Source organism: Hemitrygon akajei, unplaced genomic scaffold (assembly GCF_048418815.1).
Source record: "Hemitrygon akajei unplaced genomic scaffold, sHemAka1.3 Scf000060, whole genome shotgun sequence".
Classification (NCBI taxonomy): Eukaryota; Metazoa; Chordata; class Chondrichthyes; order Myliobatiformes; family Dasyatidae; genus Hemitrygon; species Hemitrygon akajei.
In genome coordinates, this window is record NW_027331946.1 from 823,526 (window position 1) to 946,172 (window position 122,647).

Genomic DNA, 122,647 nt, shown 5'->3' on the forward strand with positions numbered 1-122,647 from the left:
ACTCTGTGTCTGACCCCGGGAGTGTGTGATGGGACGGTGTGGAGGGAGATTCACTCTGTGTCTGACCCCGGGAGTGTGGGATGGGACCGTGTGGAGAGAGATTCACTCTGTGTCTGACCCCAGCAGTGTGTGATGGGACGGTGTGGAGGGAGATTCACTCTGTACCTGACCCCGGGAGTGTGTGATGGGACGGTGAGGAGGGAAATTCACTCTGTGTCTGACCCCGTGAGAGTGTGTGATGGGACGGTGTGGAGGGAGATTCACTCTGTGTCTGACCCCGGGAGTGTGTGATGGGACGGTGTGGAGGGAAATTCACTCTGTGTCTGACCCCGGGAGTGTGTGATGGGACGGTGTGGACGGAGATTCACTCTGTACCTGACCCCGGGAGTGTGTGATGGGACGGTGAGGAGGGAAATTCACTCTGTGTCTGACCCCGTGAGAGTGTGTGATGGGACGGTGTGGAGGGAGATTCACTCTGTGTCTGATCCCGGGAGAGTGTGATGGGACAGTGTTGAGGGAAATTCACTCTGTGTCTGACCCGGGGTGTGTGTGATGGGACAGTGAGGCAGGAGCTACACTCTGTGTCTGACCCCGGGAGAGTGCGATGGGACCGTGTGGAGGGAGATACACTCTGTGTCTGACCCCGGGAGTGTGTGATGGGACGGTATGGAGGTAGATTCACTCTGTGTCTGATCCCGGGAGAGTGTGATGGGACAGTGTGGAGGGAGATTCACTCTGTTTCTGACCCCGGGAGTGTGTGATGGGACGATGTGGAGGGCGATTCACTCTGTGTCTTCCCGTTGAGTCAGTGACTTCGCCACGCTCACCGTCTCATCAGTCCACTCCTCGTCCCATCACTCCTCTTCCTCCCAAACCCCTCTCTTCCTCCCAAACCCCTCACCCTCCTCCCCAAAACCCACATGTAAATGTGTATGTGCGAATATCTGAGATATATACATTAGTTTAATAAATGACAACATTATTAGAATTAAAACATATATACAATACCCAAGACTATATAAAACACAAATTAAAATGCTGTTATTACAATCAATAACACACTCGATACTGGGATTGTATCCATGGGCACCGCATGTTCCTTCGGCATAGATACTGTGAGCGTCAGAGGGCCATTGTTAAGTCAGTGTCTCACTCCATCCCTGGCGGCCACATTAACCAAGAATTCGCACATTTTAAATCAGCGCGTCCCTCCCTCTCTTGTGCTCACTTCTACCAAAGCAGTCACTCCCTCCCCAGCGGCCATTTCCAGTGAAGCGTCGGACATCCCACCTCTCCCGGTTATTGATAGCGGCTCCCTGACGCCCGCGAATTATATACAAGATCCCGCAAATCGGTTTTTTTTTAGAACGAGAGAGGGAGAGAATTGAATACTCTGCCATGGCAGAGTAAAAAAATATAAAACGTACTTCACTCCAGACTACACTAAAGTGTTCCCCTGCCTAATAGGGGTCAGGAATATTGACGGTGTTGCTCTCTGCACTGTTTGCAACAGTGACTTTTCTATTGCCCATGGGGGGGCGGGTTAAATCACTGTTGAGGTGAGTTTAACGGGTGTCATTCGTTCATTAGCATAGCTAACGTTATTTAAACTAGCTGGCTGGCCGCTAAGGAGCTACTCTATTGCAGACATCCCACCTCTCCCGGGAGTTCCGGAGTCTCCCGCAAATTGATGGTGTCTGCTTCCCTGAAATGAGATTTTGCAGGGTGGAATTAATTTAGTGATGGAATGCATGCAGACGGAGCTTCACTCTGTGTTTGGCATTGCAAATGTGTGATGCGACGGTGTGAGGGGAGATTCACTCTGTGTCTGACCCCGGGAGTGTGTGATGGGACAGTGTGGAGAGAGATTCACTCTGTGTCTGACCCCGGGTGTGTGTGATGGACAGTGAGGCAGGAGCTACACTCTGTGTCTGACCCCGGGAGTGTTGTGATGGGACAGTGTGGAGAGAGATTCACTCTGTGTCTGACCCCGGGTGTGTGTGATGGGACAGTGAGGCAGGAGCTACACTCTGTGTCTGACCCCGGGAGTGTGTGATGGGACAGTGTGCAGGGAGATTCACTCTGTGTCTGAACCTAGGAGTGTGTGATGGGACGGTGTGGAGGGAGATTCACTCTGTTTCTGACACCGGGATTGTGTGATGGGACGGTGTGAGGGCGATTCACTCTGTGTCCTTCCCGTTGAGTCAGTGACTTCGCCACGCTCACCGTCTCATCAGTCCACTCCTCGTCCCATCACTCCTCTTCTTCCCAAACCCCTCACCCCTTCTCCCCAATACCCACATGTATATGTGTATGTGCGAATATCTGAGATATATACATTAGTTTAATAAATGACAACATTATTAGAATTAAAACATATATACAATACCCAAGACTATATAAAACACAAATTAAAATGCTGTTATTACAAACAATAACACACTCGATCCGGGATTGTAATCCATGGGCATCGCATGTTCCTTCGCCATAGATTCTGTGTGTGACAGTGGCCATTGTAAGTCAGAGTCTCACTCCGTCCCTGGCGGCCACATTAACCAAGGATTCGCCCATTTTAAATCAGCGCGTCCCTCCCTCTCTTGTGCTAACTTCTACCAAAGCCGTCACTCCCTCCCCAGCGGCTATTTCAAGTGAAGCGTCGGATATCCCACCTCTCCCGGAAGTTCCGGGATTCTCCCGCATATTGATAGCGGCTCGCTGACGCCCGCGAATTATATACAATATCCCGGAAATCGATTAGGGGGAGGGGGAGGGGGAAGGGGAGGGTTAGAGGGAGCTCCATGGCACAGAAAAAAGAAAAATACAAGAAGTACTTCACTCCAGACTACACTAAAGTGTACCCCTGCCTACTAGAGATCAACAATAATGACAGTGTTGCTCGCTTGCACTGTTTGCAACTGTGACTTTTCTATTGCCCATGGTGGGTTAAATCACTATTGAGGTGAGTTTAACGGGGTGTCATCGTTCATCAGCATAGCTAAGCTATTTAAACTAGCTGGCTGGCTGCGAAGGAGCTACTCTACTGCAGACATCCCGCCTCTCCCGGGAGTTCCGGGAGTCTCCCGCAAATTGATGGTGCCTGCTTCCCTGAAATGAGATTTGCAGGGTGGAATTAATTGAGTGATGGAATGTGCAGACGGAGCTTCACTGTGTGTTTGGCATTGCAAATGTGTGATGGGACGGTGTGGAGAGAAATTCACTCTGTGTCTGACCCCGGGAGTGTGGGATGGGACGGTGGGGAGGGAAATTCACTCTTGTCTGGTCCCGGGTGTGAGTAAATTAAACAATGTGTGAGCTGCTGAATGTGCGGGAATAAATAAACTGCTCCTGACTCACTCACAGTCACACACAATTAACTGACCGGCAACAACGAGTGACAGTCTGAATAATCAGTCCCGTTTCTCACCGTCACTCTGCATCGGGGAACCGATGATTATAAAATCACACTTCAGGGGCCGTGTCCGGGATCGCTGCAGATCCAGGGTCACTGCCGAGGGACTTGTCCCATTTAACATCATCATATCGGCAGGCTGCCGAATGCACCGTCCTCAGCAAAGGGAGCAAATGATCCTCTCCCGGGATCATCCCCCCCCGGACACCGGTGTCCCAGACTGAGCCCCGGACCCCCGGGCTCTTCCTGTCTGAGTAATTCCCCGGGGTGTCACGTGGGAGTCTCGTATACGCACATCCGGCGGAAGCTGCCCTGCCGGACAACAGGCGGAAACACGTCACTGCGGGACCGCGCGCGACGCACACAGCGCGGGGCCCGAGCCGGTTCCGTTAAAACCTTTGGGAATCAGCCCCGGCGCGCGGTCATTAAAGGTAAGGGCGGGAGTTAAAGGGGAGGGCGGGGATGTTCACAGATCACTCTCAGTCCGGGTCTGACTCCCTGCAGAGATCTCACTTCCTTCTCCCCAGTCTCACTGAACCGATTCCTCCACAGCCTGAAACAGATGGAGAATAAAGATGAAATAAACAGATTACACAACAGTGTCAGTAACAGGGGACCGGGGTTAATGTTCAACAACACTCACAGACAAATATCACCAGAAAACCCGCGGATCCGCTGATATTTTATCACATTGAACATCAACACACTCACCGGATCAGCTCCAGACTCGGGAGGGTCAGTATGAGGCGGCGGAGAGCGGGGATAGATCGGTCTGTCAGAGAGTTGAATACCAGGTGCAGCCCCGTCAGTGATGGGTTTGTACTGAGAGTGGAGGCGAGATCCTCGGCACCAGAATCTCTGAGACCGACATTGTTCAGCCTGGAGATGAGAGAGAGTGAGGGTGAAGGACACAGAGAGACAGGAGACGGTACAAATCCCCAGTGTTTATCAGTAACACAATTACTGATCACATTAATGTTCAGTGTCAGACACCCAGTGACTGTAAACACAATCTCCCACAGTCTGGTACTTACCACAGTGTCTGTATTTTACACTCCGGGTTCCCCAGAGCCGCAGACACCAGTTTCACTCCTGAATCTCCCAGTTTATTACCACTCAGGTTCAGCTCCGTCAGTGATGGGTTTGTACTGAGAGCGGAGGCGAGATCCTCGGCACCAGAAACTGTGAGACCGACATCCCACAGCCTAGAGATGAAAGAGAGTGAGGGTGAAGGACACAGAGAGACAGGAGACGGTACAAATCCCCAGTGTTTATCAGTAACACAATTACTGATTTTTTTCTTCAGCACTACTGCGCAAGTTGGCCAGTGAGAACAGAGAGAAGAGTTTAAGAGGAAGACAGATTTACAGAGCGAGCATCAGAGGAGCGGGAGACAGAGTAGGAAGGCTTTGGCTCAACGGGGCTTCGGCGATAAAGGGTCGAGGCGAGGTAGGTTATCTGTTTACAATACAGATAGAGAGTATGTGTGTGAGGCTGGGTTTCTGTGCTCGGTGTCAGATGTGGGAGATCCTGGAGATTCCCAGCCTCCTGGATGGCAACATCTGCACCCGGTGTGTCGAGCTGCATCTCCTTAGGGACCGAGTTAGGGAACTGGAGATACAGCTCGATGACCTTTGTCTGGTCAGGGAGTGCGAGGAGGTGATAGAGAGGAGTTACAGGCAGGTGGTCACACCGGGGCCACGGGAGACTGAAGAAGTGGGTCACAGTCAGGAGAGGGAAGGGCAAGAAGCAGGTACTAGAGAGTACCCCCTGTGGCTGTACCCCTTGACAATAAATACTCCTGTTCGAGTACTGCCGGAGGGGGGTGGCCTATGGGTTGGGGAGCATCAGTGTCAGTGCCTCTGGCACAGAGTCTGGCCCTGTGGCTCAGGAGGGCAGGAAAAGGAAGAGGAAGGCAGCAGAGATAGGGGACTATAGTCAGGGGGTCAGACAGATGATTCTGTGGTGGCAGGAAGGAAACTCAGATGGTAGTTTGCCTCATAGGTGCCAGGGTATGGGATGTTTCTGATCACGTCCAAGATATCCTGCGGTGAGAGGGAGAACAGCCAGAGGTCGTGGTACATATTGGTACCAATGACATCGGTAGGAATAGGGAAGAGGTCCTGAAAGTAGACTACATGGAGTTAGGAAGGAAGTTGAGAAGCAGGACCTCAGAGGTAGTGATCTTGGAATTACTGCCTGTGTCACGTGACAGTGAGAATAGGATTAGGATGAGGTGGAGGATAAACGCATTGACTGAGGGATTGGAGCAGGAGGCAGGGATTCAGATTTCTGGATCATTGGGACCTCTTTTGGAGCAGGTGTGACCTGTACAAAAACGATGGGCGGCACTTGAATCCCTGGAGGACCAATATCCTGGCAGGAAGGTTTGCTAAGGCTACTGGGGAGAGTTTAAACAAGAATTGCTGGGGGGAGGGAACCAAATTGATGTGATGGAGGAGAGGGAGGTTGGCTCACAAATAGAGAGAATTTGGAGACAGTGTGAAAGGGAGGATACGCGGGTGATAGAGAAGGAGGCACTCAGTCCGATGGTTTGAGATGTGTCTATTTTAATGCAAGGAGTATGATGAATAAAACGGATGAGCTTAGAGCGTGGATCAGCTCTCGGAGATATGATGTGGTGGCCATTACAGAGACTAGGATGGTGCAGGGGCAGGAATGGCTACTTCACGTGCCAGGATTTAATTGTTTCAGAAAGGACAGGGAGGGAGGCAAAAGAGGTGGGGACGTGGCACTGTTGATCAGAGATAGTGTCACGGCTACAGAAAAGGAGGACACTACGGCATCTCTGGGTGGAAGTTAGGAACAGGAAGGGGTCAATAACACTACTGGGTGTTTTTATATAGACCACCCAACAGTAACAGGGACATCGAGGAGCAGATAGGGAGACAGATTCTGGAAAGGAGTTTTAATAACAGGGTTGTTGAGGTGTGAGATTTTAATTTCCCAAATATTGATTGGTATCGCCCTAGAGTGAGGGGTTTAGATGGAGTGGAGTTTGTTAGGTGTGTTCAGGAAGGTTTTCTGACACAATATGTAGATAAGCCTACAAGAGGAGAGGTTGTACTTGATCTGCTATTGGGAAATGAACCTGGTCAGGTGTCAGGTCTCTCAGTGGGGAGAGCATTTTGGAGATAGTGATCACAATTTTGTCTCTTTTACCACACCTTTAGAGAGGTATGGGTCAGTTAAGTTAGGGAAACCTTTAATTGGAGTAAGGGGAACTATGGGGCTATCAGGTTGGAACTTGTAAGCATGAATTGGAAACAGATGTTGTCAGAGAATAGTACCGAAGCAATGTAGAAAATGTTCAAGGGATATTTACATGGGGTTCTGAAAAGGTGCGTTCCAATGAGACATGGAAAGGATGGTAGGGGACAAGATCTATGATGTACAAAGGCTGTTGTAAATCTAGTCAAGAAGAAAAGAAGAGCTTACAAAAGGTTCAAAAACGAGGTAGTGATATGAATCTGGAAGCTTATAAGGCTAGCAGGAAGGAGATTAAGAATGAAATCAGGAGAGCTGGAAGGGGCCATGAGAAGGCCTTGGCGGACAGGATTAAGGAAAACCCTAAAGCATTCTGCAAGTACGTGAAGAGCAAGAGGATAAGACGTGACAGAATAGGACGAATCAAGTGTGACAATGGAAAAGAGCGTATTGAACCGGAGGAAATAGCGGAGATATTTAATGAACCATTTGCTTCAGTATTCATGACGGAAAAGGATCTTGGCAATTGTAGGGATGACTTGCAGTGGACTGAAAAGCTTGAGAATGTAGATATTAAGAAATATGTGGTGGAGCTTTTGGAAAGCATCAAGTTGGATAAGTCACCGCGACCAGAAAAGGTGTACACCAGGCGACTGTTGGAAGCAAGGGAAGAGATTGCTGAGCCTCTGGCGATGATCTTTGCATCATCAATGAGGACATGAGAGTTTCCGGAGGATTGGAGGGTTGCGTATCTCGTTCACTTATTCAAGAAAGGGAGTAGGGTTAGTCCAGGAAATTATAGACCAGTGAGTCTTACTTCAGTGGTTGGTAAGTTGCTGGAGAAGATCCTGAGAGGTAGGATTTATGAACATCTGGAGAGGCAAAATATGATTAGGAATAGTCAGCATGGCTTTGTCAAAGGCAGGTTGTACCTTACGAGTCTGAATGCTTTTGTTGAGGATGTGACTAAACACATTGATGAAGGAAGGAAGAAGATGCAGTGTATATTGATTTCAGCAAGGCATTTGATAAGGTACACCATGCAAGACTTATAGAGAAAGTAAGGAGGCATGGGATCCAAGGGGACATTGCTTTGTGGATCCAGAACTGGCTTGCCCACAGAAGGCAAAGAGTGGTTGTAGATGGGTCATATTCTGCATGGAGGCCGGTGATCAGTGGAGTGCCTCAGGGATCTGTTCTGGGACCCCAAGTCTTTGTGATTTTTATAAATGACCTGGATGAGGAAGTGGAGGGTAGGGTTAGTAAATATGATGATGACACAAAGCTTGGGGGTGTTGTGAATAGTGTGGAGGGCTGTCAGAGTTTACAATGGGACATTGATAGGATGCAAAACTGGGCTGAGAAGTGGCAGAATGGAGTTCAACCCAAATAAGTGTGAAGTAGTTTACTTTGGTAGGTCAAATATGATGGCAGAATATAGTATTAATGGTAAGACTCTTAGCAGTGTGGAGGATCAGAGGGATCTTGGGGTCCGAGTACATAGGACACTCAAAGATGCTATGCAGGTTGACTCTGTAGTTAAAAGGGCGTACAGTGTATTGGCCTTCATCAGTCGTGGGATTGAGTTTAAGAATCGAGAGGTAATGTTTAACAGTTGAGAGATTATGAGGGGGGATAGATCGAGTTGACGTGGATAGACTTTTTCCATTGAGAGTAGGGGAGATTCAAACAAAAGGACATGATTTGAGAGTTAGGGGGCAAAAGTTTAAGGGTAACACGAGGGGGAATTTCTTTACTCAGAGAGTGGTAGCTGTGTGGAGCGAGCTTCCAGTAGAAGTGGTAGAGGCAGGTTGGGTATTGTCATTTAAAGTAAAATTTGATAGGTATATGGACTGGAAAGGAATGGAGGGTTATGGGCTGAGTGCCAGTTAGTGGGACTAGGTGAGAGTAAGCGTTCGGCACCGACTAGGAGGGCTGAGATGGCCTGTTTCCGTGCTGTAATTGTTATATGGTTATATGTTGCAGCTATACAGGACCCTGGTCAGACCCTACTTGGAATACTGTGCTCAATTCTGGTCGCCTCACTATAGGAAGGACGTGGAAACCATAGAAAGGGTGCAGAGAAGATTTACAAGGATGTTGCCTGGATTGTGGTGCATGCCTTATGAGAATAGGTTGAGTGAACTTGGCCTTTTCTCTTGGAGTGACGGAGGATGAGAGGTGATTTGGTAGAGATGTACATGATAATGAGAGGCATTGAACATGTAGATAGTCAGAGGCTTTTTCCCAGGGCTGAACTGGCTAACATGAGAGGGCATAGTTTTAAGGTGCTTGGAAGTAGGTACAGAGGAGATGTCAGGGGTAAGTTTTTTTACACAGAGAGTGGTGAGTGCGTGGAATGGGCTGCTGGCGGCGGTGGTGGAGGCGGAAATGATAGGATCTTTTAACTCCAGGAAGGCTACATGGAGCTTAGAAACATGGAGGGCTATGGGTAAAACCGAGGTAATTCTAAAGTAGAAACATGTTCGGCACAGCGTTGTGGGCCGAAGGGTCTATATTGTGCTGTAGATTTTCTATGTTTCTTTGTTTCTACTGATCACATTAATGTTCAGTGTCAGACACCCAGTGACTGTAAACACAATCTCCCACAGTCTGGTACTTACCACAGTTGCTGTATTTTACACTCCGGGTTCCTCAGAGCTGCAGACACCAGTTTCACTCCTGAATCTCCCAGGTCATTCTGCCCAAGTCTAAACACAAAGAGACAGATTGATGAACAAAGTGATTCAAACCGTGGGTCTGGGGGAATTTCTCTCACTTGGATATTTCAGGAAACATTAAACGCTTCAGTAAATCACTGATCGGAGTTCCCATCACTATCAATGTCCCTCACTGACCAGCTCCAGCGTATTCACCAAATGTCGGTAATTTAGTCTGTCGGTGTGACTCTGTAAACTCCACATATTCTGTCCCATTCCCTGATGGCTAAACAAAATGTTCCTGACAGAAAAGCAGAAATGTCAATGGGACACAGTGAAATAGACCCACCCGAGCTAAAGGGATGGGGAAGAGAGATCCCACAAGAAGAGTGGGGGATGGGAACAGAGGCCCCACACGAGAAAGGGTGATGGTGAATAGAGATCCCACATGAGGAAGGGGGATGGGGGGAGAGAGATCCTGCAGGAGGAAGGGGAATGGGGGAGAGGGATCCCATAGGATGAAGGGGGATGGGGCCGAGAGATCCCACAGAGGAAGGGAGATGGGGAAGAGAGATCCCACAGGAGGAAGGGGGATGGGGAAGAGAGATCCCACAGGAGGGGGGATGTGGTAGAGAGATCCCACACGTGGAAGGGGGAAGGGGAAGTGATAGATCCCTGAAGAGGAAGGAAGATGTGGAAGGGAGACCCACAAGAAGGGTGGGGTATGACAACAGAAGCCCCACAGATGAAAGGTGGATGGGGAATAGAGATCCCACAGGAGGAAGGGGGATGGGGAAGGGAGATCCCACAGGTGGAAGGGGGTCGGGGAAGAGAGGTCCCACAGGAGGAGGGGGGATGGGGAAGTGAGATCCCACAGGAGGAAGGGGGACGGGGAAGAGAGATCCCACAGGAGGAAGGGGGATGGGGAAGTGAGATCCCACAGGAGGAAGGGGGATGGGGAAGAGAGATCCCACAGGAGGAAGGGGGACGGGGAAGGGACATCCCACAGGAGGAAGGGGGACGTGGAAGGGACATTGCACAGGAGTAAGGTCGAAGAGGAAGGGAGATCTCACAGGTAGATTGCTACCCATGCCCCGTGGTAGTGAGGCTAGAAATAGGAAGATAATGCAGCTAAATACGTGGCTGAGGGGATGGTGCATGAGGGTGGGGTTCATGTTTCTCGACAATTGGGCTTTCTTCCAGAAGAGGTGCGGCCAGTTCGAATTGGACAGTTTGCACCTGAACTGGAGGGGACTAACATCCTTGCCAGTAGGTTAGGAAAGTTCTGCTCAGGGGTTTTTAAACCAGATTGTAAGCGGAGGGTGCAGTGTGTTAGAGCTGATAGTGATGTGGAGGAGGATACGGGTCATGTGAGGACTGCTTGTATAGACAGATATCAAATGTTTGTACGTAATAGAAATGTTCTCAGGTACATCTATTTCCATACGAGGAGTATTGTAGGTAAGGCAGATGAGTTTAGGTCGTGGATTGGAACATGATCATATCGACATCATTGCTATCAGTAAGACTTGGTTGCAGGAGGGGCAGGACTAATAACTATATAAACATATAACAATTACAGCACGGAAACAGGCCATTTCGGCCCTTCTAGTCCGTGCCGAATGCTTACACTCACCTAGTCCCACTGACCCGTACTCAGCCCATAACCCTCCATTCCTTTCCTGTCCATATACCTATCCAATTTTACTTTAAATGACAATACTGAACCTGCCTCTACCACTTCTACTGGAAGCTCGCTCCACACAGCGACCACTCTCTGAGTAAAGAAATTACCCGTTATATTACCCTTAAATGTTTGCCCCCTAACTCTCAACTGATGTCCTCTTGTTTGAATCTCCACTATTCTCAATGGAAAAAGCCTATCCACATCAACTCTATCTATCTCCCTCATAAGTTTAAATACCTCTATCGTCCCCCCTCAACCTTCTATGCTCCAAAGAATAAAGACCTAACTTGTTCAATCTTTCTGTGTAACTTAGGTGCTGAAACCCAGGTAACATTCTAGTAAATCTTCTCTGTACTCTCTCTATTTTATTGACATCTTTCCTATAATTCGGTGACCAGAACTGTACACAATACTCCAAATTTGGCCTTACCAATGCCTTGTAGAATTTTAACATTACATCCCAACTCCTATACTCAATGCTCTGATTTATAAAGGCCAACATACCAAAAGCTTTCTTCACCACCCTATCCACATGTGATTCCACCTTCAGGGAACTATGCACCATTATTCCTAGATCACCCTGTTCTACTGCATTCTTCAATGCCCTACAATTTACCATGTATGTCCTATTTGGATTATTCCTACTAAAATGCAGTACCTCACAGTTATCAGCATTAAACTCCATCTGCCATCATTCAGCCCACTCCTCTAACTGTTCTAAATCTCTCTGCAAACTTTTAAAACCTACTTCATTATCCACAACGCCACCTACCTTAGTATCATCTGCATACTTACCAATCCAATTTACCACCCCATCATCATGATCATTAATGTATATGAGAAACAACATTAGACCCAGTACAGATCCCTGAGGCCCACCACTTGTCACCGGCCTCCAACCTGACAGTTATCCACCACTACTCTCTGGCATCTCCCATCCAGACACTGTTGAATCCATTTTACTGCCTCAGTATTAATACCTAATGATCAAATCTTCCTTATTATCCTTCCATGCGGAACCTTGTCAAAGGCCTTACTCAAGTCCATATAGACAACATCCACTGCTTTACCCTCGTCAACTTTACTCGTAACCTCTTCAAAAAATTCAATAAGGTATGTCAAACATGACCTTTCACGCACAAATCCATGATGACTTTTCCTAATCAGACCCTGTCTATCCAGATAATTATATATACCATCTCTAAGAATACCTTCCATTAATTTACCCACCACTGACGTCAAACTGGCAGGCCTATAATTGCTAGGTTTACTCTGGGAACCCTTTTTAAACAATGGAACCACATGAGCAATACGCCAATCCTCCGGCACCATCCCCGTTTCTAATAACATTTGATATATTTCTGTCAGAGCCCCTGCTATTTTTACACTAACGTCCCTCATGGGCCTAGAGAATATCCTGTCAGGCTCCGGAGATTTATCCACTTTTATATTCCTTAAAAGCGCCAGCTTCATGTTCTGGGTTTCCGTTGTTTCAGACGTGATAGGGGTGAAGGATGAAAGGGGGAGGAGTGGCATTACCAGTCAGGGAGAATATCACAGTTGTGCGTAGACGGGACAGCCCGGAGGGCTCGTCTACACATGCCATATGGGTGGAGCTGAGGAACGGGGAAAGTGCGACCACACGAATAGGGTTGTATTATAGACCGCCCAATAGACAGAGAGAATTGGAGGAGCAAATCTGTAGAGAGATAGCAGACCGATGCAAGAAACAGAAAGTTGTAATCGTAGAGGATTTTAAATTTCCACATATTGACGGGGACTCCCACTCTGAGAAAGGGTTAGATGGCGTGGAGTTTGTCAAATGTGTTCAGGAAAGTTTTCTAAATCAATATATTGAGGTACCAACGAGAGAGGGTGCAGTACCTGATCTCCTATTAGGGAACCAGACAGGTCAGGTGAAAGAAGTATATGTAAGCAAACATTTTGGGTCCAGTGACCATAATGTCATTAGTTTCAGGATAATTATGGATAAGGATAGGACTGGTCCACCAGTTAAGGTTCTGAATTGGAGAAGGGCCAATTTTGTGGAAATGAGAGAGGATCTGGGAAGAGTGGATTGGGATAACTTGTTTTCTGGCAAGGATGTGTTCAGTAAGTGGAACGCCTTCAAGGGTGAAATTTTGAGAGTGCAGAGTTTGCATGTTCCTGCCAGGATTAAAGGCAAAGTTAACAGGCATAGGGAACCTTGGTTTTCAAGGGATATAGGTGATCTGGTTAAGTAGGTGTTTAGCAGGTATAGGCAACAAGGAACAAATGAGGTACTTGAAGAGTATAGAAAATGTAAGGGAATACTAAAGAAGGAAATCAGGAAGACAAAAAGAAGACATGAGGTTGCTTTGGCAGATAATGTGAAGGTAAACCCAAAGGGTTCCTACAAGTATATTGAGAGTAAAAGGATAGTAAAGGACAAAATTGGTCGCCTAGAAGATCAGAGTGGTCGTCTATGTGTGGAGCCTCACGAGATGGGGGAGATCATAAACAGGTTTTTTGCGTCAGTGTTTACACAGGAAACTGGCATAGCGGATATGGAATTAAGGCAAACAAACAGTAGTGTAATGGAACATATAGAGATTAAAGAGGAGGAGCTGCTTGCTGCCTTACAGTGAGTAAAGGTCGATAAATCCCCCAGGCCTGACATGATATCTCCTCGGACCTTGAGAGAGACTAGTGTAGAAATTGCAGGGGCCCTGGCAGAAATATTTAAAATGTCCTCAGCCACAGGTGCGGTGCCGGAGGATTGGAGGGTAGTTCATGTAGTTCCGTTGTTTGAAAAAGGCTCCAAAAGTGCACCAGGTAATTACAGGCCAGTAAGCCTGACATCAGTAGTAGGTAAGTTATCAGAAGGTGTTCTGAGAGATCGGATATACAAGGATTTGGACAGCCAAGGGCTGATTAAAGATAGTCAACATGGCTTTGTATGTGGTAGATCATGTTTAATGAATCTTGTAGTGTTTTTCGAGGAGGTTACCAAGAATGCATATGAAGGAAAGGCTGTGGATGTTGTCTACATTGACTTTTGTAAGGCCTTTGACAAGGTCCCACACATAAAAGGTCAGTTCAGAAGGTTCAGACACTAGGTATCCATGGAGAGGTTGTAAACTGGATTCGAAATTGGCTGAGTCGGAGAAGACAGAGAGTGGTAGCGGATGATTGCTTCTCAGACTGGAGACCTGTGACTAGTGGTGGGTCTCAGGGATCTGTGCTGGGACCATTGTTGTTTGTCGTCTATATCAATGATCTAGATGATAATGTGATAAATTGGATCAGCAGGTTTGCTGATGACACTAAGATGGAGGCGTTGTGGACAGTGAGGAAGGCTTTGAAAGCTTGCAGAGGGATCTGGACCAACTGGAAAAATGGGCCAGAAAATGACAGATGGAATTTAGAACATATGACATATAACCATATAACAATTACAGCACGGAAACAGGCCATCTCGGCCCTTCTAGTCTGTGCCGAATGCTTACTCTCACCTAGTCCCACCTACCTGCACTCAGCCCATAACCCCCCATTCCATTCCTTTCCTGTCCATATTACTATCCAATTTTTTTTAAATGACACAATTGAACCCGCCTCTACCACTTCTACTGGAAGCTCGTTCCACACAGCTACCACTCTCTGAGTAAAGAAGATCTCCCTTGTGATACCCCTAAACTTTTGTCCTTTCACTCTCAACTCATTCCCTCTTGTTCGAATCTCCCCTACTCTGAATGGAAAAAAGACTATCCATGTCAATTCTATCTATCCCCCTCATAATTTTAAATACCTCTATCAAGTCCCCCCTCAACCTTCTACGCTCCAAAGAATAAAGACCTAACTTGTTCATTAGGTGCTGAAACCCAGGTAGTATTCTAGTAAATTTACTTAGTACTCTCTCTGTTTTGTTAACATCTTTCCTATAATTCGGTCACCAGAACTGTACACAATACTCCAAATTTGGCCTTAACAATGCCTTGTACAATTTTAACATTACATCCCAACTCCTATACTCAATGCTCTGATTTATAATGGCCAGTACACCAAAAGCTTTCTTCACCACCCTATCCACATGAGATTCCACCTTCAGGGAACTATGCACCATTATTCTTAGATCACTCTGTTCTGCTGCATTCCTCAATGCCCTACCATTTACCATGTATGTCCTATTTGGATTATTCCTACCAAAATGTATGACCTCACACATATCAACATTAAACACCATCTGCCATCTTTCAGCCCACTCTTCTAACTGGCCTAAATCTTTGAACAACAAGCTTTGAAAACCTTCATTATCCACAACGTCACCTATCTTAGTACTATCTGCATACTTACTAATCCAATTTACCATTCCATCATCCAGATCATTAATGTATATGACAAACAACATTGGACCCAGTACAGATCCCTGAGGCACACCACTAGTCACCACTTTAATGCAGACAAGTGTGAGGTGTTGCATTTTGGAAGGACAAATCAAGGTAGGACATAGACAGTAAATGGTAGGGCACTGAGGAGTGTGGAGGAACAAAGGGATCTGGGAGTTCAGATACATAATTCCCTGAAAGTGGCGTCACAGGTAGACAGGGTTGTAAAGAAGGCTTTTGGCATCCTGGCATTCATAAATCAAAGCACTGAGTATAGGAGTTGGAATATTATGGTGAGGTTGTAAAGGACATTGGTGAGGTCAAATTTGGAGTATTGTGTGCAGCTCTGGTCACTGAACTATAGGAAGGATATCAGTAAGGTTGAAAGAATGCAGAGAAGATTTACTAGGATGTTGCCGGGTCTTCAGGAGTTGAGTTACAGGGAAAGATTGAACAGATTACGACTTTATTCCTTGGAGCGCAGAAGAATGCGGGGGGATTTCAAAGAGGTTGACAAAACTCTGAGGGGTATAGACAGGGTAAATGAGAATAGGCTCTTTCCACATACATTAGGAGAGATAAATTACAGGAGGACTTGGCTTCAGGGTGAAAGGGGAAAGGTTTCGGGGGAAATTCTTCACTGAGAGAGTGGTGAGAGTGTGGAACGAGCTGCCATCCGATGTGGAAAATGTGGACTCACTCTTAAGCTTTAAGAATAAATTGGATAGATACATGGATGGGGGCGGTCTGAAAGGTTATGGACTGGGTACAGGTCACTGGGACAAGCGGAATAAAGTTTCGGCACAGAGCAGAAGGGCCGAATGTCTTGTTTTCTGTGTGCTGGTGTTTTATGATTCTATGAAGGGCTGTGGGGAGGAGAGTTCACTCAGGCGTAAGGGCGAATGGGAAAAGAGCTCCCACAGGAGGAAGGGAAATGGGGAAGAGAGACCCCACAGGAGGATGTGGGAAGGGGAAGAGAGATCCCACAGGAGAAAAGGGGAAGGGGAAAAGCGATCCCACTGGAGGAAGGGGATGGGGAAGAGAGATCCCACAGGAGGAAGGGGGATGGGGAAGAGAGACCACACCGGAGGAAGGGGGATGGGGAATAGAGACCTCACAGGATGAAGGGGGATGGGGAAGAGAGACCCCACAGGAGGAAGGGGATGGGGAAGAGAGATCCCACAGGAGGAAGGGGGACGGGGAAGAGAGACCTCACAGGACGAAGCGGGATGGGGAAGAGAGACCACACAGGAGGAAGGGGGATGGGGAAAAGCGATCCCACCGGAGGAAGGGGGATGGGGAAGAGATATCCCACAGGAGGAAGGGGGATGGGGAAGAGAGATCCCACTAGGAGAAGGGAGATGGGAAAGAGAGATCCCACAGGAGGAAGGGGGATGGGGAAAAGCGATCCCACCAGAGGAAGGGGGATGGGGAAGAGATATCCCACAGGAGGAAGGGGATGGGGAAGAGAGATCTCACAGGAGGAAGGGGGATGGGGAAGAGAGACCACTCAGGAGGAAGGGGGATGGGGAAAAGCGATCCCACCGGAGGAAGGGGGATGGGGAAGAGATATCCCACAGGAGGAAGGGGGATGGGGAAGAGAGATCCCACTAGGAGAAGGGGGATGGGAAAGAGAGATCCCACAGGAGGAAGGGGGATGGGGAAGAGATATCCCACAGGAGGAAGGGGATGGGGAAGAGAGATCTCACAGGAGGAAGGGGGATGGGGAAGAGAGACCACACAGGAGGAAGGGGGATGGGGAAAAGCGATCCCACCGGAGGAAGAGGGATGGGGAAGAGAGACCACACAGGAGGAAGGGGGATGGGGAAAAGTGATCCCACCGGAGGAAGGGGGATGGGGAAGAGATATCCCACAGGAGGAAGGGGGATGGGGAAGAGAGATCCCACTAGGAGAAGGGGGATGGGAAAGAGAGATCCCACAGGAGGAAGGGGGATGGGGAAAAGCGATCCCACCAGAGGAAGGGGGATGGGGAAGAGATATCCCACAGGAGGAAGGGGATGGGGAAAAGCGATCCCACCGGAGGAAGGGGGATGGGGAAGAGATATCCCACAGGAGGAAGGGGATGGGGAAGAGAGACCCCACAGGAGGAAGGGGGATGGGGAAGAGAGACCACACAGGAGGAAGGGGGATGGGGAAAAGCGATCCCACCGGAGGAAGGGGGATGGGGAAGAGAGACCACACAGGAGGAAGGGGGATGGGGAAAAGCGATCCCACAGGAGGAAGGGGGATGGGGAAGAGATATCCCACAGGAGGAAGGGGGATGGGGAAGAGAGATCCCACTAGGAGAAGGGGGATGGGAAAGAGAGATCCCACAGGAGGAAGGGGGATGGGGAAAAGCGATCCCACCAGAGGAAGGGGGATGGGGAAGAGATATCCCACAGGAGGAAGGGGATGGGGAAGAGAGATCTCACAGGAGGAAGGGGGATGGGGAAGAGAGACCTCACAGGACGAAGGGGGATGGGGAAGAGAGACCACAAACGAGGAAGGGGGATGGGGAAAAGCGATCCCACCAGAGGAAGGGGGATGGGGAAGAGAAATCCCACAGGAGGAAGGGGGATGGGGAAGAGAGACACCACAGGAGGAAGGGGGATGGGGAAAAGCGATCCCACCGGAGGAAGGGGGATGGGGAAGAGAGATCCCACAGGAGGAAGGGGGATGGGGTAGAGAGATCCCACAGGAGGAAGGGTGATGGGGAAGAGAGCTCCCACAGGAGGAAGGGGATGGGGAAAAGCGATCCCACCGGAGGAAGGGGGATGGGGAAGAGAGATCTCACAGGAGGAAGGGGGATGGGGAATAGAGAGCCCACAGGAGGAAGGGGGATGGGGAAAAGCGATCCCACCAGAGGAAGGGGGATGGGGAAGAGAGATCCCACAGGAGGAAGGGGGATGGGGAAGAGAGATCCCACAGGAGGAAGGGGGATGGGGAAGAGAGAACCCACGGGAGGAAAGGGGATGTGGAAAAGCGATCCCACCAGAGGAAGGGGGATGGGGAAGAGTGATCCCACGGAGGAAGGGGGATGGGGAAGAGAGATCTCACAGGAGGAAGGGGGATGGGGTAGAGAGATCCCACAGGAGGAAGGGGGATGGGCAAGAGAGACCTCACAGGATGAAGGGGGATGGGGAAGAGAGACCCCACAGGAGGAAGGGGGATGGGGAAAAGTGATCCCACCGCAGGAAGGGGGATGGGGAAGAGAGACCCCACAGGAGGAAGGGGGATGGGGAAGAGAGACCCCACAGGAGGAAGGGGGATGGGGAAAAGCAATCCCACCGGAGGAAGGGGGATGGGGAAGAGAGATCCCACAGGAGGAAGGGGGATGGGGAAGACTGACCCCACAGGAGGAAGGGGGATGGGGAAAAGCGATCCCACTGGAGGAAGGGGGATGGGGAAGAGAGATCTCACAGGAGGAAGAGGGATGGGGAAGAGAGACCCCACCGGAGGAAAGGGGATGGGGAAGAGAGACCCCACAGGAGTAAGGGGCATGGAGAAGAGAGATCTCACAGGAGGGAGATCGGGAAGCGATGTCCCACAGGAGGATCTAGGAAGGGGAAGAGAGAACTCGCAGGGTGAAAGGGGATTTTGAAGAGAGATCCCACAGGAGGAAGGGGGATGGGGAAGAGAGACCCCACAGGAGGAAGATAATGGGGAAAAGCGATCCCACCGGAGGAAGGGGGATGGGGAAGAGAGAATTCACAGGAGGAAGGGGATGGGGAAAAGCGATCCCACCGGAGGAAGGGGGATGGGGAAGAGATATCCCACAGGAGGAAGGGGGATGGGGAAGAGAGACCCCACAGGAGGAAGGGGGATGGGGAAAAGCGATCCCACCGGAGGAAGGGGGATGGGGAAGAGAGATCCCACAGGAGGAAGGGGGATGGGGAAGAGAGACCCCACAGGAGGAAGGGGGATGGGGAAAAGCGATCCCACCGGAGGAAGGGGGATGGGGAAGAGAGATCCCACAGGAGGAAGGGGGATGGGGAAGAGAGATCCCACAGGAGGAAGGGGCATGGGGAAGAGAGATCTCACAGGAGGGAGATCGGGAAGCGATGTCTCACAGGAGGATCTGGGAAGGGGAAGAGAGAACTCGCAGGGTGAAAGGGGATTTTGAAGAGAGATCCCACAGGAGGAAGGGGGATGGGGAAGAGAGACCCCACAGGAGGAAGATAATGGGGAAAAGCGATCCCACCGGAGGAAGGGGGATGGGGAAGAGAGATCTCACAGGAGGAAGGGGATGGGGAAAAGCGATCCCACCGGAGGAAGGGGGATGGGGAAGAGATATCCCACAGGAGGAAGGGGGATGGGGAAGAGAGACCCCACAGGAGGAAGGGGGATGGGGAAAAGCGATCCCACCGGAGGAAGGGGGATGGGGAAGAGAGATCCCACAGGAGGAAGGGGGATGGGGAAGAGAGACCCCACAGGAGGAAGGGGGATGGGGAAAAGCGATCCCACCGGAGGAAGGGGGATGGGGAAGAGAGATCCCACAGGAGGAAGGGGGATGGGGAAGAGAGATCCCACAGGAGGAAGGGGGATGGGGAAGAGAGACCCCACGGGAGGAAAGGGGATGTGGAAAAGCGATCCCACCAGAGGAAGGGGGATGGGGAAGAGTGATCCCACGGAGGAAGTGGGATGGGGAAGAGAGATCCCACAGGAGGAAGGGGGATGGGGAAGAGAGATCCCACAGGAGGAAGGGGGATGGGCAAGAGAGACCTCACAGGATGAAGGGGGATGGGGAAGAGAGACCCCACAGGAGGAAGGGGGATGGGGAAAAGTGATCCCACCGCAGGAAGGGGGATGGGGAAGAGAGATCCCACAGGAGGAAGGGGGATGGGGAAGAGAGACCCCACAGAAGGGGGCTGGGGAAAAGCAATCCCACTGGAGGAAGGGGGATGGGGAAGAGAGATCCCACAGGAGGAAGTGGGATGGGGAAGACTGACCCCACAGGAGGAAGGGGGATGGGGAAAAGCGATCCCACTGGAGGAATGGGGATGGGGAAGAGAGACCCCAACGGAGGAAAGGGGATGGGGAAGAGAGACCCCACAGGAGAAAGGGGGATGGGGAAGAGAGATCTCACAGGAGGGAGATGGGGAAGGGATGTCCCACAGGAGTATGTGGGAAGCGGAAGAGAGAACTCGCAGGGTGAAAGGGGATGGGGAAGAGAGATCCCACAGCAGGAAGGGAGATGGGGAAGAGAGACCCCACAGGAGGAAGGGGGATGGGGGTGAGAGATCCCACAGGAGGAAGGCGGTTGGTGAAGAGAGACCTCATAGGATGAAGCGGGATGGGGAAGCGAGACCCCACAGGAGGAAGGGGGATGGGGAAAAGTGATCCCACCGGAGGAAGGGGGATGGTGAAGAGAGATCCCACAGGAAGAAGGGGGATGGGGAAGAGAGACCCCACAGGAGGAAGGGGGATGGGGAAAAGCGATCCCACCGGAGGAAGGGGGATGGGGAAGAGAGATCCCACAGGAGGAAGGGGGATGGGGAAGAGAGACCCCACCGGAGGAAATGGGATCGGGAAGAGAGACCCCACAGGAGTAAGGGGGATGGGGAAGAGAGAACCCAAAGGAGGAAGGGATCGCACAGGAGGAAGGGGATGGGGAAGAGAGATCCCACACGGGGAAGGGGGAATGGGAAGAGAGATTCCACAGGATGAAAGTGGGATGGGGAGAAGAGATCTTACAGGAAGGCGGGGGGGGGGGTTTGTGGGTTGTGTGGAAAAGACATCCCACAGGAGGATGAGGAAAGAGTAATAGAGAGCCTACAGGAGGAATGGGGGGGTGTGCAAGATTCCAAAGAATGGAAGGGGGATTGGGATGAGAGGTCCCACGGGAGGATTCCAAGGGTAAACGATAATCCTACAAGACGAGAGGATGCAGAAATTTTTTGTATGTGTGTGTTGGGTCTGAACAGAGGCCCAGAGGAGATGCGCCCTCGCTCTTTGCGTATCTGGAATTGAGGAAAGTCACACACGGGGAAGGGCAGGGGAGGACAATCTCACAATGGTATTTATTTCCTTCTCACTGGGACAGTCTGCTGACGGTCTCTTGTCCCTCACCGGGAGGAGGGTGTGAATCTCTGACCCACCTGCTGCAGTCAGTGTCGGTCTGGGTGTCAGTAACAGTGAGAAGGAACATTGTCAATGGACAGGTCACAGGCAGCGAGAAACACGGCCATTCCTGTGATTTACTACCATTAAACCAATGGTCGTTGTTCACTGATCTGATGAAGTCTCCACCATCCCTTCACAAGGAACCAAAGAACCCTCCTGTCCTTGGGGAATTACTGACCGATCCCCTGGGCATTTGTCATAATTCTTCACAATCTGATTTACTACAAATTTACCGAAATTCCTTTCCATTGAAACAACACAATGGAACAGTTTCACAGTTCAGAGTGAGAGATAAATCAAGTTACCTCAACTCCTGGCACTTGTGCAGCCCGGGTCCCATCCGTTGGATTCCTTCACATTGAATGCGGCATTTCTCCAGGTCAAGGTGTTTTATTGTATCACAGAATCCGATGACATGAGACAGGACCGCGCAGTCTATCGGGGTCAGTGTCATTCCACTGAATGAAAGTGTTTCCACAGATCCCAGTGTGGCCTGAGCCAGGCCACGATTCTGAGACTCAAACAGGTAGTGCAATGTGTTCAGGAGGCTCCTTTTACCAGCTTCATTCCTCGTGTTTCCACTCTGGCGTTTAACCTCCTCCTTCACCCAGTCAATCACCCGGCAGGTTGTTTGATGAGGAAATGGACCCAGAAACTCCTCCAGGCCACGAGCTGTCATTGGGGAGGAGAGACCAGCAACAAAACGGAGAAATACCTCAAATCGCCCATCTGTCGTGTTGTGGGCTTTAGTGAGGAACTTCAGGATATCCCCGGGATGTGGATTCAGGAATTGTGCGACTGCAGCTACAAACTCTTGGATGGTGAGGTGTGGGAATGTGTACACCACACTCTGGGCAGAATCCTCTCTCTCCAAAAGCTCCATCAGGAATCCGGACAGGAACTGGGAAGGTTGCAGATTGTAGTTGATCAAATCTCCATGTGTAAACACAATCTTCTTCTCAGACACTCCTCTGTAGGCCATCTGACCAACCCTGAGTAACACATCACGGGGGCTCTCAATCTCACGGCCGTGGTTTTTCAGGATGTTGTAAATATAGTAGGAGTACAGTTGGGTGATGGTTTTGGGAACTCGCTGTGGGTCCCTGACTCTTTGTGTGAAGAAGGGGCCCAGTGCCAGAGTGAGGATCCAGCAGTAGGAGGGGTTGTAGCTCATGGTGTACAGGATCTCATTCTCCTTCACGTGTTTGAAAACAGCTTCTGCCACCGTCCGATCTTCAAAATACCTGATGAAATATTCCTTCCGTTCTTCACCAACAAATCCCAGGATTTCAGCCCAGACACTGATGTCTGCCTTTTCCAATAAATGTAACGCAGTGGGACGGGTTGTCACCAGCACTGAACACCCTGGGAGCAGCTTGCCCTGGATTAAACTGTACACAATGTCAGACACGTTGCACTTGAATTCAGGATCTGTGTACTGTGATTCTGTGTCTCTCCGACCATCAACAAAGTTAATTTTGTACTTGAATTCATCCAATCCGTCAAATATGAACAGCAGTCCCTCTGTGTGTTTCCAGACTTTTCCCAGAATATTTCCAAAGAAAGGATACTGATGCAGAATCAATTCTTTCAGGTTTATTCTGCAGTTAATGGAGTTTAAATCCCGGAATTTGAAACTGAAGACAAACTGGAATTGTTGGTATATCTTCCCCGTGGCCCAGTCATAAACAATCTTTTGTACCATTGTTGTTTTCCCAATCCCTGGGACTCCGGCCACTGCTGCAGACATCCCGGATTTGTTTCTAAAGACAGATCTTTTCAATTTTTGAACAAAGCTCTTCTTGAATAACTGATCAGTCCGGATTTTTTCCAGCTTACCACGGAGATCTTTTTCTCTCCACTCCTCGTGGTCTCTGCCTCTTGCCAGCAGCTCATGTTCCACCAGTCTCCGATCTCGAACAGTAGAAATGACCGTGAGCTCAGCGTATCGATCCACCAGCTGGAAAACCTTAACCTTCTCCCTCATCAGGATCGTGTTCACTCTCAGTGTTTCAGTCTGTGTCCGCAGAGTCTCCATGTGTTTCCTTCGAACATCTTATGACGGACAGAAATAGGTTGTCAATGCCTGATCTGATGAACATGGAGCTCACAACATATTTTCTTTAATAAAAAAATACCTGTGAAAGACACTGTTTGTGTGAAATCGGGTGATCAGAGATTAGAGTGTCTGAAAGTGAAAGACGGCCCAGAAACATTTCTGATCTGATTCAGATCCGCTGTTAAAGGCTCCACTCTCCCCTCTGTTGGTAGTTTGCAGATTCTCCGGTGTTCCAACGAGCACCAAGTGCACACGTGATTCTGGAGAGGAGAGTGTTGTGTGGAGCGGGTGGTTTCACTGCTTTCACTGCTCAGCTTCTGCTGAAATGTGCAACCCTGCAGAGGGTAACAGTGGGGGGGGCATTTTCTTGCTCTACTGACTTTTACTTCTCTCACAATGGACCCCATGTTCTTGACACTCCTTTACGATGAAGCTGTCAGTACTGAGCCGCAGAAAAGGAACATAATTTCAGTCTCCTTTTCCAGGCTGAGCCAGTCACGATGTAACACACCCTGGTCTACAGTCTCTTATTCTCCGAGGAGCCGGTACATGAACCCAGGCAATTCCCCGATGATGTGCGGAAGAGCAGGAAGCTGAAGAGGATGGCAGTGGTAATAGGGAACTCTAAAGTCAGGAGGACAGGTAGGCGATTCTGTGCACACCGATGGTACTTTGCCTCTCAGGTGCCATTGTCCGAAATGTTTCTGGACGCGTCCACAATATCCTGAGAAGGGAGGTTGAGCAGCCAGAAGTCGTGACAAACATTGGTAACAACGACATAGGAAGAGAAAAGGGAGGAGGTCTGGAAAACGGAACACAGGGGGTTAGGGAAAAAGCTGAGGAACAGGACCTCAAAAGTAGTAATCTCAGGATTGCTGCCCGTGCCACCCGACAGTGGCAATAGGAATAGAATGAGGTGGCAGAGAAATGTGTGGCAGAGCATTTGGAGCAGGGGGCAGGGATTCAGATTTCTGGATAATTGGGACCACTTCCGGGGTAGGTAGGACCTGTACAAAAGGCACGGGTTGCACGTGAATCCGATGAGGACCAATATTCTTGCGGGCAGATTTACTGGAGCTGTTGGGAGTGTTTTGGCTGGGGGACTGGAACTAGGACGATGAGGACCAATATTCTTCCGGGCAGATTTACTGGAGCTGTTGGGAGTGTTTTGGCCGGGGGACTGGAACTAGGACGATGAGGACCAATATTCTTGCGGGCAGATTTACTGGAGCTGTTGGGAGTGTTTCGGCCGGGGGACTGGAACTAGGACGATGAGGACCAATATTCTTCCGGGCAGATTTACTGGAGCTGTTGGGAGTGTTTTGGCCGGGGGACTGGAACTAGGACGATGAGGACCAATATTCTTGCGGGCAGATTTACTGGAGCTGTTGGGAGTGTTTTGGCCGGGGGACTGGAACTAGGACGATAGAGCTGTGGATGAACCAGCAGTTTTACAAGTAGATGATGGGTTTAACATGAATGTAAGGAAGGACAAGCCAATGACTGGGTTCAAATACAGACAGAGCAAACTGTTAAATTGTACCACATCCACAACATTCAAAAGGGCGGAGATACAGGACTGAACGCATTGTATTTAAATGCACGCAACATTCAGAATAAGGTGGACAAACTTTTGGCGCAATTAGAGATTGGTCAGTATGATGTTGTCGGCATTCAGTCGTGGCTGAAAGAAGACCATAGTTGGAAGCTTAACGTTAAAAGATTTACGTCTTATCGAAAGGACAGGCAGGAAGGCATAGGCGTTGGTGATGTGGCTGTGCTGGTTCGAGGTGGAATCACATCAGTAGAAAGAGGTGACATAGGCTTAGAGAATGTTGAAGCTTTGTGGGTGGAGATAGGAAATTGTAAAAGTTAAAAAAAAGCTTTATAGGGACCCTATATTGGCCTGAAAATAGCGAATGTGTGGGGTTGAGATTGCAAAGGGAGTTGGAAAAGGCGTGTGTTAAAGCTAATGACGCAGTTATAATGAAGTACTTCAATGTGCACGGGGAATAAGAAAATCAAACAAACGTCAGGAGTCAGATCGCAAGAGAGGGAATTTATTGACTTCCCACGAGATAGCGTTTCAGAGCAGCTTGTGCTTGAGAGGACTCAGTGAAAGGCTATCTTTGATTGGGTGTTGTGTAATAGCCCTGATCTTATGAGGGAGCTTAATGTAAAATAACCATTAAGAGGTAGTGATCATAATATGAGTGAATTCATAATACAGTTTGAGAGGGAGAAGCATAATTTACAGTATCAGTATCGCAATGGAATAAAGCGAATTACAGAGGCACGAGAGAGAAGCTTTCCCAGGTAGATTGGAGAAGGATACTAGCGGAGATGATCGCAATGGAATAAAGCGAATTGCAGAGACATGAGAGAGAAGCTTTCCCAGGTAGATTGGAGAAGGATACTAGCGGAGATGGTCGCAATGGAATAAAGTGAATTACAGAGGCACGACAGAGAAGTTTTCCCAGGTAGATTGGAGAAGGATACTAGCAGAGATGATCGCAATGGAATAAAGCGAATTACAGAGGCACGAGAGGGAAGCTTTCCCAGGTAGATTGGAGAAGGATACTAGCGGAGATGATCGCAATGGAATAAAGTGAATTACAGAGGTACGAGAGAGAAGCTTTCCCAGGTAGATTGGAGAAGGATACTAGCGGAGATGGCTGAAGCTTCCGGGAATAGGTCTCAAGTTGCAGGATGGATACGGCCCATGGAGGAAGAAGTTCTCAAGTGACACGTGTAGGCAAACATGGTTGACAAAGGAAGTTAAGGATTGCATAAAAGCTGAGGAAAGGGCATAAAATATAACAATAGTCAACTAAAAAAGCTATAAGTCGGGAAAAGATGAAATATGAGGGCAGAAAAGCCAATAATATAAAGCAGGATAATAAACACTTATTTTCAGTTATATAAAGATTAAGAGGGAGGTGAGAGTCCATGCTGGAACACTGGATGATGTGCACTCCGCATATATCTTCACTGTTCCAGACGCTAGCAGTCTGTGAGTGACAGGCAGTAGAAGTGACTGCCATTGCTATTACAAAAGAAAAACATCTCAGCACACTGAAAGCTCTTAAGATGCAAAGTCACCTGGGCCAGATGGACTGCATCCCAGAGATCTGAGAGAGGTTGCTGAAGTGATGACAAATGGATTGGTCATGATCTTTGAAGAATCACTTTATTCTGGCATTGTCCTGGAGGACTGGAAGATTGCAATTGTCACTCTAGTCTTTAAGAAGGGAGGAAGGCAAAAGAAGGAACATTATAGGCCAGTTAGCTAAACCTCAGCGACTGGGAAAGAGTTGGAGTCTCTTATTAAGGTTGAGGTTTCGAGGTACTTGGAGACTAATGACAATATAAGTTAGGAATGGTTCTGTTAGATTTCACGGTGGAAGTAAGAAGCAGGCTGGACAAAGGAGAGTCAGTGGATGCCATTTACTTGGATTTTCAGAAAGCATTTGATAAGCTGCCGCACACGAACCTGATTAACCAGATAAAAATCTATGACGTCACAGGAAAGATACTGGCAGGTGTAGCGGAATTGCTGACAGTCAGCAGACAGCGAGTGGGAATAAAAGGGGCCTTTTTCTGATTGACTGCCAGTGACTGGTGGTGTTCCGCAGGGATCAGTATTGGGACCGCTAACTTTCAGATTGTTTGTCAATGATTTAGATGATAGAATGAATGTATTTGCAGCAAATTTTGCGGATAATACAAAGATAGGTGCAGGGTTAGGTAATGTGATTGCAACAGGACTGAGACTAACTGGGAAAATGGGCAAAAAGGTGGCAGATGCAATACAGTGTTGGAATTGTATGACAGTGCATTTTGGCGAAAGGAGTGGACTACTGTCTAAATGGGCAGAAGGTCTGAGCATCAGAGGTGCAGAGGGACTTTGGAGCCTTGAGCAAAACTCCCAGAAGATTAATTTAAAGGTTGGGTCTGTGGTAAAGGCGGAAAAAAAGAGAATAGAATATAAATGCTGAGCCTTTACAAGACTGTAGTCAAGCTGCACTACAGGAGTATTGTCAACTGCTTTGCACCCCGTACCTCTGAAAAGATGTGTTGTCATTAGAAAGCATCCCGAGGAGATTCAAGAGGATCATTCCGGGAATGAAGGGGTTAACATATGAGGTGCGTTTTGGCAACTTTGGGCCTATATTCACTGGAATTTTGAGGAATGCAAGGGAATCTCTTTTAAACCTGCAGAATGTTGAAAGGATCAGATAGGGTGGATGTGGAAAGATGTTTCCCATGGTGGGTGTATCCAGAACTAGGGGCCACAGCCTCAAAATTGAGGGGCGATCCTTTTGAACAAGAGAGGAGGATTTTGTTGAGCCAGAGAGTAGTGAATCTCTGGAAGGCTCTGTCACAGACTGCAGTGGAGGCCAAGTCCATGGGTATATTTAAGGCAGAAGCTCCTGATAGGTCAGGGCATCAAAGGATAATGCGAGAAGGCAGGTGTATTGGGTTGAGGGGGATCTGGGTTCAGCCATGATTGAACGGCGGAGCAGACTGATGGACTGAATAGCCTAATTCTGCTTCCATGTCTTGTGGTCTTATGGAGGAATAACAACAAATCTCGGCTGCTCTTTGGATCAGAGGTGTGAGATTTTCCTTGCAGGAGTTGGATGTTCCAATTGGAATGACTTGGCTTCAGTTTTGTCAAATCTCCAGATATTCGGCCCTACAGAAAGGGTGTTGTGACAAATGCAAATTGATCTCTGTCCTCTAACCACAGCAACAAAAATCTGTCTCCCAGACTCTACCGTCTCTAAACAGGCCTCTAAAGACAGGCATTCAGACTCTCAGAGTGAAATAACAACTAAAACCTGTCTCCCAGACTCTGTCAGTCTCTAAAAAGGCCTCTAAAGAGACGTATTCAGATTCTCAGAGTGAAATAACAACAAAAACCTCTCTCCCAGACTCTGACAGTCTCTAAACAGGCCTCTAAAGAGACGTATTCAGACTCTCAGAGTGAAATAACAACAAAAAGCTGTCTCCCAGACTCTGACAGTCTCTAAACAGGCCTCTAAAGATGGGTATTCAGACTTTCAGTGTGAAATACAGACTTTGAGATTTTCGGTCCATCACTTACCTTTCAGATGCGCGGGCACTTCAGATAAACCCCGCTCAGTGTCCATGTAGGCGAACTGGCCGTCACCTGTTCAAACAAATTAACCTGCATGAAGTCTGTTCTGTGTAATACTGTAAATTCATCAGCATTTACATCTGTAACACACAGTGTATTGTTCACCGTACCACGTTCCCGTATTTCATTCAATATTCTGCTCAGCTTCGGTAAATGATGATGTAGTTTCACAAAGGATTCCCACATCACCGTCCGGGCCCCGGAGCCCTTCTCCATCACCAGATCCAGAAGGAGTTTGGAAGCGCCCGCTCGGTTTCCCTTCTCCGCGAGCTCAGTCACGCTCTGTAATGAACAATGGGGAATATATTGAGGAGCGGAGGGATGGGTACAAATCTACCCTGAACATGGACTGACCCAGCTCACCACAGATCACTGAGAGCCATTGAAGTGTTCATAGCGGGGCAAAGATTTTAAAAGAAGCGAACAAGGTCAGACAGGACTTTCTGCGCCACGGATGGCAAGGTTTAGGTGGAGCAGACATGCTGTGAGTGAGCTGGAGATAGAGTGGGGAGCTATGTCTTGTGTCAGAGAGGGTTCAGTTAGGAGAGGCGGAGACTTTAGGTAGATTTTGGGTGACCATCAGGAGGGGGAAGGGAACAGGCAGCCACTGCAGGAAACCCCTCTGTAACAGGTATACAGCTTTCTGTTTCGGGGTATTACCTAGCAGAGGAAAACCACGGCGATTATGCCTCTGGCTCTGAGTGTGGCTTTGTGGCTCAGAAATGGTGAGAAGAGGTGAGCTGTACTGACGGGGAATTTAATGGTTAGGAGAACAGACAAGTGATTCTATTTATGAGAACAAGATGTCTGGATGGTGTGTTGCCAAGGTCAGGGATATCTTGCATCGAGTCTGAAACTTTCTTAAGGACAGGATGAGCTGCCAGAGGTCGTGGTTCACGTCGGTACCAAAGACAAGAGTAGTAATTGTGATGAGGTCCTGCAAAGTGATTTCATGGGGTTCGGGCTAAGTTACAAGGGCAGGTACTCCAGGGTTGTGTTCTCAGGATTGCTCCCCATAAAACGTGTGAGTGAGGCCTGAAATAGGACGATAATACAGTCTAATTTGTGGCTGATGAGATGGTGCATTACGGAGGGCTTCAGATGTTGGGATGATTGAGCTCTCTTCCAAGGAAGATGGGACCTGGAGACACATGATCGTTTTGTACCCAAACTAGTGGGGTACTGATACCCTTGCGGAAAGGGCTGTTAGCGCGGTGTAGGGATGGGGGAGGTGTTAAACTAGAGTTTCAGGAGGATGAAGAACCAGAGTCGATAATGGAGTGACTGTGTGGGAAATATGTTGTTAAGCTGACATACAGAGTCAGGACACTAAAAATTCTGAAGCTAATGTTCTGAGTTGCGTATTATTTCAATGCAAGGATTGTTATTGGAAAGGCCGATGAGCCTAGAGCATCGGTCAGCACGTTGAATTACAGCATAGTAACCATTGATGTGATTTGGTAGGAAGAGGTGCAGGACTGGCCGTTCAGCATTCGAGCATTCCGTTGCGTTAGAACTGATTCAATCGAGTGGGAGGAATTAAAGAAGGAGGTGACATAACTAGTCAGGAAAAACGTCCCTGCATTGCTGGAGGTCTCCTCTACTGAGACTGCATGGGTGAAACTGATCAATAAATGGTTGGGATTATATTATAGAGCACCCAACAGTCAATGGATTTAGAGGATCATATTTGTAGAGAGTTCACAGACAGTTGCAAGAAACAGAAGGTTATGATGATATATAATTTTAACTTCCCATTTATCGACTGGGACACCCATATTGTAAAGGGCTGGATGCGACAGTGCTGGTCAAATAAGTTCAAGGAAGTTTTTGTAATTAATATATTGAGGTCCTAACTATAGACAGTGCATACTGGAATTCTGTTAGGGAACAAGTCAGATGACAGACGTGTGCAGGTAAACACTTTGGATCTATTACCATTAGTTTAAACATCATTATGGAACAAGCTAGGTCTGGTCTTCGGGTTAAGAATCTAAATTGGAGAAAGGCCAATTATAATGGTATCAGAAAGGATCTGACGAAAGTGGAGTGGGACAGGTTGTTTTCTGGTACAGATGTGCTTGCTAAGTGTGAGGCCTCCAAAACTGAAATTTTGAGAGCACAGAGTTCGAATGCATAAATGACCACAAGTACAGAGTTTCAATGTTCATGACGGAATAAAAGGCAAGGGTAAGATATTTAGAGAACCTTAGGTTTTGAGAGATATTGAGGTGCAACTCAAACTACCTGCGTCTCAATGTCACCAAGACCAAGGAGATGGTGGTGGACTTTAGGAGATCTAGGCCTCATATGGAGCCAGTGATCATTAATGGAGAATGTGTGGAGCAGATTAAGACCTACAAGTATCTGGGAGTACAGTTGGACGAGAAGCTAGACTGGACTGCCAACACAGATGCCTTGTGCAGGAAGGCACAGAGTCGACTGTACTTCCTTAGAAGGTTGGCGTCATTCAATGTCTGCAGTGAGATGCTGAAGATGTTCTATAGGTCAGTTGTTGAGAGCGCCCTCTTCTTTGTGGTGGCGTGTTGGGGAGGAAGCATTAAGAAGAAGGACGCCTCACGTCTTAATAAGCTGATAAGGAAGGCGGGCTCTGTCGTGGGCAAAGTACTGGAGAGTTTAACATCGGTAGCTGAGCGAAGGGCGCTGAGAAGGCTACGGTCAATTATGGAAAACCCTGAACATCCTCTACATAGCACCATCCAGAGACAGAGAAGCAGTTTCAGCGACAGGTTACTGACGATGCAATGCTCCTCAGACAGGATGAAGAGGTCAATACTCCCCAATGCCATTAGGCTTTACAATTCAACTGCCAGGACTTCAGAACTTTTTTAAAGCTATTATTAATGCTTTTTGAGTTAGTGATTTAGATGCATATCATATTATTACTGAGTTAAGTATTGTATGTAATGAGTTTTTGCTACAACAAGTGTATGGGACATTGGAAAAAATGTTGAATTTCCCCATGGGGATGAATAAAGTATCTATCTATCTATCTATCTATCTATCTATCTATCTATCTATCTATCTATCTATCTATCTATCTATCTATCTATCTATCTATCTATCTATCTATCTACAGGAAATGCAAGAATTAGTAAAGGAGGAAATCGGGAGGGCTGAAGTACGGCATGAGTTTGCTCTAACGGTCAAGGGAAAAGAGAACCCCTAACCCTTCATCAAATATATTTAGAACAAAAGTATATCAATGGACAATATTGGTCCCATTGAAGTTCAGAGTAGGACTTTATGCGTGAAGCTGAAAATGGTGGGGGGGATATAAATTGATTTTTTTTTTTGCATTCATATTTACTCAGGAGATATACAGATTCTTTAGAATAAAGCAACGCAGCAGTGAAATCATGGACTCTATACAGATTATAGAGGAGGTATTTGCTGTCCTGAAGCAGATTAGTGTGGATAAATCCATAGGACTTTCCTTCGTACCTCGTTTGAGGCTAGTTCAGAGATTTCAGGTGCTCCAGCAAAGGTATTTAAGAGTATTTAAAGCTATTTAAAAAGTCAGATGCGGACGTATTGGAGGGTTCTGCTGTTTGAATAAGGCTGTAAGAATAAGCCAGGGAATTATAGGCTGGTGAGCCTGCACCCGTGGTTGTAAAGTTATTTGTCAGGTATTCTAAGGGACCGAATATGAGTATTTGGATGGCCAAGGATTAATTATTGATAGTCAACACTTATTTGTGCCCTGTAGATCCCGTCTAACCAATCTTATAGCTTCTCGAGGAAGTTACCAAGCAAATAATGAAAACAAGTTAGTGAATGATATCCACATGGATTTCAGCAAGGCCTTTGAGAAGACCCCTCATGAAATCTTGGTGAATAAGATTAAGTTGCTTGGCAGTCATGACATGGTAGTAATTTAGTTTAGATATTGGATTCGCGTGGGAAGCTAAGAGTGGCAGTAGAGGTTTGCTTCTCTGACTGGAGGTCTATGACTAGTGGTGTGCGGCAGAGATCTGTACTGGGTCTGGTGTTGTCTGTCATATATATCAACGGTCCGGATAATAATGTGGTAAAGTGGGTCAGCAAATCTGTGGACAACACCAAGGTAGTGACAGCGAAGAAGGTTATCAGAGCTTGCAGCGGGACATGGAACAGCTAGAAAAAGGCAGAATGGAGATTGGGAGATAGAATTGATGAAGACACGTGAGAGATGTTGCACTTTTTGAGGACAAACCACGATGCCACTAAGACATTGAGTGGTAGGACATTGAGCATTGCGCTTAAACTAAGGTATCAGGGAATACAGATCAGACATTTCTTGAAATTGTTGTCGAAGGTAGATGGCGTTGTAAAGTTTTTAGGACATCGGCCTTCATAAGTCAAAATATTGAATAGAGAAGTTGGGATATTGTGTCGAAATTGATGTTGCAGAGGCTAATTTGAAGCAATGTGTGCACCTACCTCTCGGAAGGATATCGATAAGATTGAACGAGTATAGAAAAAAATACAGATTGTTGCCAGGACTCAAGGACCTGAGATATAAAGAAAGTGTAAATAGGTTAGGACATTATTCCATAGAGTGTAGGAGGACCAAGAGAGATGTGATAGAGCTATACAAGTTTATAAAAGGTATAGAGAGAGTTAGTGTGAAAAGGCATTTTCTACTGAGGTTGGGTACGACTGGAATTAGAAGTCATGGGGTAATGATGACTGGTGAACAATAGACAATAGACAGCAGGTGCAGGAGTAGGCCATTCGGCCTTTCTAGTCTGCACTGCCATTCACTGTGATCATGGTTGACCATACACAATCAGTACCCCGTTCCTGCTCTCTCCACATATCCCTTGACCTCGCTATCTATAAGAGCTCTATCTAACTCTGTCTTGAATGCATCCAGAGACTTGGCCTCCACTGCCTTCTGAGGCAGAGCATTCCACATATCCACCACTCTCTGGGTGAAAACGTTTTTCCGCATCTCAGTTCTAAATGGCCTACCCCTTATTCTTAAACTGTTCAAGGCAATATGAGGCAACACGTGCAAACAAGCTGGATGAACTCAGCAGGTCCGGCAGCATCCATTGAAATGAGCAGTCAACATTTCGGGCCGAATCCTGACTGCATCTGCAGTGTACTTCGTGTTTAATATGAGGGGAACCTGTTCACTAAGAGGTTGCTGAGAGTGTGGAACGTGCTGCTATTGGAATTAGTCAATGTACATTCGATTTGAACATTTAAGATCAATTTGGATGAGTTCATTCAATGGGGGAGTTATGGATGTCTCGAGTCCGGGTGCAGATCAATGGGACTAAGCAGATAATAGGTCGGTGAACACTAGATGGGCAGAAGAGCCTGTTGCTGCACTGTAGAATTTGATGACTATGGCTAGGTCAAACTGTGACAGGGTCACTGTTGATTTTCCCTTGGGTAAATGCTGGTGAACCACAGCAGGATTACACTTCACTGCCAGGCTCCATGAGGGTCCAGTGTCAGCCTACAGCTGGGAACTGGCGGTGAGGAGCAGACAGCAATTCCACGACTATTGTGCATGCATGAGAGACCAAAATCAACTGGTAGCAATGCTTAGAAGGAAATTTGGAGTGAGACTGTCAGCTGCCTCATGGGGTATTTGTGTTTCCTTGCTACAATTCAGTCTCGGTGGCAACAGGTGAGTGTGCCCAGGAGCACGAAGACCACTGGAAAAGTGTCTCCCAGTTGGAATGTTTTCAATGACACTAATGTTGCAACTCTCAGTGTTAACATTATCTGCTGCAGTCATTAGAAACTCCAAATAGAACAACCACGTGCAACAGACAGTACCTTAACCATGGGGTATAATGAGATACTCGATCAAATGAAAGAGCACCAGTATTTCAAAGGAAAGACAATAGTCAAGTGTTGTCTGTTCACGTGATGCAGAAGGGTCCCATGACGGGTGAAGGGAGACCGCAGAAATGCGTGGAGAAAGACAAAACAGATAATATGAATTGTGGGACCCCAGAGGCTTCACGATAACTCTGTTCAATGGCCAGTGAGGTCAAACATTGGAAACAAGGTAGAAAGATGAACAGAGTAATAATAAAGTTATTCACTCTCCATTGGTAGTACCCATAACATGTCCTATCACTAAAGTCAGTAGTCAATGTCTGACTGTACCGTAACACTAATAATTAATGTGTTCACACAACTGGAGAGAATCCTGCCAGAGCTTGTCTCTGCTAAATAAACTCTCAGCGAGAGAGAACAGCTGTTTTGTTGACCCACACATACCTGTTTCTTTACATTTGTTTTTTTTTTAATTCTGTGAAAGCTTCAGAAGGATCTACACTCAGTCCGTGTCCCTTCCACTTACGTGATACTCTTGCCCGGTGAAGTGATCCTCGCCCATTAACGTGAAGCTGACTCCCTCCACACCCTCCTCAATCGCCTGCTCCAGCCGCTCCATGTAGAATCTCGTCAACCGGAACAGTTGGTGATCGTCACAATGTGACAGGAAGGTGGAGATAGCGGAATTCAGATCTGTAAACAGGGATAGAACATGGAACAGTACAGCACAGGAATAGACCCTTCGTGACACCATGCCGGTGTCAACCATGATGTCAAGGTGAAACAATCCTATCTACATGCTCATGGTCTATATACCTCCAGTTCCTGCCTGTCCATTTGTCCATTTAAATGTCTCTTCAAGGCTGCAATCGTATCTGATACAATCTCGCCCTTGGCAGCGCGTTCCCGGCACTGATCTCTCTCAGTGGAAAGCCTACATCGTAACTCTCCTTTGTTCAATCCGCCCTCTCATATGAGTACATGCCCTCTAGCTTTGACATTTCCATATTAAATGACTGAGCGTCAATGCAATCCAAGCCTTTCCCCTTACACACGATACTCTGTAATCCATACAACTCGGTTCTGCACCAGATCCAGAGACAAAACATTATTCTGTAATGTGTAAACCAGAACTGCACACAAACCAGAATTGTGCCCTGATCAAAGTTTCCTACAGCGACACTATGGCTTTCCCACATATATGCTCAACATTCGACCAATACCGAAGATCGATTTTACGATCCATCTACATGTGTTGCCTCTTTCACGGAAATATGCACTTGTACCCTAAATTCCTCGATACTATATATCAATTCTCCTCAGGGTCTTGTGCCTTACGGTCTTGAACCTTCTTCTTATATTTGGCTTCTCAATGTGCATCTCCTCACACTTTGCCACATTAAAGTCCACCTGCCGTTTCTCTGCTATAACCGGTCAATATTGTACTGCATCATTTGACAAACATTACAAACTTCCACAACTCCACCGAGTGCTGCAAAATACCTGCCTCCTGCAACCTAGGCGTGACTACCTCGCCGCAGCACCTGTCACCTCCTCGTTACCCTGTATGTGTTAAAGGTCATTGTCAATACGTTCAGCCAGGAGCTGCTGCTAATGCAGATATATTTATCTGGGAACCTGGAGTTCTCCCAGAATTCCGGTGTCCCACATACTGCACACATACTGCCCCGGAGCCATACGGGCTACACCACTATGCCCTAACAAGTAGGAACAAAAAGAGAGGAACTTAGCAGGTACTTTACTTCGCCCAAGTCTGATCTTGCCTAAGCCTGATGAGCCAAAACCACTTTCGCGTTCAAAAGAATGGCCACTGCGCCTGTGTTATTTTATTTGCCCTTTCTAATGAACCCCTCTCGGTGATTGCTCACAACCCAGCTCCGAAATACAGCAACAAAGCTCTGTTTTTTAAATCTTGATTCCAGGCCTGACTGAAAAACTGGTCCTATTTATGCTGCCCTCCTGTGATTGGTTACAGTCCAACTCATCAGTCCTGTAAGTGAACCTCCGACTCCCTTGACCATGCCTTCTTGGTCCTTACGACTGGCGCCGTGCTCTTTTTCTCTGCCTGTCTGCTGGGAGTAAATGTACGGCCGTGTGAATGGACCTTACAAAGTGTCGATGCACTGCATGAGAACTGACCATCGTCAGTCATTTCTGATAAAGGGTATCTACCCAAAGCGTAGACTGTTTATTCGCTTCCACGGATGCTGTCTGACCTACTGAGTTTTGTGTTTGTGGTTCTCTGGGTTTCCTGCATCTGCAGACCTCATGTTCATCAGTGCATTAAAACGTTATAGCAAAGCTTAAATCTATAACCATTATGTATCTATAATGAACCACTCCAACCATTGGAAGTATTTTCCAACTTGTCCATAGAAAATAGACTATAGGAAGCTCCCCACATCTCCACTGCACAACAGCCCCAAAAGTTTGCGGGCAATTGCCCGTCCAAAATTTGAACTGTACTCATAATCGCTCAATCCCACAACTCTTGCTCCACCAATCTGGTGCCAGATTTCTTAGATGAAAGTTGAAAGCGTCTTCCACATCAGGGCCTGTATGGTGGTGAAACAGACCCTGACTATTCCCTGGACTGTCACATCACTCACAAGACTGCTGTCACATTCCTGTCTGTGTTTCACTCACGAACACCTGATTAAGGACAACCTGTTTCTTTCACTCAAGTGAAGCTTTGCATGGTGAACGCAGCGATTTGACCAGTCCCGGTGTCAGGCCCATGCCCTGGGACTGCTGGATTGATCTATAACTCAAGTCTGTTTTACCACTGGTATTCATGACCACGTTTGATGAAAACTTTCTGCGCGCCTGCATAAATTTCTTCATTTGAATTATTGTACACCCTGTGGAGCAGTTTAATTAAAACGATTATAATGACTAATTGTAATCATACCTGTGTCCATTCTGATTGTGACGGACGATTGTTGAACGTCGCCTTCTTGTTTATACTTTGGTCCCGGTGCAGGAAAGCTCCACCTACTGGTGATGCACTGAATAACACAGAAGGAGACAATGAGTCAGAGAGAGTATGAATTTGTAAATAAGAGAGTATATCGGTCCCCTGTATCAGAGCAGTAGTTGGCTTAGGGATTAAACATTTCCCGTTAACATCAACGTCCATACCATTCAGTATGTCTGTCCAGAAGTGCTTCCTACTGATAGAATCACAGAGCAATACAGCATGGACATAAACCATTCAGTCTGACGAAATCATGCCGATCACAGTGCCTACTGAGATGGTCCCAATTTCCTGTGATGGGTCCATATCACTCCAGGTCCCTTCACTCCATCCACCAATCACAACTGTCCCGTAAATGATAATATTGTACCTGCCTCATCCACTGCAAATAATCACCAACCTCTGCATGAAATCATTGCTGCTCATATCTCATTTAAAACTTCCCCTCACTTACAAAATCAATTTCCATAGTACTGGTCTCCCCTGCCCTCAGGAAAAGACTTAGCACTGACCTTATCTCTGACTCTCATAGTTGTAAACTTTTCTGTAAAGTCACTGTTCATTCTTGGGCCTTTAGTCTTGGCAACATCATCGGAAATCTTCTCTAAACTTTAATCACAACGTTTCTGTAACAGCGCAACAAACTCTGCAGTGGGACTCCAAGCACAGCCTCAACTCCACGTGATGTCGCAACGCCTGTACTGTATATCCAGACTGATAACGGCCGGTGAGAAAAAATCTTTAAACCCGCCCTGTACTCATAGGGCCCTGTGCTCCATTACTCTATCTACCTCCCTACCACTCATAAATCAAGTCCTACGTTGGTTTCATTTCCAAAACTTTCAAAACGTATTTTGGTAAAATTTGAATATCTGTGTTTGCAATCGCAAATACAGGGACAATAGGATGAAACACCATAATACCGGACAACATGTTATGTGTCCTTACTTTGGGCTGCGGGGACAATTCCCGTCCAATCAGCTCTGATCAGTCTCTATCCTGATTCTGACTGTAAGAAAACAAATTCTAGTAAAGATCAGTTCACATTGTCATGACATCTACTTACACCCTGCCCAGTATCATCTCTCTACCTGATCCCTGACACGGGAATGTTCCAAATAAAGGTTAATTTTAAGTAGGACAGAAACAATTGAAACACTGAATTTAAAACATGCAAAATAACATGAATTGAGCATGAACTGATTTTAGAAAGTTAGGAAACTCCCAACAAAGGTTACCATTTGAAGAATATATAGCAGTCTCAATGTACCGAGACGCTTTCACCAGAGAACAGAGAACCATACAGCACATAATCATCCGTTTGGTGATATTAGGTAAGTGTAAGTAAATCAATGCAGCTTGCAACAGTCAGAGGAGTCAATGACATGTTGCTGCAGTTCGTAGTAATTCTATAATTTCCGCAATTGCACGTCGTGACGTAACACAGCCAATCATCAGAACTGACCGAAAGCTACTTCAGAAGATGCAAGACCTTGAAATGAGCAAATACTGTGAAGGATTCTCAGTGGCTTTGAAGAGCCACGCTGCTAACAACAGACCACCAGACCAGGAGTGATAGCGGCTGGGTCTGACAGAGGCATAACTGGCACTTCTAGGCATATTCAGTCTGATTCCAAATATTCCCTATCTTTATTTGTGACGTCTAAAGGACCAGTGTTTGAGTAAATGAGACTCACCAAACTTTCTCCTGGCTGAATCAATGGAATCTCTGAGTCAGAAGGCTTTAACTCCAGTTGGTGCTCTCAGTCCTCGGGCTGGGTCACTTGTTGTTGTTGTTGTTGTTGTAACATCGTCTTCAGTAGTGGCCTACTTCCATTTGTGAGTTGTTCTTCCAATAAATGTCTCACCGCAGGTCTAACTTTAACCGGAGAGATAATGAAGCACGTTAACAATACAAAGGAGAACAAAACATTTCTGCTCAATGTCCCTGAAAAACATAGACTCACCGAAATTTAAACATCGAAGACAAATATAATGATCTCAGTCAACAAAGCAGTAATTAACCCTCACACGTCACAAAAGCTGATATGGGATACAGAGGAGTCATTGTGTGGACCTAAGATATAGGATAACGGTCACTCGATCCATCTGGTCTGCTCTACCATTCAATAACTGTTGATGATCCCCACCCACACGCTCTGTTTCATTCTGCTTTCCTCCCGTAACACTCAAGCTGCTTAGCAGTCATGACTGTATCGAACTTTGCCATAACTGTACCCAAATACACCCTGCATCACATGTATGATAACAAATTCCACGGATCAACCAAGCTTTGGCTGAGGAAAATAAAAACAGTTTTAAAGGAATGCTTATTTATTCTCTGCCATTCTGTAGGACAGATGGAAACACCCTCTTCACGTTTACAGCATCCAAGCTTCTCAGCATTCTCGAGGTAATCTGCAGATGCTGTAAATTCAAACAACAACACACACGAAATGCTGCTGGACACACAAAATGCTGGTGGAACACTACAGGCCAGGCAGCATCTATAGGGAGAAGCGCTGTTGACGTTTCGGGTCGAGACCCTTCGTCAGGGTCAGGGTCCTGATGAAGGGTCTCGGCCCGAAACATCGACAGCGCTTCTCCCTATAGATGCTGCCTGGCCTGCTGTGTTCCACCAGCATTTTGTGTGTGTTGTTGTTCTCAGCATTCTGTAGGTTTGAAACATTCTAGAGCAAGGAACGACTCCACGTTTGGCCGATTTCAGCGCGCGGCCAAATTGAAAGAGTCGTGATGTCGGTGTGGGAGGCGAAGGACTGCCCGGTTCAGCTCATTGCTCTGCGAGGTTTACTCATCTCAGCGGTGAACCGAAGCGGCTGCTCTGATGACCGGCGTCTTGGCACACTTTCCTGAACATCGCTTTTGAATGCAATTTGCTTATTTTTATTCTATGCACAATTTGTGCCCTACACACTGGGTGTTTGACGGTCATCCTTTTTTAATGGCTTCTATGAGTTTCTTTGTTTTGTGGTTTCCTGTAAAATGACCAATCTCAAGGCTATATATAGGATATACATTTTTTAAATAAATATACTTTGAACTTAGATAAGTACTGAATGCATTCCGGAAAAATGTTCTGTTTTCTTTAATGTTCTACTGCTTAAAAAAAAGAGAAAAAAACGAGATTTTGGGCACTTTCTATTTCTAGGAGATTGAATCCACTGCAGGGTGAATCTAAAAAAATGAAAGTGGATTTACTAAAAATCGTCCAGCCGGTAAGGAACTGTAAATTAATTGGAGAGCTGTAAATTAATCGATTCGGGATAACGAACTTTTGTCAGAATGGCTTCAAGCATTTTCAGTTTTTACTGCAGATCTCAAGCATCTCGAGTTTCTGCCTGACAGACACGTGACGGTGAGGGGGAATTTCCAAACACAGTTTGAACGCTGAACCCCTGTGTCCAATCCTATTCTTGCAAACACGGATCAACCCATACAATCAGAGTTTCTCTCTCTGTGAGGGTTGGAATGGGAATTCATTCTCTCCTCAGATTAGTAATCATTGCCTCCAAGGAAATCTCGGAAACAAACACCTCTCAGAACAAATGCAGCACTTGTTCAACACATCATAAACCTGGGAGGCCTGATCACTGGGTTCACATTATTTGGGTCGAAAACTGTGATATCACAGGACACAACCTCATAGGAACACAGCTGAATCTGTCACATACCCATCCCAAAATCCTTACACATCATCCCCAAGTCTCACACTGAGTGGTGTAGTCATTAATTTGCCCCAACCAATGTCCAGCCACCAGAGACTTCTGCTTCATTGCGGAAGGAGGAATATCGAGCCCAATCTGTAGAAGTTCATGCATGAGACAAATCCCAGTCTCTGATAGCTCCATATTCCCGAAGTCCCCATCCCAGCATTATGGACCAAGCACCAACTCTTCCTGAAATCATTGCTGCCACTAACATGCTGCAGTGTCTCGGCCATTCAGAGTTCAAAAGCTAACACCCCGACATCATCCTATGGCAGGATGGCAACCGGATGATCGTATGACTGGAACAGAGATCGGACTGGGTAACTTGGGTTTGAGTCACATATCACATCGTCTTCAGCAGCAAAACTGAACACATTTTGTTAAATGACATATTACCCGACACAATTGGCAATCACATTTCCAGCAAGATATAAGTAATAACACCAGCACTTGGAAATCCCCTCCAAGTCACTCAACATCCTGACTGGGAAACATACCGCCAGTACTTCATTGTCGCTGGGTCAAAATCATTGAATTCCCTTCCTAACAGCACCGTGATTGTTTCTGCACCTCAGGGAGTACAGCTATTCAAGAACACAAAAATACAACTGCAGATGCTGTGGATCAAATACGCACACAACGCTGGAAGAACTCAGCAGGTCAGGCAGCAGCCGTGAGAAAAGAGTAGCCAACGTTTCGGGTGAGACCCTTCATCAGGAATGGGGGGGAAGAGAGGGCCGAAGCCCAGTAATAGAGATAGGGGAGGGGGAGGGGCTAGAGGCGCCAGGTGGAGAACCAATCAGAGGAAGGATAAAGGGGGGAGTGGATAAGCATGAAAGAACTGTAGAGATAAAGAAGCAGAAAGTTGAAAGGGGAGAGAGGCAGAGAGGGACCTGGGCTAGGGGAAGGGGGAGGGGGAGGGAATTACCTGAAATTGGAGATTTCAATGTTCATACCACCAGGCTGGAGGCTACCCAGACGGTAGATGAGGTGTTGCTCCTCCAACCTGAATTTGGCCTCATCATGGCAGTAGAGGAGGCCATGTATGGACATATCTGGATGGGAATGAGAGGCAGTGTTGAAGTGGGTGGAAACCGGGAGGTCCTGTCTATTGTGACGGACGGAGCATAGGTGCTCGACGAGGCAGCTCATCGCCACTTTCTCCAGGGTAACTAGGGATGGGTAATAAATGTTGGCTGAGCAGGAGACACCCACATACTGTAAATGAATAAATAAAAATAATGTTTTTAATATAACATTGAAATTAAAGTGCTGGGAGCTTGGTACATCAGGTTGGATCTGTGGAAACACTAGAAGACTCAGGATCGGAACTGAGACTGCCTAATCTGCTGAAAGTTTAATTGCGAAATTTGTCCCAGCAATCACCTTTGCTCATACCTATAATGGGAGAGCTAATGCGCCACAGGGTTCTTAAAGATGTAGTTCAAGAGATTTGGGTGTGTGTGTGTGTGTGTGTGTGTGTGTGTGTGTGTGTGTGTGTGTGTGTGTGTGTGTGTGTGTGTGTGTTTGTAATATGCATTTATGAATATTTAGAATGGAAATTGAATAAAAGTCATATGTTTTGATATTAATTATTAATTGAAGGATATGATAAAACAGTAGAAAAAAGAAAAAAATCAGTTTTCGTAAACTTTTTTCCAGCTGAGTTCAATTCCATATGCGCTGCAACAAAGGCTCTGTGTGCGGGAACATTGTATTTACAATGCAGTTGCATGTAAACGACAACCTGTTGTTGGAAAAAGGGAAATCAGCAATAATCAGGTCCAGATCTCGTCCGTGTTTATATTCGAGATGGGTGAGAGGTTGTCTAAATGGGAAATGCACTAGATGTACAACAGTTCATGAATGAGAATCTGTTAAACATGTGGCTACAACACATACAATAGTGTTTAGTTGTTGTTCAGGCCAAACATCCGAATAGGGAATCAAGGTGATGTAAATGACGTGGAATGAACGCTGCTGCCAGACAGGGTGCGATGAGTATTACGGAATAGACAATAGGTGCAGAAGTAGACCATTCGGCCCTTCGAGCCTGCACCGCCATTTTGAGATCATGGCTGATCAATTACTATCAATACCCTGTTTTTGCCTAGTCCCCATATCCCTTGATTTCCCTATCCATAAGATACCTATCTAGCTCCTTCTTGAAAGCATCCAGAGACTTGGCCTCCACTACCATCCGAGGAAGTGCATTCCAGACTCCCACAACTCTCTGGGAGAAGAAGTTTTTCCTTAACTCTGTCCTAAATGACCTACCCCTTATTCTCAAACCATGCCCTCTGTAACTGGACTCTCCCAGCATCTGGAACATATTTCCTGCCTCTATTTTGTCCAATCCCTTAATAATCTTATATGTTTCAATCAGATCCCCTCTCAATCTCCTTAATTCCAACGTGTACAAGCCCAGTCTCTCTAACCTCTCTGTGTAGGACAGTCCAGACATCCCAGGAATTAACCTCGTGAATCTGTGCTGCACTTCCTCTACAGCCAGGATGTCCTTCCTTAACCCTGGAGACCAAAACTGTACACAATACTCCAGGTGTGGTCTCACCAGGGCTCTGTACAAATGCAACAGGATTTCCTTGCTCTTGTACTCAATTCCCTTTGTAATAAAGGCCAACATTCCATTAGCCTTCTTCACTGCCTGCTGCACTTGCTCATTCACCTTCAGTGACTGATGAACAAGGACTCCGAGATCTCTTTGTATTTCTCCCTTACCCAACTCTACACCGTTCAGATAATAATCTGCCTTCCTGTTCTTACTCACAAAGTGGATAACCTCACACTTATTCACATTAAACGCCATCTGCCAAGTATCTGCCCACTCACCCATCCTATCCAAGTCACTCTGAATTCTCCTAACATCCTCATCACGTCACACTGCCACCCAGCTTAGTATCATCAACAAATTTGCTGATGTTAGTTTTTTATGCCTTCATCCAAATCGTTAACGTAAATGGTAAACAGCTGTGGTCCCAATACCGAGCCCTGTGGCACCCCACTAGTCACCACCTGCCATTCCAAGAAACACCCATTCACCGCTACCCTTTGCTTTCTATCTGCCAACCAGTTTTCTATCCATGTCAATGCCTTCCCCCCGATGTCCTGAGCTTTGATTTTACCCACCAATCTTCTATGTGGGACCTTATCAAATGCCTTCTGAAAATCGAGGAACACTACATCCACTGGATCTCCCCCGTCTAACTTCCTGGTTACATCCTCGAAAAGCTCCAACAGATTAGTCAAGCATGATTTACCCTAGGTAAATCCATGCTGGCTCGGCCCAATCCTATCACTGCTATCTAGATATGCCACTATTTCATCCTTAATAATGGACTCTAGCATCTTCCCCACCACCGATGTCAGGCTGACAGGTCGATAGTTCTCTGTTTTCTCCCTCCTTCCTTTTTTAAAAATTGGGATAACATTAGCCATTCTCTAATCCTCAGGAACTGATCCTGAATCTAAGGAACAATGGAAAATGATTGCCAATGCATCTGCAATTTCCAGGGCCACCTCCTTTAGTACCCTAGGGTGCAGACCATCTGGACCTGGGGATTTGTCAGCCTTCAATCCCATCAGTCTTCTCATCACCGTTTCCTTCCGAATGTCAATCTGTTTCATTTCCTCTGTTACCCTATGTCCTTGGCCCATCCATACATCTGGGAGATTGCTTGTGTCTTCCTTAGTGAAAACAGATCTAAAGTACTCATTAAATTCTTCTGCCATTTCTCTGTTTCCCATAACAAATTCACCCAATTCATTCTTCAAGGGGCCAACATTGTTCTTAACTATCTTCTTTCTCTTCACATACCTAAAAAAGCTTTTGCTATCTTCCTTTATATTCCTGGCTAGCTTGCGTTCATACCTCATTTTTTCTCCCCGTATTGTCTTTTTAGTTAAGTTCTGTTGTTCCTTAAAAACTTCCCAATCATCTGTCCTCCCACTCACCTTAGCTCTATCATATTTCCTTTTTTTAATGCTATGCAATCTCTGACTTCCTTTGTCAACCACTGTGGCCCCTTTCCCCCTTTTGAATCCTTCCTTCTCTGGGGGATGAACTGATTTTGCACATTGTGCATTATTCCCAAGAATACCTGCCATTGCTGTTCCACTGTCTTTTCTGCTAGGCTATCCGTCCAGTCAACTTTGGCCAGCTCCTCCCTCATGGCTCCATAGATTCCCCTGTTCAACTGCAACACTGACACCTCTGAGCTGCCCTTATCCTTCTCAAATTGCAGATAAAAGCTTATCATATTGTGATCACTACCTCCTAATGGCTCCTTTACTGCGAGATCGCTTATCAAATCCTGTTCATTACATAACACTAAATCCAGAAAAGTCTTGTCCCTGGTCGGCTCTCGTACAAGCTGTTCCAAGAATGCATCCAAGAAGCCGAACAACTCCTTTTATTTTCACGCAGAAATCCCTGGGTTTGCAGAGAATGGTGCGGAAGCAAACCTAAGGAGAATCCAGTGAGCGGCAGTTCTTAAGGCTTCATTAATGAGAGAGATCAGTGTGATTGGCCAGACTGAATATATCCGACAAGATGGCGGCAGGAACTCAAATAACCATGCGCTCCAACAGCGGCGTGCAGAAGAGCGTCACTGAACGCCGAACATTGGATTTGGACGGGGTACAGCCACAGTAAACCCCGAACATACACTCAGAGCCACATCATTACGTACAGCAGGTGCATAAAAAGCGGCCAATGAGTGTAGAATTCCATACATTCATCAATTGCCAGTGGGATTTATTACAGGAATTTTTATCTTAAATATCACTGCCAGATATACAGCGTCTTTGCTAAAAAAATACATAAACAAAATGAAAAACACATATTCATTAATCCACGCATTCCTAAGGACAATACTGAACTGGTAGAAACAGAAGGAATACTGCCTGGACAAGTCAGTGAAATAAAACAACAGAGCATTTCCCCGTATAGCCTCTGTTCTTACCTGGTGCTAGAACCCCGTTTGCAGCGAACCTGAGTATCTGAATTTTATGTCCCTAACAGTAAGTGATCACACCCTGAGCAATGTTCAGTTGATAACACGCTCATAAACCTGTACTTCAGTCTTTTAAGCATGTAACACCACACCCTGTTCCACAACGCTTGTGTTAAACCACACAAAAACTCCTTTTTCTTGAATATGTCTTTCTATCATGTAATCCAAAACAGAATTACTATGCCAGTGCTGATGGCAATGTTTCTCTAGACATTTTCATCTGCTCCAGAGGGGAATCACAACCCGCATCCTGGTCCCGTTCGGTTGGTGTCGTCGCTTTAATTTATTGTTCACCTCAGGAACAGTTTATTGTCAGATTAGAAACCCCATCGACAGCTAAGGGCAAAGACCGCTGTGGGTTTATTGCACAGAGACAACAGATGGAAGGGCGCTCTCCACTCTGATGAAATATTATGCATTTGGAATAATGTTCTCTTTAGATCAGCAGACATTCCCTTTCTCCAGAGTTAACTGTGCCCCCGTAGACTGGACTTGCACCGATTATAAGTTGGCCCATTTAAAAGCCATCTTTAAAAGTTGTCCGCAGTTGTAAACTTCGGGTAATGGGCAATGGGGAGCGGCTGTGGCGAGATTGCTATCTCCCAGAGATAACAACCAGTCAAAGTCGACAGCAAGATAAGGATGCCCTTCCCCTTCAGTTTATTGTTCACTTACTGGAAACAAATTGCAGGATCACAGCGCCATCACATGAAATTTAGACCATTTCCTTCGGGTGATTTTGCCTGATATCGCATTTACCTTACACATACATCAACCATTTTACATCAATGAGTGATGGAAACACTCGAAACATTAAACGCACTGGGTCTCTTATTTGTCGGAGGTTGTTGCTGGCATATTAAATTAGTAGCAGGATATTCGGCTATTTCTATTTGAAGAAATGACAAGCAGGATAGAAAGAGGTGAATACGTTGATGTTGGGTACTTGGATTTTCTAAAGGCCTGTGACAAGGTGCCACACTCGAGGCTGCTTAGCAAGCTACGAGCCCGTGGTGTTACAGGAAAGATTCCAGCATTGATAAATCAGTGCCTGATTGGAAGGAGGTCTTATGGTCTTATGGAAATGCAGCTTCCCTGGAGGTGGAGGAAAGAGGACACACCAACAGGTGGAACCAGCTGTGGGAAGACATGGTTTGTCAGGTCTGACGACGAGCTGAATGTACCATAACCTTCAGACTGAATGAGAAAACCATTCTGAGAGTATTTGAAATGTCAGAAGCAGGGGAGATGTGATCCCATGTCTCCATCAGACCCTCAGTGAGATGGTTCCAGTTATAACATGCAGGGATGAAAGCACAGTGTTCGGGGTCTGATTTAATCACTGATTCTGACACAGTGAGAGAGTTAGTTTTGCTGTAAGGAAGCAACATTGATGGAAGAAGACAAAGGAACTTCATCGGTTGCCAGTTGTTTAGCTGACGTGTCTAATCTGTATGTTCCCTTGACAGAAACAGATATTCGCAGTGGCGACAAGGGGTACAGTCTAGTTTAATTCATGTTGGAGAGGGGTGTGGAGTTTTGAAATCAGTGCACTGCGGTGCCACCATCGTTAATTTAGCATGTCCGGAGTGGTGGATCACACAGCACGGAAACAGGCCTTTGGCCGGCCATACCTGTTCTGACCATCCACTCACTGTCTACACTAGTCCCATTTATCAGCACTCGGTTCATACCCGACTGTATCTCGGCAGTTTCAATGGTCATCAGGATTATTCCCTGGATCACTTCTTAAATGATGGATCAACATGAGGTACTCGCCAGTTCTCTAGGAGCCTGCTGGTGGCTAGGCAGGACACAAGGATATTGATCAAGGCCCCAGCAATCTCTTCACTTGCCTCTGTCTGCAACCTGGGGTATATTCCGTCAGGCCCTGGAGACTTATACGCCTTGATGCACTTTAAGAGACCCAACATTGTCTCCTCCTTTACTTCAAAATGCCCGTGTATAGTAGTACTCTCCGCACTGATCTCCCTATCCTCCATGTCTTTCTCCTTGGTAAATACTGATGTAAGTTACTCATTAAGGACCTCACACACATTCTCGAGGGCTCTGTTTGATTCGACCTTTCTGAGCTTTACATACTTTTTCTTAATTCAGAAATTAAACTCAGTGGTAATTTTTTGAAGTGCACCTGTACACCAGCTCGTTAATACTGATCAACAAATCACGTGGCACCAGCTCAGTCACTTTAATAAAAACATGCAGAAATGGTCAAGAGGTCCAGGTGTTGTTCAGAACAAACATCAGATTGGGGAAAACTGTGAGCTCAATGACTTTAACAGTGGAATGATTGTTGATTCCAGACAGAGTAATGTGAATATTTCTGGGATTGTCACACACAACTGTCTCGATTTACAGAGAATGATGTGAAATATAAACAGACAAACATCCAGTGAGTGTCAGTGCTGGACGGGAATACTCCGTGTGTATGAGAGAGACCGGAGGAGAATGGCCAGACTGATTCAAGCTGCCAGGAAGGAGACAGGAAGTCTAATAAGCACAGGTTCCAACAGGGAAAGCGGCCAGTGAGTGAGTGGGCCAGTGAAGGGGTGGAGCTTTGAGGCTTTGACTCGAGAGGCTTCGACGAGAAGAGGCGGAGGATGAGCTTGTTCCCAGTTAGTCTTTACAATGCCTCCTGAGACAGTGATGTGCATCTCCTGTGAGATGTGGCAGTCTTGGGGGAAACTCCCCCCTCCCGCAGAGTCACATCTACTAGAAGTGCACATGGCTGGGCGATCGGAAGACCGTGTGAAGAATCTGATGCAGCAGCTGGATGACCATAAGGGAGAATGAGGCTGTCATAGATGAGAGCTACAGGGAGGTAGTCACACCTAGGCTGCCGGAAGCAGGTCGTTGGGTGATGTCAGAGGGGGAAAAGTGAAGGTGAGTAGACAGGTAGTGCAGAGCACCCCTGTAGCCATTCCCCTGAATAATAAGTTTACCGTTCTGGATGCTGTTGGCGAGGATGACCGGCCAGGTGTGAGCCATGGTGGCAGGGCCTCTGGGACTGAGTCTGACCCTGTGGTGTAGAATGGTGGGACAGAGAAGAGGAGAGCTGTCATCAGGGGAGCAGACAGGAGATTTTGTAGATGTGAGAAGGACACCCGCATGGTTTGTTGCCTCCCGGGTGCCAGGGTCTGGGATGTGTCTGACCGGGTACATGACATCCTGGTATGAGGGGGAAAATAACCAGAAGTCGTGATACATGTTGGTACCAACGACATAGGCAGGAAGAGGGATGAGGTCCTGAAGTGTGAGTTTTGGGAACTAGGCAGAAGGCTGACGAACAGGACCTCAAGAGTGGCATTCTCAGGATTGCTGCCAGTGCTACGTGATAGTGATGGTAAGAATTGGAGGAGATGGCAGTTGAATGCGTGGCTGAGGAGTTGGTGCAGGTGACAGGGTTTTAGATTTTTGGATCATTGGGATCTCTTCTTGGGAAGGTGGGACCTGTACAGATTGGATGGGTTGCACTTGAACTCGAGGGGAAGCAATATCCTTGCAGGTAGGTTTGCTAGCATGGTTCGGAAGTGTTTAAAATAGTTTGCAAAGGGGATGAGACCCGAAGGGATTGAACAGTGAATGAAGTGCATGGAGTAAAGCCAGATCCAACATATAGAGAGGCTTTGAGGAAAGAGAAGCATAATAAAGGGTGAAAAGGCAGTAAGTTAGAAGAGCTAAAGTGTGTGTACTTCAATGCAAGAAGCATCAGGAACAAAGGTGGTGAACTGAGAGCTTGGATACGTACATGGAATTATGATGTAGTGTTCATTCCAGAGACTTGGCTGGCACCAGGGCAGGAATGGATTCTCAATATTCCTGGAGTTCAGTGCTTTAAAATGGATGGGGGGGGAGGGAGGAGGGGTGGCATTACTGGTTAGGGATACTATTACAGGTATAGAAAGGGTGGGTATTCAAGCAGGATCCTCATTTGAGTCAGTATGGGTGGAAATCTGGAACAGGAAGGGAGCAGTTACTCTATTGGTGGCATTCTAAATGCCCCCTGGTAGCAGCAGAGATACTGAGTAGCAGATTGGGAGGCAGAGTTTGGAAAGGCACAAAAATATCAGGGTTGTTATCATGGGTGACTTTAACTTCCCTAATATTGGTTGGCACCTGATTAGTTCCAAAGGTTTAGATGGGGCACAGTTTGTTAAGTGTGTCCAGGATGGATTCCTGTCACAGTATTTTGACGGTCCAACTAGAAGAAATGTCATACTAGATCTAGTATTAGGCAACGAACTGGGTCAGGTCACAGATCTCTCAGCAGGTGAGCATCTGGGGGACAGTGATCACCACTCGCTGGCCTTCAGCATTATCATAGAAAAGGATAGAATCAGAGAGGACAGGAAAATTTTTAATTGGGGAAGGGCAAATTTTGAGGCTTTAAGTCTAGAACTTGCGGGTGTGAATAGGGATGATGTTTTTGCAAGTAAATGTACTATGGACATGTGGTCGATGTTTAAGGAACTCTTGCAGGATGTTAGGGATAAATTTGTCCCGGTGAGAAAGATAAAGTATTGTAGGGTAAAGGAACCATGGGTGACAAGTGAGGTGGAAAATCTAGTCAGGTGGAAGAAAGCATCATACAGCAGGTTTAGGAAGCAAGGATCAGATGGGTCTATTGAGGAATATAAGGTAGCAAGAAAGAAGCTTAAGAAGGGGCTGAGAAGAGCAAGAAGGGGGCATGAAAAGTCCTTGGCGAGTAGGGTAAGGGAAAACACCAAGGCATTCTTCAATTAAGTGAAGAACAAAAGGATGACAGGAGTGAAGGTAGGACCGATTAGAGATGAAGGTGGGAAGATGTGCCTGGAGGCTGTGGAAGTTAGTAAGGTCCTCAATGAATACTTCTCTTTGGTATTCACCAATGAGGGGGACCTTGATGACGGTGAGGACAATATGAGTGAGGTTAATGTTCTGGCGCATGTTGATATTAAGGGAGAGGAGGTGTTGTATCTGTTAAAATACATTAGGATGGATAAGTCCCTGGGGCCTGATGGAATATTCCCCTGTCTGCTCCATGAGGTGAGGGAAGAGAGTGCTGAGCCTCTGGCTAGGATCTTTATGTACTCGTTGACCACGGGAATGGTACCGGAGGATTGGAGGGAGGCGAATGTTGTCCCCTTTTTGAAAATGGTTAGTATGGATAGTCCGGGTAATTATAGACCAGTGGGCCTTACGTCTGTGGTGGGAAAACTGTTGGAAAAGATTCTTAGAGATAGGATCTAAGGGCAGGTAAAGTATCATGGTCTGATCAGGGGCAGTCAGCATGGCTTTGTGAAGGGCAGATCATGTCTAACAAACCTGATAGAGTTCTTTGAGGAGGTGACCAAGCATATAGATGAGGGTAGTGCAGTGGATGTGATCTACATGGATTTTAGTAAGGCATTTGACAAGGTTCCACACGGTAGGCTTATTCAGAAGGTCAGAAGGCATGAGATCCAGGGACGTTTGGCCAGGTGAATTCAGAATTTGCTTGCCTGCAGAAGGCAGAGTGTCGTGCTGGAGGGAGTTCATTCAGATTGGAAGGTTGTGACTAGTGGTGTCCCACAAGGATCTGTTCTAGGACCTCTACTTTTCTTGATTTTTATTAACGACCTGGGTGTGGGGGTAGAAGGGTGGCTTGACAAGTCTGCAGACGACACAAAGTTTGGTGGTGTTGTAGATAGTGTAGAGGATTGTCGAAGATTGCAGAGAGACATTGATCGAATGCAGAAGTGGGCTGAGAAGTGGCAGATGGAGTTCAGCCCGGAGAAGTGTGAGGTGGTACACTTTGAAAGGACAAACTCCAAGGCAGAGTACAAAGTAAATGGCAGGATACTTGGTAGTGTGGGGGAGCAGAGGGATCTGGGGGTACATGTCCCCAGATCCCTGAAAGTTGCCTCACAGGTAGATCGGGTAGTTAAGAAAGCTTACATAAATTACATAAATAGCTTTCATAAATCAAGTGATAGAATTTAAGAGTCGCGATGTAATGATGCAGCTCTATAAAACTCTGGTTTGGCCACACTTAGAGTACTGTGTCCATTTCTGTTCGCCTCACTATAGGAAGGATTTGGAAGCATTCGAAAGGGTACAGAGGAGATTTACCAGGATGCTGCCTGGTTTAGAGAGTATGGATTATGATCAGAGATTAAGGGAGCTAGGGCTTTACTCTTTGGAGAGAAGGAGGATGAGAGGAGACATGATAGAGGTGTACAAGATATTAAGAGGAATAGATAGAGTGGATAGCCAGTGCCTCTTCCCCAGGGCACCACTGCTCAGTACGAGGACTTGGCTTTAAGGTAAGGGGTGGGAAGTTCAAGGGGGATATTAAAAGAAGAATTTTTTACTCAGAGAGTGGTTGGTGCGTGGAATGCAGTGGTGGGGCAGATACACTATTGAAGTTTAAGAGACTAATAGACAGGTATATGGAGGAATTTAAGGTGGGGGTTTATATGGGAGGCAGGCTTTGAGGGTCAGCACAAGATTGTGGGCCGAAAGGCATGTAATGTGCTGTATAATTCTAAGTTCTATAAGTAGTGTGCAGAAGGACAAGTGAGTGAGATGTTACAGATGAGAAGCAGGATTAAGGCGCTGAGATCACAGACAAACCTGGATCGGTCACAGTAAATTCAACATGTGAATTTTATTAAATCTCCCATCAGCTTCCTCCGGCTGACAAAACACATCCAGTGAATTTAACGTTAAAGGGATTTTCATCACACAGTAAAGAGCATCTTAGAACCATAGAACATTACTGCGCAGAAACAGGCCTTTTGGCCCTACTTGGCTGTGCTGAACCATTTTTCTGCCTAGTCCCACTGACCAGCACCTGGGCCATACCCCTCCAAACCCCTCTCATCCACATACTTGTTAAATGTCAAAAGTGATCCCGCATTCACCACTTCATCTGGCAGCTCATTTCACACTCCCACCACTCTCTGCGTGAAGAAGCCAACCCCATGATCCCTTTAAACTTTCCCCCCTTCACCCTTAACCCATGTCCTCTGTTTTTTTTCTCCCCTGGCCTCAGTGGAAAAAACTTGCTTGCATTCACTCTACCTATACCCATCATAATTTTATACACCTCTATCAAATCAGCCCTCATTCTCCTACGCTTCAGGGAATAAAGTCCTAACCTATTCAACCTTTCTCTGTAACTCAGTTTCTCAAGTCCCAGCAAAATCCTTGTAAACCTTCTCTGCACTCTTTCAACCTTATTAATATGCTTCCTGTAATTCAGTGACCAAAACTGCACACAATATTCAAATTCGGTCTCATCAATGTCTTATACAATCTCACCATTACATTCCAATTCTCTCATCTCAGATATTTGTTAGGTAAGATAGCAAGGAAACACAACAACGGGAGTAACGTAAATAGACCCATTAGAGGCCCAGAGCGGTGGCAGAGAGAGGGGGGGGGAGGAGAGAGAGAGAGAGAGTGAGAGAGAGAGAGAGAGAGAGAGAGAGAGAGAGAGAGAGAGAGAGAGAGAGAGAGAGAGAGAGAGAGAGAGAGAGAGTGGAGAGAGAGGGGGAGAGAGGGGAATTGGGGGCAGAGGGGGAGAGGGAGAGGCGGGGGGGGGGTGTGGAGAGAGAGAGAGAGATGCTTTCAGTTCCTCCCAGAACAAGAACTATTTTGTCGACGTCCCTGTCAAGACGCCGCAGGATACGATTTCTCATCAAATATCCCAATGATTTTACCAAACTACTACGGATAAGTCAAGTACATTGTTATTTTAAAACAAAACTGCAATGTATACACCACCCTGTAAACTTAGGTCATGTTGAACTCTTCTCAATCACTGAAAAAAGCCAAGATCACAGAACGTTCCTCACAGGACAATTCACACGGTGCAGATGTCTCGCTGGTAAACCTTCTTTTGATCTCCCACATACCCACACACTTCTGACAGAAGGGAATCAACACTGCTGACGGTGATCCACAACAGGTCTCACCAACCGATTATAAAATGGAACCATCACATCTTTACACCCCTCCCGCCGCCGTCCCCTCCCCCGCTATAAACTGCAGTGTGAGTAGTTCTCATAATTTCACCCTCTCCCAGCAGCTACCTACCGAAATGTCGTAAAGGGCAGACAGATAGTGTCGACTCCACCTGCGATGGAATAAGCAAAGCGAATCCTCAGTTCCCCCGTCAGGGATCGGTAAATCCCCGAGTGTGGGCGGATCGGCTTCCTGTTACGGCAAGCAGTAGCCCGGGTACAGTTCCGAGATGCGGGAAGCTCGCACCTCCCGAGCCTTTGCTGATGATTCGGAGCTGGGTTGAAAGTGCGGCGATTCCGATAACACCTCCAACTGCCCCGGTTTCTCCGGTGCATTCAAGTCGATGCATTCAATTAGATGAAGGGTATTAGTAATTCATTTAAAAGCGATTCGCTACAGTTCGAATGTCGATCAACACAATATGTTATCAATCTCATTCAACTGTTCATAAAAGTGGGTGACTGCATTTATGATGTTTATATATCAGTAAAAAGAGCTTCTTACCTTGTACAGCGGCTGCAGGTTCTGTTACCACCCTGTCCCAGTGAGGCTGTGTTACGGGTTCTGTAAGTAATGAACACATCCTGGTTAATGTTCAGTCAGCTCCTGGTGATAATTATTAACTAAACGCATAGCTTTATCAACAGCTCTCTCCGTATCCTCCTCCTTAGCACAGGGTACGTTCTGTTTCCAACAAACATCACCATGAAGATGAAATGCTACATTTTGGTAGGACTAATCAAAATAGGACGGACATGGCAAATGGTAGGGCACTGAGGAATGCAGTAGAACAGTGATCTAGGAATAATGGTTCATAGTTCCCTGAAGATGGAATCTCATGTGGATAGGGTGCTGAAGAAAACGTTTGGTATGCTGGCCTTTATAAATCAGAGCATTGATGGACGTCCAGTCCCTATATAACTCCATCCCCCACCGAGATGGCCTCGAAGCTCTTCGCTTTTTTTTTGGATTCCAGACCTAACGAATTCCCCTCTACCACCACTCTCCTCTGTCTAGCGGAATTAGTTCTTACTCTCAATCATTTCTCCATTGGCTCCGCCCACTTCCTCCAAACAAAGGGTGTAGCCATGGGCACCCGTATGGGTCCCAGTTATGCCTGCCTTTTTATTGGCTTTGTGGAACAGTCCGTGTTCCAAGTCTATACGGGTATCCATCCCCCTCTTTTCCTTCGCTACATCAACGCCTGCAATGGCGCTGCCTCCTGCACGCATACTGAGCTCGTCGACTTGATTAACTTTGCCTCCAACTTTCACCCTGCCCTCAAATTTACCTGGTCCATTTCCGGCACCTCCCTCCCCTTTCTTGATCTTTCTGTCTCCATCTCTGGAGACGGCCTATCTACTGATAGCTACTATAAACCTACAGACTCTCACAGCTACCTGGACTATTCCTCTTCCCACCCTCTCTGTTGCAAAAAGGCTATCCCCTTCTCACAATTCCTCCGTTTCCGCCGCATCTGCTCTCAGGATGAGGCTTTTCATTCCAGGCCGAAGGAGATGTCTTCCTTTTTTAAACAAAGCGGCTTCCCTTCGTCCACCATCAACTCTGCTCTCAAACGCATCTCTCCCATTTCCCGCACATCTGCCCTCACCCCATCCACCCGCCACCCGACTCGGGATAGGGTTCTCCTTGTCCTTACCTACCACCCCACCAGCCTCCAGGTCCAAAGTATAATTCTCCTTAACTTCCGCCACCTCCAACGGGATCACACTACCAAACACATATTTCCCTCCCCCCCACTTCTGCTTTTCGCAGAGATCGTTCCCTACGCGACTCCCTTGTCCACTCGTCCCGTCTCCCTCATCCCTTCGCACCAATCTCCCTCCTGGCACTTATCCTGGCACTTACCTCTCACCACCATTCAGGGCCCCGGGCAGTCCTTCCAGGTGAGGCGACACTTCACCTGTGAGTCGGCTGGTGTGGTATACTGCGTCCGGTGCTCCCGGTGTGGCCTTTTATATATTGCTGAGACCCGACGCAGACTGGGAGACCGTTTTGCTGAACACCTACGCTGGGTCCGCCAGAAAAAGCAGGATCTCCCAGTGGCCACACATTTTAATTTCACGTCCCATTCCTATTCTGATCCATCGCCTCCCCTATTGTCAAAATGAGTCCAAACTCAGTTTGGAGGAACAACACCTTATATACCGGCTGGGTAGCCTCCAACCTGATGGCATGAACATTGACTTCTCTAACTTCCGTTAATGCCCCTCCTCCCATTTTTACCCCATCCTTGATATATTTAGTTGTTTGCCTGTTCTCCATCTCCCTCTGGTGCTCCCCCCTTCCTTTCTTTCTCCTGAGGCCTCCCGTCCCATGATCCTTTCCCTTCTGCAGCTGTGTATCACTTTCGCCAATCACTTTTCCAGCTCTTAGCTTCATCCCACCCTCTCCGGTCTTCTCCTATCATTTCGTATTTCCCCCTCCCCCCACTACTTTCAAATCTCTTACTATCTTTCCTTTCGGTTAGTCCTGACGAAGGGTATCGGCCCGAAACGTCGACTGCGCTTCTCCCTATAGATGCTGCCTGGCCTGCTGTGTTGCACCAGCATTTTGTGTGTGTTGTTGATTGAGTATAGGAGTTGGGATGTAATGGTAAAATTGTACAAGGCATTGGTGAGGCCAAATCTGGAATATTGTGTACAGTTCTGGTCAACGGATTATTGGAAAGAGGTCAACAAAATAGAGAGAGTACTGAGAAGTTTTACTGGAATGTTACCTGGGTTACAGCAGCTAAGTTACAGAGAAAAGTTGAACAAGTTAGATCTTTATTCTTTGGAGTGTAGAAGGTTGAGGGGGGACTTGATAGAGGTATTTAAAATTATGAGGGGGATAGATAGAGTTGACGTGGATAGGCTTTTTCCATTGAGTGTAGGGGAGATTCAGACAAGATGACATGAGTTGAGAGTTAGGGGCAAACGTTTAGGGGTAACACGATGGGGAACTTCTTTACTCAGACAGTGTTCGCTGTGTGGAACGAGCTTCCAGTAGAAGTGGTAGAGGCAGGTTCGATATTGTCATTTAAAAAAAATTGAATAGGTATATGGACAGGAAAGGAATGGACGGTTATGGGCTGTGTGCAGGTCAGTGGGATTAGGTGAGAGTAACCGTTCAGCACGTACTAGAATGGCCGAGATGGCCTGTTGCCGTGCTGTAATTGTTATATGGTTGTAAGTGTTATCTCAGTGACGTTTAGAGTGGAATGTTTGTAGTTTCAAACGGTGCAGTTTGAATATCGCAGGAACGTTCAACAGTCTCAGTTTGTGGAGAATGGTGCGGGGAGAAAAATCAGGTAGCGGCAGTTCTAAGAGCAAAACCGCCTTGATAATGAGAGAGATCGGTGCAGAAAGACGGGTTGATTCAATCTGCCAGGAAAACGACAGTAACTCAAATGATCACGCTACCACTGCAATGTGCAGAGAGGCATCAAGGGACGCGAAACGTGTCGAACATTGAACTGGACGGGCTACAGCAGTACAAGACCACGGACATACAATCAGTGGCCGCATTATTAGGTACCGGAGGAGCGCAATACAGTGCACATAGTCATTTGTTATCAGCAGCCAATGAGATTTAATTCAGCAAGTTTAATTTTAAATATCACTGACTGATACTTGCTGTCTTTGCTACAATAGCACACTCACTCCTGCAGAAAAAAATCAGGCGGATCCGCAAAGCCACACAATTTGGCAGACAGTAATGAAATGGTAGAAACACTTGAAATCCTGCCGTCACAAAATAACACAGAGTAACGTTGCCCACCCAGTACAGTCTCTGTGTTTACTCTGTGCTGAGCTCCTGATTCTGTTACCAGCGAATCCGAGCACCGGAATTCCGTGGGATCAATCAGTAAGTGAACACAATCAGAGTAATGTTCAGTTGACAACACACACATAAACCTGCACTCACACTCATCAGCAGGTAACTCCAGACCCTGCTCCACAGCGCAGGAACTAAACCACACAAAAACTCCTTCAAGCCAATGGTTCTGATGTGCTGTTCGATCCAGGCTTAATTTCGTACCTCAGTAGACGGTGACAAAGATTACATACTGTATCTAACGACAAATCGATCTGCTCCAGGGAGCAACCGCGACCCGCATCCTGGTGCAGATCGGGTGGTGTAATGCATTAATTTATTGTTTACTTTGGGACCAATTTACTGTCAGACTGTAAACTTCAATGACAGCTGAGGGCAAAAATCGCTGTGGGCTTATAGGAAAGACAGAGCAGCAGGACGGGCCATGTGAACTCTGGTAAAAAGTTATGATTTTGGAATCATCTTTTCTTTTGAACATCGGACATTCCCTTTCGCCAGATTTAACTGTGTCCCGGCAACCTGGAGCAGCACTGATCTCAGAGTCAACAACTTTAAAAAGCAATCTTAAATATTTGTCCACAATGGGGCCATTACAATACCGGGCAAGGCGGCAAATGTGTGGAGATTGCAAACTGGAGATACCCACGTCTCAAAGAGAAGAGCAAAATTTAAAAAAAAATATTCACCTTAAGATTAGTGTTCACTTACTGGAAATAAATAACCTTAACAATCAGATAAAATTCATGACTAATGGGTAGGAATTTGGGTAGGAATGGGTAGCAATTTCATGACATGACATAGGTAGGAAGAATGAGGAGGTCCTGGAAGGTGAGTTCAGGGAGTTAGGCGCCAAAGTAAAGCACAGGACCTCCACGATAGCAATCTCAGGATTGCTACCAGTGCCACGTGCAATATCCTTGTAAACCTTCTCTGCACTCTTTCAACCTTATTAATATCCTTCCTGTAATTCAGTGGACCAAAACTGCACACAATACTCAAATTCGGTCTCATAAATGTCTTATACAATCTCACCATTACATTCCAATTCTCTCATCTCAGATATTTGTAAAGTAAGATAGCAAGGAAACACACCAACGGGAGTAACGTAAAAAGACCAATTAGAGACCCAGAGTGGCAGAGAGAGGGGGGGGGAGAGAGAGAGAGAGAGAGAGAGAGAGGAGAGAGAGAGAGAGAGAGAGAGAGAGAGAGAGAGAGGAGAGAGAGAGGAGAGAGAGGAGAGAGGAGAGAGAGAGAGAGATGAGAGAGAGAGAGAGAGAGAGAGGAGAGAGAGGCGGGAGAGAGGGGAATAGAGGGCAGAGGGGGAGAGGGAGAGGCAGGGGGGGAGAGAGAGAGAGAGAGAGAGAGAGATGCTTTCAGTTCCTCCCAGAACAGGAACTATTTTGTCGACGTCCCTGTCAAGACGCCGTAGGATACTTGATTCTTATCAAATATCCCAATGATTTTAACAAACTACTACAGATAAGTCAAGTACATTGTTATTTTAAAACAAAACTGCAATGTATACACCACCCTGTAAACTTAGGTCATGTTGAATTCTTCTCAATCACTGAAAAAAGCCAAGATCACAGAACTTTCCTCACAGGACAATTCACACGGTGTAGATGTCTCGCTGGTAAACCTTCTTTTGATCTCCCACATACCCACACACTTCTGACAGAAGGGAATCAACACTGCTGACGGTGATCCACAACAGGTCTCACCAACCGATTATAAAATGGAACCATCACATCTTTACACCCCTCCCCCGCCCGCCGTCCCCTCCCCCGCTATAAACTGCAGTGTGAGTAATTCTCATAATTTCGCCCTCTCCCAGCAGCTACCTACCGAAATGTCGTAAAGGGCAGACAGATAGTGTCGATCCCGCCTGCGATGGAATAAGCAAAGCGAATCCTCAGTTCCCTCGGTCAGGGATCAGTAAATCCCCGAGTGTGGACGGATGGCCTCCTGCTTCTGCAAGCAGTAGCCCGGGGACAGTTCCGAGATGCGGTAAGCTCGCACCTCCCGAGCCTTTGCTGATGATTCGAAGCTGGGTTGAAAGTGCGGCCTTTCCGATAACACCTTCAACTGCCCCGGTTTCTCCCGGTGCATTCAAGTCGATGCATTCAATTAGATGAAGGGAATTATTAATTCATTTAAAAGCGATTCGCTGCAGTTCTAATATCGATCAACACAATACGTTATCAATCCCATTCGTGTTCATAAAACTGGGTGACTGCCTTTGTGATGTTTATATTTCAGTATATAGAGCTTCTTACCGTGTACCGCGGCTCCAGGTTCTGTTACCACCCTGTCCCAGTAAGGCTGTGTTACGGGTTCTGTAAGTAATGAACACAGCCTGGTTAATGTTCAGTCAGCTCCTGGTGATAATCATTAACTAAACTCACAGCCTTATCAGCGGTTCTCTCTCTATCCTGTTCCTTAGCACAGGGTACGTTCTGTCTCCAAACAAACATCACCATGGAGATGAAATGTGATCTCAGTGCTTTTGCGAGTGGAATGTTTGTCGGTGCCAGAGGGTGAAGTTTTATAGACAATAGACAATAGGTGCAGGAGTAGGCCGTTCGACCCTTCGAGCTAGCACTGCCATTCAATGTGATCATGGCTGAACATCCACAATCAGTACCCCGTTCCTGCATTCTCCCCATATCCCTTGACTCCGAAATCTTTAAGAGCTCTACCTAACTCTTTCTTGAAAGCATCCAGAGAACTGGCATCCACTGTTTTCTGAGGCAGAGTATTCCATAGATCCACAACTCACTGGGTGAAAAAGTTTTTCCTCAACTCTGTTCTAAATGGCCTACCCCTTATTCTTAAACTGTGGCCTCTGGTTCTGGACTCCCCCAACATCGGGAACATTTTTCCTGCCTCTAGCGTGTCCAATCCCTTAATAATCTTGTATGTTTCAATCAGATTCCCTCTCATCCTTCTAAATTCCAGTGTTCCAGTGAAAACACTGTATTTCAAGCGTGAAGAAAGTTTAACTCTTTCTGGTACAGGGAAGAGCGATAGAACCAATGACGCGATGTAAAATACATTAGCTGCGGTCTGGAAGGTCGACTGTTCTTTTCTCCATAGGCGCTGCCTGGCCTGCAGAGTTCCTCCAGCATTTTGTGTGTGTTACACAAATTTCCAGCATTTACTGAATTTCTCTTGTTTGAGAGAGATCGGTGACGGGTCACTGCCCCGTTGGATGATTCACATCTCACTACCGGGGTGAAAGATGCTTTCTGCTCACACTCTGTAGAAATCACCCAGGAGAGTATTTCTGGTTGATGGCAAAGTCCTCGTTTCTCTTAATCCATTTGGACAGCAACTGACTCGTTAACATGGACATGTCAGGACTCCCTTCTCCCACTAAATTCACTCCCGATCCCGACCAAAGCCGAGCACGCTGTAAACGCTGAATAGTTGTGCAGAATCATAGACAACACTTACCTCTGATGTTTAACCAGACGGCGTTCAGTGTGGTCCCGGGAAATCACAGTCTGACTACCCGGGTGACCGACAATGGTCCTGCACCGGTGTTCTCACCCTGTACGGAGAGTTGAGTCTGAGCTGCTGCTCCCGAGGCCACTCGGCTGTGATGTGTCCGTCGCTCATTACAGATGGACAGGGCCGGGTGAGCCGGGGTGAAGCGGGACTGCCGTGGTCTGGGTCACACTAACTCTCACCGGCTCAGGACGGGTCTGACAGCGGAAGGAGGCGGGAGTAGGATCACTGTAGCAACCCTAAAGAGGAAAACAAACAGGCTGCGTTAACCTTTCTGTCCGGATTTCCGTGTGGATCTCTCCTTTTTCTTTCATCGCAACCAGTGGGGCGGAGTTTCTCTGTTTAACTCAGCGAGTCCCAGGCTGCGGATTTGATCCAGCCCGGGTTCTGGGAGGGTCTGAACTCCGCCCTCTGTGTAAGAAAGTCTGCCTGACATGGATAGAGTTTCAGCTCAAACCTCCCTCGCCTGTTCAGGTACAGGGAGCCGCATTTCTGCTGAAATTAAACCAAACACGTTCGACTATATATTTCCACTAACTGGAAAAAAACTGGGAGAGATGTTTGCATTTCCATCCGGACAACTATTGTCACAAGAACCCTCCTCACCCACGGTTTCATTCCACACCCCGCCGGAAATACTTCTCGAATTTATTTCTCTTAAAAGTCATTTATTCCAAATGGGCAGTTTTACCGAGGGAGGGAGTGACGCACTCACTGAAAATCGTCACATACGTTAAAATGGTCAACAGGGAGGGAAGGACGCACTGATTGAAATGAGCATGGGGGAGGGGGGAGTTGTTTGTCGATTAAAAATGGGAGCCTCACTCCCCTCTGTCTCCTAACCTAACTCTCACTAGCCTCATCCCTCAACCTCATCTACCCTGTCTATACCCCTCATGATTGTGTAGACCTCCATCAAATCTCCCCCAAATCTTCTGCGTTCCAAGGAACAATGTCGTAACCTATTCAATCTTCCCTCATAACTCAGGTCCTCCAATCGCAGCAACATCCTTGTAAATTTTCGTTGTACTCTGTCAACCTTATTTACATCTTTCCTGTGGGTAGGTGACATAAACTGCAAACATACTCCAAATTAGGCCTCATAACTGTCTTATATCATGCAGTCTCCTATACTGAATACTTTAATTTATGAAGGCCAATGTGCCAAAGATTTCTTTACTACCTTATCTAGGTGTGCTGCCACTTTCAATGAATTATGGACCCGTATTCCCGGATGCCTTTGTCCTACCGCACCCTTCAGTGCCGAACCCTTCATTGTGTAAGTCCCACCCTGGTTGATCCTACTGAAGCGTAACAGCTCACAAGCCTGCATTAAACTCCATCTGCCATAATCAGACATTTTTACACCTGGCGCAGATCCTGCTGTAAGCTCCGATAGTCTTCCTCGCTGTCAAATACACCCCGAACCTTGGTGTCATCCGCAAATTTGCTGATCCAGATAATCTAATTATCATCGAGATCATTGATATAGATGACAAACAACAACGGATATCAGCGCCGATCCCTGTGGAAATCCACCAGTCACGGGTCTCCAGTCAGAGAGGCAACCATCTGCTACCACTATCTGCCTTCCTCCTCTATGCTAATGTCTACTCCCATTTACTAACTCAATTTGAATGCCAAGAGAATGAAATTTATTGGTCAACACCCTATGCGGGACCTTGCGAAATGCCTTGCTAAAGTCCATGTGGACAATATCTAGAGCCTTGCCTTCATCAACTTTCCTGGTAACATTCCTTGTAACCTCTTTGAAAAACTCAATAGATTGTCTAGAACACACAAAGTCATGTTGGATATCCGTAATCAGTCCTGTTTATTTAAATACTCCTATATCCAGTCCTTCCAATGTCTTCAGATAACTGATGGCAAGTGCACCGGCCTATTATTTCCTGGTTTAATTTTGGAGCCTTTTTTAAACAGTTGATCAAAATTAGCTATCCTCCGGTCGACTGGTAGCTCTCCTGTCTTTGAACATAATTTAAACATAACGGTTACATCCTTGCAATTTCTGCATCCACCTACATCGTGGTTGAAGGACTGAACTTCTCAGTCACTGGGGATTTATACACTAGAGGTTGCCCAATCTGCCCAAAACACTTTCTCATCAGTAATTTGTATAACATCCGTGGCCTCACTTCTCCTTTGTCTCACTTCTATAGATTATTTTCACGAGTGGACACAGAAGCAAAAATCCACTGAAGAACTCCTCTATCTGTTTTGGCTCCATGCGTACATTGTCATTCTGATAATCCAGACAATCAATTGTGTCCCCTGAAATCCTTTTGCCTTTAAGACATCTGTATGATCCCTCACCTTGTCTGTTAGGACAACCTCATGCCACCCTATAGCCTTCCTGGTTTCTTTCCTCAATCCTATCTTGCATTTTCTCAACTCCATAAGTACCTCAATTTTTTCCTACCTGCCTGCACCGGTTATGCATCTATTTTTTTTTCTAAACACAAAGTACACTGCAGATGCTGTGGTCAAATCAAGACGTACAAACAAGCTGGATGAACTCAGCAGGTCGGGCATCATCCATTGAAATGAGCGGTCAACGTTTCGGGTTGAGATCCTTCATCAGGACTAAAGCGGGAGAAGGTAGGGGCCCTATAAAGAAGGTGGGGGAGGGTGGAAAACCAATCAGAGGAAAGATCAAAGGGTGCGGGAGGGGAAGCAGGGAGGGGATAGGCAGGAGAGGTGAAGAAGGGATCGAAGGGGAAAGCACTATGGGTAGTTGAAGGAGGCAGAGTCATGAGAGGTGATAGGCAGCTAGAAGAGGAGACTGAGTGAAGGTGGGATGGGGAAAGGGAGAGGGAGGGAATTACTGGAAGTTGGAGAATTCGATGTTCAAGAATTCGATCCTTCCTCTGATTGGTTTTCCACCCTCCCCCCACCTTCTTTATAGGGCCCCTGCCCCCTCCTTCTTTAGTGCTGACAAAGGGTCTCAACCCGAAACGTTGACTGCTCCATTCAACGGATGCTGCCCAACCTGCTGAGTTCATCCAGCTTGTTTGTACGTATTTTTTTCTATACCAGGGCCTCAATACCACGGAGCAGAGCTATCGTTCTCCATACTTCCTTTGAATCTGATGGCATTGTGATCACCAGATGCAAACAGTTTCGCTACACAAACTTCAGTTACGTCTATCCTGTCTCAGTCCCTCATGGGAGATCAAGTGTCACACTTGCGTCTTTGGGACTTCAATGTACTGATTAATGAAACTTTCCTGAGGACATTTGTCAACTACATGTGTACATCTACAGTATGAGAGTTCAAGTCCGTATGTGGAAGGTTAAAATCAAATTACAACAAATTATGTTTCTTGCAATATTCTCTGGCGTGTACTAATTTGTTCCTCTAAATACCGCAGACGCTTGGGTGGTCTATAAGTCAGACCCATTAATATGTTCTAACAAATTTTATTTATCCGATCTACCTATAAAGCCTCACTAGATGAGTTCTCCCATCTGCCTTTACTGCACACTGCCGTGACAGTTTCCCTGAGTAGTGAAACCACCCCTACCCCTTTAATCCCTCACGCTCTGTCATGTCTAAAACAACGGAACCCCAGAATATTGAGCTGCCAGTTCTCTGCAAGCCAGTCTCAATAAAGGTGACAATATCATAATGTCATCTGTTGATCCATGACCTAGCTCATCTGCCTTTCCTTCAATACAATACATCCTGGGAATACATTCAATACATCGGTAAGACCAATGGTCTAATTGTGGACTTCTGATTGTGTAAGATGAGGTCACACACACACCAATCGTCATTGATCGGTCAGCAGTGGAAAGAGTGAGCAACTTCATGTTCCTGTGTGTCAGCATCTCTGAGGATCTATCCAGGGCCCAGCATATCGATGCAGTTACCAAGAATGCATGGCAGCCATTACATTTCATTCGGAGTTTGACGAAATTATGGATGTGAAGAAAGACTCACAGATTGCTACAGCTGTACCGTAAAAACTGTTCCAACTGTCTGCACATCGCTTGACATGATGGGGTGGGGGAAGTGGTGAAGCTACAGCACAGGATCGAAATACTCTCAGCAATGTTGTCAATTCAGTCAGCTCCATCATGGGCGGTAGCCTCAGGAGCATCCAGGACATCGTCATGGAGCGATGCCTCAAAACAGCGGCATCAGTCATTAGGGATCTGCTTCACCAAGGAGATGCCCTCTTCTCATTGGTATCAGCAGGAAGTGTTACAGGAGATTGAGGGCACACACTCAACTAGTCAGGAACCGCTTTCTGGATTGACATGGAACCCACGAACCTACTTCACTGAATTAATTTTGCAATACTTATTTAATTTAACTTTCAGTAACAGATCCTTATTACAGTTCTTTTTTTCTATTATTAGAAGCCGAGTTGGCCAAACAGCTTTTCTCACGCTTGCTTTGGAATCGTAACCCCTGATTCGGGAATTGTTTTTAACCTTGACATAAACTGTGGAGAATCTCAACCGTGCAGACAGGATAATGCCAGAACACAAATACCACGACCGACAGAAGAGACTTGAAATAGAGCGAATAACTTCTTGCAATACACACAAAATGCCAGAGGAACTCAGCAGGCCAGGCAACATCCAGGAAAGGAGTCGTATCGAACAGTTTCGGCCCAAAACGTCGACTGTTCACTCTTTCCCTAGATGCTGTCTGGCCTGCTGAGTTTCTCCAACATTTCGTGTGTGTTGCTACGGCATCTGCAAATTTTCTCTTGTTTGCAAGTAACTTCTTGATCACTGATCCAAAACACAGGTAGCGTGTCGGTTGGAAATAAAGATCAGAAATAAATATCAGAAGATGAATTATTCTCACCTTAATTCGCTAAGAATATTCATTCTCCGTGTGGGTAGATTCTAACTTCACAGCAGACAGTAAGGCGAGGGTCATTTCGTAGCTACGGGGGAGGAGGGGAAGGGGGGGGTTGCTAATATGTGAAAACTCACAGCGCGATTCTCTGTGTCCACAGGGCGAATTCCAACATACAGACATCCCTCAGAGCAAGGAGCGGCTTCTCTGCTGAAACCAAACAAGCCAGTTCGACTTTCTGCGCTCACCCTCAACTGTGAACAAAGCTAATTTAACACTGTATTTAAATATTCATGTTACAGGGGGAAAACAAAAAAAAACACCGATCATAAAGAAAACGAAGTTCACCAGTGTCTGCAATCTGAATGTCGACGTTAGAATTGCGATCAGACTTTGAGAGCTTATACGTACATCTGTTATATATATATATAAACCTGTTAAAGATACACGATTTAATTAAATAAATATATCTGTGGCATTGTCCACTGCGACGTTCCGAACGGCAAAATCTTACAGTAGCTCTGTATTCTGAATAGTTTTTCGTGTGTATGTGAGTGACAGGGAGTGAGAGGGGTGAGAAGGAAAAGAGGGAGAGAGATGATTTCCCTGCCCCGTGGGGACATTTCGCATATCATTGTCGGTGCGAAAGGCTTTTCTGCAGCGACGGAGTCGAAAACAACTGGAGAATTTTTGCAATTGAAGTCAATCGTTTCTTTTAATCCATTTGGTCAATAATTAATTTGTTAACTTGAAAATTTCAGAGTTCCCTTCTCCCACTGAATTCCTTCCCGATCTCGACAGAAGCCGAACCCCGTTGTAAACGTTCCCTGATTCTGGAGAATCGGAGACAACACTTACTGTGATGTTGAAACCGGACGGAGTTCAGTGCGGTCCCGGGTGAACTGTGTGCTCACCGTGCACGGAGATTCCAGTCTGAGCCACTACACCCGAGATCATTTGCTTATATAGTGTCTGTCTCTCATTACAAAAACACTCGCTCTCCTCCCACCCGCCCCTCCCCGTTGTGCTCTCCTCCCACCTGCCCCTCCCCGTTGTGCTCTCCACCCAACCACCCCCTCTACTTTTCCTCCCGCCCTCTCCTCTCCCCGCTCTCTCTTCCCCACGTACCCCCCGTTCTCTCCTCCCACTCCCGCTCTCTCCTCATCCCATGCTCTCTCCTCCTCGCTAGACTCTCCTTCCCCTTTCCCTACTCTCCCCTTCCTTCTTTCCCCACACCCTTCCCCGCTCTCTCGCGCCTTCACCCCTCGTCTTCTCTTTCCTGTCCAGGTACCGCCCGTCTATCCCATTCGCACCCCTCTTCTCTTTCCCCACTTTCTATCCGCCCCTCCGGGTGAGGTGGGTGTGAGAGGGAGGGGAAGAGTAGGGAGTGGGACAGCAGGGGGAAATAGTAGAGCAACTTTTGCAGGGAGATGGTGCGTAGCAGAGGGAGATGGAGGTAGAGAGGGTGGTGTTGAGAGAGGGGGATGTGTTGAGAGAGGGAGTGTGCTGAGAGACGGGAGTGCGGAGAGGGGGGATGCGCAGGGAGGGGCGTCTGCGCGGGGAGTGGAGTGCTGGGAGAGGGGTGTTGAGAGAGGGTGGAGGGAGGGGGTGCTCGGAGAGAGAGGGGTGCTAGGAGAAAGGGGGTGTGCGTGGGGAGGGAGGTGCTGAGAGCGGGATGCTGAGAGGGGAGTGTTGAGAGAGGGTGGAGGGAGGGGTGGGGTGTTGAGAGAGGGGGTGTGTGCTGAGGGAGGGGGTGTGCGTGGGGAGAGGGGTGCTGAGACGGGGTGTGCGTGGGGAGAGGGGTGCTGAGAGGGGGTGTGCGTGGGGAGGGAGGTGCTGGGAGCGGGTTGCTGAGAGAGGAGTATTGAGAGAGGGTGGAGGGAAGGGTGGGGCGTTGAGAGAGGGGGTTTGTGCTGAGAGAGGGGGTGTGCGTGGGGAGAGGGGTGCTGAGAGGGGGTGTGCGTGGGGAGGGAGGAGCTGAGAGCGAGTTGCTGAGAGGGGAGTATTGACAGAGGGTGGAGGGAGGGGTGGGGCGTTGAGAGAGGGGGGGTGTGCTGAGAGAGGGGGTGTGCGTGGGGAGGGGGGTGCTGAGAGGGGGTGTGTGCTGAGAGAGGGGGTGTGCGTGGGGAGGGAGTTGCTGGGAGCGGGTTGCTGAGAGGGGAGTGTTGACAGAGGGTGGAGGGAGGGGTGGGGTGTTGAGAGAGGGGGTTTGTGCTGAGAGAGGGGGTGTGCGTGGGGAGAGGGGTGCTGAGAGGGGGTGTGCGTGGGGAGGGAGGAGCTGAGAGCGAGTTGCTGAGAGGGGAGTGTTGAGAGAGGGTGGAGGGAGGGGTGGGGCGTTGAGAGAGGGGGGGTGTGCTGAGAGGGGGGTGTGCGTGGGGAGGGGGGTGCTGAGGGGGTGTGTGCTGAGAGAGGGGGTGTGCGTGGGGAGGGAGTTGCTGGGAGCGGGTTGCTGAGAGGGGAGTGTTGACAGAGGGTGGAGGGAGGGGTGGGGTATTGAGAGAGGGGGTGTGTGGTGAGAGAGTGGGTGTGCGTGGGGAGAGGGGTGCTGAGAGGGGGTGTGCGTGGGGAGGGAGGTGCTGAGAGCGGGTTGCTGAGAGGGGTGTGTTGAGAGAGGGTGGAGGGAGGGGTGGTGTTGAGAGAGGGGGTGTGTGCTGAGAGAGGGGTTGTGCGTGGGGAGAGGGGTGCTGAGAGGGGAGTGTTGAGAGAGGGTGGAGGGAGGGGTGGGGCGTTGAGAGAGGGGGTGTGTGCTGAGAGAGGGGGTGTGCGTGGGGAGATGGGTGCTGAGACGGGGTGTGCGTGGGGAGGGAGTTGCTGAGAGCGGGTTGCTGAGAGGGGAGTGTTGACAGAGGGTGGAGGGAGGGGTGGGGTATTGAGAGAGGGGGTGTGTGGTGAGAGAGTGGGTGTGCGTGGGGAGAGAGGTGCTGAGAGGGGGTGTGCGTGGGGAGGGAGGTGCTGAGAGCGGGTTGCTGAGAGGGGAGTGTTGAGAGAGGGTGGAGGGAGGGGTGGTGTTGAGAGAGGGGGTGTGTGCTGAGAGAGGGGTTGTGCGTGGGGAGAGGGGTGCTGAGAGGGGAGTGTTGAGAGAGGGTGGAGGGAGGGGTGGGGTGTTGAGAGGGGGGGTGTGCTGAGAGAGGGGGTGTGCGCAGGGTAGGGAGTGCTGAGTGGGGGGTGTTGAGAAAGGGTGATGTTGAGATTTGTTCCCAGGGTGAGGATTTTCACTTCAGGACATCAGGGATGCTCTTCTTCAAAGAATGTCGTTTCCCATCCTCTACCACTGATGCTGCTCTCACCGGAATCTCCTCCATTTCCTTCTGCCTTAACAGTGATAGTGTTCCTCTTGTCATAAACTACCACCCAGTCAGGTTCTGCATCAACACAACTTCGGTCATCTCCAAAGGGATCCTACCACCAAACACATCTTTAACTCCTCCATCACTCCCAGCCCCCCCCACACACACTCTGCTTTCTGCAGGGACCCTTCTCCACTAATCTGCCTCCTGGCACTTATCTCTGTAGGTGGCCAGAATACTACACCTGCCAGTCCTTCCAAGAGAGGCAACACTTCACCTGCAAATCTGTTGGACCGAAAGATTGCAAATGTCACTCCGCTCTTTCAGAAGCGAGGACCATAAAAGAAAGGAAATTATAGGCCAGTTATCCTTAAGTTAGTGGTTGGGAAGGTGTTGGGGTCTATTATTAAGAATGAGGTTTTGGGGTACTTGGAGACTAATGATAAAATAACTCAAAGTCATCATGGTTTCTGTGAAGGGAAATCTTGCCCGATAAATCTACTAGAGTTCTTTGAGGAAGTAACAAGCAGGGTGGACAAAGGGGAGACAGTGGATGTAATTTGCTTACATTCTCAGAAGACGTTTGGTAAGGTGCCACACATGAGGCTGCTTAACATCTAAAATCCTATGGCATTACTGGAATAGTGGAATGGCTGACAGGCAGAAGGCTGTCAGTGGGAATAAAAGAGGCCTTTTCTCGTTGGCTGCCGGTGACTGGTGGTGTTCCTCAGTGGTCTGTATTGGAACCACAGTTCTTCACATTATTTGTCAGTGATTTAGATAATGGAATGGATGGCTTTGTGGCAAAGTTTGTGGATGATACGAAGACAGGTGGAGCAATAGGTAGTGCGGATGAAGCAATGACTCAGACAAATTGGAAGAATGGGCAAAAGCTTCAAAGGGAATTCAGTGTTGGGAAATGTATGATAACACATTTTGGTAAAACGAACAATAGTGCGGACCGTCATCTAGATGGGGAGAAGATTCAAACATCACAGGTGTAGAAAAGATCATGAGTACTCGGCTAAGACTCCCTGCAGGTTAATTTACAGGTTGAGTCTGTGGTGAAGAAGGCAAATGCAATGCTGTCCTTTATTTCAAAGGGAATAGAATATAAGAGCAAGGAGAAAATTCTGAGTCTTCATGAGACACTAATCGGGCCATACTTTCAGTATTGTCAACAGTTTTGGGCCCAATATTTCAGAAACCATGTGTTGTCATCGTTGAGTGACCGCAGGAGGTTCATGAGGATGATTCCAGCAATGAAGGGGTTCACATATGAGGAGCATGTGGCAGCTTTGAGCCTGTACTGACTGGAATTAGAAGAATGCTGGGGAATCTCATTGAGACCTGCCGAATGTTGAAAGGACCGGCTAGGGTAGATGTGGAGAGGATGGTGGATGTATCCAAACCTAGAGGGTGCAGCCTCAAAATTGAGGAGTAACTGTTTAGAAAAGATGAAAAAAGGATTTTTTCTTTATACAGAGAGTAGTGAATCTGTGTAATGCTCTGCCACAGACTGTAGTGGAGGTGAAGTCTGTGGGTATTTTTAAGGAAGAGGTGGATAGTATCCTGATCGGTCAGGGCATCAAAGGATATGGTGAGAAGGCAGATGTACGGGGTTGAGTGGGATCAGGGGTCAGCCAGGGATCAGGGATCAGGGATGAGGGATGGCGGAGCTGAATCAATAGGCTGAATTCTGCTCCAAGTCATATGGTCTGGTGAATGTCAGAACCTGATGTTTTTAAGGAATCATGAAATATTTTTTTAGAGACAGCTGTAGATAATGTGAGTCTGAAGGAAAAAATAGTAAAATTCCGGAAACTCACAGCAAGCAGGTAATTGGAAATGTTGCAGTTTCGAGACCATTGGTACTGATTTTTATATCAGTTTTCAGATTCTCTGACCTTCCCTGCAGCAAAAATAGTTAAGCAGAATACTAATGTGAATGCTTTCACATCGGAATGAGAGTGAAATGTTCAACCGGTTGGATTTCATTTTCGCAGAGAGACCATTCACTGGAATGTGGAATGTGCAAGGCCAGACAGCCGCTTACACCAGACCCTGGTGAAACTCCGGGTGTGGAATACAGAGACCAAAAACTGTAATCTCACCCTGGATTTGCTCAGTGACTTGTGATTAGCCACGTCTAACAACCTTTGCACTGTGGATGAATAAACAGTTAGTCTAATTTTTCCGACCAGTCACAGCACCTCTCTCACTCATCCATACCTCCTCACTGCCGTTCTCTCTCATCGAAACAAAGAAAGTCTACAGCACAATACAGGCCCTTCAGCCCACAAAGCTGTGTCGAACATGTCCTTACTTTAGAAATCACCTAGGGTTACGACTGTTTACTATTTCCCATTTATGCTGCCTGTCTCCGAGGTTCCTCCAGCATTTTGTGTCTGTGTTGCTCGGATTTCCAGCATCCACAGATTTTCTCCTGTTTTTTGATAAAAACAAAAGCGGGGTCACGTAAAATAGCAAGAAAACAGTGGGAAGCTAGAACATTGGAAAGCTTTTAAATAACCAAAAAAAAAAACACACACAGGAGAGACAAGATGAATAATTAAGGTAAGTGAGCCAATAATATCAAGAGCTGTTCATATATATAAATAGTAAAAGACAGGCGAGTTGAGTGGGTTTCAGTGAGATGTGCCACCCCACCACCCGCATTCAATAAACTTAGGTCAGTGCAGGAGTACAGGCCCAAGGATGGCAAACGCTTCTCATAACTTAACCCCTTCATTCCCGGAATCATCATCTTGAACATCCTCTGGACTCTCTCAGACGACAGCACACTTTTTCCGAGATATGGATCCTAAATGCTTTAAGTATGGCCTAATAGGGTCTTATAAACTGCCGGTATTATCTCCTTGCTTATATCTTCCACTTTACTCTAAATAAATGCCAGCGTTACATTTGCCTTCTTTACAGAGGCTCGTCCTGTAAATTAACCTTCTGGGAGTCTTGCCCGAGGACTCATATTTCCTTCTGTACTTCTGTTGTTTGAACCTTCTCCCCAATCAGATTATGGTTCACTATTCTTCCTTTTGCCAAAAAGCACCATGGTACATTTCCCAATATTGTATTCCATCTGCCACATGTTTGCTCATTCTTCAAATTTGCCTGTGTCCTGCTGCAATCACAATGCTTCCTCAGCACTACCATCAATGCTTCCTACAGCCTCCTCCTATCTTACACAAATTTGTCCCGTAGCCCGAACGTCGGACGGGGTCCACGTCCGGATTATCTTGGTTGTGTCAATCATAATTTTTCTACAGTGAAAACCAGGATCTAATTCTGACTTCGCTTGTTTTGTGTTTCTCCGATTCGTCCAACCACACAAGTCACTGGTAAAAGGAATCACATATCTATTATATCCACTTTCCAAACAGACCTGATCATCCGTGGAGACGGACGGCACCAGCGGATCTCACAAGAATTTCTTTACTCATTCAATCTTCTGGTTTTTAATGGAGAATCGTTCCGGACAGATCTTCTGGAAATTTTTGAAGAAGTTGCACGTGGGTTAGATTCAGGAGAATCGTTGGGTGTTGTGTTCTTGGATTTTCAGAAGGTGCCACTCATGAGGCTGTTTAACCACTTAATATTCAATGGCATAAGACCATGAGACCATAATTGTAGGAGTAGAATTAAACCATTTGTTACATCGAGTGTGCTTCGCCATTTCTTCATGTCTGATCCAATTTTCCTTTCAGCTCCAGTCTTCTGTCTTCCACCCACACCCACTCATGTCCTGAACAATCAGGAATCTATCACACTGTGCATTAATTATACAGAAACGCTTGGACTCCACAGATCACTGTAGTAAGGAACTCCACTGATTCACCACTCTCTGGCTGAAGGTATTCTTCCTCAATTCCGATTTAAAAGGATTGCCTCCCGTAAAATCCTCTCCACACCCACTCTATCAAGGCCTTTCACTATTCGATAGTTTTCAAAGAGGCCACTCTTAATTTTTCTGAATTCCAGTGAATACAGACCGATAACGATCAAACATTCTTCAGATGGCACGCCATCCAATCCTAGAATCATTTTCGTGTAACTGCTTTGAACCCTCTCTCCAGTCAAACACATCTAAGACAACGTGCCGAAAACTGCTCATAACACTCCAGGTGAGACCTCACCAGTTCTTTATAAAGTGTCCGCATTATCTGCTTGCTTCTATATTCTGGTTCTCTTGCAATCCACGCTCATACTGCACGCCTTCTTCACCGCAGACTCAACCTGCAAATTCCCCTTTATGGACTGTCACACAGGACCTTCCGGGTCTCTTTCCCCCTGAGATTCTGTTTGTATTTTCTCTCCATTTAGAAAAGTATCAATGCTTTCATTTCTTCTACCAATGTGCATGACCAGAGACGGTACTACCTTCCATCTGGCATTTCTTTACCCATTCTCCTAATCTATGTCGGTGCTTCTGTCGCCGCTCTACTTACACAAAGCTCCCTGCCCATCCACCTGTCTTCATATCGCCTGCAAACATGTAAATAAAGGCGATGAATTCCATCACTGAAATCATTGACATGAAACGTAAGAAGAATCGGTCCCAACATGGATCCCTGTGGAACCCCACTCTTCACCGGCAATCATCGTTTCGATTATTTGACAGTTTACCCAGGTTCATGGAAACTTAGTCGGCTGTGCACATTCACGTGCTGATTTAGCTCAGTCAATAAATACAAACTCCTTCTGTTACTAACTGATCGCTATTGCTGATGGGTAATACCTGTAACGCATTGTCTCAATTGTGAAAGCTACATCTGCATCATCCAAAAGTCAGCACGTAGTAGCATTAAACAATGAGGCCGACACAGCAATACTGATGTCAGTCTCCAGAACGCCATGATAGTTTACACGAACAGAGTGGCTGGAAAGTTCACACGAATTGAGAAGTAGGTGTGTGAGGTTTGCTCGTGCCTCAGGGTTTAGCAGCCGGAGCTGAGAGCAAAAGGAAATAAAAACGTGCAGCAGCAATAATACCATTGATAATAATTTACCTGATTACAAACAGGATATAAAATTGTAGCATCATATATCCCACAGCTATTCGACACTCACTGAGATAATCACAATATAATTACAGAAGAGCAGAAAGTATGCCGTGAGGGTGTCAAAATATGTAAAGATAACGGATAATAGATTTTGTAATTCTAAATCAAGCCCGAATGAATATGTGAAAGCTTTCATGTTGTTATGTTGTCTATGAAAATCATTCAATTCTGCCCCACACTAGAGACACATGTCATTTGGACTGGACAACCAGAGAACATCAAACACAATGAAAGGTGCAATAGAGCGAATAGAGCAGCAAGGTCCGATACTCCCGGTGGATGGAAATGAAACAGATAAACTCCTGGGGTATCAAAATGCAAACGAGTTGGATCATAGTGTGATGAATGGAAATAAATCACTTCAGGGCTTAAGAAAATGTGCCAGAAAGAGCTCAATAGTGAACAGAGAACAAAGGCAACAAACAGATTTGCTGCAAATACATTATATATATTCTTCCCAAAACCAATCTGGAAAAATAGATGAAGAAAAATAACAACTGAAATGCAAATTTTAGAAAACACTACATACACTTGAGCGCACTTACCTCGGGCAGAGGCGGAAGAGGAATGACAGACGTAATAAGTTTACACACTAGTCAGATTAAACTTCGAAAGATAACTTTTCAACAAGGAAGACAGGATTTAGCGAGCATGTGGAATTCTGATATGGATACCACACCATTAAACTTAAATGCAAGCACAATGTAGAAAAAATGACAAAATTATCACTTCGGAAGAAAGAGTTAACCAATGGAAGAACAGGACCCTCTGGGGAGGACATCCCCACGATCTGAACAGAGTCGATGTCGACAAGGAAACGGCGAAGGTTTGGCTCAGAGTTGGAGTCCTTTTCCCAGGAACGGGGCAACACAAGGTTTATGAGCTCTGAACCAATATAAAATACAGAAGAAAAGAACAACAAATTCAAGCCGACAAAGCAGAAACAATCGATCGCAGCACAGGATCCTGCAGCAGATTAACTCAGTTTGATCACTGATACAGGGGAAATCAGGTGGCAAGCGTCATTCACCAAGTTCTTGCTTTAAAGTGCTAACCCATAAAAGGCAGCGTACGTTGCTACAAATAGAACCTGATTCAACAACAACTTATAGCCATTCCAGACACACACAACTTTCGTAAATCAAAATAAAATAAAAAAAAAACACTGGCAATGTGCTGACTTAAAGGAGAAGATTGAAATGCTATTGAAACTGATCAGGGTATAAGAGCATAAGACAAAACTGCAGGGTGAATTCTATCATGTGGTAGAATTTACCAGAGGGTGGTAGTAGGTAGTGGCCTCTCTAACTGGAGGGCTGCAGTTACAGGTGTACCACAGTACTTCCGTTCATTGCACAACACCGAATCGACAACAGCTGATCCCGCAGTAGGCTCAACCAGAGCTGGTCGAAAATCCATCTCGGAGGCATTCCAGAAGTTCCCCCTGTTTGGATCTGGCACCAACCTCATTTTCCCAATCTACCTGTATATTGAAATCGCTCATGATGATCCGAACATTGCCCGCTTGGCATGGATTTTCTATCTCCCGTTGTCATTTGCAAACCACATTTTACTCTGGTCTGGACGTCTGTATATAACTCCCATCAGGGTCTTTTCTTTATTTTCGCAGTTTGTTAATTCCACCCACAATGATTCAACACCTTTCGACACTACGTCACCTATTTTTTTTATGATTTGATTTGATTTTGTTTTTACCAACAGAGCCACACCAACCCCTCGGCCTATCTGCCTGTCCTCCAAGTACAAAGTGAATCCTGGGACATTAAACTCCCAGTTAAAATCTTCTCTCAGCCATTGTTCAGTGATGCCCACAACTCCTTACACTCCGATCTGTAACTCTGCTACAAGTTCATCTCCCTTATTCCATATACTGTGCGCTTTCAAGTATAACACCTTTAGTCCTGCATTCACCCTTTTCGATTTTGTCCACCTTCTGCATTGCAACATCCTGTTGATTGCAATTTTCCCTCTGATTAGCGTCTCTTTGTTAAGAAGTCTGTCTACCCACTGGCTCTGTAATGCGACCAGTTCATCATCTGCACGATCAGTTTGGTTCCAATCCTCCGCCAGATTAGCTTAGACCCTCCCGAACAGACATTGTCTAGTATACATTGTCCAATAGTAATATTCACAACTGGTCTCATCCCAATGACACCATGCATTGGTATTAAACAATTAGACTTACACAGCAATAGACATGTAAATCTCCAGAAAGCCACAATACTAAGCAACTCCAGAATAAGTGTCCTCGGCTATGCACATACAGCAAGTTGGACCAGCTTGAGCTGAAAAAAAAAAACTAAATAAAAATCAGAATGAAAGAGTTCATTATGCTTGAGATAGACGGGGCTGGTAATGCTGATTAACTCCCAGTACATAAAAATTTTCTCAATGGTGTTTCTCCCAAGCAACCTCTGAGTTGCGTACACTGTCTAAACAAGCCCAGCTCCTGGCCTTCACGTGAGGTTTAACTACTGAGCCCGGTGGAACCATTGCTATTGACAGGATGAGGAGCAAAGGCGGCTCACCATGGCTTCGGACGGATGGGGCTTGTCAGCCGGGGTTGGCACTCATCACATGATGGAAAATTCTGTTCTCAAACCTACGACTAAACCCAGTCCTGGGGAAAGCCTCGGTGGCAAATTACGAGGAAAAGTCCGGAGGAACAGCTACGGGGCAACAACGTGCTCTGCGTGTCCTGTTGCAATGGCTTTGCATATTGGCTTGCGTATCAGGGAGACAACTCGGTCGCATCAGCCATGGTTCACACTGGCCAACGGAGGAAGTCAATAATAATGCAAAACCGTAAGTAAGTAAGTAAATTAATGAGTGAATGAATGAATAAATAGATAGATATATAGATAGATAGATAGATAGATAGATAGAGATAGATATAGAAAATTAGACAGAAAAATAGAAAACGATAGATGAATACATCACATCAATATTACGAGAACATGACTTTCAGTGTCATTGAAAGTGTGTCCATGGTTGTGGAATCTGTTCAGTTTTGCGGTGAGTGAAGTAATCCGCGTTGTTTCAGGTGCCTGATGGTCGGAGTGAAGAACTGTTCCTAAACCTGGTCTTGTGTCTCTTTCCGATGGAAGCCGGGGTAGAAGAGAATCACCTGGAAGGTGGGCGCTCCTGATTATGCCTTCCGCTTTCTTGTGACGTCACACGCTGTAGATGTGTCGCTAGTTTCCTGTGTTTTCACCTGTCGGGTGTGCGGGGCTTTTCCTGTGATGGGATGGGTGGCATCCACTACCTTGTGCAGGTGTTTCCGTTCTGCGGCATTGGTGTTCCCACACCGTGCCGCCATGCAACCGGATCAATACTGCACTCAGTGCGGAGATTTATAGCGCAGTCCAAGCCCAGCTTAGCAAACCAGAATCAGAATCAGGTTTATTATCACCGGCATGTGACGTGAAATCTGTTAACTTAACAGCAGCAGTTCAATGCAATAGATAATCTAGCAGAGATAATAATAAAAATAATAAATAAATTAAAAGATAATAATAAACCAGTGAAAGGATCATCAAAAATTTGTTAAAAAAAGAACAGAAATGTTGTATATTAAAAGGTGAGGTAGTGTCCAAAGCTTTCAAAGTCCATTTAGGAATCGGATGGCAGAGGGGAAGAAGCTGTTCCTGAATCACTGAGTGTGTGCCTTCAGGTTTCTGTATCTCCTTCCTGAAGGTAACAGTGAGAAAAGGGCATGCCCTGGGTGCTGGAGGTCTTTAATAATGGACGCCTCCTTTCTGAGACACCGCTCCCTAAAGATGTCCTGGATACTTTGTAGGCTAGTACACAAGATGGAGCTGACTAGATTTACAACTTTCTGCAGCTTCCTACGGTCCTGTGCAGAAGCCCCTCCACACCAGACAGTGATGTAGCCTGTCAGAATGCTCTCCACGGTACAACGATAGAAGTTTTTGAGCGTATTTGCTGACATGCCAAATCGCTGCAAACTCCTAATAAAGTACAGCCGCTGTCTTGCCTTTTTAATGACTACATCAATATACTGGGACCAGGTTAGATCCTCAGAGATCTTGACACCCAGGAACTTAAAGCTGCTCACTCTCTCTACATCTGAACTCGTTCCCTCGTCTTACGGTTCATTATTGTAAAACTCAAAATCAAATTTCAACATTCTTTCATTTTCACAATCTGCCGGTGTGTTGGTTCCACCGCATTTGGGTCTGTCGCGGTCTGTCACGGGTCAGGTGCCTGAGAACTGGATGGTTGCAAATGAATTCGGTTACTTAAGATAGATTCTGGGACTCAGTCCTTGAACACGACGTCAGAACTGGATACATTATTAGCAGATATTCTACGGGATCAAATATGTAAATATTTGCTTAGACTCGGCCTTATTAGGTCTGTGCGTGTTAGGTCGTGCCTGAACAATCTTACAAAGTTTTTCGCGGCGGTGACCAGGAAAGCTGATGAAGGAATCGCAGTGGCTCATGTCCGCCTGGACTTTAGAAAAAGCCTTTGTCAATGTCGGGCCTGAGAGGTTGCTCCGGAGTGTTCCGTCATTTGTCATTGTGAATGCGGTAGTAAATTGGCTTACAGCAGGGGTTCCCTTCCTCGTATCCACGGACCCCTCGGTTAATCGTAGGGCCGCATTCTCGCCAACATCAGTGTTTGCGACTGACTCCGGTAACAGTGCAAACAGTGAGGGTTTGAGCCAGAAATCGTTCATGTTAATGTCCAGTAAAAAATAAATCCCCGCAAGCAAAGTGACAGTGAATCACATGAAAGGTGCGTCATCACGGGGAAGTGACAAGACAGAGACTCCACTCGCAATGTGAGAGTGGAATCAGCGCTGATGAGGTGGACTCTCCCACAGGATTACAGACTCCTGCCGTCACCAGCGATGCGCAGTAGTTTGACAACATCGCATCTGTTGTTGCCATCCGAGCATCGGCCGTCTCTTGAGGCTTCAAGACTGGTGTTGCGTTCAGTTCAATGAAATAAGGCGTGTTATTTCCCCACTGGCATCACGGTTCGTCAGAGCAGAGATATTTCGGCTAACTAGCGGTAATTAGCACCAATCACTGTACAAGTTGTTTTCATTATTGGTGACCGATTTTTATATAAAAGTACGTCATTCTGTGCTGCAGCTACATTGAGGACGGAAACATCCAGACGCGGTGGACTCTCAACAACGTGTGATCGGTGAAGAGTTTTACCCAGTAGGCGCGAAAGAAATTTGCTCTCTGGGCGTTGTTATAACTGTTTGAGTTTATTTACTGGCTATTTACAACTTTTATGAAATTTAGAAATTGACAACATTCCAAACAGAACAGCCTTGGATTAACAATATTTCCAGACAGGGCTATTTGTTACACAGTGATTATATTTGTCGGTATCCCGGGTAAATACTTTTCGATTACTTATACGGAAGCAGAGACCTCACGCCGCTCTCAACTACTGATGAGTGAGTGAGTGATTGTGTGTGCCTGTCTGTGAGCTGCTGATTGTGCATCGGTGAACAGTGGCAGGCATGCAATGATGTTTGTCCAACGGAACAAACTATAGGAAGTCAGGGTGACGTGTTAGGGAATTAGCTCAAATGGTAGAGCGCTCGCTTAGCATGCGAGAGGTAGCGAGATCGATGCTCGCATTCTCCATTGACATTTTGCATTCAGAGGATTCGTCGCATCAAATCCCTGAACTTGGAATGCACAAAAGATGCGGTTGGCGCAGAGCGAGCGGAAAGTGTCTCAGTCAAAGGGCCGGGAGAAAATGTCGTAGGTTTGCTGCGTTGAAAGCAGATAGGAGGGAAAGCTGGCTGGCAGCTGGTGTTTCAGTAATGCATGAGCTGCAGGCGACGATTCAGGCTTAAATCAGGTGAGTGGTTAGAAGGACATTGCCCTCGTTACTGGGTGAAAAGAGGAAGCTGAGTAACCTTTGATTTGAACGGGCAAGGACGATCAAAGAGCTGTGTTGGAATCGTAGTGTCCCTAGAATTGTCAGAAGCTCGGTGATAGGCGTCATCCCGTGGCCCCCTAGTGCTGGAAGGACGAGATAGTTGCCATAGGTAGGCTTCTACCATCGATCGGCAGATGCCAGGCTGAAATCTGCATAATGCTTGTCGGTAGGAGCCAACGTGGAGAAACTTAGTATCGCTTTTCCTTCGATAGCTCAGTTGGTAGAGCGGAGGACTGTAGAGGAAATGGAGTCATCCTTAGGTCGCTGGTTCGATTCCGGCTCGAAGGATCAGGACTTCTTTTACTGCGCCCATCATCAATTCCAAGCTACAGCCTCGCCATGATTGAAATTCCCCCGCGAACTTAGCATTTGTGGAAAAGCAGCTGGAATTTCTTTTATACCATGTTAACATCATTTTGAAATTAGGCTAAAATCTTTCGAAATCTTTGGTAATATAATGTTGTACTTAGCTGTATTAATGAATATAATCCAGAAATGGTTAAACGCTAAACTAACCACATTTACATTGAAACATTTTAGCTTCAGCGTACGTGCATTGTCATTGTTTCAAGTTACAACACTGTCACAAATGGTTACAATGAAGGCAGAATGGAAGTCGGTCGCTCACTATTCAGAAACCACCATCGCCGTCCCATCAGAACATTTCACTGTTGTATCCTCCCTGTCAATTGTGACTGCCTGACAGTGTTTACGTGTGTTGTGTGTTATGTTTTGTCATCGTTTGACTTGCATATTACAGATTTAAAAAAACATTACAAGTGCCGAGCACTTTTAAGACCGGGTAACAATGTTCTGTTCAGAGCAATGGTTTGTCCCTGAAGCAGTAAAATAAAACAGAGGGAAGGTTGCTGCGGTGCAAGATCTTGTTTTCAGAATCTGACCTTCCAATCGAATAGTAACTCAGACTTTCGGAAAGAAGCGTAGACGCGCACTTCAATTACACTCCCCCTCTCCTTGGAGATACCGCGCTTGGAGTTTTGTGAACAGTCTTGGTCGCCCTGTTATAGGAAAGGCAGAAGTCCGCTGAAAAGAGTGCAGACAGTATTCACAAAGATGCTGCAGGGTCTCTCGGGGTTGAGTTACAGGGAGAGGTTCGGCCGAGGGGCATTTTAGTGAGGGCAGAAATGTAGCTGGATTACGAGCGACGTTTCCTCACATAGAAGTTGTTCTGTGTATTGAACAGCCTGAGAAAGGAAATGGGAGCAACAGAGTCGTTAACAATATTTAAAGTACACATGGACAGTTTGACGAATCTGACCCAATCACGGACAACGGCATCAGATGACCATGTCGGTCAGCATGGAGATATTGGGCCGAAGGACTCGTTTCTGTGATCTATCATTCCTAGACTTCGCTCATTGCTGCTGCACAGGTGAACGTGAAGAGATTAATGTGAGCATGCGCTCCTGTAAAACGCTTTATGCTGCGGTCAGGTGCTCAAACAAACAAAGTATCTGTTTACTTCCACTGATAATGTCCAGCAGAGATTTAATTTCAAGAGACCAATTGACGGCTGTGTTTCTACAAAGAATACGTTTGCATTTCATTATTCTTATTTTTGGTCATTTTTGTCACGCTGCAGTTAACCTTGTGGCAATCATCATTCTCAGCCGAGGAAACTGCGGTCTCTCCAAATGTGTCACACGTTCCCTGGTGGCGATGGCTGCGGCGGATCTAATGGTGGTGATTATCGAAGTCCTGTTCTACCAAATGGGTCAAGCAAACAGACTTCACAGATTCCAGGACAACGCTCCGTTCTGCCTTGTCCACTACGTCCTGTGTCACGTGGCCGTTGACTGTTCCGTGTGGTTTACTGTCGCTTTCAATTTCGATCGCTTTGTGGCCATTTGCTCCGCTCAATATAAAACAAATTACTGCATCCCCAAAATTGCGGGTATAGTGATTGGCGCAATATCGATCGGTTTCTTTTTAAAAAAACATACCATTTTATGTCATATACATGAAAGGCGTTGTTGGTGAGGGGTATCTGGGTCTGTTTCGATAGGTCCGTACTTCTTTTCTCGGGATCGTTTGAGGGGTTTTATTGGGTGGACCGTCTGTTGAATCCGCTACTTCGTTTCTTCCTCATTTTGACCCTCAATGCTCTGACCGTCAGACAGATAGTGGCGGCGAGCAGAGTCCGCAGGGGGCTGAAGGGGCGGGGAAATTTCGGGAAACCGCGAGATCCGGAGATGGAGAGTCGGAGACAATCCATCATTCAGCTCTTCAGCCTGTCGGCGAGTTTCCTTCTCTGTTGGGCGACAACCACTCTGGTCTTCATTCTCATGCGATGCCTCTACACCGACCTGGAAGTGGCAATCCGGCTTTTTCAGGCACAGTTTTGGGGTTCTGTGATTCAGAATTTCAGCAGCTGCACAAATACATTTATCTACGGAGTGACCCAGACCAGATTCAGAGAGCAGGTGAAAGCTCTTCTGCTCTCCCCCATTACCTCAGCTTTGATTTTTTTTAGAAGTCTGTACCGCTCAGATGAACGCGTCAAATAATGTTCCAATATCGGAAGTAATCCCACATTTGATCTACAAGGAGGGTAATAAATCAAACTCCCTGAAAACGTTGTTCTCAGTGATTACATTTCTTCCCAGCAGGACTGCATCGCCTTTCATTCAGACTCTCCTTTCCCGTTATTGATAACGGCGTTTGATTACATCCCTCCCGTAGCAATGTATTTTACCTTGCAGATTAAATCACCCGGGTATCTAATATTGAAAACACATATATCCATTCTCGAGGTGTGAATTACCTAAACGTTTGCAGAGTGCTGGTCGTGGCTGCCGAACCGGACATCCAACGTTCATTCTCTCTCTCTCTTGTTCGGTGTTATCGCTAAATTTATTTCTGCAGGGTGATTGTTTTTTTTCCTTTCTCTGTCTGGCTGAAGCTCTCTAGTTTCGGCACAGGTCGAAACCCAAGTATGAATGAGAAATCATTTTGCTTCGGCCCAACTTCGCTCTAATTTGACAACACATCGGGGCACATTTCCCATTGGCCTGACAGTATTTCCACACAGTGAATACAGGCTGTCCTTGCTACAATAGATTTGCAGCACCGGCCCTTCACAGTAATGATGTCGAACATGGGGAACGATCAGAAGTAAGTTTAAAGACCTTACGCTTTGTTCCTTACACTAATTCTAAAATGTATACATTCACATTGAGTTCGAGCCATTACTGCCCCGATCATTCAAGCTAATGACCTGCTTTATATATTCCGGGTGTCATTGTTTCCCAGGGCTGTTGGACTGTGATGGTATTGAACTGTGACCGCTTTGCAGTGTCACGTGTCGCACGCAACTGGGTTGTAAACAATTTCTGTGAATTGATGGCTCCGAATCTGTATTCGTGGGGATTCAGAAGAATGAGGCGGGATCTGATTGGAACATTTCGAATGTTGCAATGCCTCGATAGAGTGGAGTTGAAAGGGCATTTTTCAGTAGTGGGAGAGATTAGGAGGGGAGGGCACAGAATTGAGAGACGTCAATTTACAACGCTGATGAAGATTTTTTCCTTTAGCCACGCACGGCAGGTCTGTAAATCGATTGGCGCAGTCGGCGGTGCAGGTCAAGTCACTGGATGGATTTAAGCCGGAGTTTTATAACTTCTTAGTTAATCAGGGCGACAAAGGTTAGGGGCGCGAAGGCAGAATATAAACTATAAATCAACCATAATGGAATGGCGGAGCGGATTCGACTGGCCGAATGGCCTAATTCTTTTCAAGTGTTTTATGGTCTTTTACATTTATTCTGATTCAAAGACACATCAGACCGGTTTCTCAAGCCTTCAACGCCTGTTCTTAGATTTTAAAATGCAAGTTCAAAGTCAGAATCATCTGGCGACTTTCTGTCTGGTTTTCCTGCTGGACTGAATATATTCGTCATCATTCTCCAATTTCAAAAGAGCGCGATACGTCTGGAAATTCCGAGTCTGTCCTTGTCCCACTGACACGTTGACAGCTGGTATATTAAAATAAGCACGAACAGTACAGATTATCTAATTGCGAGCGTTCAATTAACTATGTTTGACTCTTCCTACCCAGGATTAACTCAATGTAAAGCTGACGTGCTGATATTGATCTCTGCCCGGTTTGCAGCATTTAAAGACACTTTCCGGAGAAACGTCCCAATCAGCGGAGCGACTTCATATCTCGATCGAGTCCCCGCCATTGAAATTGCTCCTTCGGCTGATTCGGGATTTCTGGAAACACACTGCGCAATCCGAATTGGGTGTATCACTGATAAAGCGTTAAGTCAATGAGAAATCGTTTCTAATCACTGAAACTTCAGAAACGTCTCGAAATTCCTGCACATGTCGTGCCGCTTTCTTTCCGTTACTTTTTCCTAGGGAAAGTTGCAGAAAGGGTGGGGCTGCCGTGTGTTTCAGTTCAGTGATCCCCATTTGAATGTTTTAAACTTGATATGTAGCAAAACCCTGAATTCACTTCCACTTGCAGGTACCGGCAGATTCTGATTACTGATTTAAAATTCAGACCGATTCCTTTGCGTATTTCGTTCCTGACGTGAGTGATCTATCTCTGACAGACAAAGTCGTGCCTCGTGTTTTCATTGCTTAGGGAAATAATTCTGAAATGCCGAAGCTACTGGAAGATGCTGGGTGTCCTTTTCTGATTGTACCTGCATGGTCAGACTGTAAAATGAGCCGAACACAATCGGTTATGGTGCTGTGTAACGGCCCAGTGGGGTTAAATGTCTTTTAGTGGAGAAAGCGCATTCAATGTTACACAATTAGAGCAAAGAATCAGTCAGTGGTGATGCAGCCGCGCTCTCTGAGTTTATCCGCAGGTGTAGTGTTTGGAATTAGGGAGTGTCAGCGCGATTCCAATAAATGAAAACTCATTTCGTTACAGTGTTATCCGAGAATAAAACGGACGGAAGATAAAACCTGAAGAATGTAGAAGAATAATTAATAGCAATGGAGATCTGACCACATAACCGACATTGTGGACAGAGGAAATGAGTTAAATCCAAATTTTCCGGAGTTGCTCGCTCTCCTGCAGTTCCGTTCCCAGCCCCTCGCTCTCCAATGCCATCGTTTAACCCCTTCACGCATTTCCCCTATCGCGTGGTGCAGGATCGCTGACACAGTCGGCAACAACCACAAATATCAATTGCAAATGAACGGAATAAATTGCTTGTACATGTCAGTCGGCAGTGAGAGCGGTCTCGTTATTGTTGCTCAGGAACAGGCCGGAAGGTAACGTTCTTAGGCTATGAAAGCATTCCCCATGCTCAATGCTGACTATATGACGGGAAATCATTTCCACCATATTTCATGAATACTGCGGTCAATGGCGATTTCTCAATGTTTATATTCCGTGGAGTGAAGATTTTAGAAGGAAGTTCGTGCAGCTGATGCACTTCTTGTCGAATTACAGGTTCCACACACAGAATTCTGGAGGAACTCAGCAGGCCAGTCAGCATCTATGGGGAAGAGTACAGTCGACGTTCCGGACGGGGAGCTCTTGCTGGTCTGCTGAGGAATAAGACATTAAATGGATGTGATAAAACGTGCCAATCGCCTGTGATCAGACTGGACGAAAGAGCAGGCGTTACTCCAACTATTCCTGAAGAGGGCAGTCACGAGTCATTTATTGTTATGAAGCTGCCTGGTTTTCATCTTAGATACTATCTTCAGTCGGACTAATGTGTTCCCGACAATTTTGCTTCAGAAAGGTCAATCACAGTTTTTTTTTAATTATTTATGTTGTCTTCGTATCGTGACAATCAAACGATAAACTTGCAACATAATTGCTAAGAGTGTTTGCTATCAGTGATACGGGTGATTTGCAGAGAGGGGTGAGATTATCCTTGGAAGACGGGAGGCTGTGATGGAATCTGCCAGGATGATATTGAGGTTTGAAGAGCAGTCAAATACTAAGAACGCTGGCTTTCAGTTATATGGACGATTTGGAGAGTAGAACTTACAATAAATTATCCTTGGAAGAAAGAAGATGTGGGGAGTCTGCCGGGATGATATGAAAATTTGGAAGGCAGAGTCAGAGTGGGTGTAAGGACTGTGGACCGTCGGTACCGGAAGAATACAGTGAATGTGTCTCGACGAATCTGACCGAGAATCAAAACACATTCCACACAGAGGATGGAGATGCGGGGAAGGGGCTCAATTTGAATTCACTGGGACAATTGCGATATATTAGAACAAGGTTGTTTAAAAAATCGCTTCTTAGTAAGACGGGAGAAACCTTCAATGAAGCAGAAGATGCGTAAACTAATGCAATGGGGCAGTTACTGACTCCCAAAAGCTGCTGGATAATCGGGTTGCCATGGAGATTTGATAACGTGCAATAACGGGGAGCGCGACTCTGCAGAATCAAGCCCTGAAATGTTGCTGCTTCTCCGGACCGGTGGAGGATTCACACTGGACTTCCTCAGATGTCAGTAGCATTTCCAAATTTTTATAATCACTAATGGAGAGCGGGAAAACTTTGGGAGGACATAACCGTGATATAGAGGAAGGTTAATGGGAAATATAGCAGGTGAAATAAAATACTGAAGATCGTGACTCCCGATAATAAAACACGTCTCTTGCGCGACACTCTCACACTGACTACGCGTGTCTCCAAGTAGCTACAGATACTGACCTTCGGAATCTCTCAGCCCCCACAGACACCACAACTCCTCCTCTAACCTCCTCCAATCACCCAGCGCCTTCCGGACGAGCTGTACCCACATCCCTCCACCAGAGACCGTTCCCCCTCACCTCGCCTGCTCATTAAACACACCTCCCAGTAAACACACGTCTCCTCCAATAACCTGTCCGAATGAGCCCGGTCCTCCTACACGGAAACCCCCCGAGTCCATTCCATCAGCACAGGCCCTTCGCATTGAAATCACCGACACCCACCCCACACGTTTTACACACATCCAAAGACCACACACCACCTCACTGAACCCTCCTTCTGAATCTTCCTCTTCGCCACCGACACCCGGCAATGTCTCCGATCCTCCCCATCAGCTTGTGTCAGTGGGTGTTCCACCCTCAGACTAATGGGCAGGCTGAGAGGACGGACCCGGACCTGGAGCGAGCCCTTCTCTGCCTTCTGTCCGGGAATCTGCCCTCTTGGAGTGACCATTTAATCCGGGCCGAGTCCGCCCACAATACCCTTCAGCATTCACCGCTGGCTATGACCCCATTCGAATGTCAAATTGAGTTTCTGCCCGCTCAATCTCCTGATCAGGAATTAGATGTCGGGGTCCCCTCCGCCGAGTAATTTGTTCAAAGATGTCTCAATGACAAAGACTCGGAAAGGAAGTTCAGCCGGGCTGCAGGCCAAGGCCAACAGACACAGGCGGCTTGGCCCCTCTTTCAATATTGACAAGCGGGTCTCTGTTCAAGTAAAGATCGTCCACTCAAACTGGAATGGCGGAAACTAGCCCCTCGCTTTATCCGTCTCTCTGAAGTCATGAGGGAAACTGCCCCGGCAACATGCACATCACATCTTCCCCGTTCTCTAAAAATTCATCCCGCCTTAATGTATCGGGATTTAAACTTGTACGTTGTCCCTACTTGGCCCCGAATCGGAAGCGTCACATGCCTCTCCCTCCGCCCCTCTCCCCACCCCTCTCCCACCGAGGATCATTTTACCAGTATGGGAGGAATATGGTCCGGAGGAACCAGGGACATTTTGGATCCTGTCGTTTATTCAGAATTCCAAAGGACATTCCGGACAGTACTGGGCCGTCAGATGCCGGCCATGGTGGGAAGGGATTTGCCGCACCCTCGGGTCGGCGGTGGAGTATTCTCAGCTCTCTGTTTTTCCCTTTGCTATTTTAGTAATCCTCTGCTTAGTTGCTGCCTGAACTGCAGAGTTCCTCCAGCATTTTGTGTGTGAGCGTCTCTGTATGTCCAGCAACTGCAGAATCTCCTGTGTTTTATATCTGCCTTTGTAAGAGGATTGCACTTTGAAATTATATACACTTTGATATTGAGTATATTGTTTATGGGAGCCGCTTTCTGCGTTAAAACAGCTGCTGAGTTTTCTATATACAAAAAAAAATGAGGTTTGTAGATGGAACCGGAGCTTGAAGAAACTTTTAATGGCACCGTGATTACCGATAATGCCCTGTATTAAAAAATTCGCCTGCGCTGAAGCATCGGTCACATGCGCAGGCGTCAAGATTGATGACGTTTACGAATAACACGCATGCGCGCAGTTCACAAAAAGCCTCAGGAGCACGGCTGCTGGATCGGACGCAGGTAGGCGATTATCTCCGGGCGACTGTCCTAAACACCGACTGAGGGACAGTTTCTGTGACCTTCCTGCTCACCTCCCTCTCTCTCAGCCCCACGATCCGTACACGGGCCCCCGGGGAGCTTCCGGCTTATCAGGGAATGGGAACCAATGGATCTCTCAAACAAAGCTGAGCTCCAGCTATCTAAATGCAAGGATTCGGAACTCCGAAAAAGGGAGCAAAATCGGGTCTTTTACATCACCAGTTGAGAAAATCACCTTTGTTACACTTCCAAACACAAACTCTGCAGATGCTGGACATTGGAGGGAAGGTGGGGAGACATCCAGTGTCCCTGATGCCCTCACCTACAAGATGTGTGTCCAGCTGCAATTTAAGGAGTTGGAGCTAGAAATGGATGAATTCTGGATCATCCAGGAGTTGGAGGGGGTGATGAATATGACATGAAGAGAGGTGAGTTACACCCAAGTTGCAGGACACAGGAAATGGGATGAGAGTCAGGAAGGGGAATGAGGTTAAATAGCCATCGCAGAGTACTCTTGCGGCCATCCCCAAAAAACAACAGGTGGAACATTTTAGAAGCTGTTGGGGGGAATTACCTGGCAGAGGAAAGTCAAAGGGCTGATAGGGGATTCGTTAGTTAGGGGAACAGAACAAGAGGAGACTAATATCCTAGTGGTAATGATTGCTAATGGTAGGGTGGGGGGTGGGGGGTAATGTGGATAAAATAAGTTGTAGGGGGGAATGGGAGCCAGAATGACAGAACAGATAGTGGAGAGCGTGAATTGAATTGAATTGACTTTATTACATCGATCCTCCCTATACATTACGTCTCCGTCTAAATGTGCAATGTGTAATATATAGTCATTTATGATAAATAGTTTGTACATAGGACAGTTAATATAACATACAAATGCAATTGTATCAGCATGAAGTAACCAGTCTGATGGCCTGGTAGAAGATGATGTCCAGGAGCCTGTTGGTCCTTTTGCTGTAGTACCGTTTCCTGGATGGTAGCAGCGGGAACTGTTTGTGGTTGTGGTGAATTTGGTCCCCGATATCCTTTCGGCCCTTTTTCCACACCTGTCTCTGTAAATGTCCTGAATAGTGGGACGTTCACATCTACAGATGTTCTGGGCTGTCCGCACCACCCTCTGCAGTTTCCTGCAATTAAGGGAAGTACAGTTCCCATACCAGGCAGTGATGCAGCCAGTCAGGGTGTTCTCAGTTGTGTTCCTGTAGAAAGTTCTTAGTATTTGGGACCCCATCCCAAACTTCTTCAGCCGTCTGAGGTGAAAGAGGTGCTGTTGTGCTTTTTTCACAAAATAGCCGGTACGTATACACGAGAAAATCGGCAGGTCTGGAAATTCAAGCAACACACACAAAATACTTGTGGAACACAGCAGGCCAGGTAGCATCTATAGGGAGAAGCACTGTCGATGTTTCTGGCCGAGACCCTTCGTCAGGGCACCATGTGATATCCTCGGTGGTGTTTATGCCAAGGAACTTAAAGCTCATCACCTTCTTAACCACAGATTGATTAATGTCACTAGGGGTTAGCCTGTCTCCATTCCTCCCGTAGTCCACAATCAGTTCCTTTGTTTTTGTGACAATGAGGGAGAGTTTGTTTTCTTGACACCAGTCAGATGTTGTTCAGACCTCAGATAGAGTCAGCAATCAAATGGTTGAGCATGGTGCAATGAATGTGCTGAGCTGTGTATATCACAATGCAAGAAGCATCGTAGGAAAGCCAGATGAGCTCAGGTCAGGGAATTATGATATTATAGCCATTATTGGACTTGTTTACACCCAACAGTCTGAGGGATTTAGAGGAACAAATTTGTAGAGAGATTGTAGACCATGTCAATAAACTTAGGTTTATTCAGTAAGTGATTTTAACTTTACATATATTGACTGGGACGCCCATACTGTAAAAGGACTAGATGGGGTAAAGTTTGTCAAATGTGCCTTTAATCAGTATGTAAAATTCCCGACGTAGAAGTGTGCAATAAGCTGTTAGGAAATGATCCAAGGCTGGTGACAGAATTTAGTGATCATAGTGCCATGAGATTCAAAGGAAATATGGAAAAAGAAAGGTCTGGACCATGGGTTGAGATTCTATATTGGAGAAAGGTCAATTTTGATGGTATGAGAAAGGATCTAACAAGTGTGATTTGGGACAGGCTGTTCCCTGGCAACAGAGTACTTGTAAGTGGAAGGCCTTCAGAAGTGAAATTTTGAGGGTGTAGAGTTTGTATATGCCTGCCAAGATAAAAGTTGAGTGATAACTGGTACAGGGAACCTTGGTTTTCAAGAGATATCGAGGCCCCAGATATTTTGTTCCTCTAAATCCCTCAGACTGTTGGGTGCTACCAAGACCCATTAATAACATGATTCCATGCACTGAGCTCATCTGAGTTTTTTAGTTGTCTGCTGTTGGTTTCTAAAAGTTTTTGCTCTATTAGGTGTCCTCTCTCTGGCTTTATGTTGGCTTTGGCTTCTCATTTTAGTCACGGTTGTGTACTCCTGTCTTTCTAATATTTCCACTTCTGTGGAATCACTCAGCTCCCGATTTGCTCCCAGAAACTCCAGCCATTGTTGCTCCGTTGTCACTCCTATCTTTCCCTTCCAAACAAGTTTGGCCAGCTTCTCTGTCATAGAAACATGGAGAAGTTCAGTATGGAAATTTGGCCCATCTAGTCAATGCTGAAAAAAAAAACATTTAAGCTGTCTAAAGCAACTACCTGCACTGGGACCATCGCCCTTCATACCCCTACCATCCAGGCTCCCATCCAAACTTCCTTTAAGTGGTGAAACCGAGCTCATATTCACCACTTGTACCGGCATCTCAATCCACACTCTCACAACCATTTCAGTAAAGAGCTTTTCCACATGTTCCCATTAAATATTCACCTTCCCCACTTACCCATGACCTCTGGTTGTAGTCCCACACAACCTCCGTGGAAAAAGCTGCTTGCATTTAACCTATCTATACTCTCATAATTTTCTATACTTCTAACAAATCTCCAATCCAATGTATAATTTCCTTGTTTATGTTTAGAGCCTTTTTTAGGTGTATAAAATGATGAGGGGCATTGAGCGTGTGGATAGCCAGAGGTTTTTTCCCAGGGTTGAAATGACTAACACAAGAGGGCATAGTTTTAAGGTGCTTGGAAATAGATACTGAGGGATGTCAGGGGTAAGATTTTTACACAGAGAGTGGTGCGTGCGTGGAATGCACTGCCAGCAGCGGTGGTCCAGACAGATACAATGGGGTCTTTTAACAGCCGCTTAGATAGGTACATGGAGCTTAGAAAAACAGGGCTGTGTGCTGGGGAAATTCTAGGCAGTTACTAGAGAAGGTTACATGGTTGGCACAACATTTTAGGCTGAATGGCCTGGAATATGCTGTAGATTTCTATCTTCTATTTTGAACAGTGAAGTAACTACTCTTCTTTAATCTGTACAGGGTCCACAATTTTAATGCCACTTTTCCACACTCCCATGGACTCTTTGTCCATCTCCTGAGTAAATAGAGATGGAAAAATATTTAAGAATTAAGATCTCCCCCATCTGCTTTGTTTCCACACGTGGATTGCCATTCCGGTCTTCCAGAGGACCAACTTTGTGCCTTGCAATCCTTTTGCTCTTAATCTATCTCTAGAATCCCTGAGCATTATCCTTCACCTTTTCTGTGAGGGCAACCTCATCCCTTCTTTTAGCCATACTGGTTTATTTCTTATGTGTTCTCTTGCATTTCTAATACCCCATAAGATTCTGCCTGCCTATACCTTTGCCATAAAGCAGCCTGTCCCAATCCACAGTTGCCAGATCCTAGTGTTAATACCAGGTGTTGATCCATGCCCTGAACACATCCGCATTTCCTACGCTGCTCCTTGTATTGAAATGTACAGGGCTCAGCATATTCACTGTACCATGCTCAACTTTTTCATTCCTGACTTTGTCTGAGGCCTGAACAACATCTGTCTCCACAACCTCTCCACTATCTGTTCTGTTATTCAGGCTCCCATTCCCCCTGCAACTTTAGTTTAACTCTCCTTACCCCCACCTCCCACCATGCAGATCTATCACCCCTTTGGCTTTCCTCTCCCAGATCAATAAAAAGGAGGTGCATACCAGGTACAGGCAGATAGGAACAAATGGGGTCCTTATGAAATACAGGAAATTCAAGTGAACACTTATGAAAGAAATAAAAGAAGGCATGAGGTTGCCCCAGCAGACAAGGTGAAGGAGAATCCTCAGGGAATCTGCAGATATGTTAAGAGCAAAAACGATTACAAGGGAAAAAATTAATCCTCTGCAAGATCAGAATGGTAATCTATATGAGGAAACAAAATAGATGGGGAGGTCAAATCAGTGGATTTTGTCTACATGAACTTTAGCAAGGCACTTGACAAAGTCTCATAAGGGAGTTTGGTCAAGAAGGTTCAGTCACTCAGCATTCAAGATGAGATAGTAGATTGGATGATCAAACCTTGGCAACTCAAGTAACCTCATCTGAAATGTTGTCCTGCACCCATTAATGTATTTTGTAAATCTATTTACAGGTTAAAAATGAGAAGGAATTTGTCTCCAGGAATCTCAAACACGACACGCCAGTTTTGCTGTCTCTGTCTAGATGTTTAAAAAGTGGAGCAAGATATTCAATCGACCATCCTTCCTGCTCAGACTGTGGGGAGGGATTCACTCGGCCTTTGACCAACTGGCATGCCCATCATTTTAGACAGGAAAAAGGCCGTTCACCTGCTCAGACAGTGGGAATGGATTCCCTCGGTCATCTCAACTGAAGGTAAGTTCACACTGGGCAAGGCCATTCACCTGTTCTGAATGTGAGAAAGGATTCAGTCAGTCTTCCGACCTGTGGACACAACAGCCAGTTCACACCGGGCAGAAGCTGTCATCTGCTGAATTTCTGGGAAAGAATGCACTCAGTCATCTGACCTAATGGCACACCAGTGAGTTCACACTGGGGAAAAGCCGTTCACTTGCTCAGTCTGTGGGAAGGGATTCACTCAGTCATCCAATCTGCAGAGTCATCAGGGAATTCACATTGGACAGGCCATTCACATGCTCAGTCTGCAGGAAGTTATTCACTCATTCATCTCACCTACAGAGTCACCAGCGAGTTCACACTAGGGAGAAGCCGTTCACACGCTCAGTCTGTGGGAAGGGATTCACACAGTCATCCACAATACAGAGTCATCAGTGAGTTCACACTGGAGAGAGGCCTTCACCTGCTCAGAGTGTGGGAAGGGATTCACTCGATCATCCCAATTACTGGCACATCAGTTAGTTCACACTGGGGAAAAGCAGTTCACCTGCTCAAAATGTGGGAAAGGATTCACTGAGTCATCCACCCTACAGATACACCAGTGAGTTCACACTGGAGAGAGGCCATTCACCTACTCAGAAAGTGGAACGAGATTCACTCATTCATCCACCCTATGAATCACCAGCAAGTTCACACCGGGGAGAAGCCATTCAGCTGTTCAGACTGTGGGAAGGGATTCACTAAATCATCCAATCTACAGAGACATCAGCAAGTTCACACTGGAGAGAGCCCATTCACCTGCTCAGAATGTGGGAAAGGATTCACTCAGTCAGCCCAATTACTGGCACACCAGTCAGTTCACATTGGGGTGCGGCCGTTGTTATGATTCCCTAGGTTTTGTTTGCCGTGGACTGTCATTTTAAGAGAGAGAGAGAGATTAAGAAGGTGAATCAGTCTGACTTGCAGCTTGTTTACATCGCTCGCAGCTTGTTTAGTTTTAACCGAGGACAAAGACACTCAGAGTCAGACTGAGATGAAGGAGGGAAAATAGGATCGAAACCAGGGAACTAGTGGCCAAGGGTCACTGATGATTACAACTTTCCTATGCCCACAAGGGTGGGTTAATTATCGATTCAGCATACATCGAATGTGTGGATGTCACCTTGTTTGATCCATAGGAGTGGATCTGATTTGGGGTATCCTGTGAAGACCACTGATGTGTTAACCCTTGCCTGAGTGTGGTGTGGTAATTCACTTGAAGACGATACCCTTTGTGACAAGTCAATTTCGGTGATAATTCATATGTGGATTTGGAACGAAGACAGATAAAATCTACAGCAGCTGTTGTATCGTTTTACCACCATGAAACCTGTGGTATTCAAAATAATTGCCTTCTCTCAACATTTACGCTGGATTACAAATATCTCTCTCATCAGCTATTCCATGGTTGAACTGCAACTTTCATACTTTGCCTTCTCAAGACTCCAAGTCTTTTTTCTCCCGAGCTCAATAATTTTGGACATATATATTTGCACATATATATACACATAACAATGTTAACTTTTGTTTATCTTGATTGTTACTATATTATAAGTAGATTCTAATAAAGATTGTTTTAACTTCAAAAACAGACTCCAGCTGTAGTCTATTGCTGCTGGTTCATTTCTAAAGCGTTATGATTCATAACAAAATTGGGCCTGCGTCCGAGATATCAACAGTTTTGGGGGCATTGTCATTAATTATCGATTTCATTGAGGAAGTCCCTTTGATTTATTTATGTGTGGAAAATCAGCAGCAATGGATGTTGATAGATGTCAGGAAGCGCCAACCTCTGAGGTATTAGAGGACGCCAGAAGGGTTGAGTTGTTGAGTCTTGCTAGAAGGTTAAAACTTGCTAAGGTGAAATCGACAATAAGGAGGGTACAGATGCAGAGGATAATAGCTGAACATTATGTATCTGAGGGAATGTTTAAAGTGGAGGGGTTGGAGGTGTTTCCTGAAAGTAAACCTCATGAGCGTGTGCTGCAATACAAGTGAGAAAAATTAAAGCTGCAGAAGGCAGAGGCAGTTTGAGGCTAGGGAGGCAGAAAAACAGGGAGGAAGCAGAAAGACAGAGGCTGTTTAAGCTGGAAAAGATAGAGTGATTGCAGCAAATGGGTCTCGCGTTAGACTCTAGTGATAAGTTTAAAGCTAGTCAGGAATTTAAATTGACACCTCCATTTGACGAAGCAGAGGTTGATAAATACTTTCAGCATTTTGAGAAGGTTGCTCAAAGTTTAAAGTTGCCAAAAGAGGGTTGGCCCTTTCTCTTACGAAGTGTAATTAAGGGGAAGGCTCAGCAAGCCTATTCTGCTTTGACAGTTGATGAAGCAGCTGATTATGACATAGTGAAACAGTCTGTTCTCAAAGTTTACGAGTTCTTCCCAGAATCATGCAGGCAAAAGTTTGGAAATTTGAAGAAATCTGTGAAACAGACTTATATGGAACATGCTTATGAGAAGTTTGTGTGTTTTGACCGCCGGTGCACATGTAAAAATATAAATGATAATTGTAACAGCTTGAAAGTGTTGCTTTTAATTCAAGAATTCAAAAGGTGCATTCCTGATGACATAAAGACCTATTTAGATGAAAAGGATGCTGCCACTTTGCAGGAGTCTGATAGAATAACAGATGAGTTTGTTTTTACTCATAAGGTTAAGATTGTCCCGAATAAGAGCTTCCAAAAGAGGAGCAGGGATCACCAGGGTAAACCAGAAATTAAAGCTGGAATACTGACAAGAGTAAGGATGAAGGGAAGCAGTTGAAGGAGAAATATTCTGGTCTCACTTGTTACTATTGTAAGAAAACTGGTTATATTATGGCTAATTGTTCCATCCTGAAGAAGAAAACGGAAAAGGAGTCAGTCCCAAATGCCTGTGTCAGTATGTTGAAGCACCTATCAATCCACAGGGTTCTGAACATTCTCTTTCAGGCTGAGTTAAGGTCTGAGAGGTCTGACCGAGTTAAGAAGGGATTCGATCATTTTATGTCAGATGGGTTTGTATTAGTAAAGGAAGGGTCAACCCGGGTACCAGTGAAAATTCTTTGAGTTACTGGGGCTTCTCAGTCACTTATATCAGACGTTCTAAAGTTTGGTGATGAGACTAACACTGGTGAGGTAAATCTTATTAAAGTCATTGGGGGCGACATGGTTTCCGTGCCATTGCACAAGGTAACTTTACTGTCAGGGTTGGTTTCAGGACCTGTTCAGATCGGAGTATGCTCCAGTTTACCAGAGGAAGATGTTACTTTGCTGTTCGTGAATGACCTGGCAGATGGTAAAGTTGTTCCTGCAGTGCAGTTAACAACTAACCCAACCACTGACGACCCACAGATGGATTTTAACATTTACCTTCCGGCGCAGGAACTCGAAGTATGGCTAAAATGTCTGCTGACGCAGACGAGTTTATCACAGAACAGAACCAAGACCCTGAGTTTGAAGCTTTAAAAGAAACAGCTTTCTCAGATGATGAAATTAAGAAGGTGCCAGTAGGATATTATCTCAAGGATGGAGTGATATGAGGAAATGGAGGCCAACTGCTATACCAGCGAATGCGAAGTGGGCAATTGTTCACCGTTGTCGTTCCTGAAGTTTATAGGACTGAAATGTTAACTTTGGCCCACAGTCTGCCCTCAGTTGGCCGTTTTGGAGTAAATAAAACTGTAAACAGGATTATGTAATAATTCTACTGGCCTAATCTGAGGAAGGATGTTGTGACCTTTTGCAAAATCTGTCACATTAGTCAAGTTGTTGGTAAACCTAATCAGATCTCCACAGTGCCCCACTGCAGTCTATATATAACTGCATTTGGTGAACCTTTTTCATAATTTATAGTGGATTGTGTTGGCCCATTGCCAAAGATTAAAGCTGGCCATCAGTATCTGCTAACTATTATGTGAACTGCATCCAGATTCCCAGAGGCAATACCTCTCAGAAATATTAAAGCTAAAACTGTGGCGAAGGCTCTTACCAAGTTTTTTTTTACTTTGTTTGATTTGCCTAAAGAAATCCAGTCTGATCAAGGAAGCGATTTAACATCTGGATTATTCCAGCAGGTATTTTATCTACTGGGAGCTAAACAAATTACACCGTCTGCGTACCATCCAGAATTACGATGGGTTCTAGAAAGATTTCATTCTACCCTCAAAACAATGATTAAGACACAATGTGTTCCACACTGTCTCTCTCTCTCGCTCCGTGCCTTGGAACGGCTTGAAAAATACATCATCGGACGCATGCACACACACGCCAAAAAAAGACATACTGTGTTGAAAATGGAAAAGACTGAGATGAAGGAATATATTTGCTTTTGTTCGCAGTAAGAGAGTTGGTACAGGAATCACTGGGCTTTAGTTCATTTGAATTTGTATTTGGAGATAGAGTGAGGGGACCTTTGACCTTGTTAAAGGAACAGTGAATGGATGGGGATGTGCATGTTAACTTTTTAGACTAAGTTTTCAAGTTCAACAACGAACTACTCCAGGCCTGTAGTCTAGCGAGACAAAACTTAAAGATTTCTCAAAACAAAATGAAGTGTTGGTTTGATAAGTGGGCTTGCGAAAGAAAATACCAGGTGGGGGATAAGGTGCTTACCTTATCTCCAATGTTGACAAATCCACTTCAGGCAAAACTCAATGGACCGTATGAAATAGCCTCTCAAATTAATACTGTGAATTATGTTATCAAAACACCTGACTGATGTAAACTAACACAGGTGGTACAGATAAATATAATAAAGCCTTATTTTGACAAGCAGGCACCATCTGTGAGTGTTGTTGTCAAAACATATGAATCTGGCAACCCTGAGAATGAAGCAATTGACTTGACTGAGACTTTTCACAAGCCAAACATTGGCCCAGTTAAGCTAATGAACTCTGTTGTTCCAGAAAACATTGATAACAGGTTGTCTCATCTGCAGCCAAAGCAACAACAACAGCTGAAGGAATTAATTCTGCAGTTTAAAGATTTATTTCCCGATGTTCCCAAGCAAACCACGGTCGCAATACATGATGTAGATATTAAACAACACCCATATCGCATTAACGTAGAAAAGTGTAAATAGGCTGAGAAAGAAATTGAAAAAATGCTGGAAAATGGTATTATTAGTCCTTCAGCATCAGATTTGAGCTCACCCTGCATTATTGTGCCTAAGCCTGATAGTAGTGTTAGATTTTACACTGATTATAGGAAGGCAAATGCAGTAACAAAAACACATGCCTATTCTATCCCGAGGATGGATGATTGCATCAATGAGGTTGGAAAAGCTTAATTTCTTACAAAGATTGATCTGTTTACAGGGTATTGGTGTGTTCCATTGACGGACAGAGGTAGAACAAATTTTGCAGTTGTGATACCATCTGGGTTGTATGAACATAATGTCTTGCTGTTTGGAATGAAAACCGGTCCAGGAACATTCCGGAGAATGAATGATTTTGTAATTCGAGGGTTAGAACACACAGATGCCTATATTGATGACTTAGTCACAGGGAGTGACACTTGGGAAGAGCATATCTCTGCAGTAGAAAAACTGTTTGACAGGTTTTCCCAGGTCAGCCTTACAGTTAACTTGGCTAAGAGTGAATTTGGCCATGCCACTGAGACCTGTCTTGGCTATGTTGTAGGTCAATGCAAGTTGGCTCCTGTTCGGGCAAAAGTCCAGGCAATTTCTTAAATTCCTATTCTGACTGCTAAGAAGGCTCTTAGAAGGTTTCTGGGAATGGATGGATATTACCGTAAGTTCTGTAAGAACTTTGCTGATATCGCTCTTCTTCTGACCAATCTCCTGAAGAAGGGTGAAAAGTTTGTTTGGACCGAGCTTTGTCAGGAGGCATTTGAACGATTTTAAGTTATTATGTGAGATTAGGCCAATCAATGGAGTGCTGTCAGCAAATTTAATTAGCAGATTGGAGCTGTGGGTGGCAACACAAATCATGGGTGCACACAAAGTAAAGGAGAGGGCCAAAGAGACAACCCTGTGGGTTATGTGTCCTGAGGGTCAGAGAGACAGTTGAGATGGAGCCCATTCTTACCACCTGCCGGCGATCTGACAGGAAATCCAGGATTCATCTACACAAGGCGGGGTGAAGGCCGAGGTCTCTGAGCTCCATGTCGATACTTCACGCCTTTGTATGGCTACTGCTCTGCCCATGACTGCAAGGAACTGCAGAGAACTTTGGAGAGCAGAGAACATCAGAGAAACAAGCCTCCACTCCATGGACTCTCCCTTCACTTCCCCTCCCGCGGAAAAGCAGGCCATGTACTCAAAGAAGCTCATTACCTGGACATTCTTGCTGCAAACCCGCTCCCCCATCGGGGAAGAGATACAAAAGCCTTAAAGTGCGTAACACCAGACTGAAGGATGGCTTCCTGTCTGCAGTTAGAAGCCAAATGAATGATAAAATTGACTCGACCTCACAATGTAACTCGACCTGACCCTGCACCATATGTCTATCTGCACTGCACATTCTCTGCAGCCATAATGCTTTGATACAGTTATTTTTTTGTTGTATATCAGCTCGATGTACCGTCGTAATGTATCGATCCGTGTGGATGGTACATCAGGCAAGATTTTCACAGTAGCTCCGTACGTGATGATAATAAACAAATTCCCCATTTTAACTGTGTGGAAATATTAGACAGACTGAGCTTCTGCTCCGGAACCGCAGAAGGAAACTGAACTGTTGTAATTTCTATGGAAAGCAAATATATGGAAAATGCTTCAATCTCACATCACAATCTGCAGTAACAGGGATCAGGTGACCGGTGGTTGGTCTCCCATATCAATATCAGAATCAGGTTTAATAACATCAGCATATGCCAGGAAATTCGTTGTTAATTGTTAATTCTTAACAAACGATTTTAACAATTGTGATTTAAAATAAGAATATAGATATTTATAGTACAAACATAGAAAAAATAAAAATGTAATAAACTATTTTAATTGTGTGGAACTATTTGACTGTCTGGGTTGTTGCTTTAGAAATTCTGAAGTGAAGCTTAACTGAACTGTACACATTTATGAGAAGCTCAGAGAAATATAAATGGCTAAATTCTCACATAAATGGGTCAGACACCCAGAAACGTTGGCAGCACTTCCGCACGTCGAAACAGTGGAATGAAACATGCAGAAAATATTACAAAAAAAAATCATTGTCCACCCACAATGAGAGGACGTGACAGATCCGGATCTCACTGACTTGTCTGAACGGGGAAAGATGAAGCTACACGTATACGTAGAGCAGTGACCCGCAGATGCTGCAGATCTGCAGAAACGGGATCAGGAAACGGGATCAGGTCACGGGTGGAGGGACTCCCTCCTGAACCGGTGACTCTGCTCCTCTCCATTTACACACTGCCCGACCCATCCGCCGCATTCCCCACATTATTCCATATTTACACGAGATACATGTCTACTTTTCCACACCATATCTACCCCGATCCCCTTCCCTCCACCCCCAGGTCACAGAATCACAGGCTCGATTCCCATCCTGGTCCGACACATTATTTAAGCCCAAACAGGAGGTGTTCACGTTTCATTTAAATCAGTTCTATGTTTATAAACACTAATTTCTATTCACATTCCTCCGGCCTCAGTGGACAGGAACACTGAAACACCAAGTGAGAAACTGCAGGAGGTGGCCATTCGGCCCCTCTAACCATCAACAAGATGGCGGCTGCTCTCCCATCTCAGCCATGTTTCTGTCCGATCGTCAATTCCTCGATCCCTTCCACACTTCTGCCGGCCTCTTTTCCACGTGAGGACGATCACTGAGTCTTCACCGCCCTCTGTGGAGGGGATTTACAGATATTCACCACCCTCGAAATTGAGACTTTTCCCCTCATCACAGTCCCGGACAGTCCATTCCCTTTTTCAGAGACTGGGATCTCTGGTTCAACCGGTAATGATGTTGTGCATTTCAATGTGTTCTCCTCTCAGTCCTCGAATCTCTAAATGACATTTAGAGTTATCACATTTGATCTTTCTTCAAGTTATGACCCCACCACTCCAGGGATCAGTCAGGTGAATATTCATAATCTTCTTATAGCAAATAATCTCTAACCTCTTTGCTCATCCTCTATGGAATTAATTTACATCTTCTTCAGCCCCGTGTTGCCCCAAACACTCACCTCCCACCCCGTCACTATTTCCACCTTCCCACCTCTCCCCTCACCTGAATCCACCTCTCACTCCCCAGCTCTTGCCTCATCTCCACCCCTCACCTCTTTTCTCTGACTATTTCCCGTCCACACTCAGTCCAGAGGGTGGGTCTCGGCCCGAAATGTTGACGGTCCATCTCCCTCCACAGATGCTGCCCGACCCACTGAGTTCCTCCGGCAGTTTGTTCTTTGGTCTATATAACCCGTGTTAGTATGGGGAGAGGGATTTTACACCATATTCCAGGGTTAGGGTTAGGGTTAATGGACATCTCGGTGAGACAACAACATTAATCAGGGGTTTCATCACTGAATCCAGTGTTGTGAGATGTAAAGCCCTCTGTTACGTGTCCGGCAGTGCCGTGTTGTTGGTGGAGTGGGCAGCGTGTTGTTTGTCTCGATTCGGGTCACAACACCAGAATTGCCAGCGGGGTCCACGCACAATGTATTAGTCAACAGAAAACCTCTCGTCCCTGCAGTCTTTGTCTCCTGGTAAACTCAACACCCTGACAGTGTGGACCATAGATACCCCTTCCTCTGAGAGTCAGGGAATCATTCTGACAGCTGATCGCTGAGAGGAATTATATTGGTTGGCCATTAAAGTTCATCGAGATTCGTTTGGACGGATTTGATGTGGAGTTCGGGGTGTCACAGTGAAAGGGCCGGACGGCCGAACTCTCTACATTGTCCAATCATCCTTCCAGGTGAGGCGACACTTCACCTGTGAATCTTCCGGGGTCGCCTGTTGTGTCCGCTGCTCCCGATGCGGCCGCCTCGACACTGGTGACACCGGCTCCTCCGCAGTTGTGCGGGGTAGGAATTTTTTTTTAACGGGTGTCAATATTTTTCTTCCCTTTTGTGCCGGAAGGGTGGGTTTTGGGGGTTGATGATCGGGATGCCGTCCTTTTTGATTCAGGGGGTGGGGAGGGAGTTTCATTTATTTTCTCTCTGAACGATTTTCCTGTTTTCTTTGTTTCGTGGTTCTCTGGAGAAGAAAAAAAACACTCAGCGTTATTTATGGATACCTGCTTTGATAATAAATTCACCTTTGAACTATCCACTCCGAGCTGGACTTACTTACTTACTCACTCGGACAGGAACAGTCTGTGAATGCTCCCACCCAGCTCACCTATTCCCCTTACACCACAGATATATCTGTCCAGATACACCCCACGCAAGACAGGCTGGAGCCAAAAATATTTACTGCATGACAGACCCTAAAGACAAATTACAAAATAGTCATAATGGCTTACACACACAGAACAGTCTGAAGCTGTCCTATCAGTACACATGAGTGCACAAGGAGATAAGCATCCTGAAACCCTAGCTAGCTACCCTCAAGAAGAAATATGGCTCAGCACGGCTTAGTACATCTGTTGATTATCAGCAGTTTCTTGCAGAAAAACAGGCTGCTATTGTTTAACGAAGTGTTAACCCTTTTACATACTTTATCATTCCCTCCTTTACATCATTGCATGATCAACAAAGCAGTAACGTTTTACAGAGAAAGCAACCAAGTACAGCATTAACTTCTCAGTGGGTAAAAACGGCATACCTCAGAAATTATAACAATGATATGTACAACCATTTGGACATAATGCAATATCAGGCCCCACATATTACCGACAGGTCTTCGAAGATCACCATTTCGACCCTTTGGTGAACCCGTGTAAATCCTGCCCTACTCTCTTGATGCTGTCAGTCTCCTAGGCAGTGTGCTTGGAGAGGGATGTAACGTTAATAGACTCATCAGGGATATAGGTGCAGCATTCTGTGTCAATAATAGAACAGGTTCCGTCTTTCTCAGCTGGGATAAAATCTAAAGCCATACAATTCTGTACGACTATTTGCCGGATTGCAATCATTTCAGTGGATATTTTTGTTACTTGGGCCTGTGTTTCTGTCAGGGCCCCTGCAGTATTGTGGCCAGCTCCTCAAGTGCTTGTAGCCAAATTGATTATCTCTCGTGAATTCCTGGTTACTCCATAGGAGAGAAAAGCGATCATCCAAAATCGCTCAGTCTCAGTTATTCCTCTCGGCTGCTGGACAATTGCGGTTCTGGCCAGGATGCATGTTTCCCAGTATAGGAAGTTCAGTTTGGTGGGGACCTGCGATACCATCCCTCAAAACACCGACAGCCACAGTCATCTCTGACTGGAACACAATTCCTCACTCTCTTCCCCAGGTGTTATTTGAGGAAGCCCAGGCTGATAGTTCCTCACTCTGGTTGAGCAGGATTACTGACATTGGAATCATAGTTTTACACAGCAGGCCCCTAGTTCTACCTGTTTGGCAAGGTGTGACAGAGAGACATTGAGGTGTTAACATGGGGACTCCCAGAAAGACATAAATACGAACACTTCTGTTACATTCCCATAACGGTTTAAATGAACCAGCAGCAATAGACCACACCTGGAGAGTGGTTTTGATGATAAAACCACACTCTTTATTCGTATCTACTTATAATATAACAAATTAAGCAAAATAATCAAAAACTAAAAGTGTTATGAGTACACATATGTGTAAATATAACTCCCAAACCACTAAGCTCAGAGAATGCCAAGCTTAAACTCTTGAGATGGCAATCTGTGAAATTCAGTTCATCCACGGGATCAATGACGAGAGAGAGATATTTGTAATCCAAGGTGAATGTCAAGAGAAGGCAATTACGTTGAATTCCACAAATTCCACAGTGGTAAAACAAGATAACAGTCGCTGCAGGTCTTATCCGTCGTTGTTCTAAATCCTCATACGAATTATCACCAGAAGCAGCTTATCACAGGAGTACTGTCTTCAGAAGGAACTACCACCCAGGCAAGGGTTAACACACAGGTAGATTCCGCAAGGTACTCCCAATCCAGATCCAACACACAAAGTATTACTGACAGTGATCTCCACAGAATATCCCTTCTCACAAGTGTTTACCACATAACACACCCGAATCCAGCTAAGGGTTAACAAATGTGGTAGCCACGAGATACTCCAACAAAATCCCCAGATGGATTATACGAATTATCACCAACAGTGATTGGTCACAGGGGTACCTCTTCAAGTGAATTACCACACCCAGGCAAGGGTTAGCACAAGTGGTCCTCACAGGATACTCCCAAACCAACAGATCCACTCCATTGGATCAAACAAAGTGACAATCACGCATTCGGTATACGCTGGATCAATAATCAACTCACCCTGTGGGCATAGGAGAGTCCAAACAGTGGCCTTTGTCCTCTAGGAACCTTTGTTTCGAACTTTCCATCTTCTTTCTTTCTCTCTGGCTGAGTGTGTTTGTGACTGTCCTTGCTTAAATAAAACAAACTGTGAGCTATGTAAACACAAGCTGCAAGCAAGTGTAAACACGCTGCATAGTCAAATAGTTCCGACCCTCTCTCTCTCTCAGTAAGAATCAAACAGGAGCCGGGAAAGCCAGGCTTGTTTACACAGGAATTTAGAAGGAGAATTTAGAATTTAGTATTTTCTCCCCGTATTGCCTTTTTAGTTATCTTCTGTTGCTCTTTCAAAGTTTCCCAATCCTCTTGCTTCACTCTCATCTTTGCTATGTTATACATCTTCTCTTTTATTTTTATACTGTCCTTGACTTCCCTTGTCATCCACGGTCGCCCCCTACTCCCTTTAGCTGGCTTTTACCACTGAGATGGTGCGGGACTACAACCAGAGGCCATGGGTTAAGGGTGAAAGGTGAAATGTTGAGGGGAACATGAGGGGAAACTTCTTCACACAGACGGTCATCCGGGTGTGGAATGAGCAGCCAGCACAGATGGGTCCATGGGAGCATATTTTTAACATTTAAGAGGTCGTGTAGGTATCTGGACGGTAGGGAGTGGGTAGTTTAATTAGTTCAGCACAATTGTTTCTGTAATGCAATTTTCCACAAGAACCTGAAGTAATACTAATATTCACTCTAAGTCCTTTTAACAGCTGTGCAGACCAACCATTCACCTCTTCGGGGATTTTTTATATCGCGTTAAGATTGTGGAACTTTAAGTTAATAATACATAAAATAAAATCCCAGATGCACGTCAAGAATACAAACTTCATGAGAGTGTTTCAGTTACTGTGGGGCCAGGCACCCATGCAGCTCAGCAGGAACAGGTAATAATACCAATGGAGAGAGTCAAACTGAACCAGGTTACAAATTGCAGATGGCAGAAATGCCCCATTCTTATAGAAACAGGAAGAGCATCAGGGAATTGATGGTAATTCCAGATACCAGGATTCCAGATACTCTGCCCAATCAGGAGATGATTTCTCTGTCCAACTTGGGTTCAACCTCATTGTAACAGTGAGGAACAGCCAGATCAAAACTTGGCGACTCAAGCAATCTCATCTGAAATGTTGTCCTACAGCCATTGATGGACTTTGTAAATTATTTTACAGGTTAAAAACGGGAAGGAATTTGTCTCCAGGAATCTCAAACACAGCACGCCAGTTTTGCTGTCCCTGTCTAGATATTTAAGAAGTGGAGCGAGGGATTCAATCGAACAAACTTCCTACTCAGACTGTGGGGAGGGATTTATTCGGTCATCTGACCAACTGGCACGCCCATCATTTTACACAGGAGAAAAGCCGTTCACCTGCTCAGACAGTGGGAATGGATTCACTCGGACATCTCAACTGATGGTGCATCATCAAGTTCACTCTGGGCAAGGCCATTCACCTGTTCTGTGTGTGAGAAAGGATTCAATTGGTTCACGCCTGTGGACACACCGTTCAGTTCACACCGAGTAGAGGCTGGTGATCTGCTGAATTAGTGGGAACGGATTCACTCAATCATCTGACGTTATGGCACACCAGCGGGTTCACACTGGGGAGAGGCCGTTCACCTGCACAGAATGTGCGAAACGATTCACTCGGTCATCCGACCTACAGAGACACATTCGAGTTCACACTGGGGAGAAGCCATTCACTTGCACAGTCTGTGGGAAGGGATTCACTCAATCATCCCACCTACAGAGTCATCAGCGAGTTCACACCGGGGAGAAGCCATTCACCTGTTCAGTCTGTGGTAAGGGATTCATTCAGTCATCCACCCTACGGAGTCATCAGCGAGTTCATACTGGGGAGAAGCCATTCACCTGCTCTGTCTGTGGGGAGAGATTCGCTCGGTCAGACAGCCTACAGAGACACCAGCGAGTTCACACTGGGGAGGAGCCATTCACCTGCTCAGTCTGTGGGGAGAAATTCGCTCGGTCAGACAACCTACAGAGTCACCAGCGAGTTCACACTAGGGAGAAGCCGTTCACCTGCTCAGAATGAGGGAAGGTATTCACTCAGTCATCCCAAGTACTGGCACAGCAGTCAGTTCACAATGGGGAGTGGCCGTTGTTATGAATTCCTGGGTTTCGTTTGCTGTGGCTGTCATTTTAAGAGAGAGAAATTAAAAAGTTATTTCAGTTTGACTTGTAGCTTGTTTACATCGCTCGCAGCTGTTTAGTTTTAACCGAGAACACAGACGCTCAGAGTCAGATGGAGACGAAGGAGGAAAAATGGAAGGATCAAAACAAGGGAACTAGTGGCCAAGGGTAACTGATCGCAACTTTCCTATGCCCACAAGGGTGGGTTAATTATCGATTCAGCGTACTCAAATGTGTGGATGTCACCTCGTTTGATCCGTAGGAGAGGATCTGATTTTGGGGTATCCTGTGAAGACCACTGATGTATTAACACTTGCCCGGGTGTGGTGAGGTTATTCACTTGAAGACGATACCCCTTGTGACAAGTCACTTTCCGTGATATTTCGTATGTGGATTTGGAATGATGAAGGATAAAATCTACAGCAACTGCTGTCTCGTTTTACCACCATGAAACCTGTGGAATTCGACATAATTGCCTTCTCTCAACATTTACGCTGGATTACAAATATCTCTCTCATCACCTGAGCTTTCATACTTTGCCAGCTCAAGACTCCAAGTCTTGTTTCCCCCAAGCTCAATAGTCTGGGAGTTATATTTACACACATATATACACATAACACTTTTGTTTATCTTGTTTAAGTTATTATATAATAAATAGATTCTAATAAAGATAGTTTTAACATCAATACAGACTCCAGGTGTAGCCTATTGCTGCTGTTCGTTTCTAAAGCGTTACAATTCATAACAAAATAGGGCCTGCGTCCGGGTTTTAACAGATTAGGGGGCGTAGTCATTAATTATCGATTTCATTGGGGAAATTCCTTTTGATTCATTTGTGTTTGGAAAATCAGTAGCAATGGATGTTGATAGATGTCTCGAAGTGCCAGCCTCTGAGGCATTGGAGGACCCCAGAAGGATTGAGTTGTTATGTATTGCTAAAAGGTTAAAACTTGCTACGGTGAAATCGACAATAAGGAGGGCACAGATGCAGAGTGTAATAGCTGAACATTATGAATCTGAGGGTGTGTTTAAAATGGAGGAGTTGGAGGTGTTTCCTGAAAGTAAACCTCGTGAGCTTGAGCTCCCGTACAAGTGAGAAAATTAAATGCGGCGGCTGCGGAAAGACAGAGGCAGATTGAGACTAGAGAGGCAGAAAAACAGAAGAGAGTCAGAAAAACAGAGAGGAGGCAGAAAGGCAGAGGCTGTTCGGCCTGGAAAAGATAGGGAGATTGCAGCAAAGGGGTCGAGTGTTAGACTCTGGTGATAAGTTTAAGACCATTCGGGAAGTTTCATTGGTATCTCGATTTGACGAAGCAGAGGTTGATAAATACTTTCAGCATTTTGAGAAGGTTGCTCAAAGTTTAAAGTTGGTCGGGCACGGAGGAGTGTTGTAGAAGAAAGGGTCCTGGGAGTACAGGTCCTTAATTCACTGAAATTGGTATCACAGTTAGATAGAGATGGAAAAAAAGATTTCAGCCCAATGGCCTTCATGAACCAAAGTACTGACAAATATAGATGGATTTTATGTTCACTTGTAGAAGACATTGGTGAGGCCTAATTTAGAGTATTGTGTGCAGTTTTGGTCACCTGCCTACAGGAAAGATGTAAAAGGTTCAGAGAGTTCAGAGAAAATTCTCAATAAAGTTGCCAGATCCAGAGGACTTGGGTTATAAGGAAAGATTGAACAGGTCAGGGCTTTATTCATTGGAATGTAGAAGATTGAGGGGAGATTTGATTGTGATAGAGGGGCATAGATAGTGTAAATGCAAGCTGGCTTTCTCCACTGAGATTGGCTGGGACTACAACCAGAGGCCATGGGTTAAGGGTGAAAGGTGAAATGTTAAGTGGAACATGAGGGGAAACTTCTTCACACAGTCAGTCATCCGGGTGTGGAATGAGCAGCCAGCATAAGTGGTGCATGCGAGCTCGATTTCAACATTTAAGAGGTTTGTGTAGATACCTGGATGGTAAGGGTATGGGATTGGGCAATTTAAATAGTTCAACATAAACTAGATGGCCCAAAGGGCCTGTTTCTGTGTTGTAATTTTTTATGACTGTGACAAGAACCTGAAATAATACAAAAATTCACTCTAAATCCTTTTATCAGACGTGCGGACATCTCAGCAGGAATTTTTCATATGGTGTTAAAACTGTGGCACTTTAAGTTAATAATACATAAAAGAAAATCCCAGTTGCACGAGGGAATAATACCAATGGAGAGAGTCAAACTGAGCGAGGGTACAAATTGGTGATGGCAGAAATGTCCCATTCTTATAGAGACAGGAAGAGCATCAGGGAATTGATGGTCATTCCAGATACCAGCACTCTGCCCAGTCAGGAGATGATTTCTCTGTCCAGCTTGGGTTGAACCTCACTGTAACAGTGTGATACAGATCAAACCTTGGCAACTCAAGTAATTTCAACTGAAATATTGTTCTAAACCCATTGATGGATTTTGCAAATCTTTTTACAGGTTAAAAACGAGAAGGAATTTGTCGCTGTGAATCTCAAACATGACACGCCAGTTTTGCTGTCTCTGTCTGGATGTTTAAGAAGTGGAGCAAGGGATTCACTCGATCATCCTTCCTGCTCAGACCATGGAATGGATTCACTCGGTCAACTGACCAACTGGCACACCCATCATTTTACACAAGAGAAAGGCCGTTCACCTCCTCAGACAGTGGGAATGGATTCACTCGGTCATCTCAACTGAAGGTACATTAGCAAGTTCACACTGGGCAAGGCCATTCACTTGTTCTGTGTGTGAGAAAGGTTTCAGTCAGTTTTCCCACCTGTGGACACACCAGGCAGAGGCTGGTCATCTGCTGAATTTCTGGGAAAAGATTCACTCAGTCATCTGACGTAATGGCTCACCAGCGAGTTCACAGCAGGGAGCGGCTGTACACCTGCTCAGACTGTGGGAAGGGATTCAGTCAGTCATCTTACCTGCATAGACATCAGCGAGTTCACACTGGGGAGAAGCCGTTCACCTGCTCAGAATGTGGGAAGGGATTCACAGATTCATCCTGCCTACTGGTACATCAGCGAGTTCACACTGGAGAGAAGCCGTTCACCTGCTCAGAATGTGGGAAAGGATTCACTCAGTCATCCCACCTGCAGAGACATCAGCGAGTTCACACTGGGGAGAGGCCTTTCACCTGCTCAGAATGTGGGAAGAGATTCACTGAGTTATCCAACCTACAGAATCATCAGCGAGTTCACACTGGGGAGAAGCCATTCACCTGCTCAGTCTGTGGGAAGGGATTCACTCACTTATCCAACCTACAGAATCATCAGCGAGTTCACACTGGGGAGAAGCCGTTCACCTGCTCAGACTGTGGGAAGAGATTCACTCACTTATGCAACCTGCAGAATCATCAGCGAGTTCACACTGGGGAGAAGCTGTTCACCTGCTCTGTCTGTGGGAAGGGATTCACTGATTCATCCACCCGGCAGAAACATCAGCGAGTTCACACTGGGGAGAAGTCGTTCACCTGCTCAGAATGTGGGAAGGGATTCACGGATTCATCCTGCCTACTGGTACATCAGCGAGTTCACACTGGGGAGAAGCCATTCACCTGCTCAGAATGTGGGAAGGGATTCACACAGTCATCCCACCTACAGAGACATCAGCGAGTTCACACTGGGGAGAGGCCATTCACCTGCTCAGACTGTGGGAAGAGATTCACTGAATCTTCCACCCTACAGAGACACCAGCGAGTTCATACTGGGGAGAAGCCGTTCACTTGCTCAGTTTGTGGGAAACGATTCACTCTGTCATCAACCCTACTGGTACATCAGCGAGTTCACACTGGGGAGAAACCGTTCACTTGCTCAGTCTGTGGGAAACGATTCACTCTGTCATTCCAACTACTGAAACACCAGCGAGTTCACACAGGGGAAAGGCCGTTCGCCTGCTCAAAATGTGGGAAGAGATTCGCTGGATCATCCAACCTACAGAGACATCAGCAAGTTCACACTGGGGAAAAGCCGTTCACTTGCTCAGTCTGTGGGAAGAGATTCACTCAATCGTCCCAACTAGTGGCTCACCAGTCACTTCACAATGGGGAGTGGCCATAGTTATGAATCCCTGGGTTTCGTTTGCTTTGGACTGTCATTTTAAGAGAGAGAGAGAGAGAGAGATTAAGAAGGTGAATCAGTCTGACTTGCAGCTTGTTTTGTTTTAACCGAGGACACAGACACTCAGAGACAGACGGAGATGAAGGAGGCAAAATGGAAGGATCGAAACCAGTGAACTAATGGCCAAGGGTCACTGTTTGGAATTTTCCTATGCCCACAAGTGTGGGTTAATTATCGATTCAGCGTACATCAAATGTGTGGTTGTTACCTTGTTTGATCCACAGGAATGGATCTGATTTGGGGTATACTGTGTAGACCACTGATGTGTTAACCCTTGCCTGGCTGTGGTGTGGTTATCCACTTGAAGACGATACCCCTTGTGACAAGTCACTTTTGGTGATAAATTGTATGTGGGTTTGGAACAATGACAAATAAAATTTACAGCGACTGTTCTCTTGTTTTACCACCATGGAACCCGTGGAGTTCGACATAATTGCCTTCTTTCAAAATTTACCCTGGATTACAAATATCTCTCTCATCACCTATTCTGCGGTTGAACTGAACTTTCACACTTTACCATCTCAAGACTCCAAGCCTTGTTTCCCCTGAGCTCAATAGTATTGGATTTATATTTACTCACATATATACACATAACACTGTTAACTTTTGTTTATCTTGCTTAAGTTACTATATTATAAGTAGATTCTAATAAAGATAGTTTTAACATCAAAAACAGACTCCAGGTATAGTCTACTGCTGCTGGTTCGTTTCTAAAACGTTATGATTTGTAACAAAATTGGGGTCTGCATCCAGGATATGGACAGATTTGGGGCGTATTGATTAATTATCAATTTCATCCGTTTTCATTTATTTGTGTGTGGAAAATCAGCAGCAATGGATGCTGATAGACGTCTGGAATAACCAACCTCTGAGGCATTAGAGGATGCCAGAAGGATTGAGTTGTTGAGCCTTGCTAGGTTAAAACTTGCTAAGGTGAAATTGACAATGAGGAGGGCACAGATGCAGAGGATAATAGCTGAACATTATGAATTTGATGGTGTGTTTAAAGTGGAGGAGTTGGAGGTGTTTCCTGAAAGTAAACATAGTGAGCTTGAGCTCCAGTACAAGTGAGAAAAATTAAAGCTGGAGGCTGCGGAAAGGCAGAGGCAGTTTGAGGCTCGAGAAGCAGAAAAACAGAGAAGAGGCAGAAAAACAGAAGAAGGAAACAGAAAGACAGAGGCTGTTCGAGCTGGAAAAGATAAAGGGGTTGCAGCAAAGGAGTCTAGCGTTAGTCTCTGGTGATAAATTTGAGGCCAGTTGGGAAGTTAAATTGGTACCTCCATTTGATGACACAGAGGTTGATAAATACTTTCAGCATTTTGAGAAGGTTGTTTAAAGTTTAAAGTGGCCAAAAGAGGGTTGGCCTATTCTCTTACAAAGTGTAATTAAGGGGAAGGCTCAGCAAGCCTATTCCGCTTTGACGGTTGAAGAAGTAGCTGATTATGACATGGTGAAACAGGCTGTGCTCAAAGCTTATGAGTTGGTCCCAGAATCATACAGGCAAAAGTTTACAAATTTGAGGAAGTCTGTGAACCAGACTTATATGGAACTTGCTTATGAGAAGTTTGTGTGTTTCGACCGCTAGTGCACATATGAAAATATAAATGATGAGTTGAACAGCTTGAAAGAGTTGGTTTTAATTGAAGAATTCAGAGGGTGCATCCCTGATGCGATAAAGACGTATTTAGATGAAAAGGATGCTGCCACATTGCAGGAGTCTGCTAGATCAGCAGATGAGTTTGCTTTAACTCATAAGGTTAAATTTATCCCGAATAAGAGCTTCCAAAAGAGCAGCAGGGATCACCAGGGCAAACCAGAAATTAAAGCTGGGACTAGTGACAAGAGTAGGGATGAAGGGAAACAGTTGATGGAGAAATATTCTGGTCTTACTTGTTACTATTGTAAGAAAGCTGGTCATATGATGGCTAATTTTTGCCTTCTGGGGAAGAAAAAGGAAAAGGAGGTAGTCCCGAATGCCTGTGATCAGTCTGTTGAAGCACCAGTAAACCCACAGAGTCCTGGACATTCTGTTGACACTCAGGTAAGGATTTGAGAGGTCTGACCCATTTAAGAAGAGCTTTGATTATTTTATGTCAGATGAATTGTATTATTAAAGGAAGGGTCAACCCCGGTACCACTGAATATTGTTTGAGATACAGGGGCTTCTAAGTCACTTATATTAGACAGCGTTCTAAAGTTTTGTGATGAGACTGAAACCGGTGAGGTAAATCTATTAAAGGCATTGGGGGCAGTGTGGTTTCTGTTCCATTGTACAAGGTAACTTTACAGTCAGGGTTGGTTTCGGGACCTGTTAAAATCGGATTGTGCTCCAGTTTACCGGTGGGAGATGTTACTTTGCTGTTAGGGAATGACCTGGCAGATGGTAAAGTTGTTTCTGCAGTGCAGTTAACAACTAACCCAACCACTGACGACCCACAGATGGATTTTAACATTTATCCTTCCTGCACAGTAACTCGAAGTCTGGCTAAAATGTCTGCCGACACAGACGGTTCTGTGCAGCATGATTCTGATACCCATGATAGCCAAAATCGGGATTCCTGTTATCATGACTTGCCAGGGACTTTTCTGCCTTCATTGTTTCAACAGGATTCAGGTAGTAAGTCTGATGAGAAAGATCTATCCCTGTCTAGGAAGGAGATTATAACAGAACAGAACCGAGACCCTGATATTGAAGCTTTAAAATAAACAGATCTCTCAGATGATGAGATTTAGAAAGTGCCAGTAGAGTATTATCTCAAGGATGGAGTGTTAATGAGGAAGTAGAGGCCACCGGCTATACCAGCGAGTCAGGAATGGGCACTTGTTCGCTAAATTGTAGTTTCTCAAGTTTTAAGGGCAAACATTTTAACTTTGGCCCACAGTATGCTCTTAGGTGGCCATTTTGGAGTGAATATAACAGTGAACAGGTTTATGAAATAATTTTACTGGCTTAATTTGAGGAAAGATATGACCTTTTGCAAACCTATCACACTTGCCAATTGTGGGTAAACCCCACCAGGTCACTCTAGTAGCCCCACTATGGTCTATACATGCATTCGGTGAACCCTTTTCTAAAGTTATAGTGTTGGCCCATTGCCGAAGCCTAAAGCTGGCCATCAGTAAATACAAAGTATTATGTATACTGCATCCAGTTTCCCAGAGGCAATACCTCTCAGAAATATTAAAGCTAAAACTGTGGTGAAGGCTCTTACCAAGTTTTTTTTTTTACTTTTTCTGGATTGCCTAAAGAAATCCAGTCTGATCAAGAAAGTAATTTTACACCTGGATTATTTCAGTAGGTAGTTCATGAACTAGGAGCTGAACAAATAACATCATCTGCGTAGCATCTGGAATCACAAGGGCTGTAGAAAGTTTTCATTCTACACTCAAAACAATGATTAAGACATAATGTGTTTAAAATGGAAAGACTGTGATGAAGGAATATATTTGCTTTTGTTCTCAATAGGAGAGTCAGTTCATGATCACTGGGCTTTAGTTCACTTGAACTTCTATTTGGTTGTAGACTGAGGGGAACTTTGACCTTGTTAAAGGAACAGTGGATTGATGAGGATGTACATGTTAACTTGTTAGACTATATTATGATGTTCAAAAAAAAACTACACCAAGCGCAAAAATTTCTCAAAACAAAATGAAGTGTTGGTTTGATACGTGGGCTTGCGAAGGAAAATACCAGGTGGGGGATATCTTATCTTAACTTATCATATTTTATCTCCAATGTTGACGAATCCACTCCAGGTGAAACTCAATATGAAACAGGCTCTCAAATTAATGTTGTGAATTATGTTATTAAAACACCCGGCTGACGTAACCTAACACAGTTTGTACACATAAATATGATAAAGACTTATTTTGACGAACAGGCACCATCTGTGAGTGTTGTTGTCAAAACATATGAATCTGGTAACCCTGAGAACGAAACAATTGACTCGTCTGAGACTTTTCACAAGCCAAACATGGTTCCATTTAGGCTAATGAACTCTGTTGTTCCAGAAAACATTGATAACAAGTTGGCTCATCTGCAGCCAAAGCAACAACAACAGCTGAAGGAATTAATTCTGAAGTTTAAAGATTTATTCCCCAATGCTCCCAAGCAAACCACGGTCGCAGTACATGATGTAGATATTGGTCAAGCTAAACCTATTAAACAACACCAATATCGTATGAAAGTAGAAAAGTGTAAATTGGCTGAGCACGAATTTGAAAATATGCTGGAAAATGGTATTATTAGTCCTTCAGCATCATATTGGAGTCACCCCCCGTTATTGTGCCCAGACCTGATGGCAGTATTAGATTTTGCACTGGTTATAGAAAGGTAAATGCAGTAACAAAAACTGATGCCTATCCTATCCCTAGGGTGGATGATTGCATCGATAAGGTTGGAATAGCTAAATTTCCAACAAAGATTGATCTGTTGAAAGGATATTGGTGTGTTCCATTGATGGACAGAGGTAGAGAAATTTCTGCATTTGTGACACCTTCTGGGTAGTATGAATACAATGTTTTGCCGTTTGGAATGAAAAATGGTCCAGGATCATTTCAGAGAAAGTTTGATTTTGTAATTCGAGGGTCAGAACACACAGATGCCTATATTGATGACTTAGTCACAGGGAGTGACACTTGGGAAGAACATATCTCTGCAGTAGAGAAGCTGTTTAACAGGCTTCCCCAGGCCAGCCTTACATTTAGCTAAGAGTGAATTTTGTCATGCCACTGTGACTTATCTTGGCTATGTTGTAGGTCAAAGCAAGTTGGCTCCTGTTCAGGCAAAAGTCCAGGCAATTTCTGAAGTTCCTATTCCGACTGGTAAGAAGGCTCTAAGAAGGTTTCTGGGAATGGTTGGATAAAGTTCAGCAAGAACTTTACTGATATCGCTCTTCCTCTGACTAATCTCCTGAAGAAGGGTCAAAAGTTTATTTGGACCGAGCGTTGTCAGGAGGCATTTGATTGATTGAAAGTCATTTTTATGTCATTAACCTGTGCTCAGGGCACCTGACTTTAGAAAACCATTTTCTATAGCTGTGGATGCCAGTGATGAAGCTGCCGGGGCAGTGTTATTACAAAAAGATGATGATGATGTTGAACATCCCATAGCTAACTTTTCGAGAAAATTCAATCAGCATCAAAGAAATTATTCCAGCTTAGCGGGCTCAGTTTTGACATTTAAGAAAAACTTGGACAGATATATGGATGAGAGGGGCTTGGAGGGACATGGCCCAGGTGCAGGTGAGTGGGGGCAGGCAGAAAAATGGTTCGGCACAGCTAAGAAGGGCCAAAAGGCCTGTTTCTTTGCTGTAATGCCCTATGGTTATTAGAGAAAGAGTTGTTGTCACTCATCTTGGCCTTGCGGCATTTTGATGTCGATGTTTGTCCTGAGAAGAAATCTCTTGTAGTTTATACTGATCATAATCTGTTGGTGCTTTTTATTAAGGTAAAGGACAAAACCAGATGATTGTTAAACTAGGGTCTGATTTTGCAAGAATATGGTATTGTGATAACGCATATGAAAAGCACGGACAATATCATTGCCGATTGTCTTTCCAGATTCTGAGCTTACAGTTTTAATAGTGAAGCACAATCTGGTATTTGTATACGACTCTGCAATATGTTACATGATAACCATACATGCATTGTCTTACAAACGGTAGCTTGCAGTTAAAATTTTCACTTTTAGAGCAAAAATAATTTTTTGTGTGAGGGGAAGTGTTATGAATTCCTAAATTTCGTTTGCTGTGGACTGTCACTTTAAGAGAGTTCCTGAGTGAGGTGGGTACTAAAAATGACGTCAGCCGCTGACTTTCTCAGCTCACTTTCGATTTTTACAGAGAGAGAGAGAGCTCAAGGAGGCGGGACTGTCTGACTTGCAGCTTGTTTACATTACTCGCAGTTTGTTTCGTTTTAAGCGAGGACACAGACACTCACAGTCAGAAGGAAGCAAAGAAAGAGAACAAAAGGATTTAGACAAGGAAGCTAGTGGCCAAGGGTCACTGTTTGGAACTCTCCTGTGCCCACAAGGGTGGATTGATTATCAATCCAGTGCACATCGAATGTGTGCCTGTCACCGCGAATAATCCACAGGAGTGGATTTTGTTTGGGGAATCCTGTGGTGACCACTTACGTGTTAACCCTTGCCTGGGTATGTGGTGTGGCGATTCACTTGAAGACGATATCCCTGTGACACACACGAGGAAATCTGAAATTCAAACAACAACACACACAAAATGCTGGTGGAACACAGCAGGCGAGGCAGCATCTATAGGGAGAAGCGCTGTCAACGTTTCGGGCCGAGACCCTTCGTCAGGACAAACCGGAAGGTAAGATAGTAAGAGATTTGAAAGTAGTGGGGGGAGGGGAATTGCGAAATGATAGGAGAGTACCGGAGGGGGTGGGATGAAGCTAAGAGCTGGAAAGGTGATTGGCTAAAGTGATACAGAGCTGGAGAAGGGAAAGGATCATGGGACGGGAGGATTCGAGAGAAAGAAAGGGGGGGGGGGCGGTTAGATGGAGAACAGGTAAACAACTAAACATGTCACAGATGGGGTAAGAAGGGGAGGAGGGACATTATCAGAAGTTAGACATTTTAATTACACGTCCCATTCCCATTCTGATATGTCTATCCATGACCTCATCAATTGTCAAAATGAATCCAAACTCAGGTTGGAGGAACAACACCTTATAATCGACTGGGTAGCCTCCAACCTGATGGCATGAACATTGACCTCTCTAACTTCCGTTAATGCCCCTCTTTCCCTTCTTACCCCATCCCAGATATATTTATTTCTTTGCCTGTTCTCCATCTACCTCTGGTGTCCCCCCTCCCCCCCCCCCAACCTCCTTTCTTACTCCCGAGGCCTCCGGTCCCATGATCCTTCCCCTTCTCCAGCTCTGTATCACTTTCGCCAATCACCTTTCCAGCTCTTCGCTTCATCCCATCTCCTCCGGACTTCTCCTATCATTTCTCATTTCCCCCTCCCCCCACGACCTTCAAATCTCTTACTATTTTCCCTTTAGGTTAGTCCTGACGAAGGGTCTCAGCCCGAAACTACGACAGCGATTCTCCCTATAGATGCTGCCTGGTCTGCTGTGTTACACGAGCATTTTGTGTGTGTTGTTGATCCCTGTGACAAGTCACTTTCGGTGATAATTCGTATGTGGATTTGGAACGGCGACGGATAAAATCTACGGCGACTGTTCTCTCATTTTACCACCGTGGAACCTATGGAATTCAACGTAATCGCAATCTCTCAGTATTTGCCCTGGATTACAAATATCTCTCTCCCATCCCTTATTCCGTGAATGAACTACACTGTCATACTTTACCATCTCAAGACTCTAAGCCTTGCTCCCCCCCCCCCACCCACCACCAAGCTCAATAGTTTGGGAGTTATACTTACACATACATATACACACATATCTTGCTTAAGTTACTATATTGTAAGTAGATACTAATGAAGATAATGGTTTTAACTTCAAAAACGTGCTCGTCAGAGCCGAAATAGGAGGATATTTCAGAGGAATACGTGGCTTGAAAAATGGTGCAAGGGGGAGGGATTCAAATTTCTGGGGCATTGGAACCAGTTCTGGGGGAGGTGGGACCGGTATAAACAGGATGGTCTGCACCGGGTCTGGTCTGGAACCAATATCCTAGGGGGAGCGTTTGCTACTGCTGTTCAGGAGGATTTAAACTAACATGGCAGGGGGATGGGAGCAAGTGCAGAGGGACAGAGGTGTGTTAAATGAGGGTAGAAGCAAAAAGTAGTAAGGTGAAAAGTAAAAATGGCAGGTAGGAAAATCCAGGGCAAAAAGCAAAAAGAGCCACTTTTCAACATAACTGTATAAGGGCTAAGAGTGTTGTGACAACAAGCCTGAAGGCTTTGTGTGTCAATGTGAGGAGCATTCGTAACAAGGTGGATGAATTGAATGTGCAGATAGTTATTAATGAATACGATATAGTTGGGATTACAGAGACATGGCTCCAGGGTGACCAAGGATGGGAGCTCAACATCCAGGGATATTCAATATTCAGGAGGGATAGACAGGAAAGAAAAGAAGGTGGGGTAGCATTGATGGTTAGAGCGGAGATTAACGCAATAGAAAGGAAGGACATTAGCCTGGAGGATGTGGAATCGATATGGGTCGAGCTGCATAACACTAAGGGGCAGGAAACGCTGGTGAGAACTGTCTACAGGCCACCTAACAGTAGTGGTGAGGTTGGGGATGGCATTAAACAAGAAATTAGAAATGCGTGCAATAAACGAACAGTAGTTATAATGGGTGACTTCAATCTACATATAGATTGGGTGAACCAAATTGGTAAGGGTGCCGAGGAAGAGGATTTCTTGGAATTTATGCGGGATGGTTTTCTGAACTAACATATCGAGGAACTAACTAGAGAGCAGGCCATTCTAGATTGGGTATTGAGCAATGAGGAAGGGTTAGTTAGCAATTTTGTCGTGCGAGGCCCCTTGGGTAAGAGTGACCATAATATGGTGGAATTCTTCATTAAGATGGAGAGTGACATAGTTAATTCAGAAACAAAGGATCTGAACTTAAAGAAGGGTAACTTTGAAGGTATCAGACGTGAATTAGCTAAGATAGACTGGCAAATGATACTTAAAGTGTTGACGGTGGATATACAATGGCAAGCATTTAAAGATCGCATGGATGTACTACAACAATTATTCATCCCAGTTTGGCAAATGAATAAACCAGGGAAGGTAGTGCACCCGTGGCTGACAAGGGAAATTAGGAATAGTATCAAGTCCAAAACAGAAACATATAAATTAGCAACAAAAAAAAGCGGCGCACCTGAGGACTGGGAGAAATTCAGAGACCGGCAGAGGAGAACAGAGGGCTTAATTAGGAAAGGGACGAAAGATTATGAGAGAAAGCTGGCAGGGACCATAAAAACTGACTGTAAAAGCTTTTATAGATGTGTGAAAAGAAAAAAAAAAGATTGGTCAAGACAAATGTAGGTCCTTTACAGTCAGAAACAGGCGATTTGATCATAGGGAACAAAGACATGGCAGACCAATTGAATAACTACTTTGGTTCTGTCTTCACTAAGGAGGACATAAATAATCTTCCGGAAATAGTAAGGGACCGAGGGTCCAGTGAGATGGAGGAACTGAGGGAAATACATGTTAGTAGGGAAGTGGTGTTAGGTAAATTGAAGGGATTAAAGGCAGATAAATCCCCAGGGCCAGATGGTCTGCATCCCAGAGTGCTTAAGGAAATAGCCCAAGAAATAGTGAATGCAGTAGTGATAATTTTTCAAAACTCCTTAGATTCTGGATTAGTTCCTGAGGATTGGAGGGTGGCTAATGTAACCCCACTTTTTAAAAAAGGAGGGAGAGAAAAACCGGGGAATTATAGACAGGTTAGTCTGACGTCGGTGGTGGGGAAAATGCTCGAGTCGGTTTTCAAAGATGTGATAACAGCACACCTGGAAAGAGGTGAAATCATCGGATAAAGTCAGCATGGATTTGTGAAAGGAAAATCATGTCTGACGAATCTTATAGAATTTTTTTAAGATGTAACTAGTAGAGTGGATAGGAGAGAGCCAGTGGATGTGGTATATTTAGATTTCAAAAGGCTTTTGACAAGGTCCCACAAGGAGATTAGTGTGCAAACTTCAAGCACACGGTATTGGGGGTATGGTATTGATGTGGATAGAGAATTGGTTGGCAGACAGGAAGCAAAGAGTGGGAGTAAATGGGACTTTTTCAGAATGGCAGGCAGGGACTAGTGGGGTACCGCAAGGCTCAGTGCTGGAACCCCAGTTGTTTACAATATATATTAATGATTTAGACGAGGGAATTAAATGCAGCATCTCCAAGTTTGCGGATGACACGAAGCGGGGCGGCGGTGTTAGCTGTGAGGAGGATGGTAAGAGGATGCAGGGTGACTTGGATAGGTTAGGTGAGTGGGCAAATTCATGGCAGATGCAATTGAATGTGGATAAATGTGAGGTTATCCACTTTGGTTGCAAAAATATGAAAACAGATTATTATCTGAACGGTGGCCGATTAGGAAAAGGGGAGGTGCAACGAGACCTGGGTGTCATTCTACACCAGTCATTGAAGGTGGGCATGCAGGTACAGCAGGCAGTGAAAAAGGCAAATGGTATGTTGGCATTCACAGCAAAAGGATTTGAGTACAGGAGCAGGGAGGTTCTACTGCAGTTGTACAAGGCCTTGGTGAGACCGCACCTAGAATATTGTGTGCAGTTTTGGTCCCCTAATCTGAGGAAAGACATTCTTGCCATAGAGGGAGTACAGAGAAGGTTCACCAGATTGATTACTGGGATGGCAGGACTTTCATATAAAGAAAGACTGGATCGACTAAGCTTATACGCACTGGAATTTAGAAGATTGAGGGGGAATCTTATTGAAACATATAAAATTCTAAAGGGAATGGACAGGCTAAATGCAGGAAGATTGTTTCCGATGTTGGGGAAGTCCAGAATGAGGGGTCACAGTTTAAGGATAAATTGGAAGCCTTTTAGGACCGAGATGAGCAAAAACTTCTTCACAGAGCGAGTGGTGACTTTGTGGAATTCTCTGCCACAGGAAACAGTTGAGGCCGGTTCATTGGCTATATTTAAGAGGGAGTTAGATGTGGCCCTTGTGGCTAAAGGGATCGGGGGTATGGAGAGAAAGCAGGTACAGGGTTCTGATTTGGATGATCAGCCATGATCATACTGAATGGCGGTGCAGGCTCGAAGGGCCGAATGGCCTACCTCTACACCTATTTTCTATGTTTCTATGTTTCTATGTTTCTAAAACCAGACTCCAGGTGCAGTCTGTTCCTGCTGGTTCGTTTCTAAAGTGTTACTGTTCGTAACAAAATGCTAGAATCTATCCTGCCATGCCCTACGATCGTAGCTTCTAACTCTTAACCCACCAGGTGCTGCATTCAATTAAACCTCGTCGTTCTAGCTAAGAGAAACTGATTCTTGGAAAACTCAGTGAGATAGAAGGTGCAAGATAAGACTTCACAATGAAGTCAAATGTTACAGGAAACTTTACCGATACACTGTATATCTTTGCCTCAGTCAAAGTAAGAATTATAAAGCTCAATTG

General features: G+C 45.8%; 1 protein-coding gene across 1 annotated transcript; it reads right to left on the reverse strand.

Annotated features, from left to right (window-relative positions):
- Positions 1–3,550: 3,550 nt before the first annotated feature.
- Positions 3,551–61,857, reverse strand: LOC140721723 (NACHT, LRR and PYD domains-containing protein 3-like). The gene is made up of 11 exons (XM_073036512.1): positions 61,565–61,857; positions 60,385–60,444; positions 37,432–37,528; positions 35,026–35,192; positions 28,805–28,976; positions 28,641–28,706; positions 21,777–23,526; positions 9,262–9,348; positions 4,444–4,614; positions 4,121–4,288; positions 3,551–3,962 (listed from the first exon to the last, which is right to left on the reverse strand). Exons 3-11 carry the CDS (start codon positions 37,439–37,441, stop codon positions 3,854–3,856), a joined length of 2,700 nt encoding a protein of 899 aa, XP_072892613.1. The 5' UTR covers positions 37,442–37,528; positions 60,385–60,444; positions 61,565–61,857; the 3' UTR covers positions 3,551–3,853.
- Positions 61,858–122,647: the final 60,790 nt, after the last annotated feature.

What these genes read in the sequence shown, in the direction of transcription:
- LOC140721723 (XM_073036512.1), bottom strand. An exon ending in CACAAGTGCCAGGAGTTGAG is followed by an intron (nt 9,349 to 21,776) that starts GTAACTTGATTT and finishes CTTTGTGTTTAG; the next exon opens with ACTTGGGCAGAATGACCTGG. An exon ending in TGTAAAATACAGACACTGTG is followed by an intron (nt 4,289 to 4,443) that starts GTAAGTACCAGA and finishes TCTCATCTCCAG; the next exon opens with GCTGAACAATGTCGGTCTCA.